The sequence below is a fragment of the Tachysurus vachellii genome, chromosome 25 (assembly GCF_030014155.1).
Source record: "Tachysurus vachellii isolate PV-2020 chromosome 25, HZAU_Pvac_v1, whole genome shotgun sequence".
Taxonomy (NCBI): domain Eukaryota; kingdom Metazoa; phylum Chordata; class Actinopteri; order Siluriformes; family Bagridae; genus Tachysurus; species Tachysurus vachellii.
In genome coordinates, this window is record NC_083484.1 from 1,885,001 (window position 1) to 2,010,000 (window position 125,000).

A 125,000-nucleotide genomic window follows, 5' to 3' on the forward strand; every position below is an offset into this window, starting at 1 on the left:
TTTCCTTGGTCTTTTGCTAAAAATGCACTTGCTTACCTTTTAGAGTTGATTAGATCAGTAATATTTATAGGGTTAAAATAAAGGTTTAAACACATGCATACGTTTTCTGTCACAAGTTTGCAGACACTGTTCTTAAAGCAGCTTGTTTAATGTTTAATTAAGTTTGAACAAGTTTGTGGTTAACAGGAAAGGGTGGCAGAATGTGCGACTAAAAGTGAGGGCATTTGATGTTCATAGATAACCTCTCTTCACTTTTCATTCTTTACTACTTTTCTTTATTTCAGCGAGGATGAGGATGAAGATCGGCAGCCTAAAGACACTGAGACAGAACCCAAGAATTCAAAAAAGATTTTGAGCAAAGTGAAATGGTCCAGAGAAGAGGTAATATACTCACAGCACTCTTTTATGGCTTGTCTAAGACGGACCACAATTATGCAGGGTAACTGGAAACTCCCTTAGATTCAAAAGAATTTGTACGGGCCCAAATGACTATAAACACATCTACTTTGAAGACTACTGATGACTTTTTTTACTTTGTACAGGACGAGAGACTAAAGAAGCTTGTTGAGCAAAATGGAACCGAAGCATGGAAATTGATTGCTAATTATTTCCCAGTAAGTAATAAAATCTTAGTCAGGAAAATAAAGTGTGCGGTGAGCTCAACACTATTACAGAGAATTATGTTTAACTGCTTATAAAGCAAAAGATGGTGAACAAGATTATAATATGTTTAGTTTTGGCAGCCCTAGGTTCTGTTGTAGGTGTATGGTACCTGCAGGTGTTAAACTGGAATTTTGTTGCTTCCTGACAGACTAAAACAGATGGCCAGTGTCAACACCGCTGGCAGAAAGTTCTCAACCCGGAGCTGGTGAAGGGGCCATGGACAAAAGAGGAGGATCAGAGGGTAAGACGAGCTGGGTGTTCACCGGACCGATGGGATGAAGTGGGAGGTGGCCACTGACAAATAATAATATTTGAGGGTAGCACAGATCCCTTGTATCAGAGCATGCAATATTATGCTCTGAAGTACTGTAAATAGTGAGACATTACCATAGTGAAGGATGTTGTTTAGTCTTGTTTGCTAGTAAACCAAAAACAGAGAAATTTTCATACATGCTGTAACACTTTTTATTTATGCAATGCAGAATGTTAGACCATAAACTATACTTAGTCTAACAATTGTTACTCTGTGATGAATTTTGGAAGGCTAGGATTGAGGCTTGAGCCAAGGTTGGTTAGGGACAAATGGCAAAGAGGTGATGTAATGCATTCCCTGAATGATAATAGCATCAGTGACCTCAATACCAGAGGAATTCACAGAATGATGTGACACTATGCAAATGTGAATCTCACTCTCACTGTAAATGGAAAAGTTGTATTACAGGACTGACAGAGCAACGTCAAGCATTGCTGGAAGACTTTAGTTCTTTTTTATTTAAGCTTGATTTCCTATATATGTGTGTCGACACCTGTATGACAGATTTTCTCACATATTTTCTCACTATTTTCAAACCTATATCATTGCAGGTGATAGAACTGGTGCATAAATACGGCCCGAAGCGGTGGTCTGTCATCGCTAAGCACCTGCAGGGCCGCATTGGCAAGCAGTGTCGAGAGCGCTGGCACAACCACCTCAACCCTGAGGTGAAGAAGTCCTCCTGGACCCAGGAAGAGGATCGCATTATCTACGAAGCGCACAAACGGCTTGGTAACCGCTGGGCTGAGATCTCAAAGCTGCTGCCTGGAAGGTATAATGCTTTGTGTCAAATCAGTAGCATTGTTTTAAGTAGGCTCAGTAGTTAAATGGTTCATACATACAGAGAAACAACCTAGTTATATATTTTTATTACATTCTGTTACCTAGCTTTTTGTTAGCATTGTCAATTGACCAAAACATGAAAGTGTGTTTCATAGCACTTTGTGAAAGTGTGTTTCATAGCACTATGTAGCACACTTGTTTCACTTGCCAGATAGGTTTGCAAATGAATTATGAGTTTATCCCCTTTGAAATATCAGTTTTTTTTATTTCCAGGACAGACAACTCTATTAAAAACCACTGGAACTCCACCATGCGCAGGAAGGTGGAGCAGGAAGGTTATCTGCAGGACAGCAACAGGAGCATGAGCGTTGATCAGCCTCAGAAGAGACGCCATAAAGGCTGTCAATCAGTGGAGCACTCGCACGGTCACAGCCACCTGCTCGTGAACAGCCAGTCACAGGTGACAACTGCAACGAGTTTAGTCACTCATATGTGTAATCTTTGAGCATGATGCCAGACATGATGTACCGTAACTAAGTCTAATAATTTTTAAAAAATGTTCTTGTCTGTGTAGGTCACAAGATACATGTACAGCTCTGCGAGTGGACAGGGTATGGACAGCATCACAGACAGCTCGAGCTTCATGAGGGTAAGTGCTACATACATATTGTTTTGTTCCCTCTCTGTTTTTCCCCTTCCTGCTCTACTTTTCTCTCAAAGATTTGACTCAAATGTCAATGTTGTGTCTGAACTGCATGCTGGAGCTTTGGGGTTATGAATTCATATTCTGAATAACATCATGGGTATTATCTTAAATTCTGGCCTTGAATTAAAAAAAAATGCAATTCCATTTTGGTGGAATTTGGGACCACTGAAGTGTTTATGGTTTTGCAAGTAAATTCGTTTTCTCCGTTTCTTCTTCTGTCTTTTCCTTCCTTTCCTCCGTTCCCCATCTCACAGCCTTGCCACGACGATCCCGACAAAGAACAGCGAATTAAGGAGCTAGAGCTGCTCCTTATGTCAGCTGAAAATGAAGTCAGAAGACAGTCCGGTCCTTGTGTAAGAACCACTGTGTGTGAGCGTAGAGTAGTGCGCTTAGGCTTCCCTACCCCTTCCATACCTCCCTTATCCCCCTTTTTGCCCCCACATCTGCGCTTGGTGACCCTAGCTTACCCTCACTGCTATTCCACCTGATAGTGGCCTGCTGTCAGTAACTAGATCCTTTAGTGCACAGCATGAGCGTGCCTGGAAAAAAAACTGCTTGAAGGTCATTGCTTTCATCCTAGTTAAAAATTTGTGCTTTTTCCTTTCGCCTTTTTTGCTCTACAACTCGGCATCAGTCTTGTTTATATTTTATTTCTTGTATTTGGACCTCTGAGAACCTACATATTCTGAATAACTTGTTAGTAACTGTAAAAAAAAGTATAGTTTTTACTCAGGTACTTGTTATTTAGGTGATAAATTATTTTATCAATGTAATGGCTAATGTTATATTACAGCAGAGTAACTCCTTACTAGAACAGGCATTATAATTAGTTAGGTAGTTATGATTAGCTTGCTGACTCTGTTTTTGTTTTTTTTATTTACTTTTATTCACTCAATTTGGAAAGCACAATATTTTTCAGCATGATAACTTCTGTCACTGCTCATCAGTAAACTCTAAACAGTAAATCTCACTCTCTATTGGCTGTTAAATTCACCTGTCTAACTCACCATGATTGGCTCTTGTACAGAACCCAGAGAGCTACTCAAGCTGGTCAGACAGTCTGGTGGATGATACCATGAGCACAACGGGGACTTCTGAAGAGTCAGGTGTTGAGCTGGGTAGAGCGGAGAAGGGCTGCACTCCTTCTGCACCACTGCATGTCTCTCCCAGCAAGTTCTTGGCAGTGGAGGCCAGTGCTGTGCTCTCTAGTCTCCAGACCATTCCTGAGTTTGCAGAAACTATAGACCTCATCGAATCGGTGAGATCCTGTTATAGCAGCTATAAACAGTTGTTTATAAACCAGCTTCTCTTACATTTCCCTGTAAATTTCATGATTCCTCTTATGATATGATATGAAATTATATGACATGTCCATCCAGAAAGTAAACAAGGCAAGTTAGCTGTTGGTGTGGTTTACATTTCAGTGTTTATTAAATCATAGTATATATTGTGTAAAGCATACAATAAAAGTAAACCGTTATTACCTGGTGGACAAAAAGAACAGAAAGTGTGTCTTCCTCTGCAGGATCCTATGGCCTGGAGCGAGGTGGGAAGTTTTGATCTATCCGAGTCTGTAAGTCCTCCTAAAGCCCCTGTCCTCGATGGCACTTACCCAGCTCACGATGATGGCTCAGAGGCTCTGTGCAGGCCTCATGATGGAATGAGCCATGGGAAACCCGTTTCTCATAGCACTCGCACTGTTGGTAAATTCAACTCCCCTTCGGTGTCCCTGCCGAGGAAGAAGACGAGAGAGAGAGCAGACCAGTCACTCAGTGATGACACAAACTGCGGTTCTTTCACAGACAACACCAGGAGCTCTCTGAAGAGCACACCAGTTAAAGGACTTCCGTTCTCACCCTCTCAGGTATGAAGTGTGAACCGGAGTGTACCCACAATCGTTTAATTCCATGTGTTGTGTTTCTCTGTTTCACCCAGAGTTGCTCTCACTTTTATTTTTGCTTTAACTTCACTTTTAACAGTTTTTCAACATATCTGGGACCGAGCATTTGAACCTGGACAATCCTGCACTAACGTCCACTCCGGTGTGTGCACAGAAAAACTTTTCCAGCACGCCTCAGCAGAGAGAAACCACACCCAAACATCAGAAGGAGAATGCTGGGTAACAATTGTTTTTATTTAATTACACAACATTTAGCCATCTAATGCAAGTCCTTTTTTTTTTTGCTTTGTCTGAAATTGCAAATTAACAAGCTTAATAGGGATATTAGATATTATTCTTTCATGGTCATGCTATAATGTTCATTCAGCCAAAAGTGGTTAAGTGCACATTATGTAATAAAACAAAACTGTGACTTAACTTGAAGATTGTTCATCTATTTATAGGTTAGGTGTTGTAGCACATCTACAAATACAGACTGGTTCCTGGTAACCTTTATTTTACCAGGAAAAAAAAGTTACTAGCCTCACTTTTTTCTCTCGCTTCAAGTATATAAGGCAAAAAACATGGCTTGCGGTGTTACCAAGAATTAACCAATTAAACAAATTCTGACACTTTCTAACCAATCAGATAAGAGTGTTCCATAGCACTTTGGTGTAAACCCATAATTATTGGTTCAGTTTCAGGACACCCAAAGTTCGCAAGTCTATTATGGCCCACACCCCAAGGACACCCACTCCCTTCAAAAATGCCTTGGCTGCTCAGGAAAAGATGCATGGACCATTAAAAATGGTGGTAGGTACCTTTAAATCATCCCTTGCTAATTTTATACACTACTTGGTTTGTGTGTGTGTGCGTGCGCGCGTGTGTGTGTGTGTATTTGTTTTTAAATGTATTTTTCTGTACATAGCCCCAGCCCCTGGCCTTCTTAGAGGAGGACATTAGGGAAGTGTTAAAGGAGGAGACAGGGACAGATATCTTCCTTCATGGACAGCCTGAACAAAGGGCATATGAGGTAAACAGCACTTCCGTGTTGATCACTGATTCTCATTTTATGAACTGTACATTGCGGGGTTTACCTCAACTAATACTTTTTTCCATTGCTTGGTTGATGTATAGGTGGATGCTCCTGCCAGGAAGGTGAGGAAGTCCTTACTACTGGACAGTTGGGGGAAAGACGGTCTCAATGTGCAACTGTTCCCTCAGCAGCAGATGAACAGTGTTGCTCAGGTGAGAGCAGAAATATAGTAAACGGTATCCAGAATTACCTTCAACAACTAGGAAGTCCACAATTTTATTTATTTTTATACCAGAGGACACTTTCAGGACAATTTTAAAATCTGATAAACAGTATACACAGTAGTTTGGCTGCAATGACAGATCCAAACTTTATATTAACTTTATACTATCTACTCTATAAGATATTTTTATTAACTTTTTTCATTAAGACACAAATTAAATATATCTGTAATTTTAAGAAAAGTATTCCTGCTGATTCAATATATGAAGTAAATCTGCATTTCTAACATAGGTTTAAGTTTTTTGTCTGGAAAATTCAGGACTAAGCGGTTTAATGATTACAACAAATAGATATGATGACATATTTGCTTTAAGTAAATTATATTCTAATTGTTGGATTATGTCTGGAAACACTGGATTTCTTGAAACCCTGGTTACTAATCTATCGATACTACTGTAAATATCAAACTAAGAATATTTTTAAGCTTTTCTGATTCCTTCTGATCACCAGTCTCATAACGATGGCATGTTGAGCAGCGCAATTCTGATGACCCAACTGACAGAAGGAGAGGAGGATCTTACCTGCTCTTCTGGCGCCCTGAAAATGGACTCCCAACTCCCCATCTGCCCTCTCAGCCCTCAGGCAAAAAAGGAGCTTCTTACACACCGAAGCCCAGTCTATCAAGCCTCCACACAGGTATGACACCTTACACCTTTAGCTTGAGATTAAGCAGGTCATATGTATTGTACTTAAACCCACTGTCCTACCCCCTCAGGTGAGCAGCGAGTGGGAGGCAGTGGTCTTTGGGAAGACACAAGACCAGCTTATCATGACTGAGCAAGCGAGGCACTACTTGAACTCTTCCCAGTTGCCATCATGCACCTCCAGAGCACTGGTCCTGTGAGCTCCAGAGCTCCTCTCTGCTCCTTACAGCAGCCCCCTCATTCCTCGCACTTCACTTTTAGACAATCTGGTGTAGGAAACTAAATTTTCACCTTTTTTGTATGTGTGTTTAAGACTTACAGTGTATTACAAATTATTTTAACCCACAAACAGGCGCATTAATGAATTTTGTAACTAAAAGAATGCAACCAGTCTTCCTCTTAAGATCACACTTTTTTTAATGACTGTGTTCTAGATGTATCGATCTAGAATGAGGTCGTTCATTGGACGTCTCGGGAAACGTCTTTTTTTTTCCTCAGTTGTCAGATACTGAGATGTAGAGAGAAAGAATTTCATTTTATTGAGCATTTTCTCTCTTTTGCTCTTGTGTCAGTTCCAAACAACTAAGGAAATTCCAAAGAAGAAGATTTTTGGTGGAGTTCATCACTGGGGAAAAAAGAAAAGAAATCACATACCAGTTAGTCCTTTGAGATATTTAACCCAATGCTTTTTAGTGGATTTTATATTTTTTTTTGGTTAAGGATCGAAGAGAACTAGCAGTGTTGCACTAGCAGTGTTGCACTACTAATTGTGGGTAACTGTAATAGGGAGGGGCTCAAACGTGTTTAAGAGGAACTGGATAGCACTTGCGATGTGACTGTTTAGGCTCGAACCATAATAATGGTTCTCCATGTTTTTGCTGAGTTTGACACTCACTGAATGTATTGTACAGCATTTAATTGCTAAAGTAGCGAATGTCGAATGGAAGGGTACCTCTTTTTTCTTTACATTTTTTTTTCTTTTTGTTTTCTAATTTATTCGTTGCTGTAATTCGAGTTGTTGAGATGTTTATTGAGCACCTGGACTGTCCAGTTTCGAAGCAGACTTACCATTTGCTGACAGACACGGCAGTGACTGCAGCCTAAAAACAAAACCAACGACTTGCATCCTAGCTGCTTTAGTTTTCAACCTATCAGAAGTCATATTTGATACTGATTTTTAATATGCAGTCTCACACAATTAACATGTTCCAAGGCGAGATGAATTTCTCCAACGTTTAAGGCTGTAGGTTCTATTTATTAAATCTTAACTAATTTATTTATTTCAAAGCTATAAAGAGAATTTTATTTCTGTTGTGTTAAGAACAACTCAACTGATTTGGCTACCGTCCATCAGAAACATTTTTTTTTTTAAATTTAATAACATACACTGCCACTAATCATTCGTTAATAATTGGTTTTAATCTAGCCTCAATCTAGTCACCTCCAAAGTTCTGTGTGAGATTATATGAGATTAATTACATTACAGGTAGCAGCATTTAGCTTCCAAACGTTTGCGTAGGCAAATTGCACTTTTTATATGTTGTTCAAGTGTCTGTTTTTGATCATTTTTTAAAAATTTCTTTCTTTTTCTTTCTTTTTTTTTTTAAATCCCCTGAAGTGTTTACATTTCTGTGATGGTGATTGATGTGAAGTGGTTGATTTTTTCTTGTACAAATGAAACACTGACTGATATATGGACTAAAGATTTCCTCTCTCACAATAATTCTGCAGGTATAATTGCAGGTCTGTGCTGTAGCTGGGAATCAAAAAAGACACGAACGGAACACAATCCTTTGGAGATGTAGAACAGTTTTACTGCTTAAATCTAACTTTGTTTGGTGTAGAAGGTAATTGAGAAATATACAGTAGAACATTTGTCCAGTCAGTGTCAGTGTGTTATACTGGTCAATGTGAAATTATTCGGTAGGTTTTTAAAGGGTCTACATTAAGGCATTATAATTAAAACAAGCCTCAGTGATGTGCTGAAAGCTTTTTATAAAAATCAGTTGGTTAGTCCAACACTAAGACATCCTGTTCTCTGGGTAGCTTTTCTTTATTATTATTTTTTTCTTTAATATTATTTTTTATTTTTTTTCTATTTTAATTCTATATAGAATGTATTTGCAAATCCCAGAGTTCATTAGGTTATTCACCACATTTTATAGCATAAGATTCAAACTTGTTTAAAATAATAATGCAGGTTACAGAGTTGTGAGGCATGTGTTTACATTTTTGTCTTGTTTTTTAATGTAGGTGTTGTCTACTGTCTAAAGTTCTACATAACACTCAACCACCTAATCGTAGATTTTGAAGGAAAGTATATATATGTAGCAGTTTAAATAAATGCATGACAAACAGTACTTTCAACATATCTGATTAATACACATTTTTAACAAGCAAGACATTTTACTTCCAACACTATTCTGCTGAACATATATTGCCTGCCTCTCTGAATCCTGCCATATACATTTGGGACCCTTGTATGTATTGAGGGTGGGAAATAAAAATGCTTTGTTCTACGTATTAAGGTTTCAGTTCTTTTTTTATTTATTTAATTATTGCCCAAATCATCCCTGCTCTTCCAATCATCTCATACCATTCCACTTCCTGTCTCACTTATGTTTTTGTTGTCATGGCCAGATACACCATCATCGTTCTCTCTACACACCAGGTGCATTTGGCACCGGAGCTGCTACCTAACCTTAATTCTGGACCTGTTTAAAGGTAGTGGGGGATTGCTGACAATTTTTCTTTGGTGTCTACGTACATACACCCCTTCTGAACAAGAGGCCTCTCTGCAGGTCAGCTGCTCCAGCTAAAGGGGCCCACTCGGCCATGAAATAATGTCTTTTGGCTCCATTGTCCCCTGAGTCTGTTAGTTTTACAGACCCATTCACTCAATTGCCCCCAGAATGGAGGAGTGCGTAGGCCCCACTGACATGCCTTCTGCTGCCTAGAGCCATTACAAGCCCATGGCACACGCACTCTAAATCATTTTCACTTCTATTGTGCCTTTTAGTGGCCCAACATTGCTTTGAGAGTTGACTTCAACTCGGGTTGGCGCTTTTGTACAGTATGTGCTTGAATGCAGCTGGAGTCCTGCTGGTCGAACCCAAAACAAACACCTGTTTGTGTGATCTGACAGTCATGTGCATACTTCAGATTTAGGCACTAAGCCGATTCTTTAGCACTTGAGCGTGGCATTCAAAATGCAATTGGCTGCCCATGAACAGCAACATTATTTTATTTTACATGTACATTTAAAGGAGGTAGCTTATGCCATTAGCCAGAGAGGCTTATTAAAAGGGCAGAAAGATACAAGAATCTGAAAAGATTCATAAGCAGAAATGTCAGAGAATTTCAGACACTCTTGCCAAATTTGACGTACATAAATGCATTGAAGCCTCTATTGAAGAACATATGCTCGTGAGGGCCCAATTAGAACCCAATTAGAAGGCTAGAGTGTTTCTAAATGATTAATATCTAAATGCTAGAGCATTTCATTAGTGTTGTGCTGATTGGCATCTCTAAATTGTCCATCGTGTATGAATGGGTGTGTAAATGTCTTTGTGATTGTGTCCTGTGATGAGTTGGCACCCCGTTCATGGTGCCCCCCGCCTTGTGCCCTGAGTCCCCTGGGGTAGCTTTCAGGCTGCACACCGCCCTGTGTAGGAAAAGGCATATGGATATAGATGGATGGATGGATACACACTGTAGCTGTAGCTGTTAACCCATTTTTAATCTGTAAAAGAAAAAATATTTGAAATCTGAGAAAATGCAACAATCATTAAATTATTAGATGACATTAATGACATTATGTTGGGTTCCATGTAGCACCCTTAAAATTTATTTGGCTTGTCCTTCTTTATAGGTTTTATGCTTGCTGAGAAAAGCTACATGACAGGATATCCCTTATAGTAAGGCTTCCACGTATAACTACACTTCTAGGAAGTGATGCAAACAAACAAAATAGAGTCAGTATGTTTATTCTAAATGGCTAGAGGTGCTCATAATTGGCAGATATAGCTCTGTCTTTAAGGTTGTCTCTTACACATTGAAAGATTGTTGGTATTGTGTCAAATTCATCAAATGATTCATACATAATAACAACTGCATAAACAGCCATGCATGTGTGTTTAGAGATGTCCCTACACAGCATGTGGCAGGGTGCAAACTCATCAGCGTGTAGCCCCTCCTTCTCGCCTGTGCGCACACTGCCAGCTTTTGTGCGTGCCAGACAGCAGATGGTCGGCCATTATAACAGTGACAGCCCCAGTCATCTGGCAGGCACCCTCGATTCGGGCGGGAAATCCACACGAGGTGCTGGAGCTTCAACCAGGCCTGCCTGTACGTTTATTTAGGTCAGAATTTCCACTGGCCTGCACACGGCTCCTGCTGAGAGTTTGGACACTAGACAGACCGGGCGCATAACTACAGTGTTTAAAAACAGAGCAGGAAGCTATGAATAAACACAGCTAGCCATGTTGTAGTTGTAGTAGGTGCATAACAAGCTTTGGAAAGAAACCCAGTCGGTAATCCACTGTAAGAGATATGAGTTAAGAAGCGGGTGATTGTGATTTTTAGCTAATCTGATTTAGTGGTCATTGATTGAAGAGTGTAATCAGAGATCGGCCAGTTTTCTTTCATGCAGCATGGGTCAGATTTAGCCTTTCTGAATAGAGCTGTTCTGCAACAGAGGCACCTGGTGAACGAGTGGGACACTGCAGGGGATCATGGTGATCTCTGGGTGTGGCGTGAGTGAACACTCACTCTGTCCAGCTTAACAGCTGCTCTGCAGGTTATCCCCAGGTACCAGCTGCTATAGATGTGAAAAAGAAATGCTGTACAGTATGTGGGTTGCCCTACACTGGCCCCATATCCAGGACATCAATGTGACATCAGCAGTTGCTGAGTTTGCTCTAGGATTAAGACTAATTAAAGCATTCAGAGAGCCCTCCATCAGAAACCAAGAGAGAAAGCTCCCAGCTTTTAGACTGCTTAATCTCTGTCGAGCAGATGGCTGAGGCACCTTAGTAGCCTAAAAACCTCCAGAAAGTCAGTTACTTGAAAATAGAGATGAGCAATATAGAAATTTAAACATATAAACTTATGGCACATGATGCTGTGCAGTCTTATACACTATACATTGAGAAGACGTTACAGATGGTGTGTAAAGAGACACCCTAGAGATAACCCAGAGTGTGCCTGCATGTAAGATTGTGTTAACCACAAAATAAGTTATAGGTAATTATTACGCTTGCCTGAGGGCCCTGCTTTACAGACCAAAAGAAAAGCATAATGGAAAGGAAGATTTAGTGCATGTTGTCTTCATTAAAGTGATTTTAAACGCTTACTAGCATTAACGAGGCCCCTCATTAGTGAGTTGATATATGCAGAAGTCGAATCTCATTATATTATGAGGTGACCGGCTCAAAGCTGTTCATTTGACAGTTTTACAGTACATGATTTATATGCATACATATTACATCCACAGGATACGAATACATATAAACTGTAAATATCTTAAATTTGTAAAACATCTTGAAAATAAGTCTTTTCAAATATCTCTTTGTTTGCTTTGAAACACATTAGTTTTTAAACAGTTATAAGATTTATAATCCTATTGCAGGATATTTTATTTTATTGAAAGCTAATTTAGCTTAAATTTTGCTCATTACAAGTTTTAATTTCTAGAAAGACATAAAATGTTCTGCCACATTTACTTTTAATCTCTTTGGTACAAGACTTGTCTCTTTGGTACAAGTACTTTAAACAGTTTAGAAATTAATGACCGGGAAAAAACAACATAGGATTAAACACTTGGAAAGTAAGTGGATATAAAAGAGAAAAGTCTGGAAATAAATTAGAGGATGGTGGAAAAATAGGCCTACTGTAAGCATAATAACATTTTGCAGGATTAGCCCTGTCTGGTATGTAAATGTCTTCTTTTATGGTTTATTTCCACACTTCCCAGTTTAAACACAAATACGCTGATATTCCATTTTGTCATATTATGTATGATGCCATCATACTGCAGTCATTTTCTCCCACTTTTCCTGTGGACAGTGCAGTATGAGACGGTAATAAATCCATGTTCCCACATGTTGTAACTATTTTATTGGCAGGTGATTCATTCCAGGCTGATTTTGGTTTCTGTTTCCACATGAATTAGTACAGACCAAAAAAAAAAAACCTGAGAGGATCATCCATGTTACCTGTTACATTTCAGCTTCCTATTCATTATACACTTTCCAGCCACTTTAATAGTGTCTTCCTTGAAACCAGTTATGATGCAATTATCCAACTAACCAATTGTGAATCAGTAGCACAATGCTAATTATTATGCAGTTCAAATCAAATCAAATCAAATCAAATTTTATTTGTCACATACACATACATACAGAGTACAACATGCAGTGAAAGGCTTTTTGCATCTGTCCGGTATTCAAACATAAGGAATGCAATTTGGGATAAAAAAATACAACCAAAAGGAGGTAGATAAATTAAAAAAAGTATAAACTATATTTAAAAAAATCTATATAAAATATGAAAATATGAAAATATAAGTTACAAACTGGATGCTTTCTATGTTTATTGTTGATGTTGCTGCTGTTGTTTGCACCATTCTGTGCATAAAAAGTCTTCATCTATATCTTTTTATTTTTTTGTTATTGCAACAATATTGTTTAATTGTATTAATGTACGTCTGTACAGGTATTCCTATGAAAGTGATCACTGAGTAAACATTCTCAGTACATGGGGTATAACAATGTAGAATACTTTACATAATGCAGAATTATGTTATATTTTACTACAACGACTTGACATTCTCTTTGTTATGTGTATGATTTCTGTATCGACACTCTTGGGTACAATTACCACCATTACCACAAGCCAGCAATGTCTCATGCTCATTAATTCACCCTGTGAGGCATATAAGGCACAGTGCCAAGAAATGTGTAATTTAAAGTAATAAAATAAAAAGAATTCTATGTGTTTAATTGAATGTCAAAGAAAATTACAAGTTTGAAAATTCTGAGTGACAAATCCTGCTTATGATGAGTTCCCATCACACATCCTTTTGAGAAGTAATTCTACTAATTTTACAGGCAATGTTATGCATTCAGAAACACTCACACGTTCTTAACCAGAGTGCAGATAGTATTGGTGAATAGCCAATGGTCAAAAAGCACTTAACAGACACAGCGGTACTCCAGCAACAGCAGTGTGTGTTCCCTCTATCTATCTAAAATCTAACATGTTGACTCTTTCTATCAGCGCATTGTGATGATTCAGACATCTCGAAACATCTACAGCACTCACACTGTGGGCTGAGCTCCCGGCTGCCCTGCAGGTCGGTGCCATTCAGTCATGTTCGTTTGCCCTGTTACTGGCCCCCTGGCACTGGTTCATTCTGCGATGTTTGGACAGGATCCTATGCAGCAGGCTGGACGAGCTGTGGGCCACGGACGGAGCCTGGGCGTCCTGCTTCAAAGTCAGGAAAGGTCCCTCCTCCCTTCCTCCACCCCTAGGGGCCTGCTGCCTGCCTCTGCTGGGCCACACAAAGAGGAAACAACAAGCACAAAGGCGCTGTTTATTCCCGCTGACCCAGATTCCAGTACTTTGAGAAAGAAGGAGGGAGAGAACGGCCTCTGCATTGGTGGCTTCCACTACTTAAGGCATGGGGACACTTACCAAATCTCATCAGGCCTATGATACCTCCATGGGGTCTAATTTTCACTAGCATGGCAAGCAAATACACAAAATGTTTATTTTTACATTTTGACACGTCTGGTTTTGTTTTTGATTGTACTAAGCATCATACTGGAAAATCCATATCTCAAAAGTGCTTTTTATCCTTTTCTGGCTGCACAGGGACATCACTTATAAGCCACACGCCAATTGATCAGATCTGGCATGCTGTTTGTGTGCATTGTTAACTAATGAGCTATGGGATGAGCCACCTGTTTGGGGTGTGCTGGCTTGGGAGGGGGAGCAGCTGCTTTGGAGTGGGTGGATGGGTGGATTTGGCAGGAAGGGCGGTGAATACAAGAGCAGTGACGTGGGGGAAGGCAGCGGGGTGTAAAGACACGCTCACCCAGCGTGTTCCCAAAGGATCACCAGAGATATAACCTGAACTGAACTGTGTCTCAGTAAACCTTCTCCATTTTTAGTTGCTCTGTCCGTCTTTACACACCTATAATGTGTTGAGTTCTGAATGTGTTAGTTTGCATCCCCATAGCATATTGGGTTCCTGTAGCACCTCCTGTCCTTCAGATTTCTTTAACCTGATTTAGCTAATTTATATCTCTTCCTTAGTTGTATTAGGTGTGTTAGAACACAGAGAACACTAAAATGCGCCAGACACAGGGTTCTTCATGACAGAGGCAGGGAAATCTTTCTTCTCATCCTTTTCAAAAATCTTGTTGCTAGATTGTTGTTTTCTTACACAACAATTCTAACTTCATGGAATTGAAATTCTATTTTCATACTTCATTTGTGAAACACAGATATATACTTATATACATGTAATTTAGCTTCCCGTACATGGTGTGTGTTATGACTCAGGTCGATGACACATGAGGAAGGTTAATAGCCCCACTGTCCGTTCTGCAGCTGCCCAAACTACCTCGACTGGACCTGTTTGGAAACACCACAAAAGTTAAGCTCCCCTTAATCTGGCTACAGAGGGAGGAAACTGTGTGCCTAGCACCACCTAGTGGCTACAGAGCATATCGTTATTTAATGAGACATTCCACTTCCATAATGTATGTGAAATTATATCTCTTGCACCATGTCTTTGCATCGTTTCCTTATTTTTAACATGCCAGAATCCATGTATTTACACATGAATTTACACCCAGTGGTGTCATTCATGATTTTCAATCCTGACACTGGAGTCCCTGCAAACTTCACATTTACCTGACACACCTCAATAACACGTTAACAAGCCTGTATCCCAATTAATCTGATTCTGACCACATAGATACAGGAATAAGAACAATTTCCAAGCATATTATATAAACATGCTTGTAAAATTGTATTTCAGGTGGGAATTAAGTTATCACTGGTTCTATTATATTATACATTTAGCTCATTTTTAATCAGTGGAAAACTAGAATATAAAACCACCCAGCTGTAATATCTCTTTGACCTTTGCCCTCTTTCTGTATGCCTCAGTGCACATTTGAGATCCTCAGAGGCTGCTGTCAACTCAGTGAGCCTGATTGATTTTGATTGTGAATGTCCCTGTATATTCCTGTCCTCTGAAGTGGGATGGTGATGGTTTGTTTTTACAGCAGTCAACAGATGGTTAGCCCCACTACGACCCCCTGCCTCCCCTAAGCACTTGTGTGAGCAGTCAAATGACATCCATCAACTAAATGAAAGCTGGATTTATGCTGTCATTTAGAAAAACCCAGCAGCTCCAGAGGATTCATGCGGACATGTGCTTATAGGGCAAATAATTAGGATTAACACAAGAAAATTAAAACCTGTCTGAGTAATTAATTACATAGTGAGTAAAGATTAATTTCTCTATTTTAATATTTCAGACAGCTTTTGGATTAATTATAATTTAGGAGGAATTTACTTAAGATGTCAAAGACAAATTGAAAATATTTTTAACTCATTTATGTAGACAGGCACTAATTTATTTATTTTTTTCAGTTGTTATTATTACAATCCTACATAAAAATCTAATTTTAATGACAGTTTGTTGATATAACTGCACAATGAACAATTAAAATCTTCTTTAAATGCTTTATTATTTGATAATGCTGAGGTATATGTCTAATATTTTGTTCACAGCTCACATTACTAAGCAGAAAATCATGCAGAGATTTTTTGTAAACATCAATATATCAATATCTATCTATCTATCTATCTATCTATCTATCTATATATATATATATATATATATATATAGATAGATAGATAGATAGATAGATAGATAGATAGATAGATAGATAGATAGATAGATATTGATATATTGATGTTTACAAAAAATCTCTGCATGATTTTCTGCTTAGTAATGTGAGCTGTGAACAAAATATTAGACATATACCTCAGCATTATCAAATAATAAAGCATTTAAAGAAGATTTTAATTGTTCATTGTGCAGTTATATCAACAAACTGTCATTAAAATTAGATTTTTATGTAGGATTGTATATATATATATATATATATATATATATATATATGGCATTAGTCTCTATGACTTATAGATAACCACTCATGAACCTTTAGTACTCATTAAGTCAGCTCAATTACAATTATAATTGCTTTGGATAAAAGCATCTAATAAAACAAACAAGAATGTAAAATGTGTCATTTTCATTCTTAAGACATGAAAATCATTCTTTGAAATTTTTTGAAATATGTACTTAATAAAAAAAGTATTTCATTGGATTTAATGTGAAAAAAAGGTACGAATATATCTTACATGTTAATATATCGCCAACGCAAACTAACGCAATACCACAATATAACCACAAGGGGGCACCAGAGCCGGATATTATTTATTTAATATTATAAACGTTTCACTTCTATATAAAAAATAACTTCAAGGGCGAAAATAAAATGTAAAAGTGAAATACTAAAAATGATAAATAATTCTATGGTAATGTGTCAAACCTTTTAATTAGCAGGAAGTCTAATTGTGGCCTGTAACAGGGTATTTTCTTGAGACATCATTGATAACATCATATTTATTCAAAACCCTTTAGGAAAAGCAAAATCAGTGTACACAAAGTTGCAACATCTGAGCCAACAATAAGCAAAAGCTGCTTATTTCATGACAGATAATTACAAGCATGACGTATAAAACAGTTCGATATATATCAATTCATTTTAGAAAATGTGACCACAGTAAATGCAGATATTCCACACAGACTGATGTATTGTAATATAATAAAATTAAAATGAACCTTTCTGATATTATTTCCCCTTTTATAAATGTAACAAATTTGATCATTTCTGTGATTTAAATATTTTACATTTATGTAATCATTGAATCAAAATCACTTGATATATAGCTATAATGCTGTGTGGGTTCTTTGTTAGCTAATCTAAATATTGCAATGCGTACCCCAACGTCATGACGACACCTTCAAGAAACTAATTTTTCCAAATGATAATCAAAATGAGGCACAAAACACTTCGAGTCTTGTCATGACGATTACCATACATCCAATTTTTCCGTAACTCGATCAATAAACTCGATATTTCAGGCAGGGACGCACAGTTCCTGTTTTTGAAAATCAACTAAGCTGAAAGGTTCCTGTATCTGGTCTTAATTCCCAAATGTTTATCTAGACGATGTTACATTAAAACATAACTAACTGTTTAAATCAAACCAGAGCAAGAACCTCCATGTCATTATGTCTGAATTTGCTTCAATGACATTACAATATTGCTGAACATTATGGTTTATTGACAAAGCATCAAGCAAAGAGCAGCTTTTTTGTTCACAAAACAGGAAGAAAGACAATAATAATAAAAAAAGAATAGGGTTATTGCAATATTATCATATTTCTGTGTAGCTTCTGAGAAATAACTGCATCAAACTCCATAAAAAGAAAAGGTACTTTATTTCTCAGAGTATACGATGCTCATTTATAGGCTCAGGTGTGTTTGAGGTTCAAACAAAAAGTCCCAGATTTCATTAAAGCTTCAGAAGTCTATGTTAACGTTTTCCCTGCTTCATTGCAGGTTTTCGTCCTTTGCCTTTAAAAGCGCCCCCTTTGCCTTTAAAAGCTCCCCCTTTGCCTTTCCCTTTCCCACTTGGAGCATTTCGTCGCCCTTTCCCAGGCGGGTTCCCTCGCCTTCCTTTCTTCCCCTTCCTCCTTTCCGAAGATTCACTGTCTTCCTCCCTCATCTGCTTATTCACTGCTTTGGTGACGTCCAGTCTAGGTCTCTTGCTATCCATCACTTTCAGCATATCCAGGTGCTTCTGCTTCTCTCCAGCGAAGTCACCGATCAGGGGCTGGAACTGTCTCTTCTTGCCTGTGTTTCTCTGGGGTTTCTCTTTAGGAAGTCGCTCTTGGAACTTTCCCAGTGAAGCTGTGGCACTTTTGGCGACGCTCACAGCTTTGGCCAGCTCTGTTTTGGACTGTTGGCTGGTTGGAGCGAGTCCCACACCGGGCACCTTCAGCTTCTGCGCCCTGGCGATGTTCTTCAGGCGGTTAAACTCGTTCTTCGCCACTCGCTCTTTCTTGGCCTTGATTCTTTTGCCAAACTGGTCTTCATTTGGATCTGCGGTTTCAGGCACCTCTATGAGCCATTCCTTCGTGTTATCTTTAGCTCGTTTATAACCCCAGCGCCTTTTCCACTCCTTGTGCACTTCATCCCAGACCAGATTTGTCTTCTTTTTCTTCTGGATGCCTTTAAGTTTAGCGAACTGCTCCCATTTGGTCGGGGGTCTCGCCTTGGGAGCAGGTTTTTCTCGGGGTAACTTGGTGACAGGGTCGGGCAGCTTTACCACTATAACCTCCTCTACTTTCTCACTTGGATGTTTCCAGATCTCATTGATGAGCAGCTGCGTGTTGTCGCGCGCCAGAGAGCGAAGAAACTCGTCTTTGTTTTTCTGTTTAAACTCCCGACTGTTTACCGAGTTCTTATCCAACGCCAGCAGGTTTCCGATATCAAACTCGAGGTCCAGTTCTTTATGTACGGTGATACTTCTTAACCTTTCTGCCTCGTCTTTCTCAGCTTTAGCGAGCACGTCTTCTATACTGCACGCCGCCATCTTGGATACAATATTCCCACGTGTTGCTCTTCTTCTTCGTTTGGCACGAGGCGGTCGACAGACAACTGAAAGGTTTGCTTTTGCCCCCTAGTGGACTACAGTGTAAATTACATTATGTTGCCAGACATTTTCACAACCACGCTTCTGCTGTGGGAAAAACAATTTTATACTCAGATACAAAATGAGAAACTTCTCGATTTCTATACAGCTTTTTTACTTTAACCCAATATTGATTGAATTGCAATAATCCACTCCATTGCCAAACACTCCTTACACCTCCCCGTGATGTTCATTATTATTATTTATATTGCCCAATTTTATTTATTTTTATTATATATATATATATATATATATATATATATATATATATATATATATATATATATATATATATATATATATACACATTTTTTTTTACAATTGCAACTTAATTGTATCAGTATACACTCAGATGTCCACATATTTTAGGTCATTTATTTAATCAGGTGCACTTCTGATCTTATCCGCTAGGTGGGGGTGTTGGATAAATAAATTTTTTTTTTACCTGAAATTATATTCACATTATCTTCCATAGTATAAATACACAACAAGCAACAGATTTATACATTTGTCTACTCAAATAAGAGAATCTGGGCTCTCCATACCTGTACACTAAATGAGAAACTGACTTACAGAAGAAGTAATCACCCTTTCACTCAAAACAATGAAGCAATGTACTGTTTTTAGAACCTTTAAATCATTAAAGCCTCATTTATAACTCCTGAATGGACAGTCTAATATCCTATTGGCTGCCTTCCTCATTAAAAACCAGGCCTACTCCTCCAGTTCTGGCCTTGGCCTAATTATTTCAGTCCCAACCAAGATACAGAGGCACTTTGAAGCCTCGCCCCCGTCCCTGGGGAGCACACTGAGAGGGACGTTTTGTGAACTTAGTGGTAGAAGAAAGCCGATTCTCCTTTGTTTCTCTGCAAACTCCCTCCTCTCTTCACCCTCATTAGTATGGGGTCCATTTTCTTCTCTAACTAGAATAGCAAACCTTTGACTTGTTTCTCTCCACAGACTCGGAGGGCAACAGGACGTTCTGTTGAATAAAAATTTCTACTGATTTAAATGATCAGAGGGGCACGGTGGCTTAGTGGTTAGCACGTTCGCCTCACACCTCCAGGGTTGGGGGTTCGTTTCCCGCCTCTGCCTTGTGTGTGTGGAGTTTGCATGTTCTCCCTGTGCCTCGGGGGTTTCCTGAGGGTACTCCTGTTTCCTCCCCCGGTCCAAAGACATGCATGGTAGGTTGATTGGCATCTCTGGAAAATTGTCAGTAGTGTGTGATTGCGTGAGTGAATGAGAGTGTGTGTGTGTGCCCTGCGATGGGTTGGCACTCCGTCCAGGGTGTATCCTGCCTTGATGCCCGATGACGCCTGAGATAGGAGGTAGTTCAGATAAGCGGTAGAAAATGAATGAATGAATGAGTGAATAAATGATCAGAGTTTCAACGTTCCTAATTGTCCCTGTCCAAAAGACACCAAAGAGCCATGTTGCACCTCAAACGGGTAATCTGGCTGTGTGATAATCAAAGTAGAGGCATTTAGAAAGAAGAAGTTCTTCACGGTTTGAGGATGTGACAGCTGGGTTGGAATTTAACCAGCATGTTGAGGGATATGTAATGATATCAAATGGTTCATAAACCTGATGAGGTTTGCGTATCTTTAGAAATGATTTCCATGTGTGTGTTGAATGTACTGGGGATTTAATTACACAACACTATAAAAGATATAAAGATTTATGCATCAGAAAACCCCTAGGAGTGCTTCAGTACATCTGAAATGCAGGCACGATGGTATTCAGTGTCCATGCTTTCATTTGTAAATATAGACATATTTACAGCTGGTTCATGTTTTAGCAAGGATTATAGTTAGAAATAAAATACAAATGATGATAGCATCGCTTTCTGATTCAAATCCATAATGACATGAATATTATGCTTTAGCATATTTAAAGAAATCTTTTGTGAGCTTTCAAAACAGAAATCCTTGCACCACATCACTGCTTGGTGGATTACCGCAGTTCAACTTCATCTAAATGCTGATCTCTTCTGTATGGCGCATAATGGAAATAAGACGTCGACGTCACGCGCTCCTTATACGAGTCCATTTGATTTAATTTTCAGTGCTGAAAAAATTCATTCATTGACACACAGCTAGTCCTAGTGGAGAAGCCAAGCTGTGATTTTGCATTTAGGAAACGTCTGTGTATTTGTGAATGACATTGTTTTATTTCCAGCCCTGCTAATTAAAGGCAATATTAAGTCTTGCCGTGAAAGTGAGGCTGCTGATGGCTATGGAAATGAGAGCAGGAATGACGCTGCGCCACACGCCTGCAGGTACGGCGATGGTGAGAATCTTAATAAGAACCGAACGAGCGCAATTGCTCAAACAAAAGCTCCTTTTTTTCCACAGAGTGATTGCTTTACATGGTCTTAGTCACATTTCACATGGCAGGAGGGCACATACCTGCACAAAAATGACTAATAATGGCCTAAAGATGACAACACCAAGCTCTAATGGTACAATGACTTCTCACATTCATGATTGCATTATATTCTGAAGTGCACCAACTTTTACTTCCTGACATTGCATAATTGTCACTCCAGGCATGTTTATTATTTAACATCTCCCCTCGCATTACCTTACAGCTGGAGAGTCGTGACTTCACATGCCACAAATCAGCCTTGGGAATACATGCATCCTAGCAAAGGTCACATTGTGTGGATTATGGGATAATCAGTCTTCCGAAGGATCCCACTTTAAAATCTTCAATGAGCATGGATTACCGTGATCCAATAATCACTAAACACACATTGCTGAAAAAACAGCTCCAACCTGAAACACATCAAATATCTTTAGATAAGAAAAAAGATCTTAAACCTGAGCGTTAATGATCAGATTTCATTTGTAGTTCCTAAAAACAGAACTTCTTGTCTCACTCATGTTCCACTCTAGATCAATATCATATTAACAAGTGATCCATTGTAGAAGTAGTGAAGGCATTAGCACATACTCAAAAGCCCCAGACTCAAAAATCCCAGAATGCATTGCAGTCGCTGCCGCATTCACTGCGTCACTGGGTGTACGGTCACTTCTCTCTTATTAAAAAATGCATAAAACGTCCCAGAAATCTGATTTAATCCCCAAAAATCCCCCTCCCAAAACTTTACACTATATCGTTGATGCACCTCACATATTTCCTAAATCCTTCACTCAAAAATTTTCCCTTTATGTTCAAGTTTTAGCTTTTTCACCATTTCATTGTTTTTGGTTTTCTCGTTTTTCGATTCCTATTAGTTTAGATTAAATTTTAGGCCTCTAGCTTTTCCATTATTTTTGCCTCCAGCTCTTTTAGCATATAAAAAACTTCCCCAGAGACTTTCCTCATCATTCTCTCTTAGACATCAGACATGACACAACTGTGCTGAATTATGGCAGAGATGCACACAGTTCGTTTAGTTAACGTTTTCCAAGATGATTAACAGATTTTTACAGATGAAGAGGTGAGAGATCTGGAGAAGTTAAAGCATTAAAGCAGCGCTGCATCGTTCTAAAGTTCGACATAAAGTTCTCACTTCTCTTCTCTTTTTTTCTTCACATTTCCCAGACAGCAGACCGCTAATGTTGGGAACGTAGGGATTAGTTAACCAGAGTGAAAACAAAAACAAAATAAATCTTCACTGTGTGTTAATTACATAAAGATTAATATACAAGTTGTTCAGGGTGGATTTTCCTTTGTGGATGAAACTATGTCCCTGATTCCCTGACCTTCATTTATGTTTTTTTTTAATTAGGTGAAAAAACCTAGAAGCAAATTGAAAAACAATTTCATTACGGCTAATCAGACTGAATCAAAAGTGACATATTTGATAACAGATGTGTTGCCTACATGTATTTATAGTCAAATAAGGAAAAGCCCCAGGGAGCGAGTGTTAGCAAGTCCAAAGAGATGATGAACTAAGGTTGAAATTTTTGGATTTTCCAGCAAGAAACCTTGAGGAATATCATTTTAAAGGAGCTGAAGAAGATCAGTGATTGGAGGCAAAGTGAGCTGAAGAAAGAGAAGCACAAATGAAAAAGAATGCTCATGTAAATTATTAAAGATTATGAGTAAGAAAAAATGATTATTTTTTAAATAAATTAAAGTGCACACGCACACACACACACACACACACACACACACACACACACACACTTTCGGTAAAGTACACAAATCCTGGTCTTAGTTCCATCTGTTCTAAAGATATAGTCTCATGTTTTTCGCTCTAATCTCCATCCACGACATCTGTAGTGTACGTAAGTGTGAGTACTACAGATGACAGTTTCACAAGATTCCTCGTAATGAGAAAAAAAAAAAACAGAAAAACTGGCTTGGGTTTGTAAAATGTTTTGATGTATTTTTTTTTATTAAAAAAAATCTCTAAATCTCTATAACTTGTTTGCTTTTATTTTTTTGAGGAAACTATTCGTAACATACTGAATGTTTTTTTTTTTTACAGTGTTGATCTGGAGTTGTTGGAAAGCTGGAGAAAATTCCAGAAGGAGAGAAACAGTAGGATGACGGTCTTACTCATGACGATGTCACTCGAAATCCTTAAACATGCTGTGGATTTCAATTCACTTTCTATAGTCATGTGCTCGAACACAACAGCTCTCGCTAGACGTTTATTCGAAGTGATGTTAAACAGTGAGGTAAACAGGATTTCTTTGCTTTTTCCGTGACAAGGACTATTGTTTTCTGTACTAATCACGCATATGCTACAGATGCTGTGGTTTTAGATTTGGTTGAAAAATGCCGGAGTTTTCCTTTAAGTTCTAAAACGGAGATGAATCTGGCTGGTGTTAATCAGCACAGTCATGCAATAATACCAAAAAACACCTGAACACATTCCAGTGTTAAATTTTATTTCCTCTGATATTCCTTTCATCCGTGGGAAATTCTGACGTAGTGAGACAAAGGTGGCTATATTTGGACAAAACCAAAGAAGGATGCGGTGTGTTTAGACTTTTCTCAGGAATGTCATTGGTACACACCCAGTACAAGCAACGTTGACCTGAGTTTAAACTGGGATCATCTTCATCCACAAAGTCAGGGAGGATGCAGGATTGGGTAATGAAGCTGATTTCCATGATGATGTGCTCTGTAGCACCAATTAAAATTTATAAACCAATAAAACCAGAGCAGTGCTGTGAGGAGAACTTTTCATCTCAGGGTTTGTATGTATTATACAGCGAAAGTGTGGTGGATGTTCTGAGAAGTGGCAGACACAGAGGAGAGGACGTCTAGGCAGAGAGTGGGAGGAGAGCAGGCACACTGGCTGGACACGTTCCTAGAAATGGCCCAGCATGTGAGCCAGAGTCCTTGAAGTGATATTCCAAAGTGCGTTTTTGCACCACCTTTTTTTCTTTCATGCTTCAGCAGCAGCCGGGTGGTTCATGCTGTGGTCTGGAAAGAATATAACAGAAATGGCAATAAGCCCTAATGGAGGTCATCCCTTAGCCGAGTAACGTGCAGGGCATTGCACCAAATCCAGTGGCACTACTCACTAAGGGAAGCCCTTGGCCACGGTTTCACTCCCTGCGGTTAAAAACCTCACAAATCCGACGCTAATGACGATCCACGGTGTCAGTAAAGCTAACAATGCAGCCTGTAATTATTATTACCCAAGCCACTCGAAGACAAAACAGGAAAATAACAAGTATGTAAATATGAGCCTGTTTGTGTCTGTGGAATTGCAGCCAACTTTGTATCCTCGGCAGTGCAACCCCAGGTTCACACGGACACGTGTATCATTCACGTGTAAAACATGAACCATGCCTTCATCAAATTGGACCACTAATTCTTAGGAGCTCCATTTAGATCTTTCAGAAATTTAGGTCTTGTACGTTACACTGCCTGCTCCTCATTATTTGCTTTATTTAGCCTTGTGAACTGTTTCCAATTTACAGCTGCTTCCTTCCTTTATATTTTCAATGATCAAGAAGGATTTTTCACGCTTTCTTTTTTGTTGTCTTGTTTTTTTTTTTTTTATAGCAAGTAGAGGAGAAGGTATGTACTGTATATATATGCTATAAATAACAAAACTTGCAAAGTTGTAATGAAGAGGAGCGTGAGATTCTCCCGCAAGTAAGTATACAACTACTAAGGATTTTAATTCATAATGTGTATTATTACATTTAATTTTGCTGAACCTTGATGAAATACGCTAGTTCCGTAGCAGCTGTAAATAGCACTTCTTTATCTCTTTATTAAGCTTGTCTTTTTACTGAGAAACCACAAAGCTCAAAACCGTACATAAGGAATGCCTCGTGCTCCATCTTATACATATACACGTATATAGCCTAAAATCAGACATTTAGGAATAAACGGATAACGATGCTGTCAACCCTTCCGAATGTTATCTAAGTCATCTGAATGCTGATTTTTCAGCAGATTTCACGGAAGTCAGACACTAGCTCACACATGTAAGTTAACAGGCTGTAATGTAAGTTTCTCACTGACAGCGTCGCCCAATTAATGAGTGTTTACTTGTGCCGAGTGACGACATCTTCAAGGTGACAGATTGGGAAGATGGGAGCTTTTAACATCAAATCAATCCTTGACACACGCTCATCTGATGCAGTCAGAAGTGACAGGGGCAGACCACAGGGAATCTGCCCAACTCAAACAACTTACTTTTCACCAAATCTTCATTTGACAAGTGACAAACCAGCCCTTTAGGGAAATATGCTGGGGCTATTATGAAGATTCGAACATCCCGAAGGGCCACTCCGTCGCTGATGTTTAAAGCCCAGTTTATTCCACACGCAGACGTTTAGACGCTGGAAGAGCTGAATGAAGCACTGGAGACGATCTTATTTTTGCTTCATTAAGTCATTCTTGTGCTGTCACAGACTCTCAGAAAGGTTTAGAGCAACAAGACATTTTGTATGATCATTTGTGTGAACTTTCTAAGTTACTAATAGGTGAAAAAAAAACACACACAAGTTACCTCATGAGCAGCTGAGAAAGTATCTGTGGTTCCAGAAAAACATTTTCTTAACCCATTATGACATAAGAGTATGTGTTCTAGGGGATCCCCAATTTATTTAAGTGGAACATGTTAAACAGGGTGTGTTATTGTAATAGAGCAGGTAGTGTCTCCAGGGTCTTGGTTCACTGTCTCTCTGGAGTTTCACATGTTCCCCTGTGTCCATGTGGGTTTCTTATGGTTTCTCTCACCTCGTAAAAGCATACTTCTAGTGGATTGGCAACTCTAAATAGCCCCTAGGTTCGATTTGATTCACGGCTCCAGAACCTGTTGAGAAAAAATAAAGCACTTACTGTAGATGAATGAATCATAAAACATCTTAATGCGTCACGTCTTCAAACTGGAGTTTGCTCAGGCTGAGATCAGGCTGTCTGAAAAAGGCAGTCGTTTGGGGGCCAAGCCCTTTATCGTTCATCGTACAAAGCTCAAATGAACAAAAAAATGCTCTCTGTATAATTACTCAGAGAACACTTTTTTAAAAACATGTCTGGATTACCGTTCCGTGATAATCGAGAGAAATTCCAGACGGCGAACTTCAATAACAAAGGAGTGCGCTCATTTGTACTCAGAATGTGGCGCTCATTGTTTTCTTTTTTTCCTTCCATTCCTACAGTTTTATTGAAGGAGAATTTTGCCAAATAATACAAAGTGTTCTGACTTAAAATACAACAACACAACAGGTTTACTAACATGTAGAGTAACCACCAAAACGACAAGAAATCCTGATACACGTCTTCTTCTTCTTATAGTTTAATACTTACTATATTATTTTGCATTGGCTTCCATGTAGTAACTGAATAGAAATGTCATACTGGTTTGAATGATATTTTGTAATTTTATGAGGAAATAATACAAAACGTATTTATATTATTTAAGTTAACTGAAGCTTTTAGTACAGGTCATTATACTGATTACACTGTGCTTTATCCTAAATAAAAAGTACTTCATCCTTTATTGGAGCCAATCACAGGATTCCATACGCCACAGGATACCATACACACTCAAACACAATTTCTTCTTACCTGTAATGTACATTGTACATGTAATGTATATTGCATCTGAACTGTGTCATAGCCAGCTCAAGACTCAAGACAAACTCTGAAAGAATTTAAACTCTCACATACAGTCCAAATGCAGAGATGGGCACCAATTAGTATGACTTGAAGCACAATCCAGAAATGAGAGTGATCACAGAACAGGGCAATTATCTCCCCTGTGGATGCAGACAGGCTACACTGAATGAATGTTCAGTTTATAGGCCTACGTCACCTGGCCTTTGATTCTGGCACCCCGAGTATCGCTGATCAATGCTTGGCTATGATGGATGTGAGGCACGCTGGCCTTGGATCTGACAGCTGCCACATTTGCTAATTGCAGACCCTGCTCACTAAACTATCACTTGGTTGAACATGACAGATGCGTAACAGTGTAAAATCCAGCACCGCTCTTGGTGACTATAAAAAAAATCTGATTTACATGAATGCGCAAAATAGCTATTCTTGCTGCAGAAAGCATTTTTATTTCTTCTGCCTGCTTTTCTCAGGGTTCACACATGATTAAAAGTACTCGGATCAGGATAAGGAGCACTCTGGGGTCATCAAGGACACTGAATTAAATACTGAATTAGAAAAACAGCTGATTTTTTGGAAAAGGCTTGGACATTTAACATATTATGGCATGATGAGATCAAAGCTTGGTCTTTAGTGCCTCTTTAGTTATTTCCTTTATATAAATCAATCCCAGTCATTTTCCTATCTTGCTTTCTCTCTCTCTTTCTCTACCAGCATCTCAGAAAACAAATGTGATGCTCCAGTGATTTAAGCTCCACGATGTCTGCCTCAAAAGGTAGCTAACACCCCCACAATTACTGCAGGGGAATTGCCCTGATTTCATAACCTTCATTTAGGGGAGATGGAAGAGATATTTAACCTTAATGGAGCTGTTGAGAAAAAGATGGGAGGTCTGTAATAATTCAGACTGGGTTTTTATATGATGTCTGTTTGCTTGTTTTTGTTTCAGGGTTAATGGGAGCTGGAGTGGACAAAAAATAGGAAAAATAGAAAAATAGACAGCAGATTTGTCTTTTTGTCTGATTGTTACTTTACTGACTGAAATAAACTGGAACCACGCATTTGTAAAAAAATATTTTATGCCAAATAAACCAGCCAGCTGCCATTTTGCCAATGACAACATACTTAGCTTAGCAAGTATTACTTTCCTAGCAGTATCTAAAGCATTTGACCTTAGTAGCTAGCTTGCTATGCTAAATATGCTATGCTAACCAACATTTGTCTAAGTCGTCATTGTGCTACATATTTTATTGTGCTAACAAGGAGCAGCAGGTTTGATAGCAAGTGAAATATCAAAAGGCTAGTTTACTAGCTATGTTCTTTTTTATACTTTCTAATAAATAAAAAAAAAGCAGTATTTACACTCTGCTGCAAATGGTCAAGTATACACTCCAAGTAGGTTGGACCTCATGAAGGTTCAAATAAAATCTAATTTTAGACTTTTGGAGTCTTTTCTTAGAAAGGAAGCAACAGATTTGAGATTAAAGTTGAAATTCCTGACAGTTTTGTCAAATTTTCATTTACTGTGAGTTCGCTTTGTGAAGAAGACTCTTCTGAGCTTTAGCTTGCTAACGCCATAAACTCAGTAAGTAGTTTATCCTTATGGGTTGCCTAGCAACAGCATTTATTAGCATTTCACTATTTAGTAGGTAATGCTCAATGTAATTATAGTGTAATTGTTGCTGTATGGAGAAGTCTTTTTTTAGTAATAAACCATCATATTTGAAGGAAATGTTGATGTTCTGGACAGTTTTGTCTCATTTCAACTGTCACTTGGCGTTGTAGAATCTATATAGAAGTATTAGCTAGGTAACTCATTAAACTGAGTAGTAGTTTTGTTAGTTTACATATTTCTGGGTTGACTAGAATCAGCCTTCTTGTGGATTTCACCACTTGAACAGCAGACGCATCATGTGTTTGACTTCCAAAACGCGATCCATTTGAAGGTAGTAGAATAAGTGCCGTGTCAGATGCTTACATCTCCCTGTTCTGACTCATGGCCTAGCTAAGAAGTTAAAGTTCTTTCATAAGTGCCACCCCGGTGACGTTTTGACGACACGGCGATGAATTTCCCCACAGTCACCGTCAAAGGTGCAGCAGAGATGGTGCGGACGGCTGAGGCACCTCATTTGCATTCCTACTATAAATAAAAGCCTATGACTCATTGCTTTGAAAAGTGTTCAGAAACACTGCACGCCAACACTTTTCGCTTTACAGTTGTCATTCCGAACCCTCAAGAGCAGCTTTGAATTGGACGCTGGCTTCCATTGTCTCAAGGCTCCTGAATTTCTTGGCAGCGATGGCAGTACATATGCTTTTTCTGTGCAGTTTCTCAGTCTCTTGTTTGCCTTGTGGGCTAAATGCCATCATCCATGAAACAACACACTCCCAAGCAATGCATAATTCCAACTTGCTATTTCTTCTCATTTTCATTGCCACAAATGATGCCTAATTTAGACAGGATTAGAGGAAGGATTTTAACACTTGGTAAGTAGGTCTACCATTTAAAACCTAAATACATAAATCTTGTATATTCATCTTTATAGTGTTGATAAATTTCTAGCTTTGAAATCAAAATGGGAAAAGAAGCAAACTGCTTTTAATTTTTTTTTATGCACTGTGGGTGTGTTTGTGTGTCAAAATTCTATTTTTAATTAATAGAACACTAACACATGTTCAATTGTTTGTCTGTATTATAAAACAAAAAAATAGCTTGCTTTGTTTGAGATGTTCTGAGATGACCGCCCAAAGATAAAAGCTGAACGAACACAAACACAACATGTACTGACCAAAACCCAATAAATACACAAAGGTTTGGTGAAACAGGTGTGATAAAGTTTCCTAGCTCTGAGTCATGGCTTGGCCTTTCGGACTGGTCATCCTTCATCACGGTGGTGAAAGGAGTGCACAGCACAGTCCAATGAACTGCAGTAATGTGGAGAAATCGACAACCTGCTCTTTAATTACCGGAGAAACTCAAACTTCATTCACACTATAAGAAAGTATTCAATGTGAAACTTTAATATGGCTGCTGAGAAGAAAAAAACGGTGGAATAGTTTGTACTTGGAAAGGTTTTGACTTGTCTGAGTTCAGAGATGTCAGTAAGGGACTATAATGAAGGACATAAAGGAAATGAGGTAAGGTTTTGATAACACATTTATTAACCTCATAGCGATGAGAATTTCTATAGCATGGAACTTTTTTAATTATACAAAAGCAAAAACCTCCATTATTTTCCATTATCTCCAAGCTGTTGATTTTGTTATTAATTTTATATTTATTTAGTTGATATAATAATAAGGGGGCACGGTGGCTTAATGGTTGAAACGTTCGCCTCACACCTCCAGGGTTGGGGGTTCGATTCCTGCCTCCGCCTTGTGTGTGTGGAGTTTGCATGTTCTCCCTGTGCCTCGGGGGTTTCCTCCGGGTACTCCGGTTTCCTCCCCCGGTCCAAAGACAAGCATGGTAGGTTGATTGGCATCTCTGGAAAAGTGTCCGTAGTGTGTGATTGCGTGAGTGAATGAGAGTGTGTGTGTGTGCCCTGCGATGGGTTGGCACTCCGTCCAGGGTGTATCCTGCCTTGATGCCCGATGATGCCTGAGATAAGTTCCCCATGACCCAAGGTAGCTCGGATAAGCGGTAGATAATAAATGAATGATATAATAATAATAATCAGATGACATCTTTAACCATGCAGGTTGTCAAACAGCTTCATAAAAGTGGTTTAAATGCAAAACTACTTTAGTCTGAAGATGCATTGGACGTACGTTAAATAGTAAAGGCGATAATATATATTTTTATTTTCAATAGATTGCCACCAGCTCTGTTTAGGAATTATATCACAGAAGGATTAAATTCTAAAATTAAGGTAGATGTTACAAATACACTCCACACAAGGTAAGACAACAGATGGATACTTCACAGAAAAAATGTCTTCATGAATGAACAGTTAGTAAAAAAAAAAACAAGGAATTAATAAATGAATAGGGTAAAAAAAAAATTCCCTGTTTGCTTTGTCATTTATTAATAAAATCCCGTACATGCTCACGTCTGACTCAGAGTAGAGGAGGTCTCATTAAAACTGAATCAATCTTTTAAGAGAAGTCTCTAGTTTGTACCAATGCAGGCCAATGCTTGTTATTCTGTGACATGTTTATGGAACACTCAATAAAAAAATGTTTGATTAATGGCTCTAATTTTTAGTGCGTGCCAAAAAAACAGACCTACTTGCTTTTGTGGCTCTAACGTATACTTGCAATCTGAGGTGGCACAAGCAGTCTTAGTGTGCGTTCTGCAATGACAACAACAACAAAAATGAGGATATCAACTGCTAAGATTTGGTGATTCTTTTTCATTTTTATTTCAGGGAACATATGTGGCACAGAGAAAATTCAATCCTCAGTATTTATTTCCTTCATTTTCTCAGAGTGGAGCAGTTCCTCGTAAGTGAGCAGTCCCTCTTATTGACTCACGAGCGTATATACTGCTCAGATTTTAGATAAAAATGTTTCGTTTTGCGGTGTTAAAAGTGAAAGAAAGCTCAGGGGAGAAATTCTCATAAGCTGTAAAGTTATGTGTCCAGCTCTGTTGGGAAGGACTGACTCATCTTATGAGTGAAGAGGTCTCTAAATCATGCATAAAACCTGACCAGAAAGAGCTTCAGCTCAGGGTTTAGACGGTTCCTCTAATTGATGGGTGTCTTGTGACATCCAGAACAAGATGTCAGCCTTGCATACGGTAGTCACTTACGCTGATGACTTCTTGCAAGTGAAAAATAAACAGTCCACTTAATTTGATGAGAAGGTTGTAATACATCTAAATATCTAAACATCTACCTGTCATGGTGAGAGTATTTTAGTTTGCTTCAGTTGGTTAGATTTTTATTCATGTTTCTATTCACTAAAGATTCCTTTTTGATGCATTCATTCGTTTGTACATCATCTGTTAGCACTATAAACTGGGTAGCTTTGTGGAAACTGGGTAGCTTTGTGGGCATAAGGAGGGATGCTAGTGCATCATGGGACAACATGTACACTTTCAAACACTTATTCACGCCTAATAGAAGTTTGGAGGAGAATGGGGGAACTGGAGAACCATGTGTGAACATGTAACCCAAGTTACCCAAGTTTTCCCAGATCCTGAAGATATGAGCTGGCAACAGTTACCAAAACCTAATCAGTGACTGTGCCACGTGATACCTTTAGTTTTCAATCCAATGGAAAAAATTTACACGATTCTATACACGAATCTACGGAAATGTAAAACGTAAAGAATTGAAAAGAATTTTATTCTTTATCAAATTTTTTTCTGCACATAGCTGTTCATTACCATAACAAACCGACATTACATTACAGGGAAATTCTTTCTTTGACATATCCCAATTTTGGAGGTTAGGGTCACCCATGATATAGCACCAGTGGAGTAGAGACAGTTAAGGGCCCAACAGAGGCAGTTTGGAAGTGCTGGGGCTTGAACCCTGATCTGCCAATCAACAACCCAGAGCCTTATCCAAATGAGCCATCACGGTGTTGGTCATTACTCTTAAAAGTAAAGGATTAATGAAGAACCCAAATTGTGTTTTTTACATTGATACCAATGAAGAATTATTTTTATTTTCCTAAAGAACCTTTCAGTATATGGGTCTTAAAATAACCCCTTTTGTCTTAGTGCCATGAAGAATTTTTTTTTAATCTAAAGAAACTTTTTCCTCTACAAAGGGGATTCTGCGTTATGGAATAGTTTCATGGATGTTAAGGGTACATTATAAAACTGTACATTCTGACAAAGAACCATTAAAGAAACTTCCTTTTTAGGTGTTTGACACATGTATAATGTATGATTATTTACAATCCCACTGATCAAAAGTTTTCCCTTTTGAGTCTAAAGTCTGTCCTTCAATTCCTAAAAAATGTACTTAATTTCTTCAGAAGTAAGAATCATTTGACAAATACAAGATCTAAATAATCTTATTCCATTTATTTCATTAATTGTGTTAATCACACAATCACACATCTTTGCTAAGATACACTTGAGCCAAAAAGTCCTAAAAAGAAACAAAGACAACTGTCCTGAAGCTAATGAACACCAATTAGAGTGGAGGATGAGACAGGAAGGCCTTTATTTAGCTTCACAATCAGCAGCACCTGACTAGTTGTCAAAGGAGCCGCGTAATGATGTGGACGGAGGAGACCGAGGGGACCCTTTCGCATTCCAATTATACAACTCTTTAATGGCACACTACTAAGAATAATTTTCATTGTTCTTCAAACATCCAGCAAGAGTGAAACTCGAACATCAGCTAATTATACACAGCATGGTCTGCATCAGTATCTTCGTCCTGTGACTCCTCTTCTGAAATTCAACTTTTTTTTCATTATTACTCAAAAGTAAGAATGTTTATCAAGGTGTTTTCTCAAAGTGTCTCCTGTAAAGTCCTCACTTTCTCAGATAGCATATGAGTCCTGTTCCATGGAATAATGGCTGAAAACTCATCCAAATTTTTTTGCCAGAACACAGAACACAATTCTGTTGTGATACCATGCCAGCCGTGATACTGACATTACAGCTGGTTTGTTTTCAGCCCAAAATCGAAATGCTGCTCACGCATTAAATATGGCAGGATGCATCTGAGCAGGTTTTGGGCCAGGGTCCAAATGCTGTGAAAGCTTTAAAGCCAGCAGGATCATCAGATTAATAAAAGTCAAGGTATTGTAAGGTCAGGAGACATCGACTTTTACCTCCAGGGCCACAGTTTAGGAACATCATATAAAACCAAAAGAACATCATATTACTCAGATGAATAATAAGGAACAATGAGTAAAGCAGAACGAAACAGACAGAATAATTTTTTAGTTGTAAATGTACACTTATGTATGCTACCATGACTCATCAGCAGACATACACACATTTTGATCCTAACAACAATCTTTTATTTTTTTTAAATGTGTTGAAGAAGCGGGGGGCACGGTGGCTTAGTGGTTAGCACATTCGCCTCACACCTCCAGGGTTGGGGGTTCGATTCCCGCCTCCGCCTTGTGTGTGTGGAGTTTGCATGTTCTCCCCGTGCCTCGGGGGTTTCCTCCGGGTACTCCGGTTTCCTCCCCCGGTCCAAAGACATGCATGGTAGGCTGATTGGCATCTCTGGAAAAATTGTCTGTAGTGTGTGATTGCGTGAGTGAATAAGAGTGAGTGTGTGTGTCCTGCGATGGGTTGGCACTCCGTCCAGGGTGTATCCTGCCTTGATGCCCGATGACGCCTGAGATAGGCACAGGCTCCCCGTGACCCGAGGTAGTTCGGATAAGCGGTAGAAGATGAGTGAGTGAGTGAGTGAGTGTTGAAGAAGCCAGTTTGAAAGATTTTATACATTAAAAAAAAGTCAACTGAAAAGGAAAGTTCCTGAAAATTCCTAAAGAAAGAGTCAGCTGGAAGAGTGAAAAAGAGGTCGACCTTGAAAGGAATGAACTTCGCAGCATGTCACTGGCATGCTTGGCCACAGAATGTGAAGATGAGTAAAACCACTTTCTGTTAATTGTATATTTATCGGTCCCAGGCTGTGCGTTGGCTGCTGACATTAAAAGCTAGTTTAAAACATCAATAAGACATCAGTAACTTTATCATTTATTATTGCATGCTGATCTACGAAGGCGTACAGTAGAATCTCCCAAACCCCTTCCCATACCAAAACGCTGCCTCTGCCTAGTGAGAAACAAGCAACCTTGAACAAGCACAAAAAAGACCAAGCAACCGAGAAATTAACTCTAGTGAGAACAAAGAGAGAAAACAAACTGGCAAAACATTAGCAAACTAGTGATAGAAAACAAACTAGTAAGAAACAGCTAATCTTACAAGCAACAATTAATCTAAACCTAATGAGCAAAAGAAAACCTAGCAAATGAAAGCATCCTTGCAAGACAAAACTAGAAAGTATATGGAGTGAAATTTAACCTATAGTGAGCACAGCTAATGTGCTTAGGAATTTTGGTGACAACGCTGTCAATCAAGTGATCTTATTATAATATTAGACCACACCCACTCAGTGAGTTCTCAGTTCTTATTGTTTGCATAGTGTTTCTATCATCTTTCCATTTTGCTTCTTTGCTGTTTGTCATTTACAGAAAAAAACACTTACAGAAAATGGAAACGTTCTTGCTAACAATTGAACCACTTTCTTTTGGCCCACAACACTGTTGTTATTTCCACAGATTGTCTGCTCTCTGGACGTTGACGCTGAAAGAATGATTTCTACCGACAGAAAAATTTATATAAAAATATGTTTCAGGTTTCACAACATTTCATATTGACTGATGTTATATTGTAAGCTTTTGTCAACCAAAATAGAAAAAATTAAATAAAAAGAAACAGGAGTATAATTGCCAAAAATCTGACAAAAGTCTACATATTATAGAAATTGACACTTAATATGTACAGATTTCATATAAATTAATTATTTTCACTTGATTTCTCCTATAATTTATTAAATTTATTTATTTATTTATGTTTACACAATTAATTTATTGCCACATGTGATAGTTAGGCGTGATTCATTTATTTTGTCCACATTAGTATTTTACGCCTGAATCATTTATTTTCACAAGTTGATGTTTCACATGTAGGACATTTGGTATTATTAATCACATATTATTCACTAGGTGTTGTTCAACACTACATGCTGAAAAGAACAGTACGTGTGAAGCGTATGCGAGTTGTCTAGTTAGTCTCTGGTGAAGAGAATTGAGAGAGGACATATAATTGTTTAAAACGGGGAGGCTGCACAAATTGATGAAATATGCAGGAGAACGAGAGAGCCAAGTGTATTTCATGCCCTTTATCACTCAGAGAGACTGTGTGTGTGTGTGTGTGTGTGTGTGTGTGGGAGGGTACAGCCGGTGACAGGACCCAGCTGCACGCTTCGTGCTTGCTCATGCTGCAAAAGGCCACAAAACATTGATTGCGTGTCACATGGACCTGATCAAGGAACAGCCAGATGATACATTCACAACGACGTTACACTGACTACTTACTTAGTTAGAGACGTTTTGCTATACAGCTGTTTTCATTGGCAAATGCTGGGCTGGGGAATTGAGTCAATCCTAATTTTATTTGCATTATGTGTTTAAACAACATAAAGACAGAAAAAGAATTCAGTTCAAATCAAACATCTAAAAAAGTTAATTTGGAAAGAATTAAAAACATTTTTTTAATCTCCTTGAAAAAAAAACAACTGAGGAAACTTGCACCAAATTTACACAAGGCAGAAAATAATCTCAGTTGATTTCAAAACACGATCAAACACAATCATTTAATTAGATGTTACGCCGAGGAGCTAGCTAATGAAGCGTCAGGATTAGTAACTGTGATGTGAGAAGGAAGGGAAAAAATGACTTGTTGGGGAACTACTTTTTTGTGGATGGAGGAAAAGCTGTTTGAAAAAGTTCAGAACTCTGCTTACTTTTTTTTCTTCATTTTTTTCTATATAAACTGTCATATAGAAGCAATTAAACACTGAAGGTTGTGTATATATATATATATATATATATATATATATATATATATATATATATATATATATATATATATAGAGAGAGAGAGAGAGAGAGAGAGAGAGAGAGAGAGAGAGAGTTGCAGCTCTTTAGAGAATGCATCAACTTGTTGCTGGGATTCTTTCTTTAAAATTAAAAAGAAAAGTAAGATATTTTTCACTTGAGAAAATCTACTTAATCAACTTGACTGTTTTTTTTACTCTGAACAAAGATGTCATCTTTTTCAGTGTATTTATGAAAACACAATATACTTTTTTTTTTTTTTCATCTTTTTCTTTGTATAACATTTTGAGAATCTGAATTTGAGAACAGGACTAGAAAATATAAGCTCTATTCCAGCTGTGTGTTTTCAGTGAAAATCAAAACCTATTTGAATTCTGATTATAAATTAAAGTTAATTAAAGGTTTGAAGTTTATGAAGCTTACCTTGTAACATCAGAGCAACTATTCAACATTCCTTATTTATTCTTTCCTTAAATACTCTCTCTCTGTCTCTCTCTCTCTTTCATTCTCTCTCTCTCTCTCTCTCTCTCTCTCTCTCTCTCTCTCTCTCTCTCTCTCTCTCTGTCTCTCTCTCTCTCTCTCTCTCTCTCACACACACACACACACACACACACACACACACCCTTTTCCTATCATTATTTCCATTTCTATAACCCTTTCTTTCTTTCTTTCTTTCTTTCAAATTTGTCACTTTTTAAAAATCTTCTTCCTTTCTGTTTTCTAACTTTATATCTGTATTACTCATATTTTTTCATGTCTGTCCCTTTTATTTACTTTTTTGCACTCATTACTATAAATCCTCACCCCGCCCTTTCATGCTTTCTACTTTCTTCCATTCTCTCTCTCTCTCTCTCTCTCTCTCTCTCTCTCTCTCTCTCTCTCTCTGCGCTGGCTTTTATATCTCTTACTCACACTCTCTAAGGCTTACCTTCTTTCTTTCTTTCTTTCTTTCTTTCTTTCTTTCTTTCTTTCTTTCTTTCTTTCTTTCTTTTTTTCAGCTCACTGCATGCCCTATATATTTTGTCCAAACTAATATAACAAAATTCCAAGCGAGTTATGAATGAGTGTAAACCTGAGCTGCGCTGATGATCATTTTCATCAAAGCAGACGTCATGACTACATTTCTGTGTATATGGGTCAGCTGTAGTTCTCCTCTGACCCACATATGAAGTGAATGTGCAGGACTGTGGGTTTTGCCAATCAGAGCTCAGTAAAGGTTACATGAACAGACGTGAGGGTATTTTACAATGATTGTGACCCAGATTTAGTGGCGATTGCTTGAAGAAAATCATTCAGAAATAAAGTTGTAGCTTACGTTTTGAGTCCACTTTTCAGTTGAACACAAACCAATATGTCATAATATATGTTCAGACCACTATTTCTGTCTTTGTGCTTACAGTAGAAGTTAAAACTATAAATGCAATTAAACTTATAATGTTAAAAAATTTAAAAAAATATAATGTGTTTTCCCGCCTCCACCTTGTGTGTGTGGAGTTTGCATGTTCTCCCCGTGCCTCGGGGGTTTCCTCCGGGTACTCCGGTTTCCTCCCCCGGTCCAAAGACATGCATGGTAGGTTGATTGGCATCTCTGGAAAATTGTCCCTAGTGTGTGATTGCGTGAGTGAATGAGAGTGTGTGTGTGCCCTGCGATGGGTTGGCACTCCGTCCAGGGTGTATCCTGCCATGATGCCCAATGACGCCTGAGATAGGCACAGGCTCCCCGTGACCCGAGGTAGTTCGGATAAGCGGTAGAAGATGAATGAATGAATAATGTGTTTTCCTAACACAGGGCCTTGTTTTATCATGAGTAATAATTCATAATGGTATAATATTGTATAAGTATCAAAAAGGAGAAGGAGATGTCTATTTAGCATTAATGGAAGGAGTCTCCAGTGTCAGAGGTAAAGCTGTAACTTTACGTTTATGACTGAAAGAAAGTCTTCGGAACAGAAGAGAGGATAATAAATGCGTCATACATTTGCACAAGACTCAAGACTTGCTTATCATTTAAATCTGTGTACACCCTCTACACATAACAAATACACTGTTTATTTTGGAGAATGCTTTGTAGCACTTTCTTCAAATCAGATGAATGCTACACAGTCAGATTTATTTTTAGCATCTTTCTTATTTTGGGATAAAAAAAAAGCGGAGTTGCAGCGGAGTCTAACAGGAAGTTGCAGGGCTGTGTTAACTAATGCATCTGCTGAGATGAAAATAGGATTTATGCTCAGCAGGATGATGAATGATGGTGATGAATAAGGCTTGGGGAACGGTGCTTGTAATTGTCATGTGTTTTTTATGGTGCACAATCTCAGCAGGTTTCAGACAGTTGGAGTGGCATCATGGCTTCAGACTGCAGTGGGATCGCTAACCTGTATGATCACCTCTGACCATAATTGATCTTTTTTATATATATACTACACACACACACACACACACACACACACACAAGTTTGGTTACTAGTGGACCAAAAATGTCAGTTTGCTTCATTTCATCCAGTCATCTGCAGCAAAGACGTTTCCATAGAGCAGGAAAAAATAAGGTATGTTATCCTAAAATGCACTGAAAAGGGGTCACTTCTCTACATGTATTGGTTAACGAGTTCCACCCAGGTAGCAGTCCTTTCACAAAGAGCTACACTGGAAGCGTAGAAATCACTCTAATTCCTGAGGGATTCTCAGGAAGTTTAACTGACACTAATGTTTAACGGTTTGCAGAATGATTTCCACATGAACGTCATGAACTGTAGACCCCAATCAGAATCAAGGCCCTCAGGTAATCCTTATAGTCTGAAAACATGATTAAACACGCCTTTGAAGCAGCGAGTAATTTCGGAATAGAAAGTTAGCTTGCATTAGAAAATTATTGTAGCGGTGATACCTTAGAGAACGGAGTACGTCAGTGATAAAGTTGACATCAAGGTGTCACCAGTCCCTTAACACCTTAAACATTTACAAGCCTGCATGGCATTACAGGAGATTCGCGTCATCTTCTAGCTGTCAAAGATTTCTAGCTTGGTGAACATGTTGTCCCCTTTCAGTTTTCCAATGGTGGCTGGAATGGTCTACTCATAGCCATGACATATGTCTGTTTAAATATCTTTAAAATACCATTTCCATTGCTATAATGCTAACAGTCATTATTTTTACTCTTACAATAAAGTCTTACAATACTGTTGAGCTAACATGATCTTTTATAAATCTGTAGAAGTTTTATAAAGAGTTCCTGCAGGTATCAGGTGTAAAATATCACAATTGTCATTGGAATGTTTATGGGATTCACTCATTCATACCTAATTTTGTCTTTTAACTCTCTTAATCTAGGAATGATTGACTGTAAAAACTGTATGGCATTAACGTTTGCACATTATTATTGCTGATTTTACTTGAAACTTACTTGCATTTTAATTCAATTATTTGCCTTAAGACGAGATCTCGGTTAGGCTAAAAAGCACTGGAGTACTGATATATTTATTCTGTCGTCTTTGTGCGATGTTGAGGATTTATGCCCTCGCTGTCACATAAGGACAACCGAATATATTGCAAGCCCTAAATCATAAACAGATTTATTAGCTATTGTGCCGAAGAACAGTTATTGGTTCTGTCTTTTTGTACAGGTTTCGGTGTACCTTTAAAACTTGGTGAATGCAAGCATAAATCCAATATTGTGAGTACTATGGATTCAATTAGCCTTCTCAGGCCATACGACCTAGCAGTCCTTTGAGCTGACAGATGAGCCCTTTGGTTGAGTCAGGACCAGAAAGATTAGCAGGACTCGCAAGCCTTTTTAAGGTCGCATTTATAATGTCAACAAGGTTTATTGATATTCAGCTTCAGTTGACCAAAAGAAAGAGTGTACTTTAACAAAGTACCTATTTAATCCAATGCAATTACCAGAGGATAAAGTGGCCGAGCTGGGAGCAGACTTAGACTGAAACAGTTTTGCATTGACTATCAATAGCTTCTTAAAGCTCATTACCCTCTGCGTTTGTCAATCCGAATCGGGTTTCTTTTCTGTGTTTAGACCTTGTTAAGACACAAGCATGCGATGTACCTGATGGACCTCTAATGTATCATTCCTGATGCCGTTTCTGCATAATGGCATTGATTTGAAGCCTCTGTGACATCGATGACCAACAGCAAAGTGTCGTGCGTTTCAGTCAAAAACCTTTAGCGTCTCACAGCAGGCGCTGAAGAAGAAAAAAATTTGCACGACTCATTTTTGGAACACTTAAGCTTTTGACCCCGGTGTTTGATTTTTGATCCTCTGTGCAATATATCAAAATGAACTCTCCCACACATGGCTAAAAGCAATAAATCTGACATAGAAATATATTTCCAATGGATGTGGAGGGGCGTTAAATTTCCTTTTGAGCTCAGAAGGAAACAACAGGAGGCTGCATACTAGGCGTTGAAAAAATTAATAATTAATTTACAGGAGTGATTCACTGGGGGTAAGTTTGAGTGAATTAACTCAAAACTTTTTTGACAGACTAGCTCAGCTAAAGATCCATAAATAGAACTAAGATGGCTGCTGCCTTCTGCACCTGTCAGCTCTGGCTTTAGATGGATGCGGTCATTATCCTTAATAACATCATTCTCAAGATGAATTCACTTTTTTCCCTTGTTGTTTGGCTCCATTATCCCTAGGGTTCTTCAACAAAACTAAAGTGTAATTACCTTTTAGATTTTTTTTTCTTTTATCTTACAGAACGATATAGAAAGATATTGCAGGAAGAAATATCTGACTCTCGTGTAATTGTTAAGTTGTGAGCGGAAGTGTGCATAGGAACAATATGCTTGTGGCATTAACGCACAAGAAATTGTTATTAAAAACAATAAAATAAAAAACAGGCTTCCTTTGAAGAAGGGAAAAACAATGCGTACGTTCCCTGATATTCCTGTCAACAGACAAGTCTGTGAAGCTGGGTGAAGGCACAAGATCACCCGTCTGACAGTCTGAGGGCATTTATGAAGCAGCTCAGGTCAAGGTGCTCCATCTTCATGCCTCCCTCCTGGACCAGGCTGAATCAAAGGGAAGGAGAAAGACAGCGACGGTAGACAGCAATGACGTTGTCCTGCTTCTCTGCATCTGTAATGAATCTCAGAAGCTCAGGCTGTTCTCTCGCTTGATGACTGACAGGCTGCAAAGTTTGCCAAGATTTTCCATACCCAATGTTGATAAGTCCTGTTTCAGTTTAGTCAAGCCTTAAGTGACTTGAATATTTTATAACCTCCATCAACAAACACTTGTTCTGGAGAATTACTATAGCATGAATGACTTTGTTCTGCTGTGTGCAAGAAAAACATGCCTAAGTTCTTATTTTAATCTTCAACCTTAACCTTAAATTCAACCCATAATCGAATAACAAGCACAATCTCTTAACTATTAATAGCGATCATGTTTTATTTATGCAGCGCCTTTCTCAAAATTGAGGTCACAACAACGTCTTGAAACCAAACACAATCTTACACAGCAAGACTGGGATTGAGGTAATTCGAGTGTAAGCTATTGTCAACTTCAGAATTATTGGCACCCTTTAAGAAAATGGGCAAACGGATTGTTAATATAAACAGTACATACAATGATTTAGATTTGCTCTAAATATCTAGTCACCTTTGACCAAATATGAGGTTGAGATATTTTAAAACTCCTGCATTATCCATCACAGTGATGGTCACGGTTATGCCAAAATCGGCATTCAAATACATTACCTATCAGTCACATGACCTTGTCACATGTGCCACTGATTACTCACACGTGTTTCATGTCATTCCCCATTAGCACTACATTAAAGTTTTGGTTTTTGTGTTCACGTGTCACCGTATGTGCCACAGTCCACAAACAGTTTAAATATGATTAAGCACAATCAGCAGCATTATGAAAAGTCTGAAACAGATCATGAGAAGAGTCACAGAGGAGGCAAAGAAGACACCAAAAATCAACCTTTGAACAGAATTACGGGTTATTATTAATTTCTACAAATCATCAAACAGGCATCACCTGAACAGCTTCTGAATGTTTGCCAAACGAAGTACAATATTTTACACTCTGGAATGTATGATGAAGACACATGAACTCCATTATTCATTTTGGTCCAAACAAGGTTTGGTGGTCATTGTTGATGCGTTTTTTTCTAGTAGTCCAGGAACTCTTGGAAAATTTAGTTGCGTCATGAAATTCCGTAATATTTAAGTTCTCTCTTCCAGGAAGTTAATAAGAGGTCAAGTATGTTCACTCCAAACGTACCACGCATTCAATTCAATGCAGAGGTCATTACAGGACACAAAATGAGTTCCAAAATTCAAGTTCATTCATTCATTCATTCATCTTCACTAGCACTTTATCCTGATTGTGGTCTCTGTAGATCGCAGAGTGCAAGACAGGAGAATTCTTCCAGGACATGACAAATACACACATATTCACACACTGATTCACACCTTGGGCCAATTAATTTGCACTCAGTCCACCTACTGGCATGCTTTTGTCCGGTGGGACAGACCCAGAGATCTTGGATGAATGATATTAACCTATTTATGAAATATGTTTATTACAAAGACAAACTATACAAGGAGAAAAGCATCTTCTAAGAGCATGTCACGAATCTTCAATTTAACACAATTAATTACACTGTCTGATTTACTGCGAAATCTTGTAAGGAATTAATTACTCCAATTAAACCCACTTAGAATGTGTTTTTATAAACAGTGATGAATATTCATTCATCTTTTTGCAAGAGTTTCCAATTAAAATGTTAGAACCATTGCACCAGGGATAGAAGGATGGTCTTGGATATTTGAATGTATATATGGACTCAGTAAAACCGTTAAAAGTCCAGTTCATATTCAGTACTTCAATAAGAAATAGAGGGAAAAAAGAGCTTTTCTGCATGGGAAGGTGTAAAATTTGACACGACATTCATTCTTCTTACTTGAACTTTTCTATACTACATCTTACTTTATGAGACAAACACACACACACACACACACACTCTCTCTCTCGCTCTCACACACAAACACACACCTCGATGACTCATTCAGATTGCAAGCAACTGCTCTCTTACGTTCATTCAGGTCCACTTGTTATCCAGTGCGCATGCGCAAAGACTATATAAACCCAAACTCCAGTCCCTTCTCTGAAGAAGTCACCAAACTCAAATCTTCAATATCTTGACAGAGAACAGCTGGGGCTGAAGAGTAGCGTAGATCAAGTTTAAAAGGTTTTAAAACAGAATTCTTCCCGCGGATATATCATTTGCGCATACAAGGTACGCAAATTTACTTCAAGAAGCTCTTTTTTTAAATTAAGTCTATTATTCTTGTGTAAAATGAATGAATGTAACAGGATGATGAGATTTTGGTGCTTTATTGAGTAAGGTATAGTCTACACAGGTGCCAAAGATGGTGCGTAAAACTGGCAAGGATATTTGCGTCCTGGATAGTATATTACAGTACTAAGTAGTAAAGTACATCAAAGGTGAGTTTGCCAGATGTGCCGTATTATTCTGACATAGTACTGAGTAAAAAAAAGCCGTTTCTACTTCCCTAAGGGATATTTTGTTGTTTTGGACATTTGACAATTGTTATTCGTGTCACAAATAGTGAAGAACTGAAGAATCGTTTCAATGCTTACTGGTTAGGCAGGTAAATGAGTTTTTTAATATGAAAGTATAATTAACCTGCATATTCGGAAGAAAGGTAAATAGTAATATGTACCTAGCACTTGTAAATTTCCCTTGTATGTTATGTACCGTTAAAAAGATTGAATGTACATAGTGTGTAATTACATTCTAGAATAAAGCGCGTAAGATACATTAAATACACCTTCTGGCGGTGCACAAGGTGTACGCGTAACGGTACCATCCCAAAGACAAGGTACAAACTAGCACCATCTTACTCATTAACTCTTCCCAACTTTTGATATAAAAAGTAAATCAAAATTTCACGTCAAACCGCAGCGCGCATTTGACCATAAGCGTGCGCGTAATTGTGGTTGTTTTTCCTCCCACAGAATCCCCTCGGCAATGAAGCTCCACTTTCTCGTCACTACCGCCGCAGCTCTGCTCGTTGCTTTTCCACCACGTATGAACGAGTGCCGAGCAGTGGACGGTCCTGACCAGCGAGCCTCCCTCTCCGCCAACGCGCTCGAAGAGGAGGAAGACCAGAGGCGCACACGGCCCATTTGGGCACGGCTGGGAGAGGAATACTTCATCCGGGTGGGCAACGGGAATAAGCGCGAGCGTGAGTTCGAGCCTGAGACGCGCCCCGAACCGGCGTCTGCGGTGTTCAAACGCGCTCTGCAGCTAAGGCTCACACAGCATCTGCTCCGCGAAGAGGACGAGGTCGCCGAGGCGGCCCGCGGGCTGCGCGACGCCCCCGCAGAGAGACCACGCCGCGCCGAGGAGCCGCCCATCTCCCTGGACCTGACCTTCCACCTGCTGCGGGAGGTGCTAGAGATGGCAAAGGCCGAGCAACTCGCGCAGCAGGCGCACAGCAACCGGAAAATGATGGAGATTTTCGGCAAGTAGCCTTAGATCTGACAAAGAGGATTTTTTTTTTTTTTACATTTAGCACAAACCATAACATCCTGTACCACAGTGCTGCTTTTCCATCCTAATGTATTTATATATTGTATTATTTATTTGTAGAAAGAAATAGGAGAATGAACATGGACACTTGTGTCGATTTCCATAATTGCTGTGCAAATGCTAAATCAAAACTGTAGCATAAAACGACGGTACATTACTTTTGTTTTAAAAAAAAAAAAAAAATTAAGGAAATATTTTCAGAGTACTGTACTGAGAAATTGATTTTATCTGGGCAGATATCCAGTTTCATTGTACCTTATAAAATACACTGTAAGTTTGTTAATAAACTAATGAGCAAACAGTAATTTTCTGTTGTGCAAGAGAATGTTCTTATTTTTATATTTTTCAATAAAACATTAAAAGACATTTTTTCACTTCTTGTCTAGATTTTTGATGTATGACCATAGTTGCTAATAAATGTTAATACAATTGCAAAAAAAAAAAAATACCCCAGCTCATTCTTCCTAGGGCTTCATACACTCTTGTATCTTCATAATACTGAAATATTATTAAATATTTTCATGGCCAAGATATTACATCGATGGAAAGAGCAAAACAACGTGACTCAGTCCTGAGTGTGTGAACACAAACTTGACACATCAGACAGATAAGCAGATACACAACCCACATCATTTTATGCTTTTATCCTTTCATCTGAAAGTAAGCCATCAATAAATTGACCAATAAATAGAAATGCTTGCATATAAATAGGCTACTTATTTGACACTTATATTAAAGATAATCATACCTTAACTGCATGCATTTTAAGACCTCACATCCAAATTACAGGTAAATCCTCTGAGCATACAGGAGAAAGAAAATCTTTCTTTCTTTGAGGGAAAAATAGAATTGTCCTACACAATGCAGTGAATTTCATTCCTGATAAATCACATCTGGATCTCTGTAACAACGATTCACATTATAATCTGTCATTTCAGGACATTCTGTTCCTGACAGAGCTATCGCAGTGGAGAATAGAACCAAAATTCCTTCAATTTGCTGAATTCTTCATGACTACTGAATAAAGGTTGTTGTAATTACTATATGTTCTTGCTGTGCTTCCTGAATACAATCAAATAATCCGGTGTGATTTATTTCGCTGTGTGCAGCAAATGAAGACTTTTTCTCAAGACAAGCACTGGATTGTATTTTGCATGAGTTCTTTCCAATCCAGTTAAACAAACCAGGATAAAGCACATCACATCACTTAAACATTGTGTTCATACCAGGATCGACAATGGTGAGTAGTGCTAACAAACATCAGACCATGCAGGCAGGGTTTTTCTAAGAGATCTCTGGACCTCATTACAATCAGCGTTAAAAACGACAGAAACCCCGTTCCCTCATTTCACCTATTTCATAATGGATAGATTATGCAACAGCATGATTACTTTAGCTCATTCATCTACCACTTCCTTAAAGTTAACCCACATCAGAGACAGATTTTTTTTAAGGAAAATAAAGACACCAACTTGTAGAGAAATGAATAGAACTACGTGTGGTTACATGACGAGAATAAAAGTGTGCTTAACACATCCTTAGAGTGCACAGAGAGATAATTATGGAGTAATTAACATGAATTACCCAAACATGTTATCTTCTACATCAGTGACATTTAAAATGAGACCAAGCACATGTTAAGGGGAGCGTGTGCCACTCATCAAATAAACAGTCTGATGATGTCGACTTTAATAAAAATATCAAGAAAATTTTTTTTTTCCTAGAGCATTCTCAAACCATTAACACTTATTTGTAGCTTTTTTTCATTAAAAAATCAAAGGAAACAAAAAATTCACTGGTCAAGAGCACCAAAATAAAATTGGCCTTGCGGTAATGTATGCCTTTTCTCATCCCAGGTCCTTTCCCATTCTGTGAATTTTCTTTTATTTTGTGTTATTTTGTGTTTTTATTAATGTTTAGTCTGTAGCAAGATGTCAAACACTATAAATGATTCGGCCGTAGAGGTTGTTACTTCTGCATACTTCATCACTATCCATAGAGCGTTAGAGAATTGGTGCTTGAACATTTACACATATAGACACCAAGTCATGCCTTTGATGGGTGTGTCTGTATTAAAGGTTAATTGTACGTGAATTTAAATCTCCTAATTATCAATTTATCTTTTGTCAATTTTATAAAAACAGCTCTGTAAACTGAGATAACTTCTCAACTCGTAGAGCTATGAGCTGGTGTTTCTGACTGGATTTGTAGGCAGAGGAAGAGGAACAGGTTGGCTGATCAGAAACCCCGAATTTGCTCCTCCAAAATTAGCCTGTTCTTTGTGGACATCCTTCTCTGCGTCAGCTACATCTCCATCTTCCTCTTCCTCGTCCTCATCTGCAGAAAGATTGTGGGAAAAAAAAGCAGATACTGACTTCCATATTGTGATATGATCTTCTAACCCCATCAGCTTATCCAATGCTACTGGATATAAGCTCAAGCTACAGAACACATGATTACCTGTGATAAACCTCAGAGCATTTAGAGCTCCACGTTCTTTCTTAAAGTTAACGGTGTAATGGTCCATGTTCACATATCCACGTTCCACTTTTTCCAAGTGGGAGGTATTTGTGGATTCACCCATCCTGGTCAAATCAGAAACAAAATATTATGAATATTTGAAATAAAAAGAAGTAAACACAACTAAAGAACTAGTTACTTTTTATTTGATATTAAGGTAAAAGTTTGTACACCCTATCAAGTCAGTACTTACTAAACTTAAGCCACCACCATGGTTTAATAATTTGCAAAGTGTTCTTTTTTTCTTTTTTTTTTACCAAAGTTCATGTTTCGTTCATAAACGTTCATGTTTCTGTTAAGGTCACAGGTGATGACTCTTCCATGCAGATCCAAATGATGCACAACTGCTTCTGTATCAGCTAAACCTTTCTGTAGGGGATTTTTCTTTGCCTTATTCAAGCAGCTATACTTGAAAGTTTTTTTACCACAAGTCCCCTTAACTGCCTTTTACTTAAAACTATCTTCAGGAGGTTTGATTGCCAAAATATTTGAACATGCAACAGTTGTTATTTTTCCTGTTTTGTATTTTAATCAAATAGAAAGTAACTTTACATTCTAATATACAGAAAAGTTTGTTTAAATAGTTTGCTGCAGCAGTTTACGTCTGCTTTAAAATAAAATACATTATACGGTATATAAACTTTTGCATAAAAATGTTAGTACAGTAGGTGATGCATAGTACATAGTACAAGCTACAAACATAGTAGTTAATGACAGTTAAAATGACATATCTAATATTAACTAAAAAGAAACGTTAGATGTGAAAGGGTTAACTTACTGTTGTAGCAAAGGTTTTGAAGTCTGAAAAACCAAATACAGAATAATGTAAGAATGGTAAAATCAAAATGTTTCATTGTTAAGGCGTTTCCACAATTTTTCCAAACCGAATGCTGTGCACACGTAGTCGAGGACAAATGCCGGTACTGTGCAGGTGTTTCAATCTGATAGCCGGCCAGAATGAAAATCAACATCTCATGTGTGTGATAGATGAAAATTGGAGTAAGAGTTTTTACAGTACAGCTAGCCAGGTGAAAAAGTCAGGCATGTTTTGGCTCCACTGTTTTCATGTTGTTCACTACATTTAGGTAAAGATAGTCTCACGTCCATCAAAACTGGTCTGGGGTTCATTTTCAGTGTCTGCTCAGCGAATCGACATGTCTGACCAGTATAAAGCAGTTACTGAAGATGAACGGATGAATGAATGAACTTGTTTCACAATAGCAGAGAAATACTTTTAATTATATAGAGGTTAAGAAATATAGTATTTAGTATAGATGGTATATTGGGTTAAAAGAAAATGTTCTAATGTGACAACTCAAAAATCCTGGATTATTTAATGTCCAATGTCACCTAAATGAGGATGGGTTCCGTTCTGAGCCTGGTTCCTCTCAAGGTTTCTTCCTCATATCATCTCAGGGAGATTTTCCTTGCGGCTGTCACCAAAGGCTTGCTCATTAGGGATAGGGATAGATAGTATATAGTATTTTAAATTTTAAATTCTTATATTTTTTAATTAATTTTAAACTTTATTTGTATGTATTCATTTATTTTTATTCTTATTTTTTCTTCTTATTATTGTAAAGCTGCTTTGAGATAATGGGAATTGTTAAAAGTGCTATATAAATAAATTGAATTTGAATTAAAAAGTTTGAATGATTTTTGTATGTAAATCAGCAACACTGAATAAAAAGCTTTGTGAATGGTTAATTAGAGCTGAACCAAAGTACAGCAACACTAATCAACTTAATGAACTAAACATTAATAAGTACAAGAAACAAATGTGCCTATTATCTTGTGTTTTGCAAGTGACATTAAACTGTGCGTCAAGCTGCTGAACTGATTCGTCTGTGTAAAAGCAAACATGGGGCAGACATGTCCTCTCGAGACGATACCAAAATTGTTCTTGGGTACATATTTGAATATTCAGACGAGAGTTAAAACACTTTAATTAGCTTGTGATATGAATGGGGTTAACATACCTGTAAGAAAACAGCCATCTCTGGTTCCTCCATCGTTTGGATCCCTGACTCCACAAGCTTGGTCATGTTCTCCAGGTGATCTTCGTACTTCCTCTTGAGTCCACGGATGTAGTTCATCTTCTCCTCCTGCTCGGTTGACACTTTGAGACTCATCTCTCTCTTTCTGTCCTCCATGATGGTGTAAAGATTGTCAAACTTCTCACATAGCTGTGACTTTTGTCTCCTGGCATTCTCCTGGGAGACAAATGTGAAATTGTTAAAAAGATCTATACCACAGCGCTGTCGAATTCTCAAATCCAATTTTTTTATGTCCTCTCTGACAGTAGTCCAGCTCCAAACCACAGGTTTAGTTTAGTATGCTTCTTTGTATGGATTATAAAAGAGTATCAAACATCTTTGGAAGGAGTTTCTACTATAAGTAAATCTTCAGGAACTGCTGACCTTGTCCTACTTGAAATCTACTTTCTCTTTCATGCAGGATTTGTGGTCAACCGCATGCATGATTCAGGTAAAAAAAAAAAAACTCTTTAGTTAGCTTGTAAGTCATAAAACACTGAAGGATATAGTGATGAGAGGCTGGAAGTGATCCAGCATCCTATCTGCCAATCTCATTAGCTCTGGTGTGAGTATTTCAGAAGGCCTGTTCTCATTTACCCCATCAATAACCAGGTGAAACTCAGTAGTTTTGTCAGGGCACCGGATCACACACTGTGCAACTCACCTCTATAGCCCTGCAGGTCTCCTCCAACTGACTAATGATGCCTTGGATCCTGTCGTTGTTGCCCATTATCATTGCTAAGCTGTCTGTCAACTCTGTCTGAAAATGATGATGATATATGTAAACATTTACACATAGTGTCCGTACAGAAAACTGGTACTGACAACTACAACTTAATATAATACACCATCGTTAACGTTTAATTTTTGACAATCATGATATTAAATCATATACAACAGTACAGCAGTAGTGAACATGCTGCATTACTTTGTAAGGGGATCGTTCAGAATATTTTAGATTTGTTTAGCTATCTTCAAAAGAGACAAAAAAGAGACTGGTGTTGGGAACAGCTGCTATAACATAAGTGAAAACAGGAACTAACAAAATAAAAATACCATAAAATATAGAATTCTTCAACTCTAAGCTTTAATGCTTCATTTTTGTGTAGTCTGACAGTGTTTAACACAAACTCTTGTACCTTTTGAACTTGATATACACTTTTCAGAGGTGCCACTTCACAGTCCTTGTGAGAGCCAAACACCTTGCACATGGAGCAGGTGGGGATGCTGCAGGTCACGCAGTAGATGTTGATCTTCTCATCTTCATGCACCTCACACATGGCCTGGTCATCTGTACTCTCTGGAGCGGGTCTGCTGCTGTGGAATAACACAGAAGCACTTATCGAACCCGTGTGTCAAAAGGTGAACTACTTAATAAATATGCAGAGTTTGCAAGCCCTAGTGTGGAATCATCCAGCAGAGAATTCCCTCATCATCAGACAAGAACGGGAACATTTGTCACGGCATAATTACAGGAATAATAGGGTGAGGATTGTGGGTTGCATGATGCCAGGACGCTCCTAGGTCTTGGCCACAGAAGGCAGCTCTTTAGACCTTTAGCCTTCTGACCCACTGCGAGGAATGAAATATTGATATTCTTTCTTAACAGATGAGGGTCTTTCGAGATTATTGATGAATATCTTTACAGAAATAAATATATAATTCTACTAGGAAAGGCTGGTCATACAGTACAGTCCATGTGTAGAAGATGTAGAAGATATATCAATGCTTTCTTCACAGAATCAAATATCTTAGCAGACGCTAGGTAAATATCTAAGACCATGAATTAGACCTACAGTAAATGCAGGAAAACAGTAAAGCAAGCACAGTAAGTAAGGTTCTAAATCCAATTGCTAGCATGTAGATTATACAGAATATCAAGGCTATAAGTTTTTCATTCACAGGTGGACTAAAGTGTTCACCACTAGGCGGTGGAGGCTTTATGTTTTCGGGCTATCTGTGTGTCTGTCCGAGGTTCTCATTAGACCCATATGTCAAGAACGAGTGCTTGAATGTTTGTAGGATTTATATACAGCTATATGATCATTGCAAATAAATCTATTTTATTTGATATTTTGGTTTTAAACACAACAGGTTCATATACACTACCTAGACAAAGGTATGTGGACCACTGACCGTGACAACTATAAGTATTACCTCTACAAACACCTGCCAGAAAGTCAGTAGTAATTGTATAAATTTCCCGGCACTGTAACTACGAGACCTGAACGTGTTTAGGAATGAGAAAGCCCCTGTGCAAAAAAACGAGCTCCATGAAGATACGATGTGTTAAGGTCTTATAAGATGAACTTCAGTGCCTGACCTCAGTAATGCTCTTGGAGCTGAATGAACACAATTCCACACAGCCACGCTCGGACATCTTGTGAAAAGATTTCCCAGAAATGAAGAGTGCAGCTTATTATAACTCACTATTGATGCCCATGGTTTTGGAACATGATGTGCCATACTCAGGTGTCCACAAATATTTTTGGTGTCAAAGGCTTTGATGCTGTGGTGTGGTGGTAAAGGTGTTGGACTACTGATTGGATTGGTAGGTCATGAGTTCAAATCCCAGGTCCACCAAGCTGCCCTTGCAGGGCCTCTGAGCAAGGCCCTTAACCCTCAATTTCTCAGTTGTATAAATTGTAAGTCTGGATAAGGGTGTCTGCCTGTGTTGTAATGTAACGGAGTACAAATACTTTGTTACTGTACTTAAGTAGAAATTTCACGTATCTGTACTTTACTTCGCTATTTAAATTTATGTCAACTTTCACTTTTACTCCACTACATTTCCTAGATAAAATGTATACTTTTACTCCGTTATATTTCCACTAAGCATCTTCGTTACTCGTTACTACAAAATAAAATCAGAAGAAATGTGTGCGACTGCAATAAGGGAGGTTTGGCGAATCACTGCTCCTGGATTGCATTACGCTCCGCACGCTCTAAGGAGAAGCACAGGGACGCGCAGCGTGCACACGCAGTCAGAACTGGAGGCGTTTATCTATAACGTTAATCGGCGGAAAGCCGCAAAGACGCCAACCAAAAGCAGTGAAATGTCACTATTCTTATTACCAGAGTTGTAGCACAAACAAAATATTAATGCAAACAATCCATTCAATACTAAATAAAAATAACATTTATTGATTTGGTCTTTGTCTTGTGAATATTTATTTATTAATGACTGCATTCATTGGACACACTGTTCTTAGAGAATGCACACATACATGAACTGATCTGATTCGAGACTGACATCATTACATCATGCATAAAATTTTGGTGTCCACTTTTTCCATTTAATAATACCATAACTTTTGGCTTACTATGTAGTCATATAATATATAATATAAAACTCTTCTTGTTTTAAATTCTCACTGAGGGCTAAAACCCCTAAAGATGAGACCCCTGAACCGCCCCTGCTCTTATGCCTACCGAAAATCACTGAAATTTTACTTTTTACTTTTACTTCAAATACTTAAGTACATTAAATATCAGAAAATGACTTTTGATACTTAAGTACAGTAAATATCAGATACTTTAAGACTTTTACTTGAGTAATATTGTAAAAGGTAACTTTCACTTCTACCAAAGTCTTTTTTTAGTACGATACTTGTACTTTTACTCAAGTATTGCTTTCTAGTACTTTATACAACACTGGTGTCTGCTAAATGACAGAAATGTAAATGTGTGGTGTGGTGTGGTGTGTCCATTCTACTCATCTACAGCTTGAACAGATTGTTCCAAAATCAGGAATATGAGGGTAATTAAACTGAGGGTAACACAGCACAACAACTTATGGAACTCTAATGCTAGCACACCAATGCAGTCAGATCACAATTAAATCCCTCTTCATGCAAAAAATGAACATTCTGGCCAGACACCTTTTTATGTGCAACCTGTGAACACCACAGCTCACAGTCAAACTGTTAAGCAATGCATTTTATGTATGTGAGGGCGCATACGTAAAGCTTCATCATGACAACGACTTTAGCTAAAACCAGGGATTCAAGGACTCGCATTGGGATTCATGCGCATAATTAGCTCTTCACATTTTTCAGTTACACGAGTTGCTGCTTTTTAGTCTAGCTATTTGAGGGCTGACGTAAACATGCTGGTGCTTACTTGGACAACCCAAGGGATTAGAATGAATTTATGATTTGTCAAACCCTGCCAAGGACAACAGGAGAGTGAAGATACTCCATTGTTTAGCTAAATTTACTTCTATTTTCACAATTTCCTGCACAGCAGCCTAACACCTTTTCCTTTTGGTCCAGGAAGGGGTTTGACTCATAAATAAAGGGATAATAGTTAAATGTGGAGGCGAGTGACAGAGTGACATAGCGTTAAATGTGACATCAAAAAATGTCTGAGACATATTCAATAAATGCTAAATTATTCAATACTACATTTACTTCCAGAAAATAAACACACAGGAATTGAAATGCTACATGTATTTGTTCATATTGATCACAATGTATTGATCTTGTTCTGGCTTCCCTCCCTTAAATACGCTCACCTGGTGGACTCTTGTTTGTACATATCAATGATGTTTTCCACCAAAAGATTCCTCTGCAATCCATAAACCCCATGACGGTCCAGAACAACCTCGTGTCTGCAGGACGGGCATCTGAAACGGCCTCCTGATGTCACTGACCCTCCTCTGGTGGGAAGGTATGGATTTGATGCCTGTTTACATGGTGAGGAATCACATCAGTAAATAAGTGTTACACAATCTCACAATCCGTCATGTCGTCAGAAAACACATTCTTGTGCCGTCTTTACTCACAACACACAATCTGATCCAACTGCATGGATTTAATTATAGTTAATAGAAATAAATCAAAATCTGAAAAATAAGTTGCTTTCATTAAGATTCTATTTTGAGTGACACTGGATCTGATGTGACTCATTAAACCGACAATCAATTTTGTACATTTTGGGTTTTAATTAGTTTTTCTGTCAATTTGATACAAATGTAACACCTTTTTTTTAAATATAGAATTCGTAAGTTTATATTTGTTGTTTTAAACAGTTAATCATCTTTGGAAAGTTTTTGGAAAGTCTTTAACTCAACTCTGTGGCCTGTGTGTTCAGGTAATCAGAGAATAGCTGAATTTTAATACGTCATATCGATCATTATATCTAGATCTATATTAACATTGACCTTTTTAAATATGAAACAGAATGCAGAAGTCATACCAAAAGTCTAGTGAATAGAAAAAATTAAAATAATGAAACTTTTTTTAGCACATTACCAGGCTTCTGTTATTAGAGGTTTGAATAGTAATCAACTAAAAGTTTTGTAGACAGACAGACAGACAGACAGACAGACAGATAGATAGATAGATAGATAGATAGATAGATAGATAGATAGATAGATAGATAGATAGATAGATAGATAGTACCTGAAATATGTCATTTGCACATTTCCGGCAGAGGTTGTGTTGACATGGCAAAATCACAACAGGTTTAGTAAAGATTTCCAGGCAAATTGGACAAACCAGCTGCTTCTCCAAAATGTCCATGGTTAAAAAATAAAATAAAAGATAATAAAATAAATAAATAAAAGATTTGAAGTAAGCTATACACAGTGTTCTTTTCAGCCCCAGTGACTTTATAAGTGATCACACTGCGTGGTTTCCTCACTGTTTCTGACCTGTGACTGTCACCCGGAGCTGTTTTTAGGAACAGTCACGTCAGTTGCCATGTTTACTTTACCATATATGAATGCCAGGCTGCAGAGGAATTAACAAGACATGGAGGTGATGCAAAGTGGTGCAATACATACACAGACTAGTAGATTTCTATGCAAGCGTAAGGACACTGGATTGAGTACGGACTGTTTGTGGATTTTTAAACGCAGTTGCAAACATGATCTAAAACAGATTATAAAAGTGTTTCCCATGGAGAATGCGGGCATCGATCCCGCTACCTCTCGCATGCTAAGCGAGCGCTCTACCATTTGAGCTAATTCCCCTCCTATAACGGATCACTCAACGCCTTGACTTTAGCGCTAACTAGTCGGAACATTCATTCATTCATCTTCTACCGCTTATCCGAACTACCTCGGGTCACGGGGAGCCTGTGAAGAACCTTAATATATATCTATAACAACCTTAATATATATAGAACCTTAATATATATAACAACTACAAAACCGCCCTTCGATAGCTCAGTTGGTAGAGCGGAGGACTGTAGTGATTACATAGTTATCCTTAGGTCGCTGGTTCGAATCCGGCTCGAAGGAGTCAGTATTTTTTCCTTTTTATCCACCTGACACAAAGTGATGGACGAGCTCTTACAAGCTGGTTCATATTACAAAACTCCACGATAAAATCTAACGCTCGGTGAATGACATTAACAGTTTGTGGAAAACGTTGTTTTACCTGAAACCTGCAGTAGTCTTCTGAATGGCTAACGTATTGTCCTTCGATAGCTCAGTTGGTAGAGCGGAGGACTGTAGTGGCTAAATAGTGATCCTTAGGTCGCTGGTTCGAATCCGGCTCGAAGGAATTTTTATATTTTTTATAAAATATGTCTCGAAGAAATTATGTTATTTATATATTAGTGTACTTTGGCTTATGTAATGCACAAATACTCCAGCAATGTTTCGAAATCTAATGAAGCCACCCCAGGCAAGTGGAGGTCATTATAATTTATAACATTATGAGGGGACCAAAATCTGGCATGGCACATGGTCAGGTGTCCACAAAGCGTTGGCTATATAGTTTATTACACAATTACAATGGAACACACTTGTTAATGATTCTGAGTCAGGCAGCATTACTAATCTTTGCTTTGCCATTTTTCATTATATGAAATGATTGCATCTGTCTGGCTTCTGTGAAAACTTTCTTTTATTCTTAATATGCTAGACATCAGAGACACATTACGTTACAATACGACTTATTATCTGCAGAAAAAAATATATAGTAATAGTTTATGTTATGTACAGATAGCATTGGTTGAAAAACTTCCATGATTAAGACACATCCCAGTTACCTTCCAGTGTTAACGTTATGAGATGTGTGATATTTTAAAAGCTATTCAACAGCGATTCAAGCAAAACTATATCAGAAAGTGCAGTTTTTTAAGACACTCTGTCTCAGGTGTATGTCCGGTGTCCGTCCCCAATCAGCTGGGTCTTCTCACTTGCATTAGTTGGCTGATGCATTACAGGAGTGTCACCATCTGGCCAAATAAACACACACACACACACACAGAGGTAAGTTAGGGCAATCATTATCAAACAAAATGAGAACTGCTTTTCACACAGGGTCACATTAGAACATGGACTGTAATTGGGCTTCCTGCTGAAAAAACGTGCTTTTCATCCAGTTCAAGGACGTCACACCACACGTTTCCTTATCCCTCTTTAAAGGGCAGCCTGATGAGATGATTGCATCATCACCCAGAAGGTTTTAAGTCTCACACCATGACACAAGTTATATACGTAACTTAAAGCATACAGTATATGTGGTATTTTCAGTGTATATATAGATTATTAACAACCTCTGTCTATTCCTACACCTCTGAATCACCAGATTTGTGTGTTATGGACGAAAGAAACTCCTCAGACATTAAAGTGACTTAGAAACATTTTATATCTACGGATACGCCTGATATTTTCCCAAAAGCCAGGAACAAACACATTGCCTCTTATTATTGCGTGATAAGTAAAAATAACCAGTATGCAAACTCAGTCTGAGAAATGACTCAGAGGCAGTAATTATCAGCTTTGTGAGGGCCTTGAAGAACCTCCTACTGTGAACTGGCGCAAAGACAACGCTTTATATCCAAACATCTGGCTCAGAAGTATGTAGTCTATTTATTGTCAGTAACAGGGTGGGTGTTGGATAAATTGTGTATTTTAAGATCTAGGCTTTGGCCCCTGATATGAAAAGCTTCTACAGAGAACACACACCAGAAAAGGATCCATGGTTTAGATTTGTTTTTCTTTAACACAATGTGTACAGCTCAATGTTTTAACACCCGTCACCAAGCTAGTACAGTATGTGGACAGTCAACAGTATTTTTGTTTTTTTTAAATATAGCATATCATGATAGCTGTCTAAATTTACACACAGCTACTATTTGATAATGAATGAGTCTCTAGATCTCTCCCGTGATCACGGATTTGTGTTTATTAGCCTCAGGAGTGTAATAAAAGGCTGAAACTTCAGTGATAAAAAGAAATAATTTGTTCTGAAGATGTTTCATAATGTAATTTTAAGATGCGTTGTTTATAATTAAAGATATGTAATTACTGTGTTATAAGGGAAATAAACCAGTTTGGAAAATGCTGTTATAGGGACATGAGCTTCAAGGTGGAACTTCAGTTCATTGCATTGTCCAGATCCGGCTTAGAGACTTGATATAGAAGCATAATGTAAAAGGATGATAAATTGTTTTGTCTTGGTCAATGTGTATGGGTGTGTGTATGTGTGTGTGTGTGTGTGCTCACCCCGCTCCGTGTCAGTGCGAATCTGCTCCTCTAGGTCTTCAGGAGACACGTAGCACTCAGGGTCTTCCTCTCCGGGAGTTCGGGGCTTACACTTGCCACAGCAGCAGTTGAAGCAGCAGCACAGGCAGCAGCAGAAATAGCAGCCTGTCAGCAAGCCGCAGATGGCAAACAGACCCTGTAGTCAAGTGTACACACACACACAAACACACACACACACACACACACACACACACACACACACACACACACACACACACACACGTACAGTAAGACAATCAGTCACCAGTAATTAAAGTCGGCTCTGCGTGTTGTGCTAGAATCTCACCTTGGCCCACCAACTGGAGAGCATAAAATATGTGTTCACGTTCTCCTCTCCAAACTGCTGGGCCACGTAGAGACCCAACGAACCATATTTGTCATAAATGTTCCGTTTTGTGAGGTCCGAGAGCACGGAGTGAGCGTTGTTGAGTTCCTTGAACTTTTCAGCAGCATCAGGGTTATCCGGGTTCTTGTCTGGATGATATTTCAAAGCGAGCTTCCTGTTAAAAAAAACAAAAAAAAAACATAGGACTCTCATCACATGCATAAATTCTTTAATATTACATTACAGAATTATAGCAATGACTCAAAGCTAGTGATACAGTTCAGCGCAAAAGTATGTACACCGTTCAATTTCCGAAAAGATCCTGAAAAAAAGGCTCCAAAGAAAGAAGACGGTTTTGACATGACCCTTTCTGCCTTCAAACTTACTTTGAAGAAGACGTGTGTAAAATCTGGAGATATGTCTGGAAAAATATGAGGTGAAAATTATAGCTTTTGGAACCAAAATCTGTTCAGAGGATACAGAAGCAGCTGGAGGCACAAGTTCTTAAGCTTCAAACTGATATTTTTAATTTTTTTATTAGATCATTATATATATTGATATTAAATCTTTAGATTTTTTATCATTTCACATTTTATTACTTGTGATAATAAAGGAACATCTGAGAAACCTAACACTCATGGCACCTGAACTCGACAAAACTTTTTTCCCTTGCTGAAAGACAAAAATAAAAACGTGCCCGTGTTAGCAACACGTCACGTCACCGAAATTTCCCCTATTAGACTTGATCATGTGCGATTCTTACTAAATTTACACAACCTGCAAAAGAGTGTACAAGATTAGACCCTTTCTCCTGAATTATCCCCAAACTATTTTAGAGTTTCCTTTATTGGGATCTTCTGAGAAGGTCTTCACGTAGCTGTTATATAATTAAATACTTTCCAATCAGGAGAGAGATTTAAATAAATAAATAAATAAATAAATAAACAAGCTTGATATAAAATAAGACATTTTATCTTCACTCACTGTCTATAAAATAAGCACTATTTAAAAAAAATATATACAAATTTTCAGCGCTGCTCTAAAATATGTCATTTCTCATCAACATTTTATAACGCTCCAAACACATGCTCATTAATTTTTGATTAAGCTGACAGTCTCAGGAAAGAGTTGCTACGATGACATATTCATTAAGCTCAAGCAAGTGCTGTTTAAATGCTTTAACATCTAAATGGATCTTAAAGGCAGCAGGAATTAGTGCACTTAAGTCTCAGTAATTGTTGGAGCATCGCTCTGGCTTTGATACGAACTAATGTTATGGAATCGTCCCTTTTGTTGCATCAGTGTTTAAGCTCTCGTGATATTTTTAGCTGAAGCGCGGCTTCTTGTGCAACAATGAATTATCATACCTGGTAATACCTCAGTGCGTGGTTTCAAAATGTCTTCTTTCTGGATCGATTTTAATATTTCTCCATCTGTAGTGCTTGTGAATGCACTTGGAGAGAGATTATAGTCAGTATAACGATCTAAACCTTAGACAGTGTTAGTGTTACCCAGTAGAGCGTCAGCCTCTACTCGCATTTGCTATTAAATTTACTCCATCATCCATCAGCTCTTTATTTATTTATTTATTTATTTCTTTTTTATAAACTCAATACAGCTATTTTAAAACCAAAGCTTGTTTTCTGACTAGCTGTTAGTCTGCTTGTCTCTTCCGTCAAGATTAAACTCTGTTTACAGAAATAAATCCAAGAACAAACAGCCATCTGAGTTGCTAGATATTTGTCACCAGAGACACCGGACGATCTCATTATCAGAAGATGTTTAGTTATACAGAAATAGCAAGAGACCTTGGAACCTACCTGTAGGATTTCTTGACATCATCGTGGGTGCAGTTCTTGTCAAGGCCAAGGACCAGGTACAGAGCCTCACCTGACGTGGACAGGGCTCGCTGTCTTTGTTCACTCATCTTCCCTGAGCATTACCTTCACATCACATATACTATAAATAAAATGTCTGCAGAGCGACAGGTATTCATCACAGCAACAAGGAACAACTTTCCATTCTAAAGGCAGGCTTTAATATCTAGGCCTGTAAGTTGTCATCGTAGGCCTTGTGCTGAATAAAAGGTAACTTCCTGTAGCCTGGAAACTTGTCCACAAATAACAAAGCTTCATCACACACCTGTATATTTTAAGGTATCATCTGCCTGAATCATTCCATCCCTGATGCCGAGCCTGTACTGAATATTTAATACTATACAACATTACTCAAGTATGATGTTTCTCAAAATATATTCAGTGCTGGAATGCAGAAAAATAAAGCAAATCATAATAACCTGTCTGTTATCACATGATCAGATATGATAAAGAAAGAATGTTATTATCTTACCTACCTGTTAAAGCCAACCTGGTGATGCTGGAAGTTGCGATCGTCTCTGAGGTTCTGCAGACGGGTCACCGGAGTCAGGTTGCTTCTCTATAAGTGAGTGGATCACTGAGCAAATGAATTATACATGGACTGAATCATGAGTTCAGGTAACTGCAACAAGCTTGATTGGATTTCAGTGTGTGTGTTGGGTGAACTATAGGAGGACACTGGAATGGACGGATGGATGGATGGATGGATGGATAGATGCAGGAATGCGACTGATAATGAAATGAAAGATTTTTTTGGAATGACACACATCCTTTATTTTCATTTTATTCATGTGCTTAAATCTAAAATCCTACAGGTATGCCCAAATACTTTAATCGTTTGTGTTTATTAAAAGCATCAGTATCAGAGCGCCATCTCCTGGTTTATTTTTTTGGCGTTTGTCTGTTTATTAAGAAAAAATAAATTCTCATTGAAATAACACAGAACATGCAAATAATAATAATAATAATAAAAAATAATAAAAAATAAATGCATGAGTCCATATTCTCACAATAATGTTTAATAAATTCTCTTAACTTTTATCTTTAGTGTTTTGTAGTGTTTTTCATTGGACACATTAAACATCTTACAAACTGCTCCTTTAATATATTAATAAATACTAAATAATATTTAGATAATTAGTGTAATTATTGAATCATTAAGACTGGGCACTCTATAAACTGTTTTGTCTCCAGTTAGACTGCAAGAAATTTTATTTATTTATATTAGACTGATTTCACAATGTGAAGAACAAATCATCAGAATTTCTACGATTTTCTAAAATTTCCAAATTTTCTTTGTATTTTCTTTGAGAGTTTTTTTTTGTTTTGTTTTCTTTTGTTTGCATTGTGTTTATTCTGTTTACACAAAAATAACTCCGTGTGGTTTTTACTCATACTGCCACCAGATGGCGACAGAGGACACTGATCACGCTCACAAGGTTTACACACAATTTTATTTTCTTGCTTTTGACCATTTTAATCATAAGCACCAATATTTATGTAGTCGTTTAGCTACCTATTCACTCATGTAGGCTATAAGCTAATGTCTTAGAGTTGTTTTTCTTAATAATAATTTGAGTTAAAGTTCATTTAAAAGCTCAAATTATACACAAAAGCCCTTTATTTAAACCGCTATCCTGAGCAAGTTGGAAGAGTCCATCAAGCAGGGGGGTTCAGTTTTTACACCGTTTCTTGAAAAATTATTATTTTATATGAATGTAACATTTTTATATAAACGGGTTGAGTTTTAATGAACATTTAGAAATGTTAAGTAAGTTATGTACGAGGAAGATGTGCAAGAAAAACGATTTTGGTACGAAACGACTTAAGTGATCCCCCCTAACGTTCTGAATGCGTCAAAGGTCTTCCCAAGTGGAAGTGATGAAGGGAAGTGAACATAAGCTGTATCAGGACTGAGCCCTGCACCATGTCTGACATAAACAAGCTCTATCAATTATGCAGTGTGTGTGTGTGTGTGTGTGTGTGTGTGTGTGTGTGTGTGTGTGTGTGTGTGTGTGTGTGTGTGTGGTCTGATGACTGAGGTAAAACGTTCACCGGATTCAGAGCCTCCTCTCAGGCGGCGTCTCAGGGGGAATTAACAGGTGCGCCGCTTCCCTCCTCTCATCACAGCACACTTCCCCTGGGGCCCTCGGTGAAGCTGATGCAGGCGCATGAACACTGTGTACCGCAAACAGTGCATTAGAAACAAATCATTGCTAAATGGTTTCCTCCTAGTTAGGGAATGAGGAGAGTCCCTGATTAGCCTCGCACGGAGACTGTAACACATCTCATGCTGTCCATCACTGCTTTGGTTAACCAGCTTAAAGCAACATGCTTTATATTATCCGGATCATCTTTACAGCACATACATTTACAATGTAAACACCTTACATCAGTTTCTACCTCAATATCAAACCCCACAAACTGTTAGTTTTACAGTGAATTAACTAAAGCACTAAAAATTGGTGTAACTAAGGGAGTGAACATGGCCAACTTGGAGTGAATCATGATATAGGACATTGATATCTTTGAAATCTGACTTATTTATTTATTGCAGATGCAAAGTTTTTCATGTTTTCTATCTAAGCCATCACTGTAAAGATCTTATTCATCATGTTTTCATTGTTTACACATCTTGAGATGATCATTTGCCTCATCTTATTTCATCTTTAAAGCATGTTGACTGATGCTTTATATTACAATGCAAATTATAAGACTAGTGTATAAACCTATAACCTGAACTTTTATTTAATCCTTTCATTGAGCTGATTGGTCGTTAAAGGCTATGAAGTAACCAGTCAGAGGTGATGATTTGAGTTTGTTATGGTTATGTGGCCTGTTTTCAAACATCACAATAATATTTCAGTTAATGATGTAGATTAATAATAATTTGAATTGTGTTTGGTCTGAAGGAGTTCAATACTTTTTCATATATATATATATATATATATATATATATATATATATATATATATATATATATATATACATACATATGAGCACAGTTTACGATATATATAGTATGCATATTTTTAAATTATGGTACGTTCTGGTCCAGGTTTGTGCTTCAGGAGAGTGAAATTGATCTAGCCGGAAGAGGCTCTGGGCTGCATGGCAGGGGGTTGGGCTGTGCTGAATTGTATTCTAAGCTGCTAGGGAGGAGGTGGGAGCGAGTCATTGTACCCACTATTGGCATACGGCCTGATTGTTGCCATGGCACGGCACGCTATTGTCCCCTTGGCCTACTGCGATTCAAGTTAAAACATTCAAACACTCTAAGGCGAAAACATTTTATCTCTAATTCTTTTACGCACACAGGTTTGCCCTTATGATTAAAATGAATCCAGCACAAGCCAAAAAGTGATGAGTTTACTTAGAGCGTTGAATGTGATGCACCATTAAATGGCAGTTATACCTTCATTACAGGAATTTCAGGGGATTAGAGGTTTAAAAAGCGTACTCAGTTTACACCAAGACAATTAAAAAAGTGGAGGTTAATAAATCCAAACCATAGATGTGTTACAATCTGCTAATTATTATATGAATAACATACAAATGCCATGACATACCAACACCCTTCAGATGTAAGAGTAGCTAACCCAGACTGATATTTATATTTATTCATGTTTCTATAAATGTTGAAAGAAGAAAATATTCTGGATAAATAAACAAGCGAATGTATGTATGGGGTAACTTACAGGTTTGGGTCTCATTTATTAGTCTCATTAGAAATTTGAACAAATTTAAACCAGCAATCAGGATGTGGTTTGATTTGTAGTTAACTTTAACTTTTGAATCTTATTGTGTGAATTGAGTCTCATGAGCTAATTGTTAGAAATTTGCAGGTATAAGATATTGGGCAGTGGTGGCACGAGTGGTTAAGGTTCTGGGTTGTTGATCGGAGGATCGGGGTCCAAGCCCCAGCACAGTCGGGCCCTTGAGCAAGGCCCTTATCCCTCTCTTCTCCAGGGGGTCTGTATCATGACTGACCCTGCTCTCTGACTTCAACTTCCAAAGTTGGGATATGTGAAGTTAGAATTTCACTGTGCTGTAGTGTATATATAATATATATAATAAAGTGAATATCACCAAGTGATTTACAACACACAAAGCCATTACACTGGGAAAATGCTTAGTTGGAAATCATCAACCCAATTTAAAATAAAAATAAAAATGTAATGTTTAACAAACCGAATCTTGACATGTTAATAAACAAGGCCTCCAAAGCCCATTTCATTGTTCCTTTGGGAAGCTCTTTGCCTTCTTGGGGCTTTTGAAGCCATTTCCGTCTTTCTCTGCTATCCAGCATTTCAGTCATTAAAGTTGTGTTGTTGCCGTGTTCTGGAAGTCCGATTTGGATGAGTTCATTGTTGTCATTCCATAGTAGTAGTTGAGCCATATGATGTGATAAGTGTGGCTCACCATTTGCCAACTGCCAAGGATGATAATTATGCTAAGACTATAGAAGCATTAGTTAAAATTAAAACAATATGGCGTTGAATTATGTATTGTGTAGCCTGTAGCTCAGGCCCCAATGCTTGAGTACAGTGATTAGATTCTGCACGTTGACATATTTCCTTTGGAAATACGAAGTCAGAGTACAGTGTGTTGAAATGCATTACTGATTTAGCCAATAGCATTTGAGACACACTGCACCAAACAAACAAACAAACAAACCAGTAGCTTAAGAAATGGATAAATATGGGGTTTAACAAGAGCCTTTTTTCAGCTGCTTCTCCAAAAAGTCACATAACCGCCAAATTATACAAACGCCACCCTATATACAATAAATATGCAACTGCTAATGGACTGCTACTATAGAGCAAGACCCCCAGGCTTGAACATAAACTTTCTAGAGAGCAATAAGATACTTGCAAAAAAATGCTCCCATGTTTTAAACAAAACAACTGGAAAGTCTTCTTTCACATATGTAAGATCACAAAGCTGGGTGTGTTGGAAAACATTACCAGACTGTATGCCTGAACATACAGTATATAAACAACTGTGAAGGTAAGGAAAGTACATATTAGCTGAAACGAACGCCTAAGCTAATATTAGCACAACACAATGACTTAACTATTAGGATGAAATCAACCATTAATCTCACAGTCATGTGTAAATCACGTTAACTATATGAACACAAGACTAGTATAGGGTGAGTCGTAACACTTACTGGAAATGACAAACTATAGCGTTACCACATCACAGCTTGAGATATGGAACCTAAGCTTGGGTTACTGTCTGTGGGGAGTTTTCTATGTTCTCTCTGTTCACACGTGGGTTTTCTCTGAGTTGACTGGTTTCCTCCCACCTCCCAGTAGGTGGTTTGACTAGAGTAAATTATCTCAAGTTGTGAACTAGTACAAGTTTCTCTGTAGACTCATCCAGGGCATATTCCCACATCACGCTCCGGACTCACCGTAATCGTGACCAGGATAAATCCATGACCCATGAGCGATAAATGAATATCTCATAAGCTAATTTGTCTGTTTTTTGTCTTGTTTTTATTGATGTGCCATCATATTGGTGTGACAAGTTTAAGGGACAAGCTATAAAGCACTTCTTTTTATTTCAGGGGCACTTTAAATGAGAACGTGTGCTGGCTGAGTGACTCATGCCAGTGAGGGTGATCACAGGCGGTGATGTAGGGCAAACCCCGGCGTGTGGAATACCCTCGCTGAGGTCCATATAGTCGGCGCACGACTGCATATCAATCGGTCCCGGAGTCGCCCAAGACGTCAAGCCAATCAGATCGCTCGAATTGAAATCGTGTTTCGATTTCATCCAATCAGATCCGAGTGCACACGAACAGCCGCATAGGTATTGGCTGGATTTTGTTCCTCTAAGCGGCGCTTTTCTTGGACAGCCTCCTGTCTGCATGTTCGGAAGCAGCTTGCAGTGTTTTGGGGGAAAGCAGGAAAAAAAAAGCCTGTGGAGTTTACTGGCTGTGCGTGCTTTTATTTTATCCTTAATTATAAAGAAAATAATTCCAAGAAGGCCACGTGAACGAAGAGGCAAAACACCAGCGCTGGAAAGATTTTATTCTTTCGAATTTATTTATTTATTTACCTTTTTTTTTTTTTTTTTTTTGGACACACTGGTGCATTGAGTGAGCTGTGAGAGCTGTGAGGTCTGATCTCTCTATCTGCATTGAGGGGAAGGGGAGAAAAAAAAGGACGGAATAAAAAGGGGCGAATAAAATGCGGCGCTGATCGGAACCCCACATGAAAAAAAAACGAGTCCCTGCTCATTTCCTGCTGGATTCCTTTCCTTAGTTACTTTGTTTCTTTTTTCTTCCTTTGTAAATTGCGCGTGCATGAATTCTCTCTCTCTCTCTCTCTCTCTCTCTCTCTCTCTCTCTCTCACTCTCTCTCTCTCTCCTGAAGTGGTCATGCCTTTTGTCTTTTTATTCGGAATCGTTGCGCGGAGCCATTTCACGATGAGGCTTGACTAACACACACACACACGCACACACACACAGAGGAGTTTAAAAATGAGGAAGCATTTTTTAAAAGATACTAAAAAGACCCAGGCCTCGTCGTCAGTATGGCCCGGTTTGCCTGAGAAAAGGAGGAAAGGAATGACAGCCGAATAAAGAGGGGACTAAAGGATGGACCACGCGTACAGAACACGGACAGCACCAACGACGGCGGTGTGTGTGTGTGTGCGCGCGCGCGCGACTTTACCATCGAGCCGAACAAAATGAAGCGATTCGACTCCTGAACGTCGGTTTATTGTGTTTCAAGAAAACAACAATAATAATAATAAAATAATAATAATAATAAACCCCTTTCCGGGGTTTTCCCCCCAAGACGCAGTTTAATGCCAACCCTCTGAGTTTTCTTTTAATTACCTTTTTTTTTAATTTATTTATTTTTTTTTTAACTTTGATCTTTTTTTGATCCGGATCCAGCGTTCATATTGTTCAATGGAAGTATGTTATCAGTTACCGGTGTTGCCTCTGGACAGGCCGGTTCCCAAGCACGTGCTGAGCCGGAGAGGAGCGATCAGCTTCAGCTCGAGCTCGTCTCTGTTCGGTGCTCCGGACCCGCGGCAGCTGGCGCAGGTAAAATCCCATCAAGTCGTTTATTTCAATTGTGCGTTCACATTACCTTAAACCTTCAAACCGTGTTTATGATCCAGGCTTAACACCATTGCATTTATACTTTACACACTTGCGTTGGTGTTCAATTGAGGTCTTATCCATCTAGAACACTTTTGTTTTGTACTTTATAATAGAATTGTTTCTTATTTATTGGGTTCACACTGAGGTTCTTACATCGAGATTATACTGGATTTGTACTTTATATCCACTCTTCTCTATATAGCTACTGTAGGCTTTATGTTTGAGATTTTTGCTTGTAGTTTTGGTTAATTTATTAAATACAGCTGGGGTTGGGTCTAAAATTTAGTTATTTTTTTTAAATACAATGTTTTACGCAATTAAATGATGTATATCTAGAATGATATAATACTTTTGTTTTGTTATCAAGATTTATCCAGCTGTGGTGATTCTACTGTAAGCTCCATACATATTCTACAGGAGTTTAATACTGGATTTGTTTTATATCTATCTATCTATCTATCTATCTATCTATCTATCTATCTATCTATCTATCTATCTATCTCTCAGTTGGGTTTTGATTTTTATAATTTATGCACATTATAATATATGCAGTTTGTATCCCAGAGCTTTCACTACTTTTTATGCTTATTTTATATGATGCGAGTTATGAGTATATACTACAGGGGTTTAATACTGAATGGTTTAATACTATTGTGGGGTCTATTTAAGGTTAATATTTTTTTGGAGTTTGTACAGGGTTCATTTTTAGTTATACAGAATAAAAATGACATGATGATGGTTAGACTTGTTTATTGCAAACTCTGAACATATTCTAGGTTTAATACTCACTCTGTTTTACTTCTGGATCGATTGCTTTTATATTTTAGTTTTATACATCTAGAGTTGGTTCCTCGTTTGTGATCTGTTCCTACGACAGCTTTTTAGTCTTTGGTGTTGATAATTCAGCGGCGTTTACACGGGTTATAATACTAATGTGTTTTTTTTCCCCCTAAGAGTTTATATTCCAGACTTTACACTACTGAATGTTATTCTAATTAATTTAGGAATTACACGCTTAAAGTTGTGCTTTTTAACTCTGAATATTTAAGCTACTGCAGGGGTTTAATACTGTAACCCTGTAATACTCGTGTGATTTAAACTTCAAATATTCACCACTAGGATTTTTTTCTCTTTTATACTTTTGGGTGTTGATCTGGAGTTTCATCCTTGGTTCATAATAATACTAGAAATTACTAGCTTACTTTTAATACTTGAATTGTTTAACACTAATATTCTTTATACTTCTAACCTTATTTAACCTTATTATATTTTAAAGTTCGAGGTCATAAACCTTGACTGCATACCACAGGGGTTTACTTTTAGAATGTTTTAATATTCATGTGGTTTATACTTTACTTACTTTTATCCGTGGGGGTTATATAATGGTTATACTCAGTTTTAGAAACTTTGGGAATATGTTACTGGAGTTTAATACTCGTGTGGTTTAAACTCCTGGGGTTTAGACATTAAAATGATTACTTCTTAAACTTAGGATTTCATTTAATGGTTATGGTTAGTATGTAAATTTGGGCATAAACCAGAAGGGTTAAATAACCGTGTGTTTTACACCCTCTGTATACCCTGGCGGTGTATATATTTTGGGGTTTAGACTCTGATCTTCATAATGTAAGGTTTATACTCTGTTAGACTCAGTGTTTATACTCCTTGGCCTGTACTTCGGGTTTGTCTTCTATCTTTTGGCTCTGTGTGCTCTTGGGCTGTAATCTTTAAAGTCTCCTTGGTCTCTTATCTTGAGCTGCAAGTTTGTAAATATTATAAATTGAGCGGCGTCACAGATGTGTTTACTTCTCAGTCTGGTTCTATTGGAGCTGGAAAAACATATGTAGTGACTTTTTTTTTTAAAAGATTATAGCTCCTGTAACTTTGGCTTGTCACGTGGGCAGCGGAATCGCGTCTTGCGTCCGAATGAAATTAATTGTTGGCCGAATCCTGAACCATGTAAATAAAACACACTTTTCTGTCAGAACCTACTGTAAGGTGTAAGGTGGGGAGAAGGAGGTAGTCCTGGTGTTCACAATATCACGTTTTCAGTTTGTGAGGAACTTAATGTTAGAATTTTGTCATACTGGATCTAGATGTTTGCTTCTCATGCACGATTTAGTGTTTTAGTATTCAGATGATTAAATCCATCTTGCAGTTCGGTATAAAACTTCAGGGTTGAAGAACTGTTTAGTTCTGTTTAGTAGCAACCCAGCAGTTCGTTTCTCAGTGGGATTATTGGTGTTATCCCTTCATCCAAATAAATCACAAATGGAGCTTTTAAGCAAAAATCGATCAAACGTCAGCATTCATACTGTTTGAGAATTGATGGATATAACGGTCAAAGGCCTTGGAGGCATGGGATAAATTTGTCAAATATGTGACGTGTTGCTTTCTGGCCTTTATATGGGAAGGCTTCCATGGCCTTTGTCTGGAATTTCATGTGCGTGTGGAATGTAGGACGGAGCCCTGGGTCCAAGCATAGACTTGTTCAAGCCTTTGTGCTCCTGTCATATGTAAACACGTACATGGGAGGGAATTGTTATGACGAAGAGGCTTGTGTTTGTGTGTTTTCTTAAGCACATTGTGGCTGGCTTCAGGTTGTGACGATGAAACGGGAATATCATGCTGAGAAGGAATGGGCCATTTATCTGGTGTAATCTTATTGGAGTTGTTGGAGTTTTCCTTGAAATGATGATAATTTTTTTTTACATATATAGTGAACCAATGTATATAGTGAAGAGCAAGTCTCGCTATGCTGAGACGTGTTGAAGAGGTTTACAGGAATCCCGGGGTTGTGTAAAACCAAAGCTGATCTGTGCCACGCTTGCGAACAGGTGCAGTCGTTTTAGTGATGGAGACGTGTGTAAATCGCGCCACATAAATGAGTGCGGATTTTTATTTGTTTAAACGGAGTCTGCGTTAGGTATTTCACAAGCTGCGGAGAGCTGTTCGCTTTTTACAAACATTGTGTCTGTGCAGTCATAAAATGTGAATGACTGACTCGTGCTGAGTGTGTGAGTGTGTGTGTGTGGGGTTATTCCATGCTGCCATGTTTGTCAGCCCTAAGGTGGGCTATGGTACAGAGTGAGGCAGTTAAACATGTGCTCAGGCTTTCGGGCCAGGAGTTTGGCAGCTTTCCAACTTCACAGATGGCCACAATGCTCTCTCTCTTTCTTTCTTTTACATTTTCTTTTTTTTTTCTTTTCACACTTTCTCTCTGCATTCTTTCACTATCATCACTCCGTCCCCCTTCAGTCCCACTCTCCCACTCATGTTCTTCTCAAACAGGCGCGTTTTTGTGAAAGAAGGCGTCTTCTTGTGTGTGTGTATATGTATATGTGTGTGTGTGTGTGTGTGTATACGTGTGTGTTTGTGTGAGTGTGAGTGAGGGGGGAATTTGTAATTATTCATATATAGACAAAGAGTGTATGTGTGTGTGTGTGTGTAATGTAAATCGAATGTCATCGTGCCAGTGCGAAGCTTTGACACGACCATCCACTGGGAAGGACCTTATGTTGGCCTTTGTTTGCCAAAACAACATGATTTTAATCATCATACGATGTCATCTTACACAAAAAAACCAGATATCTGGTAGATAAAAGCCGCGATTTTGTGTCTCAGATCCTCAAATTTACAAAACACAAGAGCACATAATGGTAGAAAGTTACAGCATGTAACAGCCATATATTTTATGTTCCGATGCAACAAATATATTCAGAATTATCAATCGAGTGATCAGCACATCATCAAGAGATATTAACGTTACGTTAAAACAGACGAACAAAACACGAAACCCATTTTCAAGAGCGATGCGTTGGAAATACTCTGGGACACCAGGAAGTGGTCATTTTTGACATGAAGGATTAGCAGAACTGATGTAACGTAACAAGATATTATTACGATTTATTTATTTATTTGTTTGTTTGTTTGTTTGTTTATTTATTTTTTTAATGAAAAATTATATTTTTGTATATCTTTGTAGTTATCTTCTGGCTTGGAAAGAACTATTAATCTTTTATATTCATTAGTTAGCTACAGTAGCTCTAGCTAGGCTGAAATCTAGCCAAATGAAATACGACAAATTGATGTTTATTTTGAAACCTGTAAGTTTTTGATCCTTTCAATAAATACTAAAACTGAGCATCGAAAAAAAACAATGTAAAACTGTGTGTTCAAATACGACGCAGAACGCGATATATGATCTGTTATTTTCAAGTTTATTTCTTTCAGCAAACATTTTCTCTTCACTTTTGCCAGGGGGTGGAGTTAAAAACCGTCAAAACGTGATGACCTAACAAAAAAGTTTATTATAAAATAAAAAGGGGTGTATTAACTATCCCAGAACGACGGTGTTACTATTTGTGTCGTCACTAAATGTTTTGTTCCTCACTTTTTGTAAATGATGTTGTTGATGTCTCATCTGGAGATGCTGCTGTATTTAAAGCAGGTTCTCAGCTGGACTTTTGATAGATTTTGGCTGTTAGTCATACGGACGCTCTGTTCGATCGGTGTGATGTCAGCTCACTGGTAGAGTTTACAGTGTTGGTCCTGGTGCTCTGGTGGAGCTGGTTTGTTTCGTCACATGCCCTGAAGACATCCTGCTGTGTCTGATTAGAGTCAGTAAGTGTTTCGACTGCGTTTAGCAAGGCGATAGTTCCTGCAAACCCCTTTTCAGCATACCAAATGTTTATAGGTGAAACCACAGTGTGTTTTGTAACAGTAGTAAAAGAGTGTGCCGTGTGTGTGTGTGTGTGTGTGTGAGGAAACTGTTTGTCGTACTGAAATGATCCAGGATTTTTCCGTTCTTTGAAGCCGTTGACAATCCCGTTGCCAAGACCACAAGCTCGAACGTGCGCAGGAGATTAGATCACAAAGTTTGACGTGACCACTTTGGCCCCAATATGACTTATCTTTACACTTTTCCTGCCACAAGCTTCAAAATCCTGGATCTGATTGGTTAACCAGAACACACATCACACATCACACTTTGAGAACTATTAATCAGTTTTAAATAAAGCTGTGTGTAAATGACGAACTAACTAACAAATCCTCATCTGGAAACGACGGTAGGCTTTTACGGCACAGCCGATGCAGGTTGGTGATGCGTACAAAATCAAATAAGCTAAAAACCACCAAGCAGTGAAGGAGTAAATCTTTTTGAGAGTGGTCATCAGATACAATATCATTACTTTTGTCATAGTTGATTGGCTAGTCTTATTTCAAGTGGCTTGGTTTTTCTTTCTGAGTCAGAAAATTCAGTCAGTGATTGAACAAATTGGACTAAATTTCTGGCGGATAAATGAGAATCGCAGGATATAATCAGTGCGATTAAAACAAAAACAACGAACAGGCTGCGACATTAAATAAAGCACTGCGGTTGGTTGTCTGCAATGTCAGTAAAATTGCCTCTTCCTGTCAGAGCTGATGATGAAATTGATTCGGACGCCACCAGACGTTGGGCTTCTCTTTGGTGATGTTCTGCCAGGATTTTTCTCTTCCTGCTTGAACGTTGGTTTGTGATTTGCCCTCAGTTACATCTTTAGAAAGCGCATACTCCATTGCAGACCGTCGCAGTTCCTCTGTTAAAAAAAGTCTCATTGTGATTGTGTGTTTCAGGTCATCGTACAGCTGTAGCGTGAAGCACCGTCCAACGAGTTTTGAATCGTTTAAGCTTTCTACACATCAGAACTCATCATGCTGCTTCTGTCAGCAGTCACACGATCAGTAAATACTGATAAAGTGCGCAGTCCTAGCTCACATGGTTGAGGCTCTTGGTTGTTCATCAGAAGGTTGGGGTCTTGCTCCAGAGATACTCCTTAATGACCCCATCTTCCAAAGCTGGAAGAAAGAACTTTGCTATTCTATATTGAATATGTGACAAAAAAATTAGGTCAGTCTTCTGCTTCAGCAGCTTCACTCTCCGGTTCTATAAGACGAGGTTCTATATTTTAAACAACGAGCACTTCCTTCTCATCCTTTGTCCACACTCTTCTCTTCCCATCGTTCTGGTACCTGATCTTCTCCTCTGTCCGTTTCTTGATGTTCTGAGCTGCTTTTCTGTTTTTGAGGCTTAACACATTGTTCCATCATGTGGTAAACTCTCAGTATTTGCTCTCTGATGAAGCCTGTCTTGATTTGTTGACTTTGACTTGTGTAAATCTTTGCTACATCTACAAACTACCCCCAGGCATCAGTTTTACCCCTTTTTTCGAAGGATCCCAAGGTTCAGGCACATCTGGTAAAAGTAACATAGGAAAAATATTTGAGAAAATGGTTGCAGTATAGAATCCTACATCACTTAAGATGTATCAGGAAATAAATTCAGTCCATTAATAGTCTTCACTGAATTACCATCACAATAGCACTTAAGTGTTTTATAATGGCAGGTCTTTAGTGTTGTGAATTTCACATTGTGCCCCTGGTGCACGTGCGGCTCTACACCGTCCGCCTCGGTGTCTATCATTAGCGTTATCGTGTGTAAACTGAGATACCGAACCAGTGTGTATCATGGTATTGGTAGGAAGTCTGAAATGGGAGAGATTAGCTGTCAGCGGTGCAGCGAGTGCTCGTTGGAGGCCTCATCCCGCACGCTTGGTGACTGTTTCTTCTTGAATTTGTTTATCTTCAGTGAGGCGATAAGGGTTTCATGCAGAGCCGTTGGATTGACGTAGTTTCAGGATGTGGTAACAATGCTGAATGAGCTGTTCAGTGTTTCACAAGGTGTTGTGTGTGTGTGTGTGTTGTCTGTGCATGCATGCAAACTCTAGGTTCAAGTCTGAGACTCACTAATCTGCCTGATTTTCGAGTTTTGTTTTGTTGATGTCTTATAGCTTTACAAATTATTGAGTATTTTGAACATTTTCATTCGCTTTATTCTGTCTTTTGAATTTTGCATTTGTTAATGATTTGTTCCACAACCAGTACCCAATATATTACATATTCCTTATAAAATATTATTAAAAATAATCCTGACGGTCAGCTAGCTGATGACTTAAGACCATTGTGTAAAGGGAAAAGCATCTCAGACTATATTATTATTATTATTATTATTATTATTATTATTATTATTATTATTATTATTATTAATATTCAAATTTTCTTTAAAGCGTTCTGCGATTATTATTTGAATATTCAATTTTCACCCACGCATGCATGAATAATGGCACTTACGACATAAAACGTTCTTTTGTGTGTGTGTGTGTGTGTGTGTGTGTGTGTTGGCTATAAAGTACACAGCGTGACCGTTTAAACTTTCTACAACTGGATGTCTATAACGGCATGTTCTCCAGTGTAATTTTTTTTTCGATGCTCTGCAGGTAAATAATTCATCCTTTCTTGGAGGATATTCCATAACAGTAAATATCTCTATAAATGGTTATATAAAAAACATGATGTCATTCTTTAATTAAGAAATATTAACATTATACAAAGATTAATTTTATATAAAAGGTCAAGATTAATATTAGACTTATTATGACTGTGGTGAGGAAAAACTACATTTCATGGAAGAGGAAGAAACCTTGAGAGGAACCAGACTCAAAAGTGAACCTCATCCTCATTTGGGTGACACTGGAGGGTGTGATTATAAACTGTTATAAACACCAGAGAGTGTTATTATGAATAATGTCCTTTCTACTGTCACATACAGTCTGACAATTGTGTATTAATTAGGAGGTTGTTGTCCTCAAACACCACCACGTGAAGTCACCATCTTCTCTTTGAAAATCTGAAATCTTTATGAAGAAGAATCCAGCTGGAACATCTCTAGATACCACAGGATCCTCTCAGGGGAGCATCAACGTCATGGTGTAGTCCTTTGCTTCACCGGTTTTAGTCCTATAACTCCATGACCTTCTGTGGTTTCTTCTTTACTGTTCACCTTACTGCGTAATTTGAATAGTCTAATAACAAATGTTTTGAAAATATGATCTCCTCCCCTAGTTGCGAGATCTTTTTTTCCAACAATATTCTGCTCATGTTCCTTGTTTGGATGCATCAACAATGCAAAAGTGCGTGTCACGTGTCACAGCGTGAACAGCTCTCTTCATCTTCATCACTGCACCAGAACAGCTTATATGCTGTTTTTCTTACACAGAAAAACAAGCTTTAGATATCAAGCGTGTATTAACGGTAGTTTTTTCAGGGTCAGGGAACGCCTGAAACCCGACATCGACCCGTGACCCGACCCGCAGGTTTCTCCTGACCTTTTATCCCCTGACCATCAGCACTGGATGGAGATAATGTCAGTTATTCATTCATGATGCTTTTGTTGTGATGTCTGTTTGTTTACTGCTTCTCATTGTGCTTGGTCTTCATATAATCACATAATTACTCACAATGGATAAACTTCAATTCGATTTTTTAATTCAATTTAAGTTTATTTGTATGGCGCTTTTTACAAGTGACATTTACAGAACATAACCATAGAACAAAAGGTTAATATAAAGAATAATATAAAGATTAATAGAATATAAACTCTTTGTATATTTTAGCTTCGTAAATTCTGGACGAGGAAAATTCTGGACAAGCTTTTGCTGCACGAATTAAGGATGTGTGTTAGTACGTTATTTCTTATTGAATGTTTCATGTTAAAGTGAAAATAATTTAAAAAATACTGATTAAATATTAATTACACGGAAATCTCATTAAGACAATAGCAAAGACAAAAGTCTAATGAATCAAATCAGAAATGAATCGAATTTTCGGTTCATGTCTGAAAATTTGGCAAGACCTGATGATTTATTTAGACGATGGAGCATAGGCCACGCCTCTTCTCTGTTTTCATTGGCTGCCGCACAAAACTCGTATTCTAAACTATTTCATATTCACTATTTCAACTATCTTCTATTTCACTGATATTTCTTTAAACTTTACTTCAAAATACAGCACATTGCTTTAAGACCTACAATTTAACATTATCGACAAGTACACCCAAAATACGACATGAAATCCTAATTATATAATCTATCTATCTGTCTATCTATCTATCTATCTCTCTCTCTCTATCTATCTATCTATCTATCTATATTATTATTTTTATTTTCATGTTTATTTATCAAACGTAAAAAACCTCTACAAAACTTTATTTCCATATTAAATAGTGACTTCTTTTGAAAAAAGAAGATTAAAAAGAGGGAATTTTATTTTTGTGTACTAACTTTACCATATTTGCAGCTTCTAAAGGTAAAAATAATTAACCGTTTACTCTAAATAATTAAGTCTGAATGAAGTCTTTCCACTGTATGCTTCGAAAAAAGTTTTTGTTGTTTTGTACGAGAGACTGCACAGGAACGTCCAGTGCAGTTGTGAAGCTCTTTAAAGCAGCTCTGAGTTTATGAAGCGTTCCTTTAATCCGAGTCAGGCCGAGTTTGAACAGGAATCGTCACGGCTTCCTCTTTTGCTCGCTCGTTTTTTCATGTGCCTGCTAATGAACGTATGAGGAAGAACAAAGTGCTGATAAACTGACCGTTATTGCGCTAAGGGGAAAGAAAGCAGAAACAGACTGCACGTGTTTGAAGGAAGGGACACGACCGCTTCCGAGCGAGGTGACCTCACTACGGCACTGAATGGAATGGGGGAAGTTATACAGTGAAGCGGGAAGAAAGAAAAAAAATTTATAAACATGTGGTGAATTTTGTAAAAAGGAAGTTGCTCTGTATTCTTGCAGCTGGAGATATATTATTTATACTTTCTTTATTATTTTATTTATTAATTTTATCTTTGAGACGTGATTATACAGGAGGTCGGAGGTTATTACCTTAGCGACATTAGCGGCAGAGAATAAATAAATCGAGGTATTGCTATGACCTATGACCTCCAAAGATTTAATAATAATTAAATAATAATAATTCAATTATTAGAAAATTTTATTTGACCTTTTTACAATTGTAATTGTACCTTTTTTTGCTACTTTTATTGCATTTAATCAGAAATATATTAGACCAACAGTTAATATTCATATGAACTATTAAATTGAAGGAAGTCTATTTAGCACCAGAAGTAGAATTAAAAAAACTGATGGAAGGAGTCTCCAGTATCGGCGCTTACAAACAGTTAGAGGTAAAGCTGGAATTTTTTGTTTTCCCCAAACAAAGTAGGAAGTTGTTCCCTTTTGTGCTCGCATGCTAACAAGTGACTTTTATTTTGTCTCTGAGAGAAACATAGCTGCTAAAGTGTAACAGGAACTTTTTATGGCAATTTCTATAAATAAAATAAAAGTATGTCACTTTAGGAAGCTTTGTGTTGATAAAAATATCTCTTTCTCTTCACCCACACCTTGATTGTTTTCCTGTAACAGCACTTCACTAAATGTTTTAGCCCTTAATTAACAGCTCTAACGAATACAGAGGGTCATGAGTGTGAATGTGGGCGTGGCCAAAGACATGACTGCGGCCCATCCCTGAGATAATGTTCACGATTGACTCATCGAGCAGCTCGCCGATAACTTGTGACTGATAAATCAAAACAGAAGATGATGATGATAGTCATCTTCGTTTCCTCCCTCACCCTGTGGGACATGTGGTCACACGCAACATTGTCCCATTTCCTGAGTTTGGTTCGGGAGTCAGCAGTTTCGTACTTGATCTCTCGATCCCTAATCCGCATGACTCTCGCCCCTCGCCCACCTACGGTCTCTGGCACTTCCCTCCTTCTGTGTGTGTGTGTGTGTGTGTGTGTATGTGTGTGTGGTTCAGTATATGACCCTGTAAACATACAGCGAGGAGTTTGTATATTAAATCCATATAGAGTAGGAGCTTATGTGGGTGTGTGTTCAAGCTCAGGGCTCGTGTGTAGATTATTTCCAGACAGTAGAAGTCGCAGTTAAAATCGCACCCTTTAAATAAGTCTGCATCGTGTGGAAAGTCATGTGAGAAACAGCGAGAAGTCTTGTGTGTGTCGTAGCGCCCGTGGTGCGGTGTTCAGTTCGCCTAACGTGCTGCTGGTCTATTTGTGGAAACTCTCCTCCACAGACATATGTGGTGATGTCGATGCTACGACGGGCCTAATTTGGGCTGCGGGAGAGCATTTGATTGCACACCTGTTCTCAAAACGAGGTGTTTGTGAGTCTAAGGCCGTGACCGGGGAATGGACTGGAACATGAGGCATAATTGGTTAAGAATGGAGATTTTTATTTAAAATTACTGCCGTCATGGTTCCATAGTTTGGCCTTGAAACCAAATCCAAAATCAGTTAAAAATAAATAAATAAAAATAAATAAATAAATAAATAAATAAATAATCAGCCTTGTTTCATTTGGTTTTACCCACAAACATAAACGATACGTTTCAAAATATACACTAAACAGCGAAAAGTATGTGAAATCCTCTACGTCAAACACGTTCTACAACCAAAGCCATTAATATCAACTCGTTTGCCTCTTTACTGATATAAAAATATCCGTCTCTCAGTTCCTGTCTTCTGCGAAGCTTTCTCCTAAATGTTAGATGATGGCTGTGAGGATTTCTGTTCAGATCAGACACTGATGTTGGGATGTTACTGATGCTCCATGCACTGATTCTTCCAAAGGTGTTCGATGGGGTTGAGTCAGAGTCATGGCTCTGTGCAGGACACTCGAGTTCTTCTACATGAACCTTAATCTCCAAGCCAGGTCTTCATGGAGCTCAGGGGCTTTGTCATGCTGGAACAGCGTTTAGGAATCTTGTTTCCAGTGAAGTGAAATTCTAACACTACATTATTTACCTCACAATCTAGTGGAATAGTGTCTAAATATTTGATTTGGGACACCTGCGGTATCAAATCACCTCGTCTTTGTCACAGAAAGCTCATTTTAATAGTTTGCTGTGATTGATCAATTGCTGAAATGAATATATTAATCGATTGCCTCACATCTTAGTGGTTAGCACGTTCGCCTCACACCTCCAGGGTTGGGGATTCGATTCCCGCCTCCGTCTTGTGTGTGTGGAGTTTGCATGTTCTCCCCTTGCCTCGGGGTTTCCTCCGGGTACTCCGGTTTCCTCCTCCGGTCCAAAGACATGCATGGTAGGTTGATTGGCATCTCTGGAAAAATTGTCCGTAGTGTGTGATTGCGTGAGTGAATGAGAGTGTGTGTGTGTGTGTGCCCTGTGATGGGTTGGCACTCCGTCCAGGGTGTATCCTGCCTTGATGCCCGATGACACCTGAGATAGGCACAGGCTCCCCGTGACCTGAGGTAGTTTGGATAAGCGGTAGAAGATGAGTGAGTGAATGAGTGAGAGATTGCCTCACAGGAAAATCGTTTGAATATTTTGTCGTGATTGGTTCACGGCAACCAATCAACACGTCACAATTGTCAAAATGGGTTTCTTCACTAACCACATGTTGTGGGTGTATAAAAAGCAGCTTCATTTATTTAAAATATTAGTATATTTAAAATGACTGGAAGAAGAGCCTATATAACGAGAAGCTAGAAATTGTACATTGTACATTGCTGAGAAATTGTACATCGCTTGCTGACGTTTTCATGATGAAAAAGTTACGAATCAGCAAATTTCTGTTTGGTTTTGAAAAGTCAGGATGTTTTGAAACCCAGATTTCATGGAATAGGTGCAAAATGGTTTTGTTGTGAAGACTATTAGCCAAGTAATGAATATTAATGAGCAGGGGGTGGGGGCTGCTTTCTGAATATTTATGAATAAGATGAAAGGTGTGTGTGGGTGTTGGGGGGGGGGGGGGGTGTTGGGCATTGGGATATTTAATATATAATATGTTTTTAAATAACGTAAGATTTTAGAAAAAGGAACAAGTTCCTAATCTTTCATTGGGATGTTGTAGGTTTGTGCAGTGTATTATGTAGTAAATGGAGTGTACAGTGTGCACTTGAGCTGCACTGATAAGGAGACGAGAGCGTGCTCGGTCCCTCAAAGCCCCTCCTCCTACGTGCGTCAGAGGATCTGCTGCTGTGATTCGCTGTCGCTTGGAAGCTGTGGAGATTGAGGGGGCACGTGAGGGAGGTGGGGTTTATGAGAGGCGCTCATGGCCGTCACGGACAGCTGGTTTGTGTATGTCTGCGTCTCTCCGCGGCGCCTGTCCCATGATTGGGTGGTCAGGTGACGGCAGCATGGCTAAGACAGCTGCACTAAGCTCAGCACTCAGCACGCTGTCTGGGCCTTAAGCTTGAGTCTCTGACAGACAAACACACACACACACACTCACACACGTACGCCCACATTCTGACACACACAGTAACACACACCCACACTCGGAGACCGAGATTATGATCGTCTGTGTCCTCAAGGTCCAATGGGAATAGCTCTGATCTGGTCTTTAATTGGCTTTCTCATCAGATGGATTTTCTTCAAGGTAGGTCTTGGAGCTAACTGTAGCTTTTATTTCCTCTTCGGGGGAAAAAAAACAATGTTTTGTCTCTGACTTCACCCAACAGCTAGCAACTCCGACTAGTGTTTTTAACACTGGCATGACTTTCTCCTCCGGTAGAACTGTTTTACTGAAGGAATCGGTCACTCTGTGGCACAGCGGAGCAGAGAGGATTCCCCGCTGAGTCTAATCCCGACCCGCCGTGCCACTGTGCGCTGCGCTCGTTCCCAATGCAGCCATAACAGTCACCTTGGCCGAGCGAATACGTGTGCAGGTGGACAGCTAGTGATATGCGGCCTGGAGTCGTTTCGCAGACAGCCGCATAAAAGCAATATCTGATCCATTTTGAAAGATTCTTCGTTTACGACCGAGGTAATGCGTCCAATAGTAGCTCCATGATCTTTACCGTCGTCCACAATCTAACGAAAATAGCTAGATCGGACAGGGTCGGACGGTTCAGACTGACATTGATTAAATCTGTATAACCGTCAGCTAGTTACCGAAGACTTGAAGTGTAATTACTGAGAGCAGTTATATACGTAAATACGTTATGGTTTCTATAGTAACGGCTCACTCACTGACTTGATCTAAGCGATTCGATCTGTTGGCATGCTTAGGGATAAGATTTTTCCATATTTGCTATTCAAGGACAAACTTCGTTACTTCACTGATATTCCTGATTTCCCTATAAAGGCTCATGGAGAATTTTTTTATTTCTTACGTGATCAGCAGCTGAAGTATGAATTGCGTTTTGCGAGCATGTAGCACCATGATCGTTTAGTGAAGTACTACTTCCTGTATAACTGCTGAACTCCACCTGGTTCACACATTTCATTCGTCCTGTAACTAGATTGGACCCCGAACAGATTTCGACCAATCCGATCGCTGTATTTTGCGTACAATGCAATCGTCTCATCACGCGTTACGTGACTGCCTGAGAAGGTCTAAAGAACTTTGTGTGTGTGTGTTATGATCTTATGTATTAGGAAGGGATTTGTCAAGGTGTTGATGTTTAACTCAGCTTCATCAAACAGCACCATGACTGCTGCTTATCTGGTACGAGTGCAACACAGTGCACAGTTTTATTCTTTATATGCTGCGTGTAATGCAGCAGACATGCAGGCTTGGTGTCTGTGCCTTGTCTTTCGGCTCCGACGTGTCCGTGCAAACTCACAAGACTCTGTTCGCACCTCGCTGTTGTGTAGCGGTTGGCATGCGGCTCTGCGATTCGGCGCCGAGTTAACCTGTTCAAATAGAGTCCTCAAAGCAGGCCTGAAATTCCTCATGAAGTTTATAAATGGCTCTGATCGTGCGTTTCCTTTGTACCGCTCCTTCACAGAGCAGCTTGAGGTTTGTATATTTAGTTTTGCCAGGATATATTTTGGTTCTGCATAAATCCCCTGAAAGTCGCAGGTGTGTCCTCACGAATCGACGACCCGCTGAGAGTTTTCATGCTGAAGCAGGTGACGTTATTCTGCTCTTCTCAGAGTTATAGCAGCCCTCGGTAGCACCAGTGCCATATGGGCACGCTCCTCTCAGCACCCCCTGCTTGGGATTACTCACACGCCGAACGGCGCGTCATGTGTGTAAACACGGCGCTTGTGGACGGCAAAATGACTCAACAGGCAGCGTGCTCGTCGTTTGAAGCCTGCCTGGCGTAAGTGTGCTGTCGTGTCCTTTAGCAAGTCACACGCCGTTATTGCAGGGTTACGCCTGGTTTGAGTCCGGAACTGGACACACCTCAAACGGTCATCCTGGGTTTATCTTTCATAGCGGTAATTAAGCAGAGATGTATATACACACACACACACACACACACACACACATACACACACACACACACACAGGAATCATGCAACAAGCCTTAATCTTTAAAACCTGCTCCTCCAATATTGTTCCATTTTCTTAGATTTATGTTTAATTTTTGCTTGTCCAGGGAAAAAAGCTTTATTTTATTTTGTAATTGCAGGAGTCTGAAGGGAGAGCAGGACTGATAATGGCTAAAACTCAAGTATGCAAATTGGTTGTCCATTGACGTCAAACACTGAATTGTGTGCCATCTGGGGACACCACGTCCAGCCGTCTAAAAGCTGTACTTGTGTGTGTGTGTGTGTGTGTGTGTGTGTGTGTGTGTGCGCGCGAAGAAAAGCCAGCACAAGACGAACCAGGTCTTTAGCTTTTCAGCCTCGTCTCCTTCCCTCCTGCGCCATCGTGCAGAAAGATTTCTGAATAGTTTGAAGGGTGGTTTTTTTTTTTCTTTCTTTCTTTCTTTCTCTCTCTCTTTTTCTTTAACAGCTCTTTGAAATGACTGTTACATTTACACTTAGTCATTTGTCAGATGGTTTCAAACACAGCAAATTGTGCAACGTGTAGTTTTTTAAATTGTTATAAAATTTATCATTTTGTAAAGACTTAATAACCATCAAAAAATCTTTTTTTTCTTTTCTTTCTTTTTGTACTGTTGGATTTTCACTGAAGGTGCCAATTCTTTTGTGCTTTACATAATAAACATTAAAGCAGAATGTTATCTTAAAAAAAAAAAAAAAAGCCTAAAAAAATTTAGGACAATTTTATAGAATAAAATAAAATATGTAAAATAATATACAAAATAAAAAATGTTCATTTAGAAGCGAGAGTTAAATAATTATTTATTGATATATTTGTTTATTTTGTAATTATTTCTTTTGTTCAAGACCGGAAATCAGTTTTCCATTTTAGAATCTTATTTTCTATTTTTCTTTTTAAACTCTCCATATTATTTAATGATTTGGACATATTATTATTATTATTATTATTATTATTATTAATATTATTATTATTATTAGTAGTAGTAGTAATAATAGTAATAGTAGTAGTAGTAATAGTAGTAGTAGTAGTTTGATTAGATAGGGAAGTGTTATGGTCGGGGAGGTTTGTTTTTCTTTTTGACGTTTCTGATTAATAATCAGCCTTTTTGTTACACAGTCACTTGATGAGATGAGTTGCGAGTTTGTGTTAATCACCCAGCAGCTTAGTGTAGCAGGGCAGGCAATGACCAAGAAGATTAAACAGGAGAGATGAGGCGTGCTTAATTCAGAACCCTGTGTCCTCCTGTGGAGCTGAAGTGTGTGTGTCTGTGTGTGTGTGTCTGTGTGTCTGTGTGTATGTCTGTGTGTGTCTGTGTGTGTGAGCGAGAGAGTGTGTGTGTCTGTGTCTGTGTGTGTGCGAGAGAGTGAGTGTGTGTGTGTGTCTTGGTGGGATGGTCCAGTCTCTGGCTGTTAAACACACTTCTATAGAAGTACAGCCGTGTGAGAAACACACACATGCTGTCACCTTTACAAACATCACCTCAGAGATAGTTGAAAACATTGTGCTCTTGTTTACGTTCCGGCGTCTGGTTGCGTCTGTCATGTGAGGCATGAAGTCTGATCAGAGGTCAGCATCAGTCATGTACTGATTGTAAATGAAGCGGTTTAGAAGTTAAAGGCTTAGCTTGTGTGTGGCGTGGTGGGGGTTTGGGGGGGGGGTCTTTATTAAAGGTGCACTCAGTTATTTTTTTCTTCTCCTCACACTTAGAACATTTAGATAAGCTTGTGTGGAAACCTCGGTACGACTGTATGACTGAGTATGAGATTTGAATCAAAGGCTTTTCAAAATACTGTATGCTTTAACTTGTCTAAAATGTGCACAAAAATAGACTGTATGTGAAAATGTTCCACCGTACACTCTGCATGCTAAGCTAGCTATATTATATACCGTCACTAAGAATAAACTATGCAAATTAAATTAAATACAATTGTTTTTCTTTGAGACTCTTTAATTCCAATCTTTCTCTTTTTTTAACTCTTTCCCACAGAGACGTGGCGCAATCTCTTACGACAGTTCTGATCAAACTGCTCTGTATATTCGCATGCTAGGTAAGCACCATTTGTACTAACACACACACACACACACACACACACACACACACACACACACACACACACTAAAACAAAGCAGCAAACACTGTAGCTCTGTTCTTGATCACACCGTCGTCGTGTACTGATACCTGCCCTGTCAATCACACAGCCTCAGATAATCTCATCAGCAGAAGGGTTTAAAGCCCCTCAGGATCTCGCCTTTGAAATTTTTATTGTGATTTGATTACAGTCAATCTGATTAACACAGATATGGCCCAGATTTACACTGACCTTTCGACCTCTCGGAGCGACTCGGCACTGAGAATTCCGAGCAGCTGGTATTTCCTGTAAAACGACAAATACGGCGACATTAAAGTGATACGTCTACGTCTACGACTTTATCCGCCGGAGGCACGATGTCATGCAGGATTTACCACGGAGAAGAATTCAACACGTTTTCACACTCAATTCTTTTGACGCCAAACGTACTGATAATAAATATATACACAGTTTTAGATTGATAAACAGCCTCAGGGTTAGAGCAAAGTGGGTGTGGCCTAAGCCATAAAAGGTTTAATTCATTAATTAATAAATAAATAAATGAATGAATCAATGAATAAATAAACAATGAATAAATTAATGTATAAACAAACAAATAATTAAATATAATAATATATAATAATAGTTGTACGTTCCTGGAAACAAAGAAAACAAACAAAAAAATGTTTTCTATAGTTAATTCATATATGTCTGAACTTGAGACCTACATGGATTTTTTTTTTTTTTAAATAAAAAACTTTTAAAATTTATTTATTTATTTACACGGAATTTCACTGTATTTTACATCCAAAAGCCAATATTTAAAAGTTATTTTTATTTTAAGTTATATTTATAAAGTCATTTAAAAGTGACTAATCTAGCTCTATTTTCCACAACATAAACAAACTATTATCCTGATTTAAAGTAAGAATGAACGAATCGTCGCCAGCTCGCGGTTCATCTCGTATTTGTTCGTCTCACAAGCTTCATATCTGGCCGCTCGCTCTCGCCCGCATGAACGTCCCGCAGCGTCTCGTCTTCATGCTCACCTTCAGTGTCCCTGAAATGAATCTAAATATGACAACAAATATCTCTAAACAAAAATCTGTAAGTATTTATTGATGGAATTTAACGACTGTCAGTAAACTTTTGTTGCATATAAGTTTGGAGTAAATACAGGGAAACGCTTAGAATTCTTGTCTGTGGTAAACACACACACACACACACACACACACACACACAAGCATGTGGGTGTGCAGATTTTTTTGCTGTTAACTTTACAAGCAGTAATTCTCAGCTACAGAAACATCACCTTTGAAGGGAGTTTAAATGCCCAGTGAATTTTTAGCAGCTTTCCTAAACTATTTTCCGAAGCCCCGAAACAAAAAAACACCCCAGCAACCTCACCCTGATCTGCTACGTTTATTTCGAGCCGTTGCCGATAAAACAGTCTTGTTGTCCACTCATTCGCTCGCCCCTCTGACGAACTCCTTCATTCATCTGAAGCACGCACGGAAACAGAGCCGAGCCGCAGAGGTCAAATGTCATGCTGCTAACGAAACCGGGGAGTTTTATGGGAGAAAAAGCTGCTGTGGTTGTGTAATGGGGATGCGCGTTTACACCACCCTCGCCCCCTCCCTCCCTCCCTCCTTCCTGCCCCGAGCGCCCCACTCGCCCCTAGCTTCTCCACCTCAGCGGCTTCCCCTCCTCCTGCATGCTCAGGAGCTTCAGTCTGGTTTTTCACGTGTGGTACTTCCCGTTTGCATGCGTGACGTGCGCTACTACACTTTTGTACATTTTTCTCTCAGATCGTTTGAATGCTTTTGTTTTTTATTTCAACATTTTTTACTCATGTCTACCTTTTGTTTGAATGATGATTTTCTTTTTTTCTGTTTCTTTCTTGCTTTAATTTTGAAACGATAGTGTTGCTTATGTAATTGTAATTCACAGTTTTGGTATTTTGATAGGGGCTTGTGTAATATTCAAACAGCTGTTTTCAAGTAAGTAAATGTACTGCTGGGAGGCTGTCCTTTATTTACTTATTTATTTATGTATTTATTCATTTATTTATATTTATTCACTTATTTAATGCACATGTACACAATCACTAGTGACTTGACCTGTTGGACGCTGCCATTACTCTGTAGAATTCTATGCAAGCTTTTTTATTTATTTATTTCAATTATATTTTCCTTTATGATTTTTTTTTTCCCCCTGTCCGCAACACAGTCTCATGAAAAGGCCTATTGAATGAGAATTTAACAGATGTGACTCGAGAGCTTTGGCCAATCTCATTGAAGTCCCTATGACTTTTTTTTCCCCCCTCCCTCACCATTCTGACTTGGGCTGAGGCACAAGCCTGCCTTTCTTTTCTCGCGTTTACCTCGCTTGTGCCAGCCTGAATACTAATGCCTTTCTCCTCCCGGCATGGAGCTGCATGCTCTCTCTCTCTCTCTCATTCTCTCTCTCGCTCTCTTCGCCCTCCTTTCCACGTTTTGGCTATGCGTATGTGTGTGTGTGTGTGTGTGTGTGTGTGTGCGCGCATGTGTTTGTGTGTGTCCAGCACTACGCTAGGCCTAACAAACCTCTTGAGGGACTTTGTCTTGATGCTTTCTAGGAGATGTGAGAGTGAGAAGCCAGGCAGGATTTGAACCCGAGCGAAGAGGCTCGCACCCGTACCTGGGTGTCGATTTCCGCACCTTACACTGTAAGTATCGCACGGAGGAGCACTGTTGTTTATTACACGTCTATAAACACTTTCACACTTTCATCAGACCTGTGCTTGTGTATATAGTCTATAGAAATCTCAGGCGACAGGTAAAGTTAAAGCGGCAAACTCAAACGAATTCTCTCGAACCATCCAATGACACGACAAAGTGTTTCTTCAGTTCCCTGTTATAACTTTAAATAAAAAAAATGGTTAGTCATAATTTGCATAATGGTTCCAGTGTAGAGGAAATGCAAATCATTAACACATGAATTGTTCTCTTGGATCGACACACTAGTTATACGAGTTGTCCGTGGAAATGCATTTCAGGTTTATCTTCTTTAATCAGCACAACAGCGTTTTATGTTCCCATGATTCCAAAACCATACAGTTACACATGCTGTTACACACTAAACCACTGCCATGACACGCTCTATCTGAGCCGTTCCACATGGTGGCTGTGTTGGGTTGTTTGGTTGTGTTTTGGTCCGGCAGGAGTTGAACTTTTTGAGCCTGGCAGTGGAGGTTTGGAGCGAGTCGCTGCGTCAGCGCTCCACCTCTCCGTTCGCTCTGGCAACGACGAGCGCGTTTCAAGCCTGCATAACAATGCAGTGTTAATCAATCACCTACCTCATTCACTTTAATCCACAAAACACACAGGGCCGCCTCAGGTTATTTACCGTAACAGTGTTTTATGACCTGCTGCCTCTCTTCGTGAGAAACTTTATGCTTCAGGCCTCGGAATGACATCAGATTCGATACGGTGGAATGAAAGGAAGCCGAACATGAGAGAAAGCATATCTCGGAGCATTACTGACCTTTTAGATCGCTGCATGACTTTAAAGTTCATTACTGTAAATTAAAGCAACACGTTTGTGCTTTCACTTCAGTTTCTTCTCTCTATTCTATAGCATACGTGTCTGTATTACTGATGAGGATATAGACACGCTTCCTGTTTTGGGGGAAGAAAACTGAAAAACCGGTTCGCTTGTAACGGAAGTTGGATGTTGTAAAGGACATAAGTTTATTCGGTCAATAAACCTTTAAATATTGGCTTTTGGATGTAAATTCAAAACTGCAGCATTTACACTTGGGATATGAACATTTTAGGACGATACACACATAACATGAGCTTTCAAAGCTGATGTTCTTATTAGGGTGTTTTATCAAATTCTCCAGTAAAGCAGCAGTGGATTTAAAAAGTAGTTCCGGTTTTTAAACTCACACTTTGCAAATTCTTCCGGAAAAAGTAGTTCCAGGTGGAAGATAAAGATTGAACAGCACTGAACAGTCATGAAGCAGTTCTTCACAAACTGTGTTCTTCCGTGTTAAATTTAATTTGTTCTAATTGGAATAAATAGTTTATTTAAAAGGAAAAGTGTCTGAATCATTCCTTTAACTCGGATGTGTGCTGTAGTGGTCTCATCTCTCTCTCTCTCTCTCTCTCTGTGTGTGTGTGTGTGTGTGTGTGTGTGTGTGTGTGTTTTGTTTTCAGCCCGTGCCGAGTCAGCGGGATCGATTCCAGCCCGGAGGATCCGCAGGCTGTTCAGTTTCCAGCGTCACCTCCTGTCGTCCCGGTTACTGCGCGGAGCGCCGCACCTGAACCCCCTGCACATCCTAGATGAAGATTACTGCGGACAAGCCAGGGTGTGTGTTCAATCATCTCTCTCATACACACTCACACACACTCACACACACACATAGACACACACATACAGTACACACACACACACACATACACTCACATACACACACACACACACACACACATATACTCACATACACACACACACACACACACTCACATACATACACTCACACACACATACACACATACATACACACACACAGACACTCACACTCACACACACACACTCACTCACACATACTCATACCCACACACACGCACACACATACACTCACTCACACCCACGCACAAACACACAAACACAAACTCTCACTCACTCACACACTGTCACTCACTTACTCATTCACTCACTCATTCACTCTCTCACTCACTCTCACACAAACACACACACAAACAGACGAAACACATAGCATAATAAAATTAACCGCCTGACGCTGACAGAAAGTTGTTGGCGAGGCAGCTACAGTAGCTAACATCAGATAATCAGCTAAAAGCTACAGAACGCAATGTTTAACGTTCAGACTTTTTATTTTCAGCGCTTAATGAACATAATGAAAACATGATCACAGATATTATTACACAATAGACGTACAGACTCTTACAGTTCTGCTTGTAAATGGAAATGTCATTCAAATCTCGCTCTCGTTAGCGTATTCCGAGTGACGCTTTGCATTCGAAGAGATAACGAGTCACCACCGCATGACGGCTTCAGTTCTTTACTGTGTGCTGTAACCTTTTTTTCTTTTGACTTGTGGATCAATCATTAATATGGCTGGCCATTAAATAATAAACGAGGAATAGATAGATAATAGGACAGAGGTGTGTGTGTGTATTATAAAGCCATGTAGTAATATTACGTTAAGGTCATTTATACAGCGGATATACAGTTAAATGGCAGTATTATGCTTTATGGTTACATTTATTTGTTTGTTTATTTGTTTGTTTGTTTGTTTATTGCAGTGTATGTTGGAAAAGGTTGGGAGCTGGAATTTTGACATTTTCCTCTTCGACAGGCTGACAAACGGTAAGTGCTTTAAAAGCGGTCATGTCCATGACGTGTGTGTGTGTGTGTGTGTGTGTGTGTGTGTGTGTGTGTGTGTGTGTGTGTGTGTGTGTGTGTGTGTGTGTGTGTGTGTGTGTGTGTGTGTGTGTGTGTGTTGTGCATCACGCCGGTATTCGCCTCATAAGAGCCGCAACGTTGTGTGACAAGTTTTGGTTTTGATCAACGCTTCCACCTGCTGGTCAGAGAACACGTGTGAACATTGATTATAAATTCGTGATGGATTTTTTTTTCTGAACCACACGTGTGAATACGTACAACAATTCTCTCCAGCTTTTAACATTCAGCAGCAAACAAACGTATAAAGAAACACTATTGTTCGTATTCGAGTATGCAAAATCCTCATGGACTAAATTTTGGATGGATTCCCTGCATTGCAACTTTACAAACGTCTTTTACCTGCATTCCGTTCTGTCTTCTGCAGTGTTTTATTGTTTTAGTTTATTTTATATTATACACTTGAGGGAAATATTTGCAAGCCCCATGTTTTTGAATGGGGTTAAAAAAACAGAAAATGCAGCTTTATTTTGCATTTTATCTACTAAATGAAATTCATTCAAATTTTTGGGCCTTGATTACCAGGCTGAAGAGGAAATAGTCCGTTAAATCATTTACAGCACGAAACTTGGTATTTGTGAAGCAGAAATAAAACAGAAGAATGCTGACTAAATTGAAACCTCTGTTAATCTGTCAGAATTATATAATTATTATTATGATTATTATTATTGTTGTAATTAATGTTATTATTATGATTATTATTATTGTTGTAATTAATGTTGTTATTATTATGATTACTACTATTATTAATGTTGTTATTATTATTATTATTATTATTGTTAATGTTGTTATTATTATGATTATTATTATTATTATTAATGTTGTTTTTATGATTATTATTATTATTATTATTATTGTTGTTATTATTATTATTAAGGCCAACAATTTTATGATTATTGTGATAATTTTTGTGCACTGAACATGTGCAAGGAAAATAAGAAATATGGGAAATACTTGCATGTATTGTTGCTATTAATTATTTATTTATTGATTGATTAATTCATTAATTAATTGGTTGGTTGGTTGGTTGGTTGGTTGGTTGTCGTCTTCAAATTTGTCCCAAGGGTGTGTAAACTTTTGCACTCACCTTTAATCCATGCTATAATATAATATGTAATGTTTGATATTAAGCTGTCTTTAAACTGTCTAATGTTTTTTCTTTCCTTTCTTTATATTTGCATTACTCTCTGATACCTGACTGAATTTTGCTTCTTCTGTTGTACATCATGTTAACCGTCATGTTTGTGTTCTCTCTCGATGTTTCAGGAAACAGCCTCGTCCACTTGACCTTATATCTGCTAAATCATTACGGCTTAATTGAGCTCTTCCAGTTGGACATGGTTAAAGTACGGCGCTTTTTAGGTGAGTTTTGATTGATTAAAAGCATGGAGATTATTTTTCTCCCTGAGTGTAAAATCCTATCAGTGATGGGTGAAGGACAAAAAGGTGTTTGTTGTTAAGATAAATCCAACTCATCATTTTACATCACAGGTGTGCTTTCATTTAATGTTCTCCAGGACCGCAGGTGGCGCTGGTTTCCACGACTACAGGAAAACATTTTCATACCTCAGTGTCCTCTGTTTATAACTGACACAAGTCGTTTGTGGCATTCACTAAATTCCAGGGGTTTCGTTACCACGACGTAAAGTGGGCGTGTTTCCGGAGGTCTTGGAAAAACGCCCTCTTTCAAAAACAACAGCATACTACGAAGGATAGATTTATTTTAGAAAACAAATAAACAACCAAAAACTACGGTTATGGTTATGGTTAGGGTTAGGGTTAGATTATCAAATAGGCCACGCCTACCCGATGACGCAATATCTGTTACGCTGTTCTGAAATCCCTGGAAATAAGAGCATCCCAGTCGTTTGTGAAGTTCACTAGCTTTTGTGCCTGGTTTCTCCACAATAACGTCCAAACACCGTCTCCACAAGAAGATAAAAAAAGAAGTGTTGAGCTCTTAAGAACATTAGAATTCATGCTCCTGTGTTTTTCTGCTCCTCTCAGTACTGATTCAGGAGGATTACCACAATCACAACCCATACCATAACTCGGTCCATGCTGCTGACGTGACCCAGGCCATGCACTGTTACCTGAAGGAGCCCAAGGTATACGAGCGCAGGAGAACCGGAGGAACTCAAATTTCTTGTATGGTCTGTAAATGATTTTATAATGCGTGTGTGTGTGTGTGTGTCCTTTTTGCAGCTTGCCAAGTCCCTCACTTCCTGTGATATCCTCTTGGGCCTTCTGGCAGCAGCCACTCATGACCTGGACCACCCCGGGGTCAATCAACCATTTCTCATCAAAACCAACCATTACCTAGCCTCTTTGTACAGGGTGAATACAACACAACACACAACTGTCATGTAGTAGACAGATATTGAACTAAAACTGTGCTCTGTGTGTGTATGTGTGTGTGTGTATGTGTGTGTGTGTGTGTGATTGCACAAACATTCTCCCGTATTGAGAACAAAACAGATGGAGGTCTAAGGGGCTGCTTTTATTCTGTCAGGAAATATTTCAAATGTAGTGAAATTCAAATCTACTACAGATGCAGACAAATGAGACAGATATGAAAGGAGGTCTTGGTAAATCCAGCTTTGTCATAACTCTGTGTGTGTGTGTGTAGAATACCTCAGTTCTGGAGAACCATCACTGGAGGTCGGCAGTGGGTTTGCTGCGAGAGACTAAGCTTTTCTCCCATCTTCCCTCAGAGGACAGGTGAGTTTTCCTGTTGGTGTGACGCTGCTGAACTTCGTCAGAGACTGACGTAGCGTGTCCATGTCTACTTTTAGTGTGAACATGGAGAGGCAGTTGGGTTCTCTGATTCTGGCCACAGATATCAGCAGGCAGAACGAATACCTGTCCAGGTTTAGGAAGCATCTGGACCAGGAGGAGCTGTGTCTGGGAAATGCCTCTCACCGCCACTTCATCCTGCAGGTGAGCCAGGCTTGAGACAGGAAGAGAGATTTACATTTATAGGAGTGGGATTAAGTGGATTGCAGAGTTAAGGGGTGAATTTGTGTGTGTGTGTGTGTGTGTGTGTGTGTGTGTGTGTGTGTGTGTGTGTGTTTTCCTCCTTATATATTTCTATAGAAATAAATAATACTTCATTGATTCAGACCACATGTATTGAGTGTGTGTGTGTGTTTTCCTCCTTATATATTTCTATAGAATTAAAATACTTCATTGATTCAGACCACATGTATTGAGTGTGTGTGTGTTTTCCTCCTTATATATTTCTATAGAATTAAAATACTTCATTGATTCAGACCACATGTATTGAGTGTGTGTGTGTGTGTGTGCACGCAGATGGCCCTGAAGTGTGCAGATATCTGTAACCCATGTAGGCCTTGGGAACTCAGCAAGCAGTGGAGTGAAAAGGTTACTGAAGAATTCTTCCACCAAGGTACCGCCACACGCTTCCACACAGAATTCCATGCAGAATCCCATACACACGTCTTCCACACAAGATGCAACTGCTGAATCTTTTTCCCTGAGCACGATCATGTGACTCCTTTCCGGTTTCTGTTTAGGAGACATCGAGAAAAAGCACAAACTTGAAGTGAGCCCACTGTGCGACAGCGACACGAACTCTACAGCGGATGTCCAGATCGGTAAGAACGTCACCGTGAACGCTGTAACACGATGGAACCATCGCGAGGTCTTTTACACTAGTCAGACCTCGATTGCTTTTTGTTTTTTCCTGACCAAGATAAAACACAGACATCTGCGATGGCGTTTAAGAACAGGACGAGGAGATAGCGTGTCGTCGTCTTTATCAAGAGATGGCTGTCGGTTTATCACTCTGATTTAAAATAAAATACGATCAGTTTATTAATCACCGCCTCCAGCTCAGACGTCAGGGACGCTGATGAAGGACGGCGAGCTTATCGTCTAGACCCCATTTTCTTTACTTATTTAAATATGGTTGTGTAGAGTGAATCAAAGCCAAACAGGAAGAACATTTATCAATAAAGACGAGCCGATCTTGTTATCTGTGTTTGTTACACAGTGGGATAGAGGCCTATATCTGGCACACACTCTTTTCCTTCAAAGTAAATTAGAGGGAAAATGTTTATGATTTTATTAGGAAATGTTAGTTATTCATATTAAGCCTGAAAATGATTGCATTGTGCTTTGTATCATTCGGTACTGAGCAGGTGATTGCATTAGTTTTTATTCCTTTCATCAGCCGGGCCTCGAGTCTGTCTCCATTAAACACAGATTTCCTAAAATAATTGGCAGAAGGGAATGTTATTACCTGGATATAAAAAAACATATAATAGTTAGAATGACTGGGGGGCACGGTGGCTTAGTGGTTAGCACGTTCGCCTCACACCTCCAGGGTTGGGGGTTCGATTCCCGCCTCCACCTTGTGTGTGTGGAGTTTGCATGTTCTCCCCGTGCCTCGGGGGTTTCCTCCGGGTACTCCGGTTTCCTCCCCCGGTCCAAAGACATGCATGGTAGGTTGATTGGCATCTCTGGAAAATTGTCCGTAGTGTGTGATTGCATGAGAGTGTGTGTGTGTGTGTGTGTGCCCTGTGATGGGTTGGCACTCCGTCCAGGGTGTATCCTGCCTTGATGCCCCGTGACCCGAGGTAGTTCGGATAAGTGGTAGAAAATGAGTGAGAGTTAGAATGACATCTGAGTTATTAAGCGAATCTACACGATTCTTGATTTCTCTTTCTCTCTGTTTTTGTAATCCTGCAGGTTTCATGACGTACGTGGTGGAGCCGCTGTTCGCAGAGTGGGCTCGTTTCTCAGACACGCGTCTCTCTCAGACCATGCTGGGTCACCTGTGCCTGAACAAAGCCAGCTGGAAGGCCCTGCAGCCAGAGGAGGCCGAGTTCGAGCAGGACGGCGGCTCCAGAGCCTTACCTCAGGGAAGAGTCGAGTCCTGACACTGCCTCGCCCTGCCTCGCCCTGCCCTGTCCTCAAGCTTTCAATCACTTCTGATTTGCTCACCTTCCATCTCAAACCAACCACTGATTTATTTAATTTATTTAATTTTCACTTTTTATTTTTCCCTTTCACATAAAGCAATACATGGATACCTCATTCAGATACTGCTGCGATTTTCATTCTTACTCTTATACTTTTTTTTATGTCATTTTATTTATTAAGATTTATTTGGGTATATTTTTAGTTTTGTTTTCATCCCGGGGAACATCGCTGAACGAACTCGACTGGGGTTTGGGGAACGCCGAATGCGACGGTTCCCTTCTGCTGGGTCAAAAGTGCCATTTTTTCCACCCCTTATTGAATTGCTCAAACACCGAGAGTATTCACATGAGTTTTTAAACGACTGCGCCAAGAGACAGTGTGTGTGTGTGTGTGTGTGTGTGTGCGTGCGTGCGCGTGCGTGCACGGGTGTGTGTGTGTGTGTCGGTGCATTTTGCAAACGAATCTTCCTTGTTGTGTACAAAACTGAAAGAGAAAAAAAGACAAATGTGAAGAGCCCAGTCATTTGCTGCCTCTACGAAGACTGTTTACAGATTGTCTTTTTTTTTGTTGTTGTTTTTGTTGTTTAAATTGTTATAAATGAATCATGTTGGTTCTGTGACTTTTTTCTTTCCTTTTGCCTTTAAGCACAGATGTGAAGAACCACTTTTACATGTTTTGAACTGTTGTGTTACTGCTGATGTTCTGAACAAAGAAAAAGAAAAGAAAAGAAAAAAAACAACAACAACAACAAAGGACTGCACTTGAGTCAGTCTGAAACTCCAGATGCCATACAAGCGCCATCTCGTGCTCCGTTGTGAAATTTTCGCCCTGCACTCCAGATTCTGGTGCCACATGATTCGGACCTGCAGCTGTTTCTGCTGTGAATGGACCAGGAACCGGCTTTCCTCCTCCTATCCTCCCTTTCTCATCCTAACACACACTCCTTCTCTCTTTCCCTACAACTCATCCTCACTTCTCCTTCACCGCATCTGCTATCTCCTTCTGTCACTCTACCTTCTAACCCCCCTTTCCTCCTCCATCACGTCTGACCCACTACCCCCTTTTCCCTCTCTCATCACTTTCAAACCCTCCCTTTCCCCTTCATCACTCTATCCTCCTGAGCCCTGGATCCAGCCTGGTGCCACACAGGACATGTAGCTGATTGGAATCTCTACGGATCTCGCTCAGGGTCTCGCAAACCTGCTCGTCACTCCGCTGGAAGAAAAGAGGAAGCGAAAGGTGCCTTTTATAGGTAGCTGTCCCCTCCCCGTCGTCTGGTAACAGCAGACGACAGACGTAGATCTAGACTCCCTTTCGGAAAGCGTCTCGGCCACAGTCAAGCTCTCCATCCAGAAGACTGCTTCAAAATGATGCCTTAAAACTATGCACAAAGCTAAGTGACCAAACCAGCTTGGAATTTCATTAAAGCACGTCATCACGTCCGTTTGATTCTCGTCCAGCTCTTTGCCTTCTGTCATGGGAGAATTTTTTAAAAAATATATTAATATATGGCGGATAAATTGATTTAATATTTAGGTTTGTTTTTTTTTTTTAACATTGAACATTCCATTTTTTTACTCTGTACAGATAGTGCAGTTTTTTTTTGTTTTGTTTGTATGTTTGGTTTTTTTTTGCGCATCTCTTCCAGAAAGAGAGCAGGTGCTTTTTTCCCCCCCCTTATTTTAGCTGATTTGTATTTTTGTTGTAAGTGCTGTAAGACTGTTGATTAAAAAAAAAACTGTTTACAATTTGTTGTAACAGCCATTTTGGGGAGAAGACTTAAGTGTCAAGCCATTTTGTAAAGGCTTTGTCGTACAGACTTTTTGATACATGCTTGTTGCAGTTGCATTTTTGACGAATAAAAATCGTTGACATGATGTTTCATGGTACAGAATGACACCATTCGAGTCTGTCGGGTTTTCTTTTTCTGTAGCCGTTGTTAGAGATCACCCCTTGCGGGCCGACAAAGGTATCTGAGAAGGAATCCTGCCGCTAGATGCTTAGAAGAATAATAGTGTTTAATTTAATACTTTAATGAAACAAACGCCTGTAAAACTCCAAATTACTTTCCAGAGCATCCAGCTCAGGTTCATGTTGGTCTTTTACAATTGTACTTTTTTACAATTTGTATTTTACTTCTGTTCCAAGAGTTAGGTCATTCCCAAGGATTGGACTCGAAGGCGCTGTATTTCATTGACTGATCCTACAAGAACGCTATGTTTATGCGCTACTGGTAAAGTAACACAACTAACGTTACGCTGCACTTAAACAAATAGAAATATCGCATTTCTTCATCTTGGTAAATCTTGGATCTACTATATTATGTGTAACACGTCTGTAGATTGAGCAGGAAAACTTTGAGTAAAGCACATCAAACTTCTTGCTAGACCAAATTGATATGCGGAATATTTTAGTCATTGTCTAATGAGTTATTTATTTATTTTTGAGGAAACTCATTTTTCCAGAGTGAGCGTTATTCTGTAATAAGTGAACTCCATTCTATACTAGAAATTACTCAAGAAACCAAGAAGTAGAAGAAAAGTAAAGCATAATTCATCAGTATAAAGGGTCTGAAATAGTGCAAGAGACTCCAACGGTTTTCTGAATCTCAATGCAAATGATTCAGAATATTTTCCATAATGACTCCTATGTATGAAATGATTTTCCAGTAGTATAAAGGTTGATTCTCCAACAGCGGAAAAAAATTGTCGATATAAATGATTCTTCAGTAGTGAAGTGATTCTCTAAGTGTGAAACTGAGTCTCCGGTCATCTAATGATTCAGTAATCAGTCTCTATTAGAGTAATGATTCTCCAGAAGTAAAAATGATTCTTCAGTTGGGGAAAAATCAATTCTCCAGTAACGAATGACTCTCCAGTCATCTAACTATAATGATTCTCTGGTATTGAAATGATTCTCTGAGAGTGCTACTGACCCTTCAAGCATCTAATGATTCAGTAGTCACTCTCTATTAGTGTAATGATCCTCCAGTAGTGGAAATTATTCTCTAGTAGTGAAATTAATTAGCAGTAAAGCTAGTTTAAGTCTCTTTAATACAACCAGCAGTAAAATAGCCCACTTCAGTGTTCCTAGTTGTCTCCATCTCTCAGCAGGTTGTGGTATAACAACTGAAAAAGATAACGCTGCAGTTTACAAATGAGAATTTAAGCAGTTTATTGATGAAGCCCTTTATTCCAGTTTCCCAGATAAGTTATTACAGTGGATCTGTTCATGTAGTGTTTCTGAACAATATATTTCCTCCTGAATGTCAGCAGATCTCCAAGTGTACGTTATACTGAACATTTTATTTAGTCACAACGCTTCAGGACTGTATTAGTGTTATAAACATTGGAATGAAACTGGACCATATCACAAAAATATTCAAAATAGTAAAAACATGATGGGGGGAAACCAGTGTGAAGAGTTACTGAGTACTAATACTGGTCCAAAACAGCGACCTGTGTTATCATAACACTCATAAAGTAGATTGTACTCAAAGATTGTAATTAAACTTAAGCAACAGGGACTCAAGCGTTTTTTAAACTAAATTAAAGACTTATTACAAGTGCATTAGTGACCACAATCATGTGAGATTTAGTTATAAAACTTGAGCACAATATAAAGCAGGAATATCTAGACGTGTTTATTTCGAACGCGCTGCTCTGAGGAGGATTGAGCTTCTGGATACGTCCAACATCATCCAGCAACCAAATCCAGCTAACATTACTTTGGGATGGCAAATTTCCCATAATTCTGTTCACCAGACAGAGAGAACGGTCACTTTGACAGGAATTATTTCAGTAGTTGTTTTGGAAATATGGTCCTATTAATAAAAATGGGTATGTTGCTTCATCAGCACATGCTTTTCATGCTTACTAAACAATCTTTCATCTCTTTTTAATTCTAATAAGTAATAAACCTAAACGTCACTAGAACGTATACGTACTGGCTTCACTGAGTAAGCGAACACGTGCTGAATAACGTGTAGAAACGTCGAAGATAAACGTTAGTAAAAGAATCATCTCGAAATGTAGCGTGTGTTTATAACCAGCAGCTCCTCCATCATTCAAATTACATCCTATTAACAAGTCTAAACTAGTAATATCTAAAACCGAACATAAATAAACTTCCCAACTTTATAAATTAACACTAACTAAGAAGAATTTATTGAAAGTGCTCATGTCACTTTTAAGATCAGGGTCGTAACACTGGGCCGAGAGAAAGCGATCAGGAACGATTATCAGCAGAATCCACACACTTTCTGATGGCCCTTAATCAAAGTTTAAGTAAGGAACAGATATAAAACAAGACTATGTTTTAAAAAATATATATAAATTCTAACTTTCTTGGTTTATCGCTCACATCATGTCAGAGTTAATAAATAAGACGTTTAAGCAGCTGTAAAATCGAGTTGTTTAGTGTTTTTTTTTTTATTATTTAGTGAAACATAAAAGGTAGTCTGGCTAATTCCTAGCTATCAGACTGTGTCCTTTTTGATGTGCAAATTGCCACAGAATTTATTTTCAAGTCCGAGTAGTTAAGATCCGGAGAGATGTCGTCTTTTAAAATGACTGTAATTCTGACATGATGTGAAAGTGCGTTTTTGGTCCTGAAACTTTACATGAATGAGGCATAAAAACAAGGCAAGTTCTCTGTGATTAGAGATCTGAAATGGTGCTGGTGCAGAAAACCAGCCTGGGTGCTTAGTGTCCAGTCTGTTCCACGCACTCTCGCGCACACACGCAGACACACACACACGCAGACACACACACACGCGCACACACACACACACGCACACACACACACACGCACACACGCACGCACACACACACGCACACACACACGCACACACACACACGCACACACACGCACACACACGCACACGCACGCACACACACACACACACACGCACACGCACACACTCCACGTTCAGCTTGCAAATCCGCCGTCACACGAGTTTTCTCCTTCCTGTTGATTTCAACATGTGCTGTCCAAACTGCAGAGTCACAACAACAAACAATCATCAGTGGCAGAATTCTATTGGTTTATTTCACAGCACTGTGAATTCTCTCTTCTGATTGGTCAGAAGGTGTTGATTCATTTTCTATAACATAGCAGTTACTCTGCAGTTTCTGTTCGCTTTGCTAAAACATCTGTTTGGATTGTTTGTTTATTTATGTTTTTGGTGTATTATTCAGGCAAGTAAACAGGAAGTGAATCTGGATCTTACCGCAGGTGTGTCTGAGTGTGGATTGGATTCTCGAGCAGGGAGACTGAAGTTGGTCTCACACTCGCTGTCGTTGCGGAAGCGATGGGCGAACTTGCGCTTCAGAGCCTCGGCGATGAGAGCAGCAGGGTCTGTAGGTTCACTGGCTTTAGTCTTGGTGTGATCCTCTTCAACACGACTACAGATGAAAAGATCATGTTTTTGTACACACTTCTTTACACAGATGCAAATAAGGGCTTCATTAAAAGATCTTCTATATTTTCAATTACGTTTTCTTTTTTTATATATATGTATATATATACACACATATACACACACACCCCTTTCACAATAGTGCCCCTTGTGGCCAGTTGTGGTTGAATGGAACACTAAAACAAACCCTTAAATGTACCATGTCTATGTTAAATGATCAGCAGTTAAGCAGTTAAGTCAATGGGTTTAATGGATCTCTCCTGGATGTGTTGCATAACGATCAGGTTTCATGTCTGCAACATCTACAGTTTTGGATGCATCAGTTTTAGCAAAGACAAACAATCCTTACAGGGTCACTAAAACCCCCTGACAATCATATTGTGTTTGGTTATTTAAAACAAACAAACAAACAAACAAACAACCCCACGGTAATGTGACGGCCATACACACTTTTTAACGGCGCGTAGCTTCACTTTGCCCATGTCTTTCAGCACATCTAACATGTTAGGCACCTCAGGCTGTTTAGGCCCCAATGCCAACACTGTGTTTTGATCAGACTTTTTACTGCGGCGCTCTTTGATGAGATCAATAGCAGAAAAGCTCCTCTGCATGCCAGGGCCTGGAGGGGGAGGAGGAGGAGGAGGTGGTGGTGGTGGAGGAGGAGGAGGACCATTTGGAGCAAGAGCTGATGACATTTAAATAAAAAAAAGATTACTCATGTAAGTAACGTGTAGCATTTAGAGTGTGTAGGGTTCAGTTCAGTTCAGTTCAGTGTGTTTACCTGCAGATTGTGTGTTCCGCTCTTGCGCCTGTACGATCTGAGCGATCTGCACTCTCAGCTTAGCCAGCTCGTTCTCCAGAGCACTGATCTTCTGAATGGCCTGCTCATTGACGATTGTCTGGCTTTGTGGAGCGTGTGAGGCCCGGTGCATGCTGGGTAAAGAGTTCTGACGTCTGAGAGGTTGGCACTGTTGAGCACGAAACGCCAACCCCGAGCCGGTCTCCAATCTGGTGAGACATCAAACAGCACAGGAAACACTCTTAAAACAAACTACACTATAGCTGACATTATAATGGTCTCCGGCTCGTGGTTATTATATCAATTACCAATAAATACTCAAGAGTCACATGCTTCATTATGTTTATTTCATAAGTTTACGGTAGATCTGCGGTGACTTACTGTCGTCTCTCGGAGACATCGCTCTCCTCTTGCTCGATCCACCCTATGTCAGCTAGTGAGGCTACGATCCGGTCACGTCCTCCTGAAGCGCCCAGGACTCCTGCTCCATCTCTGACACTGAATGTCTGGAGCTAGTGGTCCAAACAGAAAAATCAGTTAGTCTAACACACACCAGATCAAAGCATAAGGTCAAGCAAAGAAATCAAAAAAAATCCTTAGCTGGTGTGTGTAATGTAGCATATGAATGCTTTTGTTTTTGGATCATGGTTCATCGTCTTAATCTAGGTATCGAACCTACATATCTATTAAAAAACAACACAAAACAAACAACCTGCTGTCCCAGACATGAAGTCTAGAAATAGAGACTCGTGTCAAGATGTAGTCAGGACAGGAACGACGACCTCCACCCTAAACACAAAGGTTCCAGGTGGAGACGCGTGTCGGCTAAAATGCTCTTGTGCAACGGTTTCTTAGAGAAACTCACCTGCTAGGAATGTGCTGAAGGTGACAAGTTCTCAGATTAGTGAATGAGTGCATCAAGAGTCTGTGAAATCGGTGTGAAGTTTTGATGGGAGGAAAAACACGACAGGGAAACTTCAACATTAATAACTCATAAGTAACGTTAACAAGGAACATCTGAGAGGCGAGCTAGCGGGTCTCACATTGTAGCTGTGATAAACGGTTATATCCTCACAAGCTTGCCTCTGTCTCGCTCTCTCTCTCTCACACACACAACATTATTAGTCTTAGGTTGTGAGGAGTGTCCGCCGTACACGTTCCTGTGTATGAGCGGTTACCATGGAAACAATAACGTAGTATAACGTTCGAGCTATAGGACACTTTCTGAGCGATCAGACTGAGAACTCCAGCATGCTGTGGTATAACATTTTCATTTGACTGGTTAAACATTTAACATTTGCTTGATCTATTGAGCAGACTGATGACTTTCTGCACTCATCACTTGACTCGAAGTGTTGTTCGTGTGCTGGTGATCAAATGAGACGATAACGCCATGCTTTATGATTATTACGGTTTCTTTGGTGAACGTTTCTGATGGTGTATTAATGCTGAAGTTCATAGTTTGTTCAGATTAAGATAATGTAAACAGTAAAAGACAGGTAGGTGTCAGACAGGTAGGTGATAAACTAACCTAAAGCAGACAAGCTGCATTCCTTAAAGGGGACAGCTGGAAAAGGAGGAAGGAGGAAGTGAGAGAGAAGAGAGAGGGGAAAAAAACAAGCATGAGTTCCATTAATACATTTGTGTTTAAATGTAAGATATCACAATAAGAGAGTGGATTAGGATCACGTAAATCGTGCAATGTTACTATTCACTTGTTTACCACCAAGACATCAAAACATATTGAAAAAAAAAAATGCATTTCTCTAAACTGTGTTTCTGAAGCTGCTTCACAGCACTGGGCTGGAAAGAAACACGTGTATTAGTCTTTACACACACACACACACACAAGTGGTTACTCACATAGGGTTATTTTAGCATGACTCACTTCTGCCCACATCCTGAACATTAAAATAAAATCAGCAGCACACACGACGATCCAAAAAATAACTTGTTTCCTCACAGTAAAAGAGGCAGATTTTATTGTTCAGCTTGATCAGTTGTGCTAATTAATGCATTTTGTTAAATTGTGGGCTTCAACACCACAAGGTAGGTTTAAAATGAGAACAAATACAAACATTAATTAAATCATTATATATATATATTATATTATATAATCTCTGTTACATCTGAGATATATTTCGGTTTGTTTCTAATGAACAGGCTAATCGATTCGGTCTTTGTCTTTGTGCAGCTCTCGGACAGAAGACTGCAGAAGCGACAGGAAGGAAAAGTAACCAGCGTGCAGAAAATCAGACTTATATTCAGGTATACAGGACATTTATACTAGGAGTAGAACTAAATATATTTAAAGCTTCTTGTCAGAATTGGCTACAGCTTCTGAGCTGCAATCTACAGCTTCTGTTGGAACCCCAACACAAGAGAACAGATTCCTGAAGTGGAGTTGAGCTTTAACGCTAATCTGATGACCTGCTACAATCCACCACATGCAGCAATGTCAAGTCCTGTTTATTTACAGTGTAAACACACACACAGTAAAAGGAAACTAAAAGTCACAGCCAACACACACAGACAGAGACACATACACACACACAGACAGAGACACACACAGAGGCACACACACACACAGACAGACACACACACAGACAGACAGACACACATACACACAGAGAGAGGCACGCACACACACCTTACATGCACACGCACACAATACACATGCTACACATATATACACAGAGAAGCGCACACACACAGACACACACACACAAACAGACAGGTACCTGAAAGTGGATCCGAGGGCATGGTGCGAGAGGGAGGGTCGAGCCGATTCTTCTGACGATACTGCGAGACGACCCGCAAGGCTTCACTGATCCAAAAGTCTGCAGAATGAAGAGCAAATATAAGCAAATGTCTAGAGGAGGAAAAACATACGACATCACAGAATCACCAGGGACACGATTTAGAAGACGATCAGATGAACAGACCAGGTCCATTTCCATCCTCACATTGTTCCTGCTCATCGTCAGACTGAGTTGCTTACAACTTCTCTGGGGCCTTCTGCCATGATGAGTTCCTCGCCTCCATCACCTGCTCGTGCACGTGCACACACACACACACACACACAGTTGTTAGTGGATGCCAGTGAGTTATAAACAAGTCATAATATATATGTATACGTATATATATATATATATATATATATATATATGTATGTATACGTGTATACATACATATATATATATATATATATATATATATATATATATATATATATATATATATATACACATATACATATATACATATATATATATATATATATGTATATATATATATATATATATATATATATATATATGTATACGTATATATATATATATATATATACACACACACACACACACCACACACATACACACACAAACATAAAAAGAATAATAGGACAATGTTTTTAAAGGGAATAAACAAAAAGGATTACATGAGAATAAAAGATGATGAAGTTTAAGAAACTAGAAGGATAAAAATTGGTGCAAATGAAAGAAACAATACAAAGAAAGGATAAAGTGAAGGTGAAGAAAGAATGAATTGTGTAAATAAAAAAGTAACAAAGAAAGAGAATAAAAATATAAAATATTACAGCAGAAAATGTAAGAGAAACTTATCTAGTTATTAAGAATGAAAGATTAGCTTCATAGCTAACCACCAAGGACACTTAACCTCTCACTAAACTATTAGCAGTTAGCTTGGTCTCAGCTGAACCTCCTACAACTTTATTCAATGTCATATTTATAAACCTAAACATTATTATTTTTACTTTTATAATCTTCAACAGTTGCCTCAGGACAAAATCCCCTGACACATTTCTCCCTTCTTTCACAATCCAACTCGGCTCGATCCCAAACGCATCTCTGCTACACTCCTAGTGCACTACATCAAGTATAAGTTCCTATTACAGAATAGTCACCTATGTAGTGAGTAAAGCTCCATTTGGAACACCGCCGCGCTGTAACCTACCATCCAGCCGGGTAACTCAGCTAACTGTAAAAGTTACTATTCACCTTGTTAATATGACATTAAATTTGACTTACAAACTCATCGAATCTTCTAACTGACTCGGAATCAACCTGCTAAACCCGCTTTAGTTCCAGCTCCGAACCGCTGTATTCCCAACAACACCGTTTACGGCTAACGAAGAAAGCGTACAGAGACGTCACCAAAGAGCCAATAGGATTAGAGCTGTAGGGCGGGACATTAAATATACTCTCTGACTATTGGTTTATAAAAAAGTGACGAGCAGTTTAATGGACCAATCGAATTAAAACTATTTACTTTCCTTATGCTGTGATTTGAATGACCAGAAAATGTTAAACGTAGGCTTACAAAAAAATATATATTTTTTTTTATACGTGTCCGTAATATACAATAACCACACTTTAAATGGCGCGGCTCCTTTCTAGTAAAAATGTTTCCTATTGGTAGGACCGCCAGGCTTATTGTCCAATCAGCGTGAGGAAATCCAGGGCGTGCTGTATGTTTCATGTAAAGGGAACTGGAAAATGATCGTGAACATTTTCCCTTTAGTCATCTATGTAGCTAAATTATAAGACGGATATGAGTGTTTTATCACTGTCATAAACCTATACATCATTATAAACCTTAAAAAAAGGATTATTTGGGATTTCTGGAGGACGTGAAGACCGTCTAACGGGAAGGTAACGACACAGTTAGCAATGTGCTAGTTAGTGTAGCTTAGCATGTTAGCTTAGCATGTTAGCTTAGCCATCCTGCCTGTGTTTTGTAAGGCAGTGCCACAACACACAGTGGTCAAGGTTAACTGTCATACAGTCAAACATGCTCAAATGGAGCATTTGGGTAGTAAAGTTAATGTTACATTTAACTAAATTGATGACGTTTTATTTACGGGTTGTTACCGTTTAGCAAAAAAAAAAACAACAACAACAGATAGCTAAGAGAACAAGACACTTCAGAATCCATAACAACATCTATACAAAGAGCTGCTAGCTTGAAAGCTAAAGGCAGTTAAGGGTGAGCAAGCTAAAAAAAAAAAAAGATTGCAAAATTGTTGTTAACATGCCAACACGCCTCATCGTCCGAATAGAAATATATCGAGGTGTGTTTACATGAGGCAGCGAGAAACAGCATTACTAGCACATCTCTTATAACCAGTTCCTGTGTCTGTGACGTGTAAGCATTTCAACAAGCAAGTGTCTGAAGAGGAATGTAAGTTGTTGTGTGTTTGTGTTTGTTTACGTCATCTTTAGCTCAGGAAGGTCCTCTGGTGTACATGGCACTACATGCGGCTGCACCATGAGCGGCGAGCCGGACGCCTTGGCTGTGGTCAACCAGCTCCGAGATTTAGCTGCTGACCCACTGAACAGACGCGCTATTGTCGAAGATCAGGGCTGTTTGCCTGGACTTATCCTCTTCCTCGATCATCACAACCCACAAGTCGTCTATTCAGCATTGCTGGTGAGATCCTCATAGATCAGGGAGGTGTTATTGGAACTGACCAGTCAGGTTCCTAGATGGAGGTGGTCTTTACGGTGATGCTGTACACTCCTCGTGACTGGGTGCTTGGTAAATGATGTAACCGCTGATCAACTGTTTTTCTCAAGAGAGTAGTTCAGAAAGTGTGTGCCTGTGTCATGTGACCATCTCCTGCTGATCAGTGATGTTAGAGCTCACACACACACACTTTACACAGAGTCCAGACGGACAGAGGCTTTCCTCCATCTACTGTTGCATTTACAACACTTCTATAATGGAGACTTTTCATGTTATCTGTTAATATGACATTAATGTCTTATTAATTAGGTGGGGCTTTTCAGATATCAGGCATGTGGTAGCCTAGTGGTTACCAATTGGAAGGTTGTGAGTTCGATTCCCACGTCCACCAGGCTGCCACTGCTGGGCCCCTTAGCAAGGCCCTTAACCTTGAATTGCTCAGTTGTATAAAATAAGATAAAATGTAAGTGCAAAATGCTGGAAATGTAAACAGCCTAGGATTCAAAAACTGTTAAAATGCATTTAAGAGAAGAAGAGTTCTGAAATTATGTTTTATTTCTAACGGGGAAAAGAAGAGACATTTTCTGTAATACCTGGTTTAAATAGCTTTAAATGTCTGATTGTATTATTGAAATTCAGCTTTCATCTTTACATACTTTAAATTAAGGAAGGAAAAGAAACAAACAACCCTCACGGCATAAAGGAGAAAATAAATAAAGAATATATACCTTGAGTAATGGAGTGCCAAGACTTTTGCCTAAAGCCTTTTGTGTTGCATACTGCAAATTTTGATTTTCACTCAAGATTAAAAGTATTGGCACACCTGGCAGTGATGGGTGCGGTGACGCTGATAAGTGCCACTGTGTCAAGTGCCACAAAAGCTTCTCTGTTCACTGATCTGTTTTAAAATGTCCTCTTATTTCCAGCTTGTGTGTTTGTGTCCTATCAGGCCGTTCGATACCTGGCAGAATGTCGAGCCAACAGGGAGAAGCTGAAGGGCGTTCTGGGAATGATGCTGAGTCTGCAAAACGTCATGCAGAAGTAAGTCTCACAAATCGTCTTGATCATACCATTCAGTGTTAAAATCCACCAAACACACTTTGGGCAGTAGGGGGCGCCAATTCACTCGATTCATCTCACACGATTGTGCTGGTTGGCAAGAGCACAGTTGGACAGCTGTGGGGTTATCTATGGTCAGAGGTGGGTGTTTTTTTTGTTTGTTTGTTTTTTGTGAAAATCAAATGCCAGGAATTTACTTTTTAGTATTTAAAGCTGTGCTTATAAGTGTTTTGTGTTTCTAAGGGGCTTTTAATTGAATTTTTTAAACGTTTCATGATGACCCTGTTACTTCACTTTCCTATATGTAGATCATTTATCACACTCTACTTATATAAGCAGTTGTACAAACAAAAATTCCTGTGTGTGTGTAAAACTCTTATTTGATGCCCTCAGTTCTAATATTATTTTCTTTCTTGTTTTCTTCAGGAGCACATCCCCAGGGGAGACTAAATTGTTGGCTTCAGAAATCTACGAGATCCTGCAGAACTCGAGCAACTCTGAGGCCGAACAGGCCGAAGCAGCCGCCTCGTGTCGCCGTAAGGCTCAGTTCTTCCTGGGTTCCACCAACAAGCGGGCCAAGACCGTGGTTCTGCAGATCGACGGCTTGGACGACCCGGTGAGGCCACGGTTCCTGTCCCTGTGAATCTTTATCTAGTTTATTGGATGTTGTTGAAACTCGGTCATGATAACTGCTTATTAAATGGATGAGTAGTTTTGATGATTTGATTTATTATTTCGTCGTTCTGTTCTTGTTGCGTATCAGACACGGAGGAGTCTGTGTGAGGAAGCTTTGCTGAAAATCCGCGGCGTCATCAGCTTCACCTTCCAGATGGCCGTTAAGAGGTGTGTGGTCCGGATCCGCTCCGACCTGAAGGCCGAGGTGAGGCTTGTTTTGATTTAAACAACAACACCAACAAAAAAATCTAGTCATTTTTATACAAAACATCGGGGCTTTTTTATCCACAGGCTCTGGGAACAGCCATCGCATCAACCAAAGTGATGAAAGCGCAGCAGGTGGTGAAGGGAGAAGACGGTAATGAGGTGAGCAGCACATGACATGTAACCTGCTCCAAAACACTGCGTCGCATCAACATTTACTTACGTTCAAATGAGTTCTGAATGGCTTTGAGGTTCTTAACCATGTTTATTGTTCAAATCATAAAGATACAGAATGAAAGCATCCATTTTACTTCTTAAAAAAAGCATTATAAACATTCTATATCATTTATACTCTTTTGTATATTTGCTCTTCTTCATCCTTTCACCCAATTCCAAATGTTATGAAAAATAGAGAATGACACAACGAGTATCTGGATTGTTCTATATTTATTATTTTAAAGCACGTAAGGGCGAACACACACACACACACACACACACACACACACACACATCCACCTCCTTCTTAAACAGTAAATTGTAAAATTTAAAAAGTTATTTAAAACAAATTTGAAATTCAAAGTTTTGTCCACCAGAAGGCACACAAGCTGTTATCTGGAGTGTTCCAGTAGCAGTAAATGTTCTCCCAGTGGCTCTGATTTGGAAATGTAACACAAGAGATATGAAACAAATCCAAAATGAATTTCATCATATAAAAGATATATAAAGTTTCTGTTCTCACTTACGTTATATAGCTGTGATAAACCGCTGTGTCCTCACCAGCCTCTCTCTGTCTTTCTCTCTCTCACACACACACACACACACACACACACACACACATACATACATACATACATACATGCGCACACACTGCTGGGAAACTTTGCAAGTTAGGAAAGATACTGATGTGTTTTCCCCCAAGCCCAGAATAAACAGTAACTAATAATAATTAATAATAATAATAATAATAATAATAATTTGAACCATGCGTCTAGTTTTTCCACATGCTTCTTCTGGAATTAAACCCCTTTTATAAAATGGAATTAAACTAAACTAATTCTCACTATTGTCTCTGCTTTGTCTGTCCTCGCTGTAGTAAAAGCACTGAGCTTTATACAGGATGACACTGAGAGCTGCGGATGCTTTTCTGCCTGGAGGGTTAATACACACACACACACACACACACACACACACACACACCTTACATACACATGCACACAATAGACATGCTACACATATACATACATATATACACACACGCAGACCACAAACACCATACACACGCTAAACATATACACATACATTTACACACCCATATACATATATACACACCCATACACATATATATATGCATGCACTCACATATTTACACACGCACACCATACAGGCAAACATTCACACACACACACACACACACACCCTTTCCCAGACTTGCTTAGTTCTGCCCAAACACAAATGCTTTATAGTTGTGGGTCTGTATACACACACACACACACACACACACACACACACACACACACACACACAGCATGCAGTATTATGAGACATGACCTCTCTCAGAATTGGAAGGGTGTTCTTTACTTGCAGCTACAACACATGACCTATAATAGCCTCCGCGGTGTTAGTGGCCGTCATGTTTCAGCCCTCTGTTCCTCTGCTGTACAGCAGGTGGCGTCATGCTTCACCTTATATTCCTTCCCCAGTGTTTTGATTTTCTCTTTTCCACAGTTACTCTGTATAGTTTAGAAGCCAGTCTCAGTATGACACCTCTGTCTGTCTTTGTTTTCTCTACTGTCTGGTGTTAAAAAGCTGTAAAATGTGTTTTAGGATGTCCTGCTGCTTAACAGTTCACATCCTAATGAAGCATTAAGCTCTCAGAAGGAAACATAAACTTATCACTTTGCTTTCTTATTATTTTTTTCTTTGTTTTTTTTTATTCCAGTTGGCAGTTTTGTTCTAAACATTAATATGTTTTGTGATGATCCTGTCAGCTTTCTTAACAACATTAAACTGATTCAGGTCCATCACACCACTGTGGACTTTTGTGGCGTTTAAACATAAACTGTGTATTAAATGTTGATTTGTTTTTTATTGTATTATACATTTTGTGGATGTTGAAGCTACTTGTGTGTCTGCAGTGTGACCATGTCCCAGGTGTCTGTCTCTGTCCGTCGTCCCGTCCCAGTGACTCACGCTGTCGTTTGTCCGTCTTCCGTGCAGATGGTAATCCCGTTTCAGGAGGATTCGGACGTTGAGGTGGAGCAGAACATGGACTTGCCGGAGTACCTCCCTGAGGACGAGAGCCCGGCTGACGAGCAGCACAAGGCCGTGTCTCGCCTGGGCTCCATGCAGGACGGTATGGGCTGGCTGAGCACCGCCACCAACTTCCTGTCTCGCTCCTTCTACTGGTGACCCTGCGCCATAACAACCTCCCACCCCCTCCCCCGCTTCGAGTACAGAAACACTACTTCAGGGTGCTGCAAATAACTCAAGTCCTCCTAAAGCTCACGTTAGCACCAACACCACCAGAGACACCAAGCCATAGAACAATAAGACTGCTTTCACCATGAGTGTCTCCACTGTAGCTGCTCTCTCTCTTTCTCTCTCTCTCTCTCAGCATTTTCTTTCCCTTCAGCCAGAAGATGTTTCTTTATTTTTAAAGACGGTTTGGTCCAGTTTCTCCTCAAGGGTCCATGTGTGATACCAAACAGCATTGGGTACTTGTATAGTGTGGTGTGTTTTTTCTTTTTTTCTTTCTTTGGGACACTCAGTGCTCTGCCAGGTTGCATAATCCTCCTGGCGACGGATTTTCAGTTTTTGTACGAGGGAACTTTTTCTCATGCATGAAGTTTGAGTGCTTGTTTTTTTTTTTCTCTCTCTTTCTTCCTGTATCTTGCCTTTCCATCTCACTTCTTGTGTGTTTTATTGTCTTGCTCTGTCTTTGCTCATTTGAAAAAAGTTTTAAATTCACTTTATCCCCTCGGGATTTTCTGCTTTACCCGATGCCTTTTTCGTCTTTTGCGAGTGTGTGTGTGTGTGTGTGTGTGTGTGCACGCGCCTGCGTGCGTGCGATGTGATTTCTTGATCTCATCTCAAACTTCTGAAGATTTAAACCACATCCTTATTCACACACAGTCGTTTTTGGTCGTACAGAGGGGTAAAGAATTGGGAGAAGCACCAGCACTGACTGCTGTAGGGTCATCAAGCGAAGCTGTAGAACCCAAACACCTTCTGTGCTGCATGCAGAAATAAAAGGGAAAAACAACACTAACGCACTCGCTATTGCTATCAGACTACTAACAGTTTCTCACGCTCCATGCCAGCGCTTTAGACTGAATTCAGGACGGGAGGCCAGGTTCGATTGGGAGCTTTTGTTTTCTTGCATCTAATTTTTATGGTTTGCTGCCTCTAACACGAGTATTAAAGTTCGGTCAGTTCTTTCGTCGGGAATTCACGTCTGAGCCCGATCGCCAAAACGCACAATCGATGCCTGTCAGACCTGCGTGATAGGATTAAAAAAAACAATCTCCTGGATACGAGCGACGAGCGATCTCTGGAGTACGAACAAAAACAAGACGAGGGAAAAAGTCACCAACAGTGTTATTAAAACCCAACACCACATCCGATAATTGCTGAATATCTCCTGTACTTGTGCTTGAGTTTTGTTTTTTTTATTATTTAAATCATGGTTTAGATTTTAGACCGAACCTCGGTAACCCGGTGCGTGACATCAGGAAGACTGAAGTAGTCCGTAGCACATGTTTAGATATAGAAGCTTCTCATGTACAGAGTACATCTGCTGTTACGTGTGTAAAGAATTTCAGACCATGGAGTTATTGCCTGTTCACACTAATGACATTATTAAATATATTAAAGAACGCAGTGTGTTTGTGATGTTTCTTCTCCTTTTTTTTTTCTTCTACAATATCACACTTTATTTTAATTCGAATCACCGGTTTGTCCTTTCGTTTAAATCCGATCTCTAAAGCGACCGAACGTTGAGATGTGCTGCTGCTGCTGTTGCTTGAAGGTCTGTTTAAACCCAAGGTTCATTTAAACACCGGATAATTTTACGCAAACAAAACGGCATCAATATGATCTGGGGTTCGTGTGTGGAAGCTCTTCAGTTCAACTTCGCTTCACATAGATATAGAACTTCATTTAAATATTTAAATCGATTCATTTATCCCCAGTCACAGGACTAAGCTTCATGTCGAGTTCATGTTCATCAAACTTCAGTGTGTGTTCCACATCATCATGATTTCCTTTAAACGCTTGCTGAATCTCAGCTCTGCTCCACAGTTCATCCTCTCGTGAAAACTTTGAAGGTGTGTTGGAGAAAAATTTGTCCAGAGAACTTTATTTATTTAGCGTTTTCAGACCCGAACACGTCGGTTTGGCTGCCGTTGTAAACAGCAGAGGAGAGAGTTTGGCTTTATTTCTTACAAAAGCCCCAGGTCACCCTGAAGGTTGTAGAATTCGAGGAAAACTGCAGTCAGACACCAGATTAGTTACTAACTGGAGTTTTATTTAAAGGAGCAGTTTGTATGGAAGAATGAGAGGTTTTCTGAATATTGTTGTCATTTTGCTCCTCCACAATCTGTACTGATGGTCAGTGGAATTTATTTATTATTTTAGTTAAGGGCATTTTAGCTAATTTGGTTTTTTAGTTAAGTTCAAAAACGTGCACACACACACGCGCACACAAACACATACGCACACACACACACACACACTGTCTAAAAGGCATTACTGTACCAGACTGTTTTACAGACTTTATTATTTATTTCTGTGTGTGTTCTTCTGGAAGTGTGTGATCAGGATGTAAAGATCACACATCAAGCATAAAGTCACATCCTGAACAAAACACACCTTCATAGTTTCCTCACGATGATGCGTGTAAACAGCAGTCAACTTTTCTACACCCACATCAGCGCTGTTTATAGACCGCAGCATCAGACAGACGGCGTGTGTGTGTGAACGTTTGTGCGTGTGTGTGCGTGCGTGTTCGTGTGTGTGCGTGTGAACGTGTTTTCGTCTGTGTCTGTCTGTGTGTGTGCGTTCGTGTGTGTGTCTGTCTGTCTCTCTGTGTGTGTGTCTGTGTGTCCGTCTGTGTGTGTCTGTCTGTCTGTGTGTGTGTGTGTGTGTCCGTGTATGTGTGTGTGCGCGTGTTTGTGTCTGTCTGTCTGTGTGTGTGTGTCTGTCTGTCTGTGTGTGTGTCCGTGTATGTGTGTGTGTCCGTGTATGTGTGTGTGCGCGTGTTTGTGTGTGTGTGTGTGTGTGTGTGTGTGTGCACCTTATGGTATGTCCCTGGATGTCACATTTAGCCCGATTACACAATTACAGCAGGACTGAACCATTTTTAAAGCCCAACAGGTGACGCGCAGGTTTTTTTTAGCTGCGACTGGAGATCAGACATCATATCGTCTATAACTACAGAAGATTACGTTCATGTAGATTACAAAAAAATGCAGATAAATAAAATAATACCTGGATTTTTTTTAAAGCACTGATGAATATTACTGCAAATTGTGGTGGGCGGGGCTTAGGGGCGGAGTCACGCCCAAAAAAATCATTTAGAGCTAAATTATTTATTTAGCTCTAAATTTATTATTTATTTATTTAATTATATAGTTACTTTACAATATATGTATAATTTTAAGCAGATTTTACTATTTTAATAACATAATGATTTTGTATATGTCAAATATTTATGATTTAATTTCTCCATTTGTTTTTAGAATAATTGTTCATTATATATTTATATGAAATAATAATGATCAGATATTCATTTCTTCTTCAGACCTGAACCTTTTGATGGACTTCTTTCCTCTCCTTTAACATTTCCCCCTACCACTGGCTGGAGTCACCAGGCCTCAGCACCCTGCACTGAGAGTGAATAATTACTTGATTAATATAATATCACATTTTCTCCTCCTGTCTTTGACAAACCTCCAGCTGCACTCGTCCCATCACCTCATCTCTCAGCTGGCAGCGTGCTGGACGAAATCCTTCCAGCACCAGTCCGAGTTCCCACAGCTGGAGGGAAGTCCATCAATCTTCCCAACGTGCCTGAGCAGTGTGGTGTCCAGCAGAGCTGCTCCTTCACCTCCACCCCTCCGGCAGCCGGGGAAGTAGGTCAGCCTCTTCAGTAGGGCTTTGTTCCTGGAAGACCCTTCACTTGTGGCCTGAGCGCTGTGCCCATATGGAGTCAGGGGTCCATATGCCATGTACAGTAGGAGAGGTGTGCATCTGAATGGCTTTTAGTCTCACAAGAACCAACAGGGCCAAGCTCAGGCCTGCTGTCTGTGACTTCTGTCTGGTGACACCACTAGGGGGCGGAAGTCAGCTGTGATATCCCTGAATCTGTCTTTAATAATAATAATAATAATAATAATAATAATGTACATTTAATATTTAATACATTCGTACAAATGAAATATATATTAAATATTTAAACATATAAATGAAATAATAACAACCAGAGACACACCTTACCGTTCATTTCGCACAAAATTATTAACAGGCATAGAAATTAGATCATTTTATATATACTATATTATGACGCATGATGTACTTTCACTTGCATGTTGTAACAAACCACAATATGTTCAGTATAATAGCCCAGTGCAAAAGTATACACACCCCAAGACAAAAAAAACCAAGAAGAAGACTCGTAATTAATAACATAATATAATAAATGTGATTATTACAAATGGCAATTGAGGTAAGAGAAGTATTTATAAAATGGTATTTAATATATAAATATTTGTAGAAATGTTAGCAATGTATTAAATTTTATTTATTTTTTTATTTATTTATAAATACATATTAATAGTAATATTAATAAGCTTGCTTCTTGATTGTGATATAATATCATCTACTAATTTTATTCTTTTAATCATTATAAAGATTATCCTCTGAGACTGTGGATCCCCCAAACCCATAAACTCACTACAGTGTTACTTCTTCATCCTGACCTCTGTGTGAAAACACACACTGCCCTTTTCAGATCAGCTCCAGACACCTGAAGACTCGTGACATGCCAAAAGGCTTTAAACAATGATCTGTAAGTTTTAATTTATTTTTTCTCTCATTTTTTAGTTCAATTCATTTGATTAATCCAAACTTGTTTACTTGTTTCCATTGAAAAACCAGTTGGGAATAAAAACTTTTGCACTCGCATGTGTGAATACAGCTTAGTGAGTACACAAAGGAATAAATGAGGAATTTTGAGAAAGATCATAATATCAGAACAATACACTAACAGCACCGACAATGGAGCTAGTGTTCTTTCAGCTTCCTTGTTAGACAATTCCCCGACCTCCCGTTACACACGTCTGTTCTCCGGAGTCTCTAAGCGTCGTTTAGAAACAAACCATCCTCTTTAATCTGCATGATTTAAGTGAATGTTCTTGTATTTTGTAATATATTATTGTTGCTATAGTAACAGCACATATACTAACATCCACATAAATGCTTATGTGAGGATACTGAATGAAGAAGGAGGAGTTTTCTTTTTCTGTTAAAAAAGAACATTTATGGAAGGAGTCTCCAGTATCAGTGCTTTGTGCTTTCCTCTTTTCTCTTCGTTGTAATTATAAACGGATAAAAAGCACGACGTCGTTCTGATAGAAATAGATGGTGTAATAACTGTGGTATAAAATGTGTGGGATAAAATGCGTAAAAGCGTCTGCTTTTATAGGAAACATGTCTCTGTTGATTATTTTCCTATAACAGCACAACACACAGTGTGTTACTGCTTAGGTACCTTGTAGGTATCTTGACTCCAGAGGAAAAGATTAAGAGCCGGAACACAGTGTGTTTGTGTGTGAATGTATCACGTGTATTTGCATGGTTAATCTGCAGGGTTGATAGGAGAGAGAGAGAGAGAGAGAGAGAGAGAGAGAGAGCGAGTAAGGTGCGTCCCTGCAAGAGGACGGTTGCTCGGTTTTATTCGGGCTGCGACACTCAACCAGTAAATTACATCCAGTGTGCGGCGGAGAAATGATGTGACACCTGTAATTTACGTCAAATAACTTTCGAGGACGTAAAAGTGGCGAGATCGGATGCAATCATTCTTCAGCGCCGGAGCAGGGTAGAAGTTTAATTGAAACATTTTTCTTTATCGTGTGTGATGATGGAGCAGCAGGGAGGGGTGGAGGGTTTGGTGGAGAACGACAGGGTCTTTAAGTCACTCCAAATGTGGGGTCGACACCACGGGATGTGAGAAAGTCGTAGGCTGTGGAAAAGAAAAAAAAAATCCCACACAGGACTCTACAGAGGACTCGAGACACAACACACACACACACGATTAAAACTAGATAAATACGGAATATATTCTGTGTGCTTTGGTGTATGCACGATGTTTCATACATACTGTATATATACTGTAGTGCTTTGATGGTGTGTATTCATGATTAAGTGGACGCCACAGAATTTATGTCTGTACGAAATGTATCATTGTATTAAATCCATTTTCTGTAGCACTTAGTCTAAACACACACAGACACACACACACAGAAACCCCCAAAACCCATGGAGGTGTGAAAATGTGTATTTTCTTACATTTGCCTTTCACTAATTCCTGGGATATAAACATGTAGTTGCACACATAAAAAATCCCTCCAACTAACTTCCATCACCATCCCAGATATGTTTGATCACTGATTTAGTTCCATTCCTTCATCTTCAGTAAGTGCTTTATCAATTACTTTAATAGTGTGTTTTAATGGCTCCAGATAAAAGATTTTAATGAGTCTTAATGTAATACATCTGATGAACATTCAGTCATTACCTCGTCTTCTGTAACCACTTTATCCCGGGCAGGAGGACGGCGCTGGATCCGAAGTCAATTCTGGGAACACTGGGTGTGGGTTATTAGGAAAGCCCTAAATTAGTTGTTGTTAAAAGTGACATAATTAATTGTGTGTCATTAGTGGACCTGTGTGTAATTACGTGTGGTCATGAAAATAATACTGTTGAGTGTTTCTAGAGATTATATCTAAAGAAATGGTATCATGAAGACCAAGTAGCAAAAAAATAAATAAAAAACACAGGACAAAGTATCACATCCCACAGAGTGATATTAAATTTATTACTATTATTAAAACAAATAAATAAATAAATAAGTAAAAAGAGCATGGAGAAGATGGAGATCGTCCACCAGAGGCCAGTGTGTATGTAAGAGGACGACATTAGTCAGTTCCGGGTTCTAGAGGGGTGAATACTTATGCAAGAAGTTGTGCTGTGTGTGTGTGTGTGTGTGTGTGTGTGTGTGTGTTGGAGTCCACGTCTGGTTTAATGAAATGCGTGAGCACAGGAGCTCAGAGTAATTGTGGCTTTAGCTCGTTAAAGATCCCAGATGATTTGGAGGCATAGTGGTGCAGGCTGGGGGGTGGTGAAGGTGGTGAAGGTGGTGGTGTGGCCTTCATCCGACATCTCCGCTGCGTCGCTGCAGCATCTCCATCCCTGATTGGTGAGATGAAATATCGCCGGGGAAAATTAAAAGGTCCCGGTGTCAAAATAATTCATAATATGCATATCTTCCAGCGCTGATGAAATCTCTGGTTTGTGGATTAGGAAGGATAATAAAAACGATCAGGCTACAGTTACAACTGCTTCTGTGAGCGCGTGAGGGACGTTCATTCTGTCAACGTCGAGCGCAGGGTCAAGTCCAGACGTACGCTCGGGATAGCGTGCGTATGAGCGAGAGGGAGAGAGGGAGGGAGGGAGGGAGGGAGGGAGGCTGTGAGAGAGGCAGCTCAATATCCCACCTGCGATTTGAATATTCTGCTATAATTGTCCTAAAACGTCCCATCAGCGGATCTGCCGGACACCATTACGCCTCTACAATATGGTGTGACATTCAAATTCGCCCCAAATGACAGGTTATTAGAAGGCGAGAGCAGCCGGCATATAATTAAGCACCATAACTTTGACCTGGAATGGGAAGATATGGCAGGATTGTAATAGAGGGGAATGGAAGAGGTGCTGGGTTGAAGCAGCAGGGGCGAAGGGAGTTCCTCTGCAGATCGTCTGGGATTATTTTACACGAGCTCTTGCAGGGTTTGTCTTTGTAACGGCCTGTCATAAAGATGTTAGGAACGACGCTGAGATTTCTGACCGCTTCGTTCAGAGGTTGTGGGGATCAACGTGCAGCTCGGCTGATCGCACCGGACACGTGAGTCAGTGGCTGTCTGAGGAGAAACATGGTTCAGGGTGATTTCTGATAACTGTGATGACCTGATATGAAGAAAGGAAACAAAGTAACACGCTGTTTGTTGAGCAGTTCATTTACCGCAAAGGTCATAATCACCTACTGTACGTGTGTGACCACAGGAAGGCGCACAGGAAGGCGCACAGGAAGAAAACAGGAAGGCGCACAGGAAGGCGCACAGGAAGAAAACAGGAAGGCGCACAGGAAGACGCACAGGAAGGCGCACAGGAAGAAAACAGGAAGGCGCACAGGAAGACGCACAGGAAGGCGCACAGGAAGACGCACAGGAAGGCGCACAGGAAGAAAACAGGAAGGCGCACAGGAAGACGCACAGGAAGGCGCACAGGAAGAAAACAGGAAGGCGCACAGGAAGGCGCACAGGAAGAAAACAGGAAGGCGCACAGGAAGGCGCACAGGAAGAAAACAGGAAGGCGCACAGGAAGACGCACAGGAAGGCGCACAGGAAGAAAACAGGAAGGCGCACAGGAAGACGCACAGGAAGGCGCACAGGAAGAAAACAGGAAGGCGCACAGGAAGGCGCACAGGAAGACGCACAGGAAGAAAACAGGAAGGCGCAGCAGAAGAAAACAGGAAGGCGCACAGGAAGACGCACAGGAAGGCGCACAGGAAGAAAACAGGAAGGCCCAGAGGAAGGCCCACAGGAAGAAACAAGGAAAGTCGAATTTTAACCTGCATAACATCACATGTGAAAATGAATCATGTAAGACTCACATATGAAAAATGAATTGTTAAGAATAATATGTTAAAATGAATCACATAAGAATCACATATGAAAAATGAATCATGTACGACTCATTTGTGAAAAATGAATCATGTAAGAATCACATGTGAAAGCGAATCAGTAAGAATCACATGTGAAAAATTAATCACATAAAAATAAACGACTCATGTCAAATAACGTAGGATTAAATGAATCGGAAGAATGAAAAATGTGAAAATACATTCACGAGTTCAAACACAGTTCAAACGGCGTCCAAGGTACATAACTGGGCCTTAAATCCCAATTTGTTCTTTATACATATAATACATAGCAATAATAACATAATAACAACATTTTCTGTTTCAGTATCCAGGTTTTAGATCCTTTCAGTGCAGGTAAATGTATATTAAGGTAACATTTGTAGATATTTACACTGCTTTCTTCAGATCGGGGATCGGGTCTTGAGAAAGACAGTCGTCATAGTAACACTTTCACTTGAACTTCTTGTCTTGTTGCTGGATGTGCCAAGGTTTGTATACAACAAAAATAGATACTGGTTTTACATTTAGCATTTTACATTTATGGGGAAAAATTATAGGGGGTGTTAACTTTTGCACTCAAGGGCACTAAAGGTCTTTGACAAAAAAAAAAAAAAAACTTTTTTTTGTTGTGTAATGTCTTTCTCTGAAACAGTAATCCAGTGTCTGGTGAATCTCTTCGGCCTGAACCAGGCTTCCACCTCCACAAAGCAACATGTGAAGAAAACGTCAGATATTTGCACATGATGCTGAAGTCCGTCTCGAGAGCATGCTGGCTTCATTTCTGTCTTCTTCTTCTTCTTCTTCTTCTTCTCCTTCTTCTTCTTCTTCTTCTCCTTCTTCTTCTTTTTTTAAACGACAACTGGACGCTTCGACGAGCAACGGCACCCATCTGCCACCGCCGTTTCTCCAGCTGATGTGTGAATGTGAAGTATAGGCTTCATCTTCGTTCCTAACGCTACCTTTTTCCATCCATGCTACATGAAGTGAACTAAACCGAAATGACTCGGTTCAGGAGCTCGACAGGACAGAGTGTGTGTATATATCTATATATAGATAACGTATATTTATCCTGAAGCTTATTTCGAGGCCGGTTTGTTAATTCTGCATGTCTATTGTGTGCTAGTGGCATGGCTGCTGAACAGAAGGTCTGCTGTCTCTGTGCGCTCTCTCGACGAACCCATCCTCACCCCCCCTCCTTTCATAACGATGGCAGATGGCTCCCGATGAATCCTTCATAATCATGTCAGGACAGCTCCTCCGATCCCAATTCATCTTTTTAAGCACATTTCATCAGATGGAGAATTTACACAAAGATCGAAGGCGGCCTCCAGAAGACAAAGGCGTACGGAGACGCGTCCGGCGTTTTCCCCCGTCTGTGATCTCTTTTAATCGTGTGTCGGGACCGTACAGACACTCGGTGTACAAATATCAGTGATTTACAGCATCGTATTCTTCATCATCTAGCCCTCGTCTTCCCCGTTCTCGGCGTGTAACGTCATTAATTGTGGATCAGGTGAAGTTTGTTTCACCTCATTTCAAGGTCATGCACCACTAGGACTATTTTCCAGACTCGAAAGGGCACGTAATTTCACACCAGCGTAATCCTCATTAATCCCTCCTGAGTGGGTGCTTAGGAAGTTCCAGATCACAGGTTTGTTTAGTTCCCTGTTTTCTGACTCGCTGCCTCTTTACCCCCTCCATCCAGATGTTAACCCCTGACCCCCACCCCAACACCGAACATTTTGCATCTACACGCTTTTTAGAAGTGAATTACTGCCTGCGATGAAGATAAAGATTTGGCGTCGTCTCCCCTTTTCCGTCTCTCAGATGGTTTCTGGATTGAATGTACAGTATATAAATATATATAAATAAAACTAAATAAAATTACACAGTGCGTTACATTTTTATCCGTTTCTAGTTACGGCTATCGTTTATGTTCTTGCTGCTTGTCGTTCCCTCGCCGTCACCTCCCCTCTGTTTTTTTTTTTATTCACTCTGTCGAAGTAAAATGGTAAAAAATGAAATGCAGATTGTTTCGTTACAGAAAAAACGTAAAGTGGTTCCCGGCTTTAATTTAGTTTGTTAAGTAACGACACATTCTTAATTCGTATTTGTTTATTTCATCATACGTCATAGTTGCTGGCTATTTTATGGAAAATTGTGTTTTGTTTTGTTTTTTTTAAATGAGACTAAAGCACCGAAGTGAAGCTGCACGTGAAGCTGTTGGTGTTCGTCTACTTCACTTGACTTGTTCGGTTCTTTTTGGCGTCTCGCGCCGCTTCCACACTTCTTTCACTCAAACTTTTTTTTGTTGACATATAAATAATTCATGAGGCAAAACTGCAGCTCTTTCATTAACATGAAATAACAATTTGCAAATTTATGGAAACCACTAATTACACCCCTTATTTGCCATGACTATGATATTAAATATTCATAAACGTGTGATTATTTTCTCTGATTTGTCTGGGGTTTGGTCTCAACCACCGTGTTCATTAAAGGGAAGTGGAGTTGCGAGGTGTGAGGCGGGAAACAACACGACCGGAGCCACGCTTACTTTCTCACACGAGTGTCATTACGCTGTTTGAAAGTTTGCACACCCCTAAAATCAATTGATGTTTAAAAGGCAGGCGCTTTTTCAGGTTCTCGCCTAAATGAGGGATTCCTTTTGAATTTGCAATCAGATCTACTTAGAGGAACGCTAACAGATTTTGAGCAGCGTTGTTGACGTTGGTGTTTTTCAGTCACTTAAGTGAAGTCGACGGCGTATATAGCAGTTGTCGTGTCTCTGTGTCGCTAAAACGCTGGAAATTTCAGTCCCAGCTGGGACTCGGAGATGAGATCCGCCCCCCCACCCATCCCACCTCACCCGCAAGGTTTAACACACGCGTTTAACCTTAGATTTACGGCTTTGTTATATCAGAATTAATTACAGATACCTCCCCCAAACTGAAATGACGCTGACGAAAACACTGAGCGCAGGCAATTTAGCTCTATTTGCACATTAATTTGGGCCCACCTGTGATGCTTGATGTGCTAAGTAGCTACATCAGTTTTCATTACGGCTCTCGCCGAGTGGATTTACTCGAATTACCGTATTAATTATCGAATTCGCCTGGTATCTGTGTGACAAAAGCTCCACTCAGTCGCCTGCAAAAAAAAAAAGTAAATAAATAATGATAACAAAAAGAAAAACAACCCTCAAAAGCTCGTAGCATGTCTCCTTGATTTGACCCTGAAAAAATCTGGAGGAAGTTTTGAGCAACTCTTGGCTCTGAGATTTGAGACTCAAATGAACACACACACACACACACACACACACACACATACAGACAGACACACACACACACACAGACAGACACACACACGCACACACACAGACACACACACACACACACAGATACACACACAGTCACACACACAAACACAGACACACACACACACACACACACACACACAGATACACACACAGTCACACACACACACACACACACACACACACACACACAGATACACACACAGTCACACACACAAACACAGACACACACACACAGACACACACACACACAGATACACACACAGTCACACACACACACACACACACACACACACACAGAGAAAGAGAAAAGACAGAAAGTTCTTGGCTGGAGGTTCTCATTCGGTAAAGCAGTGTATTAATCATAATCAAGACAACACCATTAGTCGATGTCATTCTATCATCGTATTAAAGAAATCACATTATCACACACGTCATTAATTACATTTCCAACCCAAAAGAAGAGCCGCCTCGGAAACGCTGTGTGTGGAGAGATGTGTTGTGGAGATGAGAGAAAAGAAGAAGATGTTTTACTCCCAGATTTCTACAAAGTGAAATAAAGAGGACAAAAGGACATTTGCATTTGTGAGGTTTCAGAGGATTCAGTGGTTTAGAAGGTTCAGAAGGTTCAGGTGTTTAGGGGTCGCAACCATCATACGTGTGTCCCATCCGGGGCGAGCATTCGAGAGCGAGCGTAGAAAGGACCAACAGACGATTAGATCCTGGGTCTGGTGTATCAGATTTAATCATTGTGTTAACATGAAGAGTTCTTCTGTAACGGATCTCTAGCATGCAGCAGAAAAGTCTAGAAGATGAGAGAGTTTCATTTTCTGCACACGTTTATCACACAGACATGTTCATACTCTACTAACGCGTGATTGTGTCACTGAGTCACGCACAGCTCATGTGATTGTGGGTTTTTCTACATGTAATTATGTGAAGAACCTTCAGATGATCACCTCAAAACAGAAACAAAGAAATGACTCGTGTGTAAAAATCACATGTGAAATGAAACGAATCGTGTAAGAGTGTGTGAGTGTTTGTGTGTGTGTACGTGTGTGTATGTGAGGGCATGTGTGTTTGTGCATGTGTGTATGAGTGTGTGTGTGAGTGTGTGTGCTTGTGTGTGCATGTGTGTGTTTGTGCAGGTGTGTGCGCATGTGTGTTTGTGCAGGTGTGTATGTTTTTGTGTGTGCGCTTGTGTTTGTGCATGTGTGTGTTTCTGTGTTTTTGCCTGTGTGTGTTTGTGTGTACATGTGTTTTTTTGCATGTGTGTGTGTTTGTGTGTACACATGTGTGTTTGTGCATGTGTGCGTGAGTGTGTGTGTTTGTGCAGGTGTGTATGTTTTTGTGTGTGCGCTTGTGTTTGTGCATGTGTGTGTGTCTGTGTTTTTGTGCCTGTGTGTGTTTGTGTGTACATGTGTTTTTTGCAGGTGTGTGTGTGTTTGTGTGTACACATGTGTGCTTGTGCATGTGTGTTTGAGTGTGTGTGTTTGTGCAGGTGTGTATGTTTTTGTGTGTGCGCTTGTGTTTGTGCATGTGTGTGTTTCCGTGTTCGTGCCTGTGTGTGTGTTTGTGTGTGTACACATGTGTGTTTGTGCATGTGTGTGTATGTGCAGGTGTGTGCGCATGTGTGTTTGAGCATGTGTGTGTGGGTGTGTGTATATGTTTCTGTGTGTGCGCTTGTGTGT

General features: G+C 39.2%; 8 protein-coding genes and 3 non-coding genes across 25 annotated transcripts in view; 6 read left to right on the forward strand and 5 right to left on the reverse strand.

Annotated features, from left to right (window-relative positions):
* Positions 1–7,668, forward strand: part of mybl1 (v-myb avian myeloblastosis viral oncogene homolog-like 1) — a 10,540-nt gene extending 2,872 nt beyond the window's left edge. For 2 of the 3 annotated variants that reach the window (XM_060862170.1, XM_060862168.1), the window contains exons 3-17: positions 285–381; positions 543–614; positions 812–904; positions 1,528–1,748; positions 2,033–2,219; positions 2,334–2,408; positions 2,720–2,818; positions 3,493–3,723; positions 3,991–4,329; positions 4,445–4,584; positions 5,043–5,157; positions 5,273–5,377; positions 5,482–5,592; positions 6,113–6,298; positions 6,378–7,668. In XM_060862170.1, the coding sequence (XP_060718153.1) occupies positions 285–381; positions 543–614; positions 812–904; positions 1,528–1,748; positions 2,033–2,219; positions 2,334–2,408; positions 2,720–2,818; positions 3,493–3,723; positions 3,991–4,329; positions 4,445–4,584; positions 5,043–5,157; positions 5,273–5,377; positions 5,482–5,592; positions 6,113–6,298; positions 6,378–6,506 (2,200 nt within the window). In that variant the 3' untranslated portion in view covers positions 6,507–7,668. The remainder of the gene's footprint in view (positions 1–284; positions 382–542; positions 615–811; positions 905–1,527; positions 1,749–2,032; positions 2,220–2,333; positions 2,409–2,719; positions 2,819–3,492; positions 3,724–3,990; positions 4,330–4,444; positions 4,585–5,042; positions 5,158–5,272; positions 5,378–5,481; positions 5,593–6,112; positions 6,299–6,377) is intronic. The other variant, XM_060862171.1, reaches the window with a different exon arrangement.
* A 9,148-nt stretch (positions 7,669–16,816) lies between these two features.
* On the reverse strand, positions 16,817–19,119 carry rrs1 (ribosome biogenesis regulator 1 homolog). The gene has a single exon (XM_060862060.1). It carries the CDS (start codon positions 19,054–19,056, stop codon positions 17,995–17,997), a length of 1,062 nt encoding a protein of 353 aa, XP_060718043.1. The 5' UTR covers positions 19,057–19,119; the 3' UTR covers positions 16,817–17,994.
* Positions 19,120–43,892: 24,773 nt separating this feature from the next.
* crhb (corticotropin releasing hormone b) lies at positions 43,893–45,348 on the forward strand. Its single transcript, XM_060861780.1, has 2 exons — positions 43,893–44,012; positions 44,756–45,348. Exon 2 carries the CDS (start codon positions 44,769–44,771, stop codon positions 45,270–45,272), a length of 504 nt encoding a protein of 167 aa, XP_060717763.1. The 5' UTR covers positions 43,893–44,012; positions 44,756–44,768; the 3' UTR covers positions 45,273–45,348.
* Positions 45,349–45,544: 196 nt separating this feature from the next.
* Positions 45,545–55,534, reverse strand: trim55b (tripartite motif containing 55b). Its single transcript, XM_060862128.1, has 8 exons — positions 55,294–55,534; positions 54,405–54,574; positions 51,028–51,205; positions 50,553–50,648; positions 49,832–50,065; positions 48,631–48,653; positions 47,793–47,917; positions 45,545–47,669 (listed from the first exon to the last, which is right to left on the reverse strand). Exons 1-8 carry the CDS (start codon positions 55,411–55,413, stop codon positions 47,512–47,514), a joined length of 1,104 nt encoding a protein of 367 aa, XP_060718111.1. The 5' UTR covers positions 55,414–55,534; the 3' UTR covers positions 45,545–47,511.
* A 258-nt stretch (positions 55,535–55,792) lies between these two features.
* On the reverse strand, positions 55,793–55,865 carry trnaa-agc (transfer RNA alanine (anticodon AGC)). Its single transcript has one exon. It is a non-coding gene; the product is annotated as a tRNA-Ala (tRNA).
* A 184-nt stretch (positions 55,866–56,049) lies between these two features.
* trnay-gua (transfer RNA tyrosine (anticodon GUA)) lies at positions 56,050–56,135 on the forward strand. The gene is given in 2 exon segments: positions 56,050–56,086; positions 56,100–56,135. It is a non-coding gene; the product is annotated as a tRNA-Tyr (tRNA).
* Positions 56,136–56,314: 179 nt separating this feature from the next.
* trnay-gua (transfer RNA tyrosine (anticodon GUA)) lies at positions 56,315–56,400 on the forward strand. The gene is given in 2 exon segments: positions 56,315–56,351; positions 56,365–56,400. It is a non-coding gene; the product is annotated as a tRNA-Tyr (tRNA).
* A 442-nt stretch (positions 56,401–56,842) lies between these two features.
* Positions 56,843–61,320, reverse strand: dnajc5b (DnaJ (Hsp40) homolog, subfamily C, member 5 beta). The gene is made up of 5 exons (XM_060861806.1): positions 61,070–61,320; positions 60,537–60,659; positions 58,678–58,891; positions 58,353–58,527; positions 56,843–57,079 (listed from the first exon to the last, which is right to left on the reverse strand). Exons 2-5 carry the CDS (start codon positions 60,641–60,643, stop codon positions 56,994–56,996), a joined length of 582 nt encoding a protein of 193 aa, XP_060717789.1. The 5' UTR covers positions 60,644–60,659; positions 61,070–61,320; the 3' UTR covers positions 56,843–56,993.
* A 5,146-nt stretch (positions 61,321–66,466) lies between these two features.
* Positions 66,467–97,274, forward strand: pde7a (phosphodiesterase 7A). Of its 11 annotated transcripts, XM_060861261.1 has the most exons (15): positions 80,496–81,021; positions 83,006–83,047; positions 84,872–84,932; positions 86,921–86,953; positions 87,571–87,660; positions 89,156–89,307; positions 90,269–90,332; positions 91,692–91,787; positions 92,433–92,533; positions 92,631–92,762; positions 93,055–93,146; positions 93,221–93,365; positions 93,738–93,834; positions 93,962–94,042; positions 95,139–97,274. In XM_060861261.1, the coding sequence occupies exons 1-15, from the start codon at positions 80,962–80,964 to the stop codon at positions 95,327–95,329; spliced, it is 1,437 nt and encodes a 478-aa protein (XP_060717244.1). In that variant the 5' UTR covers positions 80,496–80,961; the 3' UTR covers positions 95,330–97,274. The 11 variants fall into 11 exon arrangements, with proteins under 11 accessions (XP_060717240.1, XP_060717241.1, XP_060717243.1 ...); XM_060861257.1 differs by lacking the exons at positions 80,496–81,021; positions 83,006–83,047 and adding an exon at positions 66,467–67,659; XM_060861258.1 differs by lacking the exons at positions 80,496–81,021; positions 83,006–83,047 and adding an exon at positions 66,467–67,659 and having other exon boundaries at positions 87,574–87,660.
* Positions 97,275–98,544: 1,270 nt separating this feature from the next.
* mtfr1 (mitochondrial fission regulator 1) lies at positions 98,545–105,761 on the reverse strand. Of its 3 annotated transcripts, none has more exons than XM_060861952.1 (8): positions 105,640–105,761; positions 104,557–104,638; positions 104,332–104,430; positions 101,972–102,102; positions 101,573–101,799; positions 101,242–101,476; positions 100,603–100,777; positions 98,545–100,368 (listed from the first exon to the last, which is right to left on the reverse strand). In XM_060861952.1, exons 2-8 carry the CDS (start codon positions 104,569–104,571, stop codon positions 100,321–100,323), a joined length of 930 nt encoding a protein of 309 aa, XP_060717935.1. In that variant the 5' UTR covers positions 104,572–104,638; positions 105,640–105,761; the 3' UTR covers positions 98,545–100,320. The 3 variants fall into 3 exon arrangements, with proteins under 3 accessions (XP_060717935.1, XP_060717933.1, XP_060717934.1); XM_060861950.1 differs by having other exon boundaries at positions 104,536–104,638; XM_060861951.1 differs by lacking the exon at positions 105,640–105,761 and adding an exon at positions 105,516–105,569 and having other exon boundaries at positions 104,536–104,638.
* Positions 105,762–106,068: 307 nt separating this feature from the next.
* Positions 106,069–112,890, forward strand: armc1 (armadillo repeat containing 1). The gene is made up of 7 exons (XM_060861858.1): positions 106,069–106,263; positions 106,834–107,041; positions 108,027–108,118; positions 108,563–108,752; positions 108,900–109,016; positions 109,103–109,177; positions 111,233–112,890. The coding sequence occupies exons 2-7, from the start codon at positions 106,880–106,882 to the stop codon at positions 111,422–111,424; spliced, it is 828 nt and encodes a 275-aa protein (XP_060717841.1). The 5' UTR covers positions 106,069–106,263; positions 106,834–106,879; the 3' UTR covers positions 111,425–112,890.
* Positions 112,891–125,000: the final 12,110 nt, after the last annotated feature.

Excerpts from the sequence above, each read along its gene's own strand:
- pde7a (XM_060861257.1), top strand. The coding sequence starts at position 67,522 with ATGGAAGTATGTTATCAGTTACCGGTGTTGCCTCTGGACAGGCCGGTT. Across the intron at positions 84,933-86,920 it reads TCTGTATATTCGCATGCTAG|GGGCTTGTGTAATATTCAAA; the intron begins GTAAGCACCATT and ends GTATTTTGATAG. Across the intron at positions 91,788-92,432 it reads TAAAGTACGGCGCTTTTTAG|TACTGATTCAGGAGGATTAC; the intron begins GTGAGTTTTGAT and ends TGCTCCTCTCAG.
- mtfr1 (XM_060861950.1), bottom strand. The coding sequence starts at position 104,571 with ATGAGCAGGAACAATGTGAGGATGGAAATGGACCTG. Across the intron at positions 104,431-104,535 it reads TGAGGATGGAAATGGACCTG|ACTTTTGGATCAGTGAAGCC; the intron begins GTCTGTTCATCT and ends TTCATTCTGCAG. Across the intron at positions 101,800-101,971 it reads GATGTCTCCGAGAGACGACA|ATTGGAGACCGGCTCGGGGT; the intron begins GTAAGTCACCGC and ends ATGTCTCACCAG.
- trim55b (XM_060862128.1), bottom strand. The coding sequence starts at position 55,413 with ATGGACATTTTGGAGAAGCAGCTGGTTTGTCCAATTTGCCTGGAAATC. Across the intron at positions 51,206-54,404 it reads TACAAACAAGAGTCCACCAG|CAGCAGACCCGCTCCAGAGA; the intron begins GTGAGCGTATTT and ends GTTATTCCACAG. Across the intron at positions 47,918-48,630 it reads TCAAAACCTTTGCTACAACA|GATGGGTGAATCCACAAATA; the intron begins GTAAGTTAACCC and ends TGATTTGACCAG.
- dnajc5b (XM_060861806.1), bottom strand. The coding sequence starts at position 60,643 with ATGAGTGAACAAAGACAGCGAGCCCTGTCCACGTCAGGTGAGGCTCTG. Across the intron at positions 58,892-60,536 it reads GATGTCAAGAAATCCTACAG|GAAGCTCGCTTTGAAATATC; the intron begins GTAGGTTCCAAG and ends TTTTTTTAACAG. Across the intron at positions 57,080-58,352 it reads TCGCACTGACACGGAGCGGG|ATGGTGACACTCCTGTAATG; the intron begins GTGAGCACACAC and ends TTATTTGGCCAG.
- crhb (XM_060861780.1), top strand. The coding sequence starts at position 44,769 with ATGAAGCTCCACTTTCTCGTCACTACCGCCGCAGCTCTGCTCGTTGCT.
- rrs1 (XM_060862060.1), bottom strand. The coding sequence starts at position 19,056 with ATGGCGGCGTGCAGTATAGAAGACGTGCTCGCTAAAGCTGAGAAAGAC.
- armc1 (XM_060861858.1), top strand. The coding sequence starts at position 106,880 with ATGAGCGGCGAGCCGGACGCCTTGGCTGTGGTCAACCAGCTCCGAGAT. Across the intron at positions 109,017-109,102 it reads GCTCCGACCTGAAGGCCGAG|GCTCTGGGAACAGCCATCGC; the intron begins GTGAGGCTTGTT and ends TTTTATCCACAG. Across the intron at positions 109,178-111,232 it reads AGGGAGAAGACGGTAATGAG|ATGGTAATCCCGTTTCAGGA; the intron begins GTGAGCAGCACA and ends TCTTCCGTGCAG.